The sequence below is a fragment of the Micromys minutus genome (genome assembly GCF_963924665.1).
Source record: "Micromys minutus genome assembly, chromosome: 21".
Taxonomy (NCBI): Eukaryota; Metazoa; Chordata; class Mammalia; order Rodentia; family Muridae; genus Micromys; species Micromys minutus.
Genome location: NC_137956.1, coordinates 16,789,954 through 16,934,132, shown reverse-complemented (window position 1 = coordinate 16,934,132; position 144,179 = coordinate 16,789,954). Strand labels below are relative to the sequence as shown.

Here is a 144,179-nt window from a genome sequence, read left to right as displayed (position 1 = left end):
CTCAGATTAGATCTAATTGTTTTGTGAGGGCCCAGGAGATAGGTGCTCTTAACGTTGGTATATGATGTGAGCTGGTAGAACTTTCTGACTGGTTGAAGGACAAAATCATTCCAGATTTAATCTGTATAAAGGGGTAAGGGTAAGAAGAGTAGGAGCTGGAGATGAGGCAGTTGAGGGGTAATCTGAGGTGCATTCAGGGCATATACTGTCAGAGTCCAAGTAAGGGAAAAGGGGAGTTGGTGTAGGTGAACAGCTATAACAGCTGTCCAAAATAGGGCAAGAGAGCTCAATTGGAATGGGGAAAGTCCTCCATGGAGTGTGGATGTACTTGGCAGAGTTTCAGAGTCACGGCAAACAGGGGTTCTCGGGATCGGCCTGGAACGAGGCATCAGGACTATGTAAAAGTTAGGTAAGGTGGCATGTGCTTCCAGTCCTATCTCTGTAATCACCTAAGATGAGGAAAGTGGGTGTGCATATGAGTTCATACAGAGCTTTGGTAACATAGTAATATGCCATCTCAAGTAAGCAAGCAAGAGAAGAAAGCAAATATATAATACTGGACATCTCAAAGTTGGATAAAGATAGTGTCTATACATAGCAGGAAAATGTCAGCTGGACTGTGTGGAGAATGGTAGTGAAAGACCCCCGAATTGGGGAAGCCCCTCATTCTAGTACCAGGAGAATGTGAACCCAAGAACTCACAGAGAGCCTATCTTGCTGCAATCAGGCAAGAGGTTTATTGGGGGGGGGGAGGGGGAGACCAGAGCTCTGGGGACGACACATATCTCACACAGGAGATAGAGGAGTCGACCCTGAACTCAATTAGGGGAACATATTTATAGGGAAAATTACATAGGCAGTTAGCAATGGGCACATAGCAATTTCATTGGTTCATTCAAATTGGCACACTCTGTCTGCTTTTGGACACAATTTAACTCTAGGCCACTCTATTTTGGGGCACACTGACCTTGTATTTGTTTTTCTCAGGACTGCAGAGCCAGACCTTATCGAGTCTAGATGGTCTGGGTTTGGGCCATTTCTTTGGACATGTTACTTTGTTCTTAGCCTTGAAGCATACTTGTCCTCAAGGCAGGGTCAGTGGGGCCAACTTAAAATTTTAACTATTTCAGTAGCACGGTAGAGGGTTGATCATATTAATAAACAAATGGAGGATACTGTGAGACATGGTTCTTACAATTGAAGAATAAAGTGGTAGACACTCGTAGCTTAAAGTAAACCTCGTGGTTTTGAACTAGAGCTGGGAATGCTGGCATGAACTTGGGATATAAGTTTTTATCAATAGTTTTAGGAACAAGTAGATGTAGAATAAATGTGTGTGTGTGTGTGTGTGTGTGTGTGTGTGCGCGCGTGCGCGCTCACGTGCACATGTGATTTGTGACAAAGGTTTTCCTGGATGGGGAGATACAATGCACACATCCACTCACTCCAGATAGGCAGCACACAACAGATAAAAGTACAGATACCACAAGAGTCCAGTTTGATGAATCATCAGTTTTATTGAGGTTACTTCCAGGGACATAGGTGAGGGGTTCCTTTCAGGAGCAGAAATCATTCAAAGACAGCTGCATCACTAAAGTCCATCCCATCGTGGCTCATAGTTCACAGAAGCTGGAAACCTGGAGTTACTGCGCAGCCTGACAGCAGCTCAGGTTAGAGAGCATTATTTCCACACGACTCCAGCTCAGGTTAGAGAGCATTATTTCCACACGACTCCAGCTCAGGTTAGAGAGCATTATTTCCACACGACTCTGGTCTAAGCCTCTTCAGACAGCTAGACTGGTTTCTGTTTCTTCCTGGCAGCTGGTCTTCTTTGCATCTCAAATTGATTCCTCTAAGAAGGACAATCAATATTTATAGTTACGTTAGCAAGGAAGTGCCTAGTGAATCTGCTCCATTTCAGGGACTTCCTGAAGCTATTTTGAGTTGTTTACCTTTCTGCTAAAGGAGTTTCTTTGCATCATGGAATGATTCAGTCTTAGAGAAATCTGTGGTATGGCATGTGAGTGCATGCAAATGTGTGTGCGTGCATGTACACTTGTATGCTTGTAGATTCACCACAGTCACTCTCTCTGTCCACTAAGAACCCAGAAAACCCTGCTGATTGGTAGTAGTGAATACAGATCATGTCTAGATTTTGGGTTTTAAATATCTTTCAGTACTGAAAGAACGAAAGATTACTGTGCAAATGGTATCAGATCTGGAGCAGGAAAGTATCTTGAATAATCTTACTATGCCAAAATCAAAAAATGATGAAAGAAAGAAAGTAGTCTGTATAAAACACAACTGCAGCTTGAAATCACTTATGGGTTGGATAGAAGGCTATGTGGTTAAGAACACTTACAGCTCTTGCAGACCCAAGAACAGTTCCCAGCACATACATGTGCACTTACAACTGCCTACAACTCCAGTTGTAAAAGATCCAGTGCCTTCTTCTGACCTCTTGGAGATCCTACATACACAATATGTTATATAACACACATAGGCACACACACACACACACACACACACACACACATACACACACACGCACGCACACACACACACACACACACACAATACTCTTTAAGAATAATTTATGATGCTAATGAATTATAACCTACAACATCAAGAATGAATGAATGACCTGGAAGGTTAGAGAAAAATGGAATAATGTCTGGCTTTAAAATACCTTCCCACACAATCCTTATTCATTAAAATGGGAAAATTGTTGCTTTATACTAAAAATACCTAATCAACATCCTTAGTCAGCAAAGTTAGCAGAGTGACTGAGAACCCAGGCTGAAATCGCTTACTACCTGATAGGACCCAAAGAGAGCAGCAGCATGCCTTCTGTGGTGCATATAAAGCTGCACCCTGAATCCAATTACGAGGAAATATCAGGTGAACCTCAACCTAGAGAGAGCCTATTACATAACTGACCTTCAAAGCAGCAAGGTCACACAGGTCAAGGAAGGCGGGAGGGCCATCTCCAGTATAAACAAGATTCTAGGTCAGCCTCACTTCTGGGAAAGCTGGGTGGGCAGCAAGGCTACAGATAATGAAGTGGATCAATAAAACAGACAGACAGACAGATGGATCAGTGATGATGCACGCTTTTAGCCCGAGCACTTGGGAGGCAGAGGAAGGTGGACCTCCGAGTTCAAGGCCAGCCTGGCTCACAGAATGAGTTCCAAGGACAGCCAGGACTACACAGAGAAACCTTGTCTCACAAAAACAAAATGAAGTGATCAAGTGTTCGGTTTCTAAGTCAGCACAGTTAAAAGTGCCATCTATGCTTCTCCTCAGAAGTAACAATCGTGTCTTGAGCTGAGGCAACATGGCCTTGAATGGAAGCATCCCCAGTTCCTGAGTTACTACCTGGACAAGAGATGTGAGGGATAGCCATCTTGTCCACAGAAAACAAAATAAAACCTGTTTCGTCCCCCCCCTTTTTTTTCTTCTTTATATGTGAGTGGTGTACATGTATGCATGCATGTATACATATGTTTAGGCATGTAGTGTGTGTGTGTGTATGTGTGTGTGTGTGTGTGTGTGTAGGCCTGAAGTTAACGTAGGCAGTCTTTCTGATCGATCTTCTATTTTATGTTTTGAAGCAGGGTCTCTCTCTCAGTCAAACCCAGAGTCCTCTTATATGGCTAGCTTACTAGCCAACTTGCCTTTAGGATCCTGACTCCACCTTGTGAGACAGGAATTACAGGCAGGTCACCACACCCACCTGCATTTATTTACAGGGCTTCTGAAGATCTGAACTCTTAGCTCTTGCTTTGGGGGCAAAGTGCTTTAACTGCTGAACCATCTTTCTGGCTCCCAAACCGAATGTAACTTTTAGCCACCAGGATGTCAAGCTGAGTAGTCTCCCAGCTGGGACAGATATTCGTACTTACAAGGGATTAGGTCCACAGACAACCAATGTAAACAGTGAACACATTTCAGTGGTAGGCTTTCTGCTGATTTATTTGTACCGTTCATTTGGGTGGAGACTTACCCAACAGCTGCAACATTGTCACAATGGGATTCTATCACGAGCCTGGCGTTGTCTTCATCTGGGGAGGCTCGTAATTCTTGAGTCAGAAGACAGTGCGGGCAGGATACTCTTAGATGCAAACGTTGCAAAAATATTAAGACAAAGGAAGGCTTTAAACACGAGATGGAGAAAATTCTACATTGGTGGCCCAAAGAAAAAGAAACACCCAGACCTGCCCTCCATGCTCCCAGGACCCTCCAAAACTCCTTTGTGCAAACAAAGGTTTAAAAACCCAAAGTAGTGTGGAGGCTGTACAAACCCCATTGTGAGCATAGTTTGAGGAAAGAGATTTCATTAGATTGTTAGACCACCCCACCTCCCAAAGTGCCGCCTGTATTTAGGACTGGCCGCCTGTAATCTTTCTGCTCTATTTGCTGCATGAACGTTCGTTATTTTAGATCAAAGAAAACAGAAGAAGCCACTCACACGCTTCCCCTGTGTCTCTCTCATTAAAAGTAATTATTTTCCCAGCTCAGCCTGCTTTGTTCACAGTCATGTCCAGTAAGAAAACAGGTCTTAAGAAACCCAATTATGTCTGAGGCGGTTTCAGAATCCGATAAAAGGGTTGGGGGCTGAGACTGTTCAGTGCGACCCAGTGGGTGGGGAACTTCACATTTCCAGCACCCTGCCACATTAAGAATTCTGCTCCCTAGGATTAGCTTGGAAAGCTCTTGGCCTTAAATAGAGAATTTTTCTAGCTTTAATGTCTAAAGCTGAAAATAATGAATTTCATTAAAAACGAATGAACTCGTTTTCAGTATTACTTTACATGATTTAATTACTGTGCCAGCCAATGAAGAATCACAAATCATCCTAGGAAGTGTTTGGGTAATATTGTGCAGCTATGGATTTTGCTCGCCTTATTTAATGAATCTATAAAAGGCATATAAATGATTCCTTCAGACAGAGAGATGTGATTCCCAGTTCACCGTGGAACAAATATATCGATTATTATCAACACGCCAACCATGCCCAATTAAATGTTTCTACATAAATAATTTCACAGAAGAGACCTTAAAGCCTAGTCTGACATAATTTATGCTATTTTTATTTATTTGTTAAAAGAGCGTTGTTGTCTTGAAGACAAAAATGTATTTAAAAATTTAAAAGAGTGGTTAAAATTAAAAAACCAAAAACCCCACCTCTTACTTATAGAGAAGAAAAATGTGGGCGGACACTATAGGAACCTGGAAGGACCCATGTTCCATTTTTAGCATTGATGTTTTTTTTTTTTTTTTTTTTTTTTTTTTTTTCATGATTGCTAGGGATGTGCTGTTTTCCTGGTGGTGACCATGTCCACCTGGAAAACAGGGATAACTTCCCTCCCTGGAATGTGCCTTTGAAACATTTCCCCTTCTCCAGAGGAAGGGGATGGGGTGGATCTGCTTCTTTTTAACTTTTTAATGTTCTACTATTACTTAATGTTTCTTATTTTCATGACCACAGGCTAGAGTTTGAAACATAAGAGAAAATCCAGCCCAGATGGAGTTGAACCAGTAAGTAGAAGATGCCAGGTAGCACCAGTGAAACAGAATGTCCCTTTCAAATAAAAGCACAGGCAGGTGGCAATGTCAACACCATAAAACCCACAAACGGCTTTAATCCATTCATCCTACAGGGGTGAGCACAGAGAAAGGGATAGAGCCATAGATCATGTGCTTACTGTAGAATTCTGTTGGTCCACAAAGTCTTCTATTTTAAAGAAGGATAAGTATCTGTCTGATCCACATAACCATCCTAAAATGAGGACACACCCAAACTTGATGTATTTCTGGTACCTCATATTTTCCAGGATTTCCTTAAATATTTTGAGGTGCTATAAGGGTGGTTCTGCAGTTGAGAGCACTGGCTGCCCTTCCAGAGTTCAATTCCCAGCAACCACATGGCGGCTCACAGGCATCAGTAACGGGATCTGATGCCCTCTTCTGGTGTGCATGAAGACAGCGTACTCATATACATTAAATACCTTTTAAAAATATTTCAAAAGCATTTCAAACATTTTTGTTGTCTCAGTGCAAAAGAAGGTCAAGCCAATTTACCCACATTGCTTCATGTGGATGGAGTTTAGGGTAAAAATGTCCTACTCACTGAAGTACAAAAACGAAGTTGACAGTCAAGAAACACCTTTACATTTGTTGTCTGAGATGAATTTTAAATACACGCCATCTACATGGTGTATGGAAATGCTGAGACAAAGGAGCACCATATTAAGATTAAATGAATTAGAATATTTCAGAATTTATTTATAGGCCAGGCAATAAATTATTCTGATTAATGGGAATCAATACCACCTTGATGAGGTGACCTCAGGGGATTTGAATTAGTTTTGAGAGCACTATTTAAAAAAAAAAAACCTGGTGTCCAATACGTTCTGTAATTCAGTGCATCATGTTAAGAGATTGAGACTTGTACAGTGCACAGTCTCTTTCATACTCTGCTCGAACTCAGTTTTTCTAGGTCAGCTTTATGGGAAAGCAGCCTTTCATACAAGAAGAGTTCTGATAACTTGGCAGTTTTTTTCTTCCCCACCCCCAATTAAAAAGCTAGGAAACATTTTGCCAGCTTGCTACTCTTAGAAGTAAAAACTATTAAGACAGTAGATGAACTGTTAGAAGCCAAAAATCAATATATACTAGACTCCTCTCCATCTGCATTCACCGGAAGATTTTTTTTTTTAACCTTTCAAGAAGCTGAAGTGCCTTCCAGCTTTCACTTTGGAGAAGGTTCAAGAATAAGTTTGTTCAGTACTGAAAAGGGCGGTGCTACAGGCATAACCTGTCCGGTGAGTATGTTTAAGGGATTAAATTCTCTTCACTCTCCTGGATTTAAAACGAACATTTACCAACTTCGTTTGTAAGAAGCCAGTTTTGTAAATTACAAACCCTCGGCAAGGTAGGAGATAACCTACAGGTCTTTAAATGCAGAAGAAAAAAAAATGTTTTAAACATTGCCCTGGCCGAGGAGATGGCTTAGTGGTCAAACTGTGCAAACATGAAGACCTGAGTTCAGATTCCCCAACCCCTAGGTAAAAATTAGACATGGTAGCATGCATCTGTAATCCCAGTGTTCCGTGCAGAGCAAAGAGGAGAGGTGGGGAAGTCCCTGGAAACTGAGGGGCCAACTAGCTTGCAGGGCACAGGAGACCCTGTCCCAAGCAAGGTAAAAACTATAGACTGGTGTCAAAGGTCATTCTCTGACACCACCCTTGTACCATGGCATAAGTGTATCCACCCCAGAAAGATAAAAAATGGTGTACGTTTTCCAGAGTGGTTGTACCAGCTTACAACCCCACCAACAGTGGAGGAGTGTTTCTCTTTCTCCACATCCTCGCCAGCATCTGCTGTCACCTGAGTTTTTGATCTTAGCCATTCTGACTGGTGTGAGGTGGAATCTCAGGGTTGTTTTGATTTGCATTTCCCTGATGACTAGGGATGTTGAGCATTTCTTTAGGTGTTTCTCAGCCATTTGATATTCCTCTGGTGGTTCCTCAGAAAATTGGACATAGTACTACCTGTAAACCCAGCTATTCCACTCCTGGTCATATACCCCAAAGGTGCTCCAACATATAATAAGGACACATGCTCCACCATGTTTATATCAATCTTATTTATAATAGACAGAAGCTGGAAAGAACCCAGATGTCCTTCAACAGAGGAATGGATACAGAAATTGTGGTACATTTACACAATGGAGTACTATTCATCTATTAGAAACAATGACTTCATAAAATTTGTAGGCAAATGAATGGAACTAGAAACTATCATCCTGAGTGAGGTAACCCAGTCACAAAAGAACACACTCACTGATAGGCAGATACAAGCCCAAGAAAGTTATGAATACCCCACCCCCCCAAAAAAAAAACCCAAAAAACAAAAAACAATTCACAGACATTATGGAGCTCAAAAAGAAGGAAGGCCAAAGCGGGGATGCCTCAGTCCTTCTTAGAAAGGAAAACAAAACACTCATGGGAGGAAATGCAAGGTCAAATAGAGAAAAAGGAATTGAAGAAAAGATCACTCAGAAGTTGCCTTACCTGGGGATCCACCACATATGCAGCCACCAGATCCAAGCACTATTGCTGATCCCAAAATGTACTTACTGGCAGGAACCAGGCAGAGATGCCCCCTCAGGGACTATGTTAGAGTCATATAGATACAGCTGAACATGCTTGCAGCTAACCATCAGATTGAACCCAGGGACCCCAATGAGGGTGCTAAAGAAAGGACTGAAGGAACTGAAAGGGGTTGCAACCTCATGGGAAGAACAACATTATCAACCAACCAAATCCTCCAGAGCTCCCATGGAGTAAAACACAAATCTTTGTGCACACATTGAGAGACCTATTGATCCAGTTGTGTATGTAGCTGAAGATAGCAGTGTCTGGCATCAATGTGAGAAGAGGTTTTTGGCCCACAGAGGGCATGTTTTCCCAATGTAGGGGAATGACAAGGCAATGGGGTGGAGTGGGGGATCAGGAGGGAGTGCACCTTTGTGAAGGCAAATGGAGGGGGAAGAGGGATGAGAGCAGGACATTGGAAAGGGAATAACATCTCAAATGTAAATACAGAGTATCTAATAAAAAATGAGAAAAATAAAAAAAGAAATTGTGTATGTAAGTCTAGTTCACACAGGAGGCTATAGTGGTCTGAATGAAAATGGCTCTCATAGTCCCACAGGGATTGGCATTATTTGAATGGATACAAACCATCAGACTGTCGGCTTAGTTGGAGTAAGTGTGGCCTTCTTGAAGGAAATGTGTCATGGGGGGGTGGGCTTTGATGTTTCCAATGTTCGAGCTAGGCCAAGTGTTACTTCCTTTTCCTGCTGCCTAGAACTCTCAACTCCTGTTCAACACCACGACGAACGATCTGAAAGTATACCTGAAACAATCAGACTCATCTTTGATTTACTGTTGCTAGGAAGAAGCCGGGGAGTAACTCTGGCCAAGGACGTCATGCCCTTCCTGGTACTCGGTTACAGCTTGGGTTCAGCTACAGACCAAGTTCTCAGGCTTTTTTTTTTTTTTTTTTTTTTTTTAAGATGGAGGCTGGTTCCAAGATGGAGTAAGTTTGGCCTATAAGTTTTCCATCAGTGGCCAGCAACACTCAACTCCCATACTCTTCTAAGGAATTCCATGGTAGCCTAGAGCTGAGCACCCCAGGTTCCAGTGTATTACCAGATAAAAAGCTATCCACAGGGTTTAATACCTGTAACGCTTACAATACCTGTAACGTTTACAATACCTGTAATGCATTTAGCCTTATTTTCGGAGTTTGGGGCTCTTAGGTGTTAAGCTCCAGGAGTTCTGGTTAGTGCCAACCACTGGGACCCTGAGATCTGAGTGGAGGGAAATCAGGTCAAGCAGCTGTTGGGGGCTTTAGGCTCCATTGTTGAGGGCATGGCTGACTTGTTCATTGTTACACCTCGAGTACCCTGTGTGTCCCAGTTCACAGAAATGACCACATCGTTCCTTCATGGCTGAGTCAAGTGAGAATGCAGGAGTTTTTCATCATATTCTCCTGACCGGTCATTGAAAATACAGAAAAAAATGAAAGATACATAAACATTGCACATGTGAAAAATGCACAGCTCCTTTTTCTTGTTTTTGTATGTGTGAGCCTTGTCTGTGTGGTATATGTGTGTGCCTGTGGGTACCTTGAGTAGAGAGGGCAGCAGCCGGTGTCTTTCTCTACGGTTTTTGGCTTTATGTTTTAAGACGGAGGCTCTCACTGAGCCTGGACTCACCAGCTGTCTAGACTGGAGGCCAGTAAGCCCTAGGGACCCGTTAGTCTCTGCGGACCCTGCAATGGTATCATCATGTACGACTACACTTGGCTTTCCACAGAGGATCCCGTCCTCATGTCTATCACTTCAGCTAATGTGTCATTCCCTAAGCCCCCAAGTATTTACCCCCTATACACAGTTGAAACATAAAAAGTCTACGACATGAGAAAACAAATTTACTAGCAACCATATAAAAGAAGATGACAAATACAGTCCCTAGTCTACAAAGGACTTTTTTTACAAATCAGAGGGGGAAAAAAAATCAAAGCACTCCTCTGGGTAATTGATAAAAGAAGAACCCCACACTGTTAATTTCTGAAAGGAAAAAGGAGCCCATAAAGACATGCAAATGAGGATAACAGGAGGTGTTGCTTGCACCAATCAGATCAGGACTTACAGATGAGGCAATGCAGAAATGTGGATCAGATTTCACACTGAGCTGATTAGCTGATGTAGCCATTCTGTTTCTAGTCATTTAGCCTTAATTTTATCTTTATCTTAATTTAAATATTTGATTTAATCTTGAAATAATTATGTAGGCATATACATTTAGAAGAAACTAATAAAGCAAACCACCAGGGAGCCATCTGCCTGTTTCAACCAGTTGGGTTGCTTTTTGCATGTCATTGGGAGGTTTTTTTTCTCCCCCACCTTTTTTTTCCTATTCCTGATTCTGTCCCCCCAGAACCCCCCCCCCATCCTGCCACAAATAAAGAGAGAAAGCTAATTGCATTGAATGGTGGTGGTTGGGGGTGGCCCCGCTAGTTGATAATTCATGTTTACATTTCCACATTCTGTGGGAAGATTGGACCCACCAGCACCTCTTCTCGCTGACATCCCTTCTTTAAAGAGATCTCTTCTTTCAGTGCCTAAGGGAGGCCCAGCTCTACCTCCATTGTGCTGAGAAAATATACGTACTGGCATGCAAGCTCAGGCCGGATGAAGAAGTCACCACACCTTTTCTAACTTTGGAATGAAACAGATGACTCCTTTTCTGCCATGTTTGTTTGTTTGTTTTGTCAGCCAGGCAGAAATACCTCATACAATCTGGCTAACACCACTCCCTCTTCCAGTCAACCGGAAGCACTTCCTCTTCTAGTCAAGGATGCTCTTGCTCTGTGTAATGGAGAAACCACAGTTCACAGTGGCTTACATGACTTCCTCACTGCTTCAAGGTAAGCCACACTCCAGCCCTAAGGAGAACAGCAAAGCAGGATGCCAGGCCCCTGGCCTACTTCCTACATCAACAAGTCTGTGTGCAGAGCCGTGAGGCAGACTCCTATGTTATCTGAACTGCCCACTTGCAGAGTGAATCATAGCTTTTTTAGCTTGTGACATATCCCATAACAAGTTCTGTACACATACACATATGATGGGTTTTTGTTTTGTTCTTAGTCCACGATAAGGAATTTTAATAATTGAATCTATATTTTGTGACCCTACTACTATAGTTGGTATTCTCAATTTTGGCACTATTGATACTGGGACACAGATCCTCTCTCTCTCTCTCTCTCTCTCTCTCTCTCTCTCTCTCTCTCACACACACACACACACACACACACACACACACACACTTATGTGTATCCCCTAAGCATTATAATGTGCCAACCAGCATCTCTGACCTCCACTTATCAGCATTCCTTTACTCCAAGTTTTGACATGATAAAATCAAAATTTACAACCAAAATAAGACACAAGTCAGTATGTAAGTCTGCTTTATCCAAATGGGATCTTTCTCATGAATCCTCGATGAGAGACTGAGATCATTTCCAGGCATTTTAGTCCTTCACACACGCTCAGAAACCTTGGACAGATATACAGATATGAAAGGACCAGGTGTCTGCTTCTAGTAATGTCCTCAGAGCAATGGGTTTGATAAAACCGTGTAAACACTTAGATCTTCCATGTCCTTTAAAACATCAACGATTCCTGAGATCAACACCCATGGAAATGGTCTCAAATGCATCGTAGGTCTTTTCAGGCAGTGAAGAATGTGTCCTGCACAGTTAGGATTGTCAACTGCAAACATGGATTCAAAAACAAAAAACCCCGTTCCATCAGATTTTCGAATACTTGTGAAAAGTCACTGAATATTTGGTGGTATGGGAAGGACACCTTTTTTTAAAAAATTCACTTTGTTTCCTGCTCGCTGCCCCCTCCTGGTCTTCACATTCCACAGTTCTTTCCCCATGCCTCATCCTCACCTCTGAGGACATCAAGTCTCTTCCTGACCAGGTGAACCCTCTCCCACTGAGACCAGACAAGGCAGCCCGGATAGAATAACATATCCCACAGACAGACAACAGCTTTGGGGATGGCTCCTGCTCCAGCTGTACAGGACCAACATGAAGTTCAAACTGCACACTGTGGGGCAGTAGACCCTAAGAAGAACTAGTAAGGTAGTAGCAAAGTTCAGAACCCCAATAAAACTCATAATTGAGAGCCACAGGATCAGATTCCTGTCCTGGAGCACATGACCATGACACCCCACTAAGAAGATCATGACAACCTGTCACGCGGCATGGAATTTAAAGTTCTCCATGCTAATGAGGTATCTGGATAGGACCCAAGTGTTTAGCCAATGAGCTTCTTTTCCTGGGTATCCCTTCTTGCAAAAGGTATTTTAATCTCTAATTCCCCCTGAGTAAGTTGTGTGCTATCTCATCCTCCATGAATAAAGCAGTTTGGACAAGCAATGACTGTCTCCATCACGGAGCATCTTGGGGGAGCGGGGAGCTTCGTCATACAGAGCAGAACCTGATGCTCCTTTATAATAGTCTAGGCATGGGTACGGCTTGTGATGACAACATATGACAGTGCCTGCACCATCAGCAGCTATTCCAAATTGGGTGAAGGCCTGAGGGTTTGAAGACACATGACTTCGGGTCATTCGTGTTACGAGAACGCCATTTTACCCTCTGAATCCAGCTCCCCAGATATCGGATACAAAAGGCAGTATATAAATCTCCTAGCTGCTCCTTGGAAGAGACTCCCCCTGGGTTGAACCTGTAACCTTTGGCAGTGTAAACAGGAACACAGGTGTGAGTCATCAGCTTGTGACTTCCAAAGAGGGCATGTTGTTTTCCCAATGTCTAGGCATACAAGTGGGCAGTTCAGCTAACCCTAGGGGGTCGGGGGGCATCACTCCCAACAAACATACATTTGGGCTGTGCAGTTGATGACACTCAGTCTCCCTCTAAGCTGCTGGACCAGTCAGAGAAACCTTTCTCTAGAGATTGGGCAGTGAGGATGGCAGCCAGCTTCACAGGTGTACAGCTCATGCTTGGTTTAACATTATGTGGTTTGCCCCCGCCCAGTGTGTCTGCCTGCCTGTTTTCCTCTGTCTCTGTATCTGTCAATCTCTATCTCTTCCCCTCTTAGCTTACTTTTTCCTTTCCTCTCTTTTTACATAGATAGGGTCCTAGGGTCTCACAGTGTTTCCAGGCTTGCTCCAAGCTCAGGATCCTCCTTCCAGAGCCTTCCGAACAGCTAGAATGACAACCTCATGCTTCGATCTCTGACCTTACTCTTGCCCCCAGGGGGCTTTGCACTCTTGTTTTTTCAGAGGTGGCCATGCAAACTATGTGATCCCTACTGATAGAAGGTGTTTTCTGTCGTGTCTTGTTTGTTTTTAGGAAGTTGTCTCTTCTTTGGTCCATCCTTGCGATCAGCAGTCTTAACCTCTGAGGAACTTTCATTCCAGGAATAGCAGTAAGCGCAGGTGCAGAGCCAGACACATGGGCTTTGGTGGTATCAGGAACCACTTTTGCCTTGGAACCCAGTAATGATGTCATTCATAGGCAACCGGAAACTGTGCATCTGTTGCCATGGCAATGGCCATACATTCCCAGCATACATTTGGTTCCCACCTGCACCTGGGAGCAGTTGCATCACAGTTTAAATAAATGGCAGACCCTCCTGATCCCTCCCCCTTTTTTCTCTTTCTCTCTTTCCCACTTTGTCTAGAAAGAAGTAAAAAATTCTCTACCCCACACCTGTGTAGAAACAATGTCCCAGTGACCCACCCTGCCTTGGCCTAAGGGACTTTCTTGAGTAAACAATTTTCAGGAGAATGGTAAAATGTGCTGACTGATAGCCATCTGATCCTCTAGAGAGTCCTAGTGAGGGTCCTGGTACATGTGCTCACTAACCAATAGGTTTAAAGGTCAGTATGCTTAGCCAATGAGTCTAAATTATAACCTTGATGATGTAACCTGTACCCCTAAACAGTACAAAAAATATTTGTAACAGTCTTTCAGTGTTGCCTCTCCTCTGGATGTAGGCCACCACAGTGCACTGGATGAATAAACCTCTTGCTTTTGCATCGATCCTGATCTCTTGTCTCATTCTTGGGAGCCTCAAATAGATAAGATTCAGTTTGGGTCTTACATTCTCTGTCATCCTCAATAAACCTCTTCCATGTGGAACCGTATTGGCCTGGTGTGGTGTGTCTAGATGTGAGCTGCGATTCTATCACAACAGGCTTTATGTCAGATAACTTTGCTCCTCTGCGTTCATTTGAGTGCCCCACACCTGTTTAGGGGAGACTAGGTGGAACTGAGATGCTCGATGTAATAAGGGCATTCTAAAATAACAGTTCAATTAGCAATGGGTTCATTGAGGCATGGCACCATCGTGAAACTCATGGCCCCACTCTGAATATATTCACTGGTGCTTTAACTCTCTTCTCCCAGGTCATCTTCTTCCTGATAAAAAGTTCTCTTTCACAAGATAGTAAAGTATTACACGGGGAAACCAAGGGGTCTTGAAGTCAGGAAGCCAATCCCAGGTAAGGAGGCTAGGGGAAGTCTTTTAGTGAGATTTCCTCAGCCATCTTCCCGCTCCTGCACACTTTCCCTCAAATGTTCGCATGAGTCACTGGAAGAGCCTCAGGACTACTGCCCCTCAAGTCTGGTGCTCAAGCTCTTCCTGCCGCACCTGCTCTGCCTTCAGCTTCCAGAGCTCCACACCACTTCTCGACAAGAACCACACAGACAGGCCTTCTGGTCTTAGGGAATGGCACAACCCGCACACGCGTAGGGAAGCGCAGAGTTGGGAAATCATACAGTTCTATGTGTCCTGTGACATTTGGGACATTGGATTCTATTTCCACAGGAACAGGGATGAGGACGCGGGTTTCCACAGTGTTCGGATTCTGTGCTCTCCTGAATGGATCCATATGATTTTATGAAGAACACAGCTGTGTCTGAGGTTTCCCTGTAGGCTCTGTGTGTCAGCATCCTCCTGGCCACTTACTTCCAAGGCCACATTCAGTCCCTAGGCCACAGCATTGTTGTCTCACTGCCAACACATTGCACTTAGGCTAGAGTGTAGGAAACCCCATGGGTTGTCCTCAGTATCCCCTGACTCTGACCTCTCTTCCTCCCAGTCAGGACTGCCCCCCATGCCCCACCCAGTTCCTTCCATATCCCCGGTGCTCCTGGACCAGAGGATCACATCAGCTCTTCTTCCCCATCTCCCCTGAGCCACCCTGATGCCCAGGCTTTCGGATGTCCTCCCTCTCCATGGCTCCCTCCCTACTGTGGTTCTATAGATTCTGGGAACTAAAACAGCACACCAGGCCCTTCTGCTTACCTTTATCCTGGTGGTTCCTTGTACCCAGTTGCTTACCCTCCCTAACAGGATAAACTCGACCACTTCCTCCAGGTTTGATGTCCCTAAACACTTATGAAATCTTAGTCATACTCATCCTTTATCTCTAGTCTTCCCCCTCAACTAGACTTTTTCCCCAAAGTACACGTTTATCCTGTTACTTTCAACTCAGTGATGCTCAATTAAGTATCTATTATATACACTGTTGTGTGAACAATGGATTTCTAAGATCATGGGGTTCCCTGCACCAGTTTAGTCAGGTGGCCTCCCCTCTGTGGGTTTCTTTCTGGCCTCCCTTTTCACATCTCCTTCCTCGATTTCATATCTGATGTCTGGTTTTGCTTGATGATTATAAAGTATGAGGGAGGCATTTTTCCTGGGCCTCGTGAATGCTCTTCTGCCTCAGATGTGGAGACCTGTTTCCTCCTTTCAGGACTTTTGATCTCCTGCCCCCAGGTCCTCAGGAAGGAAGGTGCCTTGGTTTTCAACAGTCATGTGGGCTCTGTGCCCTGGAAGAAACACTGTTCTGTGAGAAGAAATGAAGAGGCCTCTTCCTGTGTTCTGGGGCTATAGAGGTGGTCCTGGGAAAGGGGAGAGCGAAGGTGTCTCAGAGGGCTACTGATCAAGGTCATAGACAGCCCACAACAGAGATTTCCAAAGCCTGCGGGGTCCAGGGACAAAAACTGGAGTGGTTTGAGTCAGAAAGAGGTAGCTGCCATTGTGGGATGGACCCCAGGGAAGAGAGAGACTATGGGGAGAGCAAGGTGAGGTTTTAGGGAAGGGGTATGAGCCAGATCTGCAATCATGGTTACTGGTAGAATCCTATACCCTCAGGCCCCTAGCTTCCTGCAGGGCCACCCTAGGTAGATATAACGGTAGCCACCGCAGAATAAGCGCCACCGTGTGGTCACTAAGAGACACTACAACCGAGGGGCTCTTGTACCTACTTAGTCTAGAGAGGCAGAGGATGTCAGTGGCAGTTATTTTCAATAAAAGAAAACGTGGCTCTTTATACTCATCATCCTGGCAAGACAACACATATTCTAGTCCCTCCTCTCTTGATTCTTCAGTCTCCTTTCCTTCCTCCCACAGTGAACAATTTTGCAAAAGAAAAGAAAAGAAAGCACAACCTGGTGCCCTTTGCTATCCCTGCTTTGTCTCTGTAAACATTATGGCACAACACATAACAGAATTCACTGTGATTTTTTTTTTTTAAGTATTGCTCCGTGTGCAGCCACACAGTCCCAAACCCGAACCTTGAACTCACTCAGCAACCCATTCCTGTCTCACGTTCAGACTCTTGTATGTACTCTGGTTTTTCTGGGGGGCTGGAAAGTTAACATGCCCCAAATTCAGGCATATTCCTAGATAGTGGGAGACTTCTTAAGAATTTTTTGTGTTTTCTGACTTACTTTCTTTGCCACAAAAGCGTGTATAAATGAGGGGGGGAGGAAGGGAGGGAGGAAGAGAGAGGGAGGGAGAGAGAGAGGGAGGAGAGAGGGAGAGAGAGGGAGAGGAAGAGGGAGAGGGAGAGGGAGAGGGAGAGAGAGAGAGAGAGAGAGAGAGAGAGAGAGAGAGAGAGAGAGAGAGAGAGAGAACCACCTGCAGACTCTGGTGAAGAGCACTCACTGAGTGTGTAAGAGGAAAGCCGCTAGGGTGGGTAGGAAGGGCGTCCCAGGCTGACAGAGCGTTAGGGTAATCTCAGGTGAGGTTCAGTTTGGTTGCCACAGCAGGAGGTTGTGTGAGAGAAGAGGTAGAGAGGCCAAGGTGCCTGCCAGGTGGGCAGAGGGTGGATCTGAGGTGGCTTCATCTGTCACACTGATTAAGTAACACAGAAGCAAGACAGTGTCCCAAAATGGAAAACAACAACAAATACACATAAAGGAAAAGGGGGAGGGGATCTTTTTGAGACAGTCTTGCTATACAGCAGGGATAAGTCTTGGTCCTCTTGCCTTGGTCATGGTGTCTTATCGGAGTAGTAGAAAGATGACTAAGGTAGGTGGTCTGTGGAATTGAGAAGGAGACTAGAGGAGACAGGCTACTGTGGAACGTGTTGGGTTGTGAACTCTCAGAAGCCATGTCTGAGAAGGGCAGGTAGGAAATTACATGTGTGTGGGGGTGGGGGCTGGGGGGGACATCTGGGATCTCAGGGTCAAAGACATATGGAGTCAAGGACATTTGAATAGAGACTGAAGCCACAGGAGTTAATGGGAACGCCAGGAAGCGATGTGTGAAAAGAGAGTAGCCGCCCAGAGGTTCAACTGATACCTTCCAGGTTCTATTATAGTTCCTGACTGTAAGTAACAGAAACCACATCTAAATGGGAGCAATGAAAAAGAATCCCCTGAAGGCCTGCAGAGGAGTTCCCAGAATAAAAAGCTAAAATTAAAGTATAGCCAGGCCTCAGAGTGGACAGGAGGAAGGGGGCTCTGAGATCCCCGTTCCACAAGACTCCATCAGACTGACATTCCTGGAAGGGCCATTTCACTATCCCAACTATGTTATATCCTCCATTCCACAACGATGGCAGTGTGACCATACCCTGGCATACCCACAAAGACCCCCCCAAATTACAATAGGAGCAACTGAAAAACAATACTGATAGTCAGCCAGAGCATGGCCATTATCTGTAAGCCTGGGAAGGGGTTCTAAGAGGTACGGTGTGATGTATCTAACTCCGGGCACATGATCCAGAGAGATGAGGGGTTCAAATCTTAGATTAACTTGGAAGGTAGGAAATGGCTTAGGGGATAGAAGGGATGAGAAGCAAATGGGAGAGAGAGGTGGGTGGACCCACTCTTTACAGTGGGAGAGGAAAGGATGGTCCAGACAGAGAACGGTTTCATCTGTGGCCTGTCCTGTGATTTGTTGAATGCAGAATATGAACATGTTAAGAGGCTGTAGGGAAAGATCTATTGAAAGGCCACATGGAAAACAGAAAACTGGCTAAGAGGGGAAGCAAGGAGCCGGGGAGACAGATGACAGGTAGCCTCCAAGCAGAGAAGAGAGGCATTCTCCTTTAGGTTGGGCAGAAGATGACAGTAGTCACAACTTTAAGTAAGTACTATCTATATTCCCATAGATGTAGATGTGGATGTATATAAAGTATATGTATATGTTTGTGTGTATGTGTGTATATGTATATATATGATGTATGTATATGCATATATATGATGTGTATATATATTTGTGTGCATGCATGTGTATGTGTATATGCATATGTATATATGTACATACACAGTGCTTACATACAGCTATCAACGTCAGAGATATTTCATCTGTCCCATGATTAGATGCAGCAGGGGATTTTGAGGGGCTCTCCCTAAGCCCTACTCCCTCACTTCTCACGCTCCTGCAGGACCCGCCATCATCTGCTGAGATCCGGTGGCAAGTGACAGGAGGCAAGCCCCACTCCACTTAGGACGCAGTTAGAGGTGACCAGCAGCTGCTGCAGCTTCACTATGACCTCGTTTCGGGGGTGGGGGCGCCCCAAGCACCAGTGACAGCTCAGGAAAGAGTGATCCTGTGAGGATTTAGCTATCATTTCTTGGTTGGCTTACTGGGATAGTAGGGCAACTGAGTCAACATCTCAAAAAGCAAATGAAACAAGTGAGCCAGCAAAGCCCAGCAGAAACGTGTTTGAAAGGAAGCCAGTGCCATCCGAAGTAGTTCAGCCGAGACAGGGTTTCCAGGATGCGGTTGCATCCTCTTTTTCTTTAGATGCAGATGAGAACTCAGGATGAAGGAGGAGTAAATTGTCGGGCTTTTGAGGCTATTGAGAGGGAGGCAGGCTGTTCCTAGAGCTGCCCAGGGAGCTGCTGGCTGCTGGCACAGAGCTTAAGAGGCTGCAAGGCCAGCTGCGCTCACACTTAAATTCTTAGCACCTAGCCTGGCATGTCACAGTGACCCAATTATCAAATCAGCTGGTGAATGTATAAGTTGTAAAATATGCTGTGTTTCCTCAAGGGAAGGCCAACACAATCCATTTAGCCAAGTTCCTCAGACTGAAAACTCCTAAAAACCATTTTCTTAATTTCTATGTAAGTGTTCTTCGGTTATCTAAATAAAGGGATTAAGTGGTTATTTGGTTTAGAACTGAGGGTTTTAAGTAAAATAGCTCAAGCTAGATCCCTCCCTCCCCGACTGGTTCTGTTAGCTTTCTACCACGCAGCTCTGTCCTCGTGTGTGTAACAAAGCCATGTTCGCAGTTAATTAAAATGCAGTGCCTTTATGAAGAGCCAGGGCGATTTTCCTTATGTGTTATTTCCACTGCAAACTAGACAGAACAAGTTTGAATTTGTTCAGTGACAAAAAATGAAATTAGGGGCTTTTTGATCTCATATTTAACTGTTCCATGACTGTGGCAAAGGAAAAAGAAAATCCAGACTAAGTACCATGATGGCTCCTGGGAAAAGGCTTTAACCCCAAGCTTAGTGATTCCGGTTCCATCCTAGGGACCCTTGTGATGGAGGGAAGAACAGAAGCAACTCTCAAGGACTCTCCTCTTAGCTCCACAGATGTGCTGTGGCAAGCACTCCCACATGCAGACACACATACATGTAACTCCAAGCATCTAGCTTCTTGTGCTGTCTTCCTGACTCTCCAGGAGACTCTCTAAGCCCTGGACTCCCCTCCTGAGTGATGTGACATCCCTCTGTTAATGAGATTACTAGTGGATAAACAGAGCCTTTAGCTACTTCCTGCCTGTCTACCAAAGGGCAAGCTTTGGTCAGAGGCTTAGAAGATTCTGGTATGGTAGGTGGTGTTTGCTTGTAATTCCAACTTCGGAGGCTTAGGCCAGAAGATGATGCATTCAAAGGCTAGCCTAGGCTATACAGTGAGACCTTGTCTGTCTCAAAAGAAGACAGACAGAGATAAAGAGACAGAAAGAGAGAGAGAGAAAGAGAGAGGGGGGAGGGAGGGGGAGGGAGGGAGGGAGACAAAGACAGAGAGAGACAAACAGAGAGACAGAGAGAGAGCAGACAGAGAGACGGGGGGGGGGGGGGGGAAGGATGGCAATGGAGTTAATCTCCGAGGCCAACGACGTAAGCAACTGTACCTGTATAAAGACTATTTGATGAGAAGCCCTAGACACTGGATTTAGAGTTCCTAGGTTGGTAAGCACACTGAAGGACAGAGAGGTAGTGTCTGTTCCTGACCCTATTTTCCCCTTTGGCAAATTTCTGAGTTGTGATTCTCTTACATTATTTACATCTTATCTATCTTGTGAGCCCAGGGATGTAAACATCATGGCCATATACCGAGGTCAGAAGAAGACATACAAGGATCAGTTCTTGCCTTCCACCAGACAGGTTCCAGGGATTGAACTAGGTCATCAGGCTTGACAACACACGAGTTTACGCCTTCATCAGACTTCTATTTCTGAGTCTATGCCAACAAGCACAATGTGTGAAACACTTCTGCCAATTACAAAATCTTCTTGGTGGGTTATCAAGTGCAAGTGAGTAGGATGACGTCTTCAGTGTCTAGTCAGTCTAAGTGCGTGGGAAGCTAGGGACTTCCGACTGGCATCTAAAGTAGGAAGCAGCCTTGGGGGACTGAGAAGTTACGCATTCAGATTTGATGCTAATGCCAGTAGACAGTTTCAGAATTTAGCTGAATTATTGGATATTCTTCCAGTGTCAGAAATATCGTGAGTAAAAACCAGTTCACTATTAGTCTGTCAACATTTACTTAAGTTGTACAAGGAAGACAACAAAAAACTATAGCTGGCAAACTTTGTCAATTATGATAAAGGAAACTACAATTAGTTCAGTCCCCAGACCAGAGATGCTCAACCTGTGGGTCGCTGACTCCTTTGGGGATCCCATATCAGATATCCTGTGTATCAGAGATTTACATTATGATTTGTAACAGTAGCAAAATTACAGTGATAATGATTTTATGGTTGAGGTCACCACAGAGTAACAAGCTGTACTCAGGGGTCACAGCATTCAGAAGGTTGAGAACCACTTTCTGAGATGATCTTAGTGGAAAAAGACATCACAAGAGAATTCAGAACTCATTTATGTATGACTTCTTTTGATGCGATGAGCTCTAAGAATAAGAAGTTGAAGCAGCTACATAAACTTCGGAAAATCCAAACTCATATTAGAACTAGAAAGGGACCTTGGAGACTCTGCCCTATCAGGAACCTCCAATAAGACCTAACGACCCAAGAATCAATTAAAGTACACTGTGTACCAAATGGCACTAAGAGCAACAACAGTGGGCTGTCCAGGCCTGCTCTGCTGTCTCCCTGATCACACAGGACCATCCCTGTGAAGAGAAGTTATTATAGGCAAGCTTCTGTCACCCCTCCCCAACAACCAGCCATGTGCTACGGAATCATTGCTCCTCCACCTCCCCCAGGTCCCACATCTACACCAACTTTCCTAGAGACCTGTCTTAGTCAGGGTTTCTATTCCTGCATAAAACATCATGACCAAGAAGTAAGTTGGGGAGGAAAGGGTTTATTCAGCTTACACTTCCACATTGCTGTTCATCACCAAGGAAGTCAGGATTGGAATTCAAGCAGGTCAGGAAGCAGGAGCTGATGCAGAGGCCATGGAGGGATGTCACTTACTGGCTTGCTTCCCATGGCTTGCTCAGCCTGCTTTCTTATAGAACCCAAGCCCCACAATGGACCCTCCCACCCTTGATCGCTAGTTGAGAAAATGCTTTACAGCTGCATCTCATGGAGGCATTTTCTCCTTTCTCTGTGATAACTCCAGCTTGTGTCAGGTTGACACAAAACCAGCCAGTACAAGACCCTTGCTCAGATTAGGACTCAGTTTACCTCCTTACACATCAACTTGGTTTTGTCTTTTGGGTTTTAGAGTTGGGTGCAGGTAGATATCACTACTCACAATTACAGTAGGGTGACATTTCAGAAAACAGTGGACACTAAGGGGTTACTTCCACTGTCTTTCTTTGCTTTAAGCAATTCACACACTCTCATGGAGAGGTACCAGCTCTTTATTCATAATATGATAGATTGACACTGAAAAAATTACAAAAAGAGCAGGTAATAAAAGAGCTCTGGAATCCTTTGTCCCTCTCTGTTCTCCCCCAAAGCAAGTGTGCAGACCCTCCGGGAAAGACATTCACCCCATATGCAGAGGGAAATATAATCCATGAAGACACAGATTCCAAGAACCTGCTCAGTATCCTTTTCAAACACACAACCATTAACTCATGGCTGTCTCCATGTCTCTCCACTCTTGATATAACTGCAGAGGAAAACCATTCAAGACTGAACTGGGGAGACAGCTTAATTAATAAAGTCATGCAGACACAAAGACCGGAGTTCAGATCTCAGAGTCCGTGTTAAAATGCTGGGCATGGCTGGGTGTACTTATAACAGACACTGGGAAGGCATGAGCAGGCAGATTCCTGGGCTTGTTGGTCAGTCAAACTGGACCAATTGACAAGTTCCTGGCCAGTGAGGGATCCTGCTTTGAAAAATCTTGTGTGGCTTTTAAGGAGCTACACACTTAAAACTGTTCTCTGATCTCCACTTGTAAGCTCCCCAACATGCAAACACTCCCAGCCCCCCTCCCCTCCACAAATACACAGGTTTAAGGCCTTCATTTCCCCCAGGAAGGCTCCTTGCTGTATAATATAATGGTAAATATGTAAGCTTTTCTGGCTGTTCTGTCTTCTGTTCCAAATGTCTCCACCATGAACCTAGCAGTGGTTGAGGAAAAGGCTATTTTAGGTTGTTGGGACTGGTAGGTAACAATTCTCATGTAGAACAGACACAATGGTTTCCAGACTCTTGCACGCTGCAGGAAGAATCCACGCTAGCTCCTTTTTGCGGCTGAATTTCACTGTCGGCATATGCTGTATTTTCTCTATCCTATCATCAGCTGCTAGACTTCCTCTGGCTTCCAGCCTTTGACTACTGTTGCTAGTGTTGCTGACGAACATTCAAATATACTACGGGAAAACTGCGTTGAGGTATGTCAAATACATATTTAGGAGACTTGGGGTTGGTATAGGGAAGGCTTAATACCTTACTGATATTTTAGCAGAATTTCCATACATTTATTTTCAAGCTGTCTATATCCTTTTAAATAATAAAAGAGTTATTAATTAGGTATGCTGAAGGAACACTCAATTCTTTACAGATTATCCGGGAGCTGTGTGCACAACTCCATCTGTGGACAATCAATCCTGTTCGGGGAAATAACAAGCCCTTGGCTTCTCCGTGAAAATGGAGCCATTTAAAATTATACTTAGATGTAGGCATTCCCGCAGGTGGGTGGTTATTAATGCACATACACGGACAGTAGGTATACCCAGGTCTTTTAAGGAAGTAATCTATTTGCTTTAGACCTCAAGACCATACCTTGGACTTTTAAATATTTTATCAACACTCAGCTTAGAGCTGTTCTTTAGTCACCGGGCGTCAATAGCATGCAAATTCTTTAAGTAACATGTAATTTACAGGTATGTGGCTGTTATTTAGGCCATATCCAAATTTCTGTCTCCAAACAGCGAGGGAACTGCGACCTGTCCACCCCCCACCCCCCAAGAGGGCACTGGCATGTTCATGCTGCTTCTCTCCTCTTCGGGTACGTGCAGCTTCCATGCTGGCTGTCAGTCCACTGAGCATAGCCACGTGACAGGACTCTCAGAGAGCCAGGGCTGGCTGGAAACAAGTGAAAGTAAAAGAAACAGGTCGCACTTTCTGCGATTAAGGAAGGCAGAAGGTGAGTCTGTTAGTGAAGCTCACCTTGGGGGACACTCAGAGAAGTGAGCACCCTAACATTAACAGTGTCCAAAGATGGGGAGATTTGCACCTCTAAGAACATGCTTGATTTTGTTTGCCACTCCATTTTGTTTAAATTGCATATAATTTGTTGTCTTCTCCCTCCCTCCCTCTCTGTCTGTCTCTGTCTGTCTGTCTCTCTGTCTGTCTCTGTTTCTCTCTCTCTCTCTCTCTCTCTCTCTCTCTCTCTCTGTGTGTGTGTGTGTGTGTGTGTGTGTAAGTCAGGATAAATCTGAAGTTCTCTTCTCCTTCATCTTCTACCTTAATTTCCTCTTGAGAGTCATAGGTCCACTGACCTATTTTTAGAATTCCTAATACATTTACAAGGAACATGGCTAGACTATTGTTTTCCTGCCTCTTTAAAGTTGAATAAGCTCTGTGACCTATGTTGTCTTGCTTTCTAGCTTTTCTGTCAACCATGAAGTGTGTTTCCTTTACTCAACATTGCTTTTGAATCTGAATGTCAGTTGTGACTGCTAAAAGGCCGTGTGACTGGCCTTGTTTCTGCCTGATGGAATCCCTCCGTCAGACCCCTGAGGCTGCGAAGAGTTTCCACACATGGAAAGCTCTGGCAACAGGTTCTAAGAAAGTCATTTTTATCTGAACTCATTCTAAAGAATTTACTGAGGCACTTTAGCTAGGACCTCATCATAGGTGCTCTTGTAACTTTGGTCAAAATGTGGCACCATGACAATTCCTTGCATGCAAACACACACACACACACACACACACACACACACACACACACAGACACACACACACACACACCTGTCATCAAGCTCAATGGCTAAGCAAATCATCATAAGATAAAAAATAAGTGACCCCTATCTACCTACCTATCAATATATCTATATCTACATCTATACCTATATCTATCTATCTATCTATCTATCTATCTATCTATCTATCTATCTATCTCTCTATATATACATATACAAGCCCACAGACCTTGGAAGGAATTCATTTGGCTAGAGAGTTGGTCCAGACCAGTGGGGCACCAAGCTCACACTAAGGGTTAGGGTAACTGTGGCAGGGTCTTACCTGTGGGCAAAGGGTGATTCACATCTGCAGAAAATTAAAAACCACCCTACAACCAAGTATGAGTCTGCTGTTCCATTTTTAATATCACTATGTTGCAAAATTTTAATGGGTTTACTTAAGATTTCACATTATTGCTTGCTATTGTTAGCCAATTAAATGTCAACCCCCAAGGCCTGGTCACCTTCAGGGACAAGAGTGTCTTCACACACCCAAGTGGCCTACCCAAGTGATAATGCTATGTTACCTTACCCCTCCCCCCAACCCCTGCCCCAAAGCTATCCTCAACTGGTGAATAAAGATGCCTACAGCCAATAGCTGGGCAGAAGAGAGATGGGTGGGGGTGGGTGGGTAGGGGTAGGTTGGGGAGGGGTGTTCCTTGGGTTTCTGAAAAGGAAGCTGTCATGGGTAAGGTGAATCACGAAAACACAGCCACAAGAGCCAGCCAGTTGGAGTTAAAAGTTGCCCAGATGGAACATGGCAAATTATTGATAGGTTATTTTTCCATCATCAATGGAATGAGCCCATTTAAACCAGATTAGATGATATTAAAAGCTGGTTTACTGGGAAGCTGCACTAGCCCCAAGGACCCAAGGCCAGGGAAGTTGAGTTGGGGAGGGAGGGAGGAGAGAGAGAGAGAGAGAGAGAGAGAGAGAGAGAGAGAGAGAGAGAGAGAGAAGAGGAGGAGAGACCCAAAGGTTTGGATTATATAGGGAGGGAACCTCTGATGAAGGGCAGTCCACTGCGGGCAGGGTATGCCAAGTAGGGACTGAGGGATGCTGGGAGAACCTGGAATCCAGGTACACTGCTTTGGTATGTAAAATATGCACCTCAGTCCCAGGTCCGAAACCAAACACCTACAACTTTGTATTACTGATGGGGAACAGCATGGAGGGTAGATATCTGCCCAGCTCTTGGGCCAATTGAGGCTTATTATATATATGAAGGTTGCATGTCCTTTATCTGGGAACTGAATGAATAAAGGCAGGATAGAAACCCGGATTGAGATTAAATATTTTTTTTTATGGCAGATGTTAATGTTTATTGTTTTGCTGTGTTTTGAGTCAGGGTCTCATGTAGCTCAGGTTGTTAGTGAATTTGTATTTGTGTGCTTCTCCTGCCTTTACCCGTGAGCGCTATAAAGGTGTGTATCATTGTTCTTAGTTTAATTTTATTTCAGATGAAAGATAAGTTTGCAAAGAATACCTTCTACACTAGAGGCAGTGGGACCCAGGAAGAGAATAAATAAGCTAATAAACCAGGCAGACCAGAGTCTCATGGAACAGCCAACTTCATTCAGAGCCCTAGACTCTGAAGGTTAAGGAAGGTCATGTGAGCCAAGTGCTCGTGAGTTCAAGCTGTGTACAATCACCAGGACAAGCCAGACATGACAAAAACATGTTTTTCCATGTAGGCACAAACATTTAATTGCCTAACAACAGCAAGCAATAAGGAGTAATCTGACGTAAACTCATTACGCAGTTGAAGAACAATTCCGTGTTTTGAAGAAACTGAGGTCAGAAGCCTCTTCTTGGAGTGTTTTCAGAAGCACCCAGAGCTCTCCCGACCTAACTCCAATCCTGGCCTGTATTCTGACACCACAGCATTATAGATTCTCCCTCTGGAAGTACGAGCTATGGTGGCACTTCATGGTCTCTCTTTTCAACAGGATTGTAGTGAAGGAAATAGAAGCAGACAGCTCCATTTCTGTTGGTCTATCTGGCCACTGGGTGTTTCTAGGTTTAAAACGCAAGTGAGTGAAACAACACAAGAAAATCAGACCTGATTTTGTCAGTTGGTATATGCAAACTTCACTTGTAAGGGTTTATCGAATTTGACTAATATTTTAGGAGTGCGTTCAACTGTACAATTCTTTTAAAAGTATAAACTGAAGCAGAATTCAAATGAAAGGAAACTCTGAACCAACGGCACTGTTGCCAGGCACTTGTAAGAAGCACAGAACTTAAGAATTTGGCCAGTATTCCCCACGGCTTACACCAACTGAATGACGAAGTGGTCAGATATGCCCAGGTAAAGCCGATAACTTTGACATTTCTGCAGAGCCATTGTAAAACTCAAGAAGAGAAGCTGAGACGGTGAGTGGCAATGGCCAGGACAATTGGCTGTAGTGTTCAGTGATCCCGCAAGCTGTGACAGATACATTGTGTAAGGCAAAACCAACGCCCTCACAATCCTTACGCAGCCCTTACTCTCTTCCTTTGCATGTCCGAACTTCAGCCCTGTGGGAAGGGTTGCTTTGTCTCCTTTGGAAACTTGAAAAAACGTTTTCATTTGCCTGGTTCTCACTTCCTTAGTAGGAAAAACAAAAACAAACAAACAAAACCCTTGCAGAACTTGTTTGCAACTGTAAAAAGCTTGTCTAGCCTTAGATGCTCTGTTCATAACAGACCGGCAGAAATCCGTAGGAGTTTAAAAAGTGAACTGTACCCTTTAAAGCAGTAATAAAATCAAGAATGGGGACCAAAGAGAATCATGGTAAAGTTTCTCTCTGATGATGACATTTTTTTTTTAGTCTCTCTTTTTTTCTGGTACAAAGTCTTACGTAAGGCTAATAAGGTCCCCAAATACCCATGAGCAGTCAAAGTCAGCCTTGAACAATGAGTTGAGAGGCAAGCTATAAAAATATTTCGTGAAGAAATCATGTCACAAGGAGACTAAAAAGCAACCAAATGTCATCCGAGAGCAAACATTGTGCCCACTGATCCATCTCCCCAACTCCAGAGCTGGCTTTTGAAATCGAACATGGAAAGTGTTTCTACATCAACCATGATGGAGCACGATCAGGCGAGACCTGACCTTCTCAACCAGGGGCAACAAATAAATGAAGGTCGGCCATGACGATGCTGCACCTATACAGAGAAGCCGTAACGCGCTGGTTACTCTTACTCATTAGTGGAACAGCTTGCTCTAAAGGCATCATTTCCCCCTGACCTCAAAATACAAGATGCTCATTAAATTGTAATAATATGCAACATTTTTCTTTTCTGTAATGCCGTTAATCTTTTAATTTCTTGTTGACATAATCATATTTGCCCTGTTTTTAGGCCATTTCTGTCGATCGTTATTACTTATTTCTGAACACGTTATTACTTTTCTGAACACAAAGCCATCCGGAACTTGCTCGGAAGAGTTTGCTTGTGTAGACAGATACCTGTACATACCTATAGGGCACAGAGATGTCGGTCAAATCCCTGTCACCCCACCCCATTCCTGGCCTTTTCCTCTAGAACAAAGCCATGCAGTATAGTGCACTGTGGCTTATATGATTCTTCATTGAGAAGGTTAGGGCACCTAATTTTTTAAAGCGCAAGTAACTTTAAAATCTGCATGTCACAATGGAAATTTTTTGATTCAGAAGGGACAAACTTTGCCAAGATTGAAAATGTATTAACTTCCTCACAGGCTGAAATAATTTTGTTGTGTACAGAAGAAGGTTATGAAACAGTAGTGAGTTTGGGATACCCTTCTCTTCATAGTGTCTCCCCCAAACCTGATCTTCCTCTTCATCCCTCCTGCATCCTGAACATCCTGTGTAAACCAGGATGCCTGCAGGACAGATTGCCAGGTTCTGAGGCTAGGGTTTCTCAACCTGTGGGTCGTGAGCCCTTTGAAGTTCAGAGGGCCTTTAATGGGGATTGCCTAAGACCAGCCGAAAGCACAGCTATTCACATTATGATTCATAATAGTAGCAAAATGACAGTTGTAAAGTAGCACCAAAAATAATTTCATGGTGTGTGTGTGGGGGGGGTGTCACTACAACATGAGGAACTGTATTAAAGGGTCAAAGCATTAGGAATGTGAAGAACCACTTTATTAGATACACCTCTAATCATTCTTTGACTAGACATGGGGTACCTAGTCCTTTAAGTCTCCAATCCCATCAAACAAGAAAGATTTTTAATCAGTGACCCCCCCAACACACAGTGTAGAATAACCAGGATATTGTCCTGGTATGTCCTCTGCTGAGTCTAATGGTCCCTGGTTGATGTGGCATAATGTGTAGCAGTGATCTCAGTTCAGTAGATAATTTTGAAATGTTGTCTAATGACATCTTTCTCTCTTGTGTGTGTGATGTGCATGTGCATGTTATGTGTATGCACAAAAAAGCCAGAATTTGATATCACGTGTTTTCCTCATTTACATTCTACCTTATCTTTTAAGGTAAGAGATAAGGTCTCTCACTGTACCTCGGACTCCCTGATTCAGCTAGACTGGTTAACCAGCAAGCCCCAGGGGGACTCGGTCTTACCAGGACTGAGATTACTGTGTGTATTGCATGCTCAGCTTTTTACATGATACTGGAAATACAAACCCAAGTCTTCATGTTTGCAGCACAGGCACTTGACCGGTGGCTATCTTTCGGAGCTTCTAAATAGTTTTTGTTTTTAAGGTTTACCTTAAGGTATCATGCAACATTTGATTAGATTTGATTTGAAATGTTAAGACAGAATGACAAGGATCTGTAAAAATGGGTGATGGTATAATCTGAATGAACAATGAGGCAAGACAATGTGAATTTACTCCCCGTCAGCTGCTGTGGTATCAGGGCAATTTGTGAATAATGGAAAAATGTGCTGTTGTTGCTGCTGCTGCTGTTGTTGTTGCTGCTGCTGCTGCTGCTGCTGTGGTTGTTTTTTAGCTGAAAATGAAATGGTGCTTAATTGTATACCTAACAAATCAGGCTTACCGACTTAGGACTCCATGACATAAATCCCTTCCGAAAGGGTTCCAAATTGCTATTAGGCAAGTTGAAGACCAATTTCTTCATGTGCCTTTGCTTCCCCAGGCCAGAGAGTTTGAGGGAAAGAGCTGCCTGTGTGGTTCCCTCCCGGGGAGAAGTCATTGAGGCAGTTCCGCAAATGAGCTGTGCTGTCTGTTTTCCTGGGTCGATGACCCAGGGAGCCTGAGCAAATGGAAGCCGGCTCTTTATTTTCCTTCTTTCCTTCTGTGACCGGCTGGTAATTGGAGCACATGAGATAGTGACTGGCTGCGTTGCTCTGTGTAAGCTGACCCATCAAGTGGAGCCCCTGCAATAAATGAAGGAAGAGGAACACAGACACCATGAAACTCCTGTGGCTTTTGATTTGGAAGGAGGCTCAGACTTGGTTTGATGGTCTCTTTATAACATACATGGCATGGGGGGAGGGGGGAGGCTGTGCACAGCTCCTTCCCGTTTAAAGAGAATGCTGTTTCTAGTTTGTAGACAGAGGCAGGGGAATTAGTGAACAGAATCTAATCATGACAATTGAGACCTTCCTCCGAAAAATCTTTAAAATTCCCCGTCTTTTCCCTTTGATAAAAAGCTATCTAGATTTGATTGGACAGGAGGGAGGCCTTAAAACATGTAAAGGCCAATACTTCAAAGAAAAAAGGCTTAACAGGAAGGGGCAGACAGCACCATCCTGATCTACATAATAAGGTCTTTTAACCTGAGCTCTCACTACAGCAGAGGGCCAGATCTCTTATCTCAGTTCGAAATACCAATTCTTCAGTACAGTGCACTGAAAGCTGAAAGAAATACTCATACTATTAAGAAAGGGTTCCTGATCAATAAATCACAGACTACTTGATGGAATGCTCTGAAATCTGTTCCCAACCCCTTCGACCTGTCTTACCAAATTAATTCTGCCCCAGTATAACAAAACTACCTTGAAACCATACATGTGACTAGAAAGTGCCAGTCTGTTCGTTTTTATTAATCTGTAGCTAGTAAGGCTAGCTGAGCCAGTACTGGATTTTGTCCATGTAAAAAATGTTCCAGTTCTTTCCAAAAAAAAAAAAAAAAAAAAAAAAAAAAAAAAAAAAAAAAAAAAGAAAGAAAGAAAGAAAAAATGTAAAAATCTGCCGGGCCTTGGGTCACAGTGGTGGGATGAGCATCTTAAGGCTTCAATCTTTGAGGAAGAAGCTTTGGTTGTCAACCTTCCTAAGACTGCAAGCCTTTAATGCAGTTCTTCCTGTGGTGGTGAGCCCCGACCATCAAATTCTTTTCATCACCACCTCATAACTGTAATTTTACTACTGTTACAAGTTGTAATATAAATATCTGTTTTTTTAGTGGCCTTAGGTGATCATCTGACAGGATCATTAGACAGCCACCCCCCAAAGGGGACAGACATGACCTACTGGTTGAGAACTGCTGGATTAAGGAATGTGTGTGTGTGTGTATGTGTGTGTGTGTGTGTGTGTGTGTGTGTGTGTGTGTGTGTGGCCAAGCAAGGCCAAGCAGCCTTCCTTGGAACTGATAACTAAGTTAAAAAAAAAAATTCTCTCATCCCAGCCAAGTCTTTAAACTGGAGCTGCAGAGAACAGGGTCACGGTGTATGGGGAGGGGAGGTGACCAAGCATAAAAGACTTGAGAGTGACAGAAAAAGAGCTGAAGCAGAGTGATCTCTGGATCCCCCGGTCCCCCTGGAATTGTCACCCAGAGTGGAATCGCAGCCAGTGCATACAAAGACTTATCTTCCAGTTAAATATCTCCTGTACCGGTTTCTACAGTTTGAAGCTTAAAACATCATTTTAAAGCTCTTAGGTTTTTGTTTTGTCAGTTAGCTCAGTTGAGTTAGCTTTGACACGTTCATAGGAACACACACACACACACACACACACACACACACACACACACCAAACACACACACACAAAACAGGGGAAGGATACCAACTGGGTCTGGACCCTTTTCAGTCATCCTCCGTACCTGTCCCCACCCCAGGAACAATGAAATGAAGTCTCCATCCCAAAAGGGCTGGTTTTTTGGGTTTTTTCCCCTTTTGCACGTTTTTTTAAATTTTTAATTTCTGCCTTTTCTAGGATGCTCTACAGAGGGAACCATACAGCATGCAGCCTTTTGCACCTGACCCCTTCATTGTACACAGGAATTAGCAAACTTCCACGAAGGGACAAGTAGTGGGCATTGCCTGCTTTGAGGGTCATTTGGTTGCTTTTGCTGCTAGTCAGCTTTGCCACCATAGCCTGAAAGCACTCACAGCAATCTGCAAACAGCCGTAGGTGGATTCGGCTTGCAAGCCAGATAGTTTGCTGACCCCTGAGTAAGAAAGCATAAAGCATCAGTCAGTGGGCCATCCACTGCTTGACACACCTGCTAGACCCTTCTTAATTTCCTCTCGTCCAGAACTGTGCCCCATCAGGGGCCAGTGATCATTTGTTACAGGGGCTGGCTGTTCCTGTCTACAGTAGACTAAGTTCTATATTGCTTATATTTAAGGCAAGTCCCTCAAGTGATTACGTTAAACAAAAGTTGTACACAATTGCTCTCTTCCTGCAGATATTCCTTATTTTCACATGTCATCCAGAGTATGAAGTCTGGGTCAATAAGTTCCCAACACTCTGCTCTCCCTGGGCCTTCAGCCTGTATGATTGGACCATGAGGCATTTCTATTTCCTATTGACACTTGACTTGGATAGGATAATATTCTACCATCTAGTGAAAACACACTAGTTTATTAACAATAAAGACATAGCATCGGACCAATGGTAGATTTCTTCGGGCGATTGGATAACAAAACTTCCAAACGTTCAGTAGTCACCTGAATTTCCGATTGTCTCAGAACAAAGATAAGGGGAAGAAAAGGGCTGAACTCTGTTGGTTTATTCCGTTTCCCACCATGCTCCACGACATATCATACTCTAGAGTTCCAACCGCTAAACACAAATGGAGATGGGTTGGGTGCTGGGCGTCACACCTGCAGCCCCAGCATGGCAGGGGGCAGAGACTGAAGGATCTTGAGGTCAGTATAGTGGGACCTTTATCTGATCAAAACCAAACAGGGGAGAGGGGAAGAAGGAGAGGAGAGAGAGGCAGTGACAGGGAGAGACACAGACAGACAGAGAGGCAGACAGAGACACAGAAGATACAAACAGAGAACACTTTAGTCCTGTTCCTACCATTTACTAATTGTGTGACATTTAATAATTACACTTAAGTGGAGTAATCACACAGCTGTATCTTTATCCAGTTCCAACATTCTGTGATCATACAGGGAAGAAATTGAAAATAGACCACAGTAAAGTAAAACCTGGAAATAGATTGTGGTGAATGTGAAACCTGGAAGGGAAATATTTCCTTTCCAATCTCCTGGCAGTTGGGAAGCTTCACATTGGGGACTTGGGGGCCATTAATCAGTTACAGCATCGAGCATACTAAACAGGTAGATAATCACACTGACTTCCGTTCTTGACAAAAGCAATAATCACAGAATAATTCGTTCAGTATCTTGGAAAGTTAGTGGCGGTCCAAGCTCAATTATGATTTGCAATTAAGTGGAAGGCCATGCTTGAATGATTCCAAGTTTATGACTGAGTTGGCACCTCCACACCATGCTAAAAGTGAGACTGTAGGGACTTGCAGATTTAAGGGACTCAGAACAGGCAAGAGTCGTTGGAATACCAAAGGGATTGTTAAAAGTTAAAAGCAGCCACGTTCCCACTTGCTAGGGAATTTGAAATTAAAACCAGAAGAGTGTGCGAATCAGCAGAAATACCATGTGAGTACACAGAGAATTTTGAGTCCCTTAGCTTCTGTGAGAAGAATCATAAAACATACGGCAATGGGACCGTAAACGAAAGTAATTTGCTTTGTCCATTTCAGGTTCTGCTCTCTTTGCCCTCCGTGCCTGCACACGTGAGCAAGGGCACACGTGAGCAAGGGCACATGTGAGCAAGGGCACACATGAGCAAGGGCACACATGAGCAAGGGTACATGTGAGCAAGGGTACACATGAGCAAGGGGCACACATGAGCAAGGGTACAAATGAGCAAGGGGCACACATGAGCAAGGGTACATGTGAGCAAGGGTACACATGAGCAAGGGCACACATGAGCAAGGGCACACATGAGCAAGGGTACACATGAGCAAGGGCACACATGAGCAAGGGTACACATGAGCAAGGGCACAAATGAGCAAGGGCACACGTGAGCAAGGGTACACATGAGCAAGGGCACACATGAGCAAGGGTACACATGAGCAAGGGCACAAATGAGCAAGGGCACACGTGAGCAAGGGTACACATGAGCAAGGGTACACATGAGCAAGGGTACACATGAGCAAGGGTACACATGAGCAAGGGCACACATGAGCAAGGGTACACATGAGCAAGGGTACACATGAGCAAGGGTACACATGAGCAAGGGTACACATGAGCAAGGGTACACGTGAGCAAGGGTACACATGAGCAAGGGCACACATGAGCAAGGGTACATGTGAGCAAGGGTACACATGAGCAAGGGGCACACATGAGCAAGGGTACATGTGAGCAAGGGTACACATGAGCAAGGGCACACATGAGCAAGGGCACACATGAGCAAGGGTACACATGAGCAAGGGTACACATGAGCAAGGGTACATGTGAGCAAGGGTACACATGAGCAAGGGCACACATGAGCAAGGGCACACATGAGCAAGGGTACACATGAGCAAGGGTACACATGAGCAAGGGTACATGTGAGCAAGGGTACACATGAGCAAGGGTACACGTGAGCAAGGGTACACATGAGCAAGGGTACACGTGAGCAAGGGCACACATGAGCAAGGGTACACGTGAGCAAGGGTACACGTGAGCAAGGGGCACACATGAGCAAGGGACATGCCTGGCCCCTGTACCTGTGTTTCAACTTCATCAGTAAATAGTTACCCCATCCCAGTCACATGGCACAGCTGTTGTTTGCCACTGAACAGTTGTTCAAACACCTATATACACGCCTTCCCCGTGGAGAACTGATACTGTTTGCTGAGAGGACATTACCAGCACTGATGCCTTATTTTTTTTTTTTTTTCTGTTCACATTTATCATGACCTTGTATTTTCTCTCATTTTTTCTTTCCAGTCCCCTGGTGGTTTAGAAGCTCTGTGTTGTATGTTACACAGTGAAATGTGTAAAATGCTTAAGTAAGCTTTCTAGATATTGAACACTATGTTTTCTGCAAATGCTTGAAGTTTTCCTGGTATTTTCATCTCTTATAGTGATATAATTTCTATGTATACCTTATGACATATCTTAGGATGATATAGGTACTCATTCTACAACTTCTGCTACTTTTAACAATCTGGTTTTAAATTGAAAAACAAATTTAACACACACACACCCCACAGAGAGTGCATGAGGGGTTGGAAAGATGGCTCAGTGGGTAAAGAACTTGCCATGAAACAGGAGGACCTGAGTTCATGTGAAAATGGTAAAGCTGACACCAGAGAGAAAAAGACAGAAACATCCTCAGGGCTTTCCAGCCAGCCATTCTAGCAGAATTGCCAAGCGCTAAGGTCAGTGGAAGAAGCTATCTCCAAAATAAGGTGGAAAACAGTTCAAGAAGACAGCTGGTGTCAACCTCTGACGTCCACGTACATGTATGTAAGCAAGACACAAACACACACAAAACACAAAAAAGTGATAAATATCTAGTTGGTACATGCTCAGTACATTTAAATATCCTCTTATAAGTTAATGTATTTGATTTTTTGTATTTTGTAAAGTATTTTAAAAATAGTATTTTATTAATTCTTTGAGAATTTCATAGAATACATTTTTATCAATTCATTCCCCTACTTCTCCCACTTCCTAGAGGTTTCACAGTCTCCCCAGACAGCTTGGAAACAAATGTTCAAACACATGAGCCTTCAGAGATACGATGACTGATCTTAGAGGTCAACTTGACACACTTAGGGAGAGGGAACCTCTATTGAGAAATTGTCTTCATTAGATTGGCCTGTGGTATGTGCCTGTGTGTGTGTGTGTGTGTGTGTGTGTGTGTGTGTGTGTGTGTGTGTTAGGGGGTCAGGGGACATTTTCTTGATTGCCAATTGATGTGAAAGGGTCAAGGCCATTGTGGGCGGTACAACCCCGGGGCTGAGTTGTATAAGAAAGCAAGTTGAGCATGGCGTGAAAGAAACAAGGCTGTAAGCATCATTACACTGTGGTTTCAGTTCCTGCCTCATCTTCCCTGGATGATGGCCTTAATTTGTAAGCCAAACACATCCTTTCTTCTCCACGTTTCTCACAGCAACAGAAAGCAAACTATGTTAGAGACTTTGGATTCAAGCCATACCTAACTTTCTTACTAATTCTCTCCTTCGCTTTTATCTGCTTCTTTTCTGTAAGCCCTGGAAAATGGAGATTAGTTCTGTTTTGTCTGTGTAGCTACAGTTCTTAGAATAAAGCTTGGGTCATTCTTGGGGGGGGTCTTTAATTTTTAAAATAAATAAATTAATTAAAGGGAGTACTTTCAGATAAATTTTGTGATGTTTGACAATTTCAAAGCACTTTTTAATGACAGTTCCTAACTTTTAACTTCCAAGTTCTACCCAAAATACTAGATTCTACATTAACATATATCAAAGGAATAGTCAACAAATTAACTTGTAAATGAGCTAATGACTCATCAGGAAAAAATATTGTACCACCTCCATATGTGGGGGCCTAATAATAACTTCTGTCGCTTTAAAATTTAATGTCCTCAGTTCCGTGTGCAATTCCTGCCTCTATTGGCATTTAAATCTATAAGCTCTCATACTTAATCCTCAAAATGAATGCAATGTAATATGCTTAAAATCTGTCAAGGAATCAGAGTGAAAAGCCGTGAGGAGATACAATTCAGCATGTTACATATTGATTTCTCCGTTTTGGACCCAGGCAAATAGAATCAATGTTTATGATTGTAGTTGATGAGAAGGGGTGGGGGATAAATGAGCTTCCCGTGTGTACTCATGGCCCGTAAGTGAAACAAAGAGATCCACTGTGAGTCACATCTCTGGCAGAGTTGATTAAACCCGAGTGCATATCACTGAAAAATATGCAGCAAGCAGGTTGAGCTGCCCGGAGGGCATCTGCGGCTGGCGGGAGCAGCGAGCAGGGGCTTTCTGTACGACCAGTGATTTCACAGAATTCCGAGTCACTGCAGTTGAAAACACTTGGACAGAGGCAGCCGGGCCACAATCGGCAGAATGGCTGTTTCAGAGACGCTCACACAGGAACAGTGGGGTCTGACAAGCACAGAGAAAGCCACAGCAGACACTGAGCCATTCTGTTAGGTGGTCGAGGCCAGAGTGGAGAGAACCCGTCCCTTTACTGGTTTTGCAAGCAGGCAAGGGAGAAGAAATACAAGCAGGTATTCAAGGCGAAAAAAAATTGTGTGTGTGCTGTTTTCACAGCTGGTCTGGGCACATCGTGAATTACAGAGGAATTTAAGAGCGTTGGGGGAGGTGCTCCTGAGGGTAGAAAATAGCAGCATGAGGTTATTTGTGTGTCCTGATTGCCCACTCCCCTCTGCAAATATTCAGAGTTCCTGCTGGGGCACATAAAGAATATAAAGGGCACAAGTCAGGTCTGGGCTCAGGTAGCCTCGCTCAGCTAAAACACACCTTTCCATCATCCCTTAGATTGCATCTGGGAGCTACAGGGAAGAGCATTTGGTGTGTTGCTGGAACAGACCACCTTCCACCCAGGGCAGAGATTTCTCTGGCCCAGAGGACGGCAGTTCTGTTGGTTTCACAGAGATTATTATTCTGGGACGTGTCTAGCATTTTGGGCATTAGGAGTGCAGTTTAAGAAAAGGGATTCCACCAAGTCTCTTTGTATTCGTTTTCAGCAAAGGGCAACAATTAAAGACCTGGGTAGTTAAGTAGTCTATTCTATGGCTTTTCCCAGGAGAATAGGAGCAATGTCTATTTATTCCAGAAACACACTGATAATAGACTAAAGAAACAATTAAAGGTATTTTATTTAATGTTCAAATTCAGCAATTTACTTCCAAAAATCTTTATTAAATAATCTGGTGTTTTTTTTTTTTTCAAGTAATTTTAGAAATCTAGCTTTACTGATATAAAAAAGGGGAAAAGCAAAGCATTATCTTAACCACAGTGAGAAGTTATTAACCAGAATTAATGGTTAGGAATTTTTCTCTTCAAACGTCTGGGCATAAGCTGTTAGTCAGAGAATCCCTTTTAACACAGGCATTTGATTTTGGACCTTGGGACAGGAACTGAGGTGCATATTTTACATACCAAAGCAGACCTGGCCTCCAGATTCTCCCAGCATCCCTCAGTCCCTACCTGGGATACCTTGCCCCCAAACCTGAACTTTCTAGCCCAGGGGCTGGGCTACCCTTGCCCCAGTGGCTCTTTCCTATATAATCTAGACCTCCCACCTCTCTCCTCCGTGTGATGCGAACACACTTTCTCTCTTTCTCCCCCACCCCCTGCCATCCAGTGGTCACTCCTCTGGCCTCAATCCTTAGTGCCAGTGAACTCACTTGCCTGAAAACAGCTTCCCAATAAACCTGCCTTTAATAATATAATCTAATTTGGCTTGGGTTGATTTGCTTCACTATCAGAGAAATAACCTATCATTAGGATACTGGGAAAAACATCAAAAAAAAAAAAAAAAAAAAAAAAGAAGGAAAGAAAAAAAAAGAAAAACTCTTGCAAATAGAAAATAAGAGGGGGAATAGGAACTAGACCTCTAAATCATACATAGATTTGGGGGTCCAGAGTGGGGTTACACCCAGCTTAGCTATATACCAACTATGTAACACTTGGGTAATTAAGTAGTCTGGCTTTTCCCAGGAGAACAGGAGCAATGTCTATTTATCTCAGAGGCACATTGATGATAGACCAAGGAAACAAACCCACCATAGTCTAGCTTGCTGACCAGTGCATTTATTGTAGTTTCAAACAAGAATACAGGGCATAGGTTACTTCCAGGAGTTTGGACTCAACAAAGACAACTATAGCACATAAAAACCTCCCCACATGGATGAAAATTCATGTAAGCTATATCTCTGAAGTTCCCTGCATGACCTATAGTCAGATCAGGCAGCTGGAGTCTCCTCTCCTCAGCACATTACTGTGTGCATAGACATAAATATAAGCCTTGTGAATCCTGTGAGTTTCAGGAACTTCCTGAGACTTGCTGTGTTTATTTATTTCCTAGGCCTTGAAAGACTGTTAATTTCCTGAGTCTTAAGGAGCCCCTTCCCTGCTCCCATCCAGTGGAGAAATGATTCAATCTGGAGAAAGAGGTTACAGCCAAACAGTCTCGTAAGGCCTCAGTTTCCTGTCATTAAAATGTTACAGAGTAGAACAAGTGTTAACCCTCCTCCGGCAGTGCTGCTTCAGCTGCATCTCTTAGTAGAAAACTGTCTTCAAGGGTGAGCACCATTAGCACCCAGATTTCTCAGATGAGGAAACCGAGACACCCCTTGATCCAGAATATATAAAATCCCAGTGCACCAACAAAGCCATGTCAATGTCCCATGTCATGATGGCAGGTTGAACTTTTTCATTCTACATTTCTCTGGGTCTACAAAGAGGACAGCAGCTTCTTGAAGGATCCTCAACTCACTTGTTTGGGAGTAGGACAAGACACAGAAAACTAAACTCTGGTTTACTGATGTGCATGAGAAGGTCATTTAACCAGGGCTTCTCATCTACAGTAATCTAAAAATCAAACTTATATTATACATTAAGATGTAATTTCTATTTCATCTTTTCCAATCTCCATTGGGTCCCTAAGGGTGTTTTTACAACTTATTTAAATATTTTACCCTTATTTTGTATCATCTAGTAATGCAGACTAAAATCTGTTTAGTGCATTCAAATGTTCTTCTCATTCCTTTAGGTTTCTCTCAATGGTGGGTGTGGCTCCTTCCTCTTTTGCTCTCCCCCATGGCCTGAGTACAATTCTAGCTCATCTATATTACCAAGCTACAGACATGTGTTACCCTGTGGCCCAAATGTTAGCATTTGCAAGATTGTGTTTCCTGTCTACGACTGACATGGAAACACTATCAAGTTCTGTACTGATGTGTCACACACCTGTGTGAAAGCGAAACTAAAATATACCAGGGTCTGACTGTTTGGACTTCTTGAAATTGCTGCGTTCATGTACAAAGCTTTAATATGTTGGTATTTTGTATGTGAGGCTTGTGAACGATCAGAGTAGGAAGCCCACAGTAATGGGTCCTTATAAAAAGAAACAAAAGTTTATTCTTCTTCTTTATCTCCTTCAGACTCTGGAAGAATGTGCCCACATACAAGACAGGAAGAAGACAGACCCTACGATAATTTGACTATCTGCCATGGTACCCTGATCTGAGGTTTCAAGCCTCTAGAAATAAGATATATATATATATATATTTTTTCCATTTAAGTGACCTAGTCTATAGTACAGGCTTTCTATTTACAATAGGATCCTCACAAAACCATCATGAATGGAACCTTGTAAGTCAGTGATGGGGGATATAATTAGCCAAGCAAACTTCATAGCTAACAATGCAGTACACTGTAGAGTTCTGGCTGTTCTCTGACCATGTGTCTTAGCTTCCTATTGCTGTAAAGAGAAACCACAACCATAGTCATTCTTATAAAGGACAACGTTTCACTGGGGCTGGCTTACAGTTCAGAGATTTAGTCCATTATCATCATGGTGGGAAGCATGGAGGCACACAGGCAGACATGGTGCTAGAGAGGGAGTTGAGAGCTCTACATTTGGATTCACAGGCAGCAGGAACTGTGACACACTGTTCTGGCTTGAACTTCTGAGACTTCAAAGCCCAATGCCCTGGTGACACACCTCCTTCAACACCTCCGCACCTATTCCAACAAGGCCACACCTCCTAATAGTGGCACTCCCTATGGGTCTATGGGCCATTTTTTATTCAAACCACCACACTCACTAACTTGGGATATGTCAGGCTCAAAATTCCAAGACCAGCTTTATCACTTTCTCACCACTGGAAAGTCAGGAAGTTGTTAACTGAACCAGAGTAGGTTAGGGACCGTCTGTATTCTGCCAAGGCACTCCCAGATGACTAACAGAGCGAAGAAAGTTTCTAACCTGGTCTTCCCACCCAGTTTGCCAGAATCTGGAAGATAACTGCCATTATTAAGATGGTTATCCTTTAGGTATGACAAAGGCCTACAGATCAAGAGGCAATGCCACCGAAGAAAACAGACTTTGTGTTGGGAATACAGCTCAGTAGTAGAGCACTTGCCTTGAATGCACAAGGGAAATTGAATCCCCAGCAGTAGGGTTAAAAAACAGAATTAGTATTTCATTGCTAGGATGAATATATTCTGTGTTAAGTTTGATTTCTATGCCCCTGATTCAGAGCTCAGTGCATGCTTATCCGTAAGAATGGCATGACACTCATTTATTGAAAGAACCAAATCTATCGAAAGCAATACGATAAAACAAATCTCTACCATAAATCTCTGTGCAGCATTGTTGGTATCAGGAACCAGCTTTATGGTTGGCTGAAGATCACCTCTGAACCCAGCAATAATAGTGACCTCACCCATAAGAGACAGGGACTCTCACATCTGTTGCCATGGCAATTGCCATATATCCCTAGCATCCATTTGGTTTACCTCTCACCTTTACCTGCGTGAGAGCAATTACATCACAGCTTAAATAAAAGGCAGACCTTCCTTACTCCCTTCTTCTCTCTCTTTTCCCCCTTTGTCTCTGCCACCCCCTTTTGTCCTTCCCCCCACAATAAACTTCTCTCTCCTGGAAGTGCATTGGCCTATGTGGTCTGTCCTGATGTGAGTTGCGACTTGATCACAACATTGGTGTTTGTTATCTGGTTTATTTGGGCTCAGTAAAGTTCCATCCCTTGTAAAACTCAGATTTCTGTAAAGAACTCTTTGTTCCTTCCCTGATATGATGTTTTCTGTGCTGTTCAAAATACACAGAACAAAAGCTCTTTGTAAGAGACCACATACAGAAACAGAGACAGACAGATTCCCAAAACAGTAGCCACAGAGTCAAATTCCTGCAACAAAGGGATTACAGACAGGAGATAAGAGAAGACACGGGGGAGGGAAGTAGGGAAAAGTTACCTTTGATAGTGCTCTGATTCCTTTTCCTAAACGTGACACTAACACACTTTGGGTGCTCTGAGGTGTCACTAATCCATTTAACCAACACAAGATGCAGATGTAATTCAAATGTCAATGTTCATTAAGTTTCTGTTGGCCCAGAGTCACCTCATTAAGTACCATCTCACTCTGTTCTACAACCGCAATGCTGACCTGTTCATGATCTGCTCAGACCGAGCTACATCACCGGAAATGCTGGAGATGCTTGCCTTCTGACCCTTCATAAAAAATGTCTGCCAACCCCTCATATTGCATCCTTGGTACAGAACAAGGGGATGTGCATGCTAGATATCACAAATTGCACAGGCTACCAATGGGTCTGTCTGACTCTGTTGTGAGATGACAGAACACAGCAGGCTCAGAAGATAATGGGGCAAAAAGAAAATTTCTCATTAGGAAAAAAAAATCCTCTTCCCCAAATGTAAAATATTAAGTTCTTTTGCTCGTGAAAACATAAAACTGAACACGCAATCAGAGAAACACATGAACTAAGACAGCCCCTTTACTGTTGTGAGGGCCAGTTCAAATCAGGCATTTGTCACATTTCAAGTTATTTTGACAAGTGAGTGCAAATCCATATGTATCTGTTTATTCACGTGTGTGGTGTGATTCCCGCTGATCATACGCATGCGTAAGAAGTAGGGTGCACTCCGCAGAAGGAAGCTCACCACGGAGGCAAAGTATTCCAAGAGCAGCAGCCAGAGCCAGGAAATTTTTCCACAGCAAGCACAGTTGAAGTATGAGAGGCATTCAAGGGGATCCACACCAGACATTCTCTGCTGTCCCCTCCCCCACCCCAAGCCTGGGAAAGAAAGCAGCCATCGGCTGGTCAGCAGGCAAAAGTCCATCTGTGATACGGGATCACTCAGCATCAGATGCCCAGTAAATGCTTTCTTAACACTTTTCATAGTAAGGAAGACCGTTAAAGCCATCAGGAGAGAGAACAGGAAAAGAAAATTGTGGTCTCTCTTCTCCAAATAGGTAACCACTGTGAGGAGATAAATTACCAGTGAGAAGTAATAAGAAGCAGCAACTAAGAAATCCTGGAAACGATTTATACAGTTATTCAGAAAAGAAAGCTAAAATTCAGCCTAAGGAGTCAGGAACACACACCCCTACTCCCCACCCCCAACTTATACCTCTGACACCACAGGAGAAAGAATATTATGAGTGTGTGTGTGGGGGGGTGGCCGACAAGTTCAGGATAGACTGGGAGAGAGGCACACCCCAAGAAGCAATGAGGTTGAAATACAAGACATCTATGGAGGGAAGCTGGAGATAAAGGCAGACAGGGAGGGCAGAGCCTGGGGATTAAGAGCATGTCTACAGGATGAAAGCTTCATCCGTTTGACAGTGAGTAAACTCAGTGTGTTCGCATAAAGATGGGGGATAATGCATCAGTAGGTTTTCCAAAGCAACTGCAGAAGGCAGAGCTGGATAATCACAAAGGAAACAGAAAAGGCAGATGGTATTCCAGTAGGAGAGAAGTGAGCAGCGAGAAACAGTGTACCTCTTTGCCCTTACAGGATAACAAAGGATCTTTCTAATTTGACAGACACATGGTATAGAGTGCCAGAGGAAAAAAAACATGGTAAGGGACTAAGAGCAAAGACCAAAACTCAGCCAGTGCTGTGAACTTGGGGCTCATCACACTGTGACCACATACTGGCCACACACCCAGTAGTGTTACTTACAGGAGGACCGGATGTTTCTCTTTGGGACCTTCCTGAAAAGTTGTCCTTAGTAACCTGAGAATCACACACACTTTCTCCAGTGGAGAAAGGACTCGTGTCAAAGTGTCTCTATGGAAGACAGGCAAAGGCACCCCCTAAGGCCGTTGCTATGATGTGGGTGTTTATGGCCTTCAAACTGCACTTGCTGAAATCCCGATGTCCAGAGGAGCAGTGTAGGAGGGGGCTCTTGTGGGTGGTAATTAGGTCTTGAGAGTGAAGCCTTCATCAGTGGGGTTTGTGCCTTGAGAGAGACCCAAAGAGTTGTTCTACCGCTGCCATTATTTGAGGACAGAGCCAGGTGTCATTCACAAACCAGGAAAGGCTCTCACAGAATCCAAGAAACTGGGTATGTAGTAATTTTGGAAACGTGACCATCCACAAGTATGAGAAATAAATTCCTGGTGTTTGTAAGTTACCTACCCTATGGTATTTTACCACAGCAGTGTGAGTGGACCAAGAATAACCAAGAATAATACCAAATAATGACCAGAAAGAGAGGAGAGAATAATCTTTTGGGTAGATCTCTGGGTAGCACTACCCTGATTAATCTTTCTCCCTCCCCTTCTCTTCCTCTGTTCCCTTTCCTCCCCTTCTTTTCTCCATGGGTGATATTGAGAAACAATTGCCAGAGCCCTGAGCCCAGAGACTGCAATTATCAGAGCCATTTGCTGTCCGTATGAGGGTCCATGGGCTTCAGCTCATATACATGTTACTAAGAGATTGGTAACTGCCATTTAGAAATGTCTCTAAAATAACTAATGGCAGGTGACACCTTCCTGATGTGACCCCTGAGATCTAAGATTTTATTTTCCCATTCAGTTAGGAACTATACGTCTATGATTTCTGACTCACACAATAGAACCAATCATTTTTAGTAAAAGAACAACCTTTTAGCTTTGCCAACGCACTGGTTACTAGACACAGCTTTTAGTCTCAGTCATCACATCCCAATGGTGATCTGCTAAGGGATTTTAATTGCTATAGAAATGACTCAGGATTTAAGTAAACCAGCAGAATTCTGGGATGCATGGCCTAAAGCCTGGTGCTGTTTTACACAGGCTTCCTGTCAGCTTTGGCCAAAATGTGCATATATCTCATTTAAGAATAACACCTCATGAAAAAAAAATAATAACAAAAACACCACTCAGGATTAGAAAAACAGCTCAGCAGTTAAAAGCTCTTGCTACTGCTCTGAAGGGTCCCGGTTAGTTTCCAGAACCCATGTCAGGGAGTTCACAGTTGTCTATATCTCCAGCTCCAGGGAGCCCAATGCCTACCTTTGGTCTCTGTGGGCACACACACACACACACACACACACACACACACACACATGACCTTTAAAAAAGAATAACTCTGCTTCTAGAGAAAAAGAATTACAAATGAAAAGCAACCCTTCATTAAGATGACTCCTGGAGGCACAAAACAGAAAGTAGCTGTTTTCCTGGACAGATCTTGCGTAACTGGAGAAACGCTCTTGTAATAAATAAATGAACAGAAAGCTAATACAAACTTCAAACCAAGCTGGAGGTGTAGATCTGCGGCATGAAATGCTTAGGTGATCAAGATCCTAGATTCAGTTCCCAGCACCAAAACACAAAACAGATGCAGTGAAAACCTAACCCTCTATTTGCTGGCGAGTGGCCCTTAATGTGTCTCCACGTGAACTGTCCGGTTGGCGAAAGCAAACTTTACGGCCTTATATTTCAGAAGGTGCTCAGACATCCCGGTCTTTTGCTCATTAGACCATAAACGCCCCAGTAAGTACAGCGGGCAGATCCCGCTGGCACTGTCATTGTAACACTGTCCTAGGTCAGTTTGATAGACGGGGTGAACAGTCTAATAAATGAAGTAAATCCTACAAAGAATAAAGGTTTATCTTGTCAACACACAGGCGAGAAAAATGGTTGCGACCAGAAATAAATTACGACCGGTTTGTTGGAGAGAGTAAATCTATAAGCTTTCCTATTTAAAAAGAAAAACAGAACTTCTGGGGTCATCAACTCAGAATGTAATTTTTATTACATTAGAATGTGATACTTTAGGTGGTTAAAATTAGATTCTGGAAAATCATAGAACACACTTTGGAAAGCAATGAAAGCAACAGAACATCGTAAGAAGAGGCAAATTTCTACCACGAAAACCCGCACCTTTCCTGTGAAAATTAAACACACTCACATGTTGAAGTGCTTAATGAGGTTATTTTTAAAACCATGAAGTTGAGGTCAGTTATTTCAGTGAATACCAACAAGTTGTGAATAACTATTCTGGTACTTTCTCAAACGGCATAAACTCAACACTGGCGTAATGTAGGGAGAAGGAGAATAAAGATGCATGGTCTGGGGGCCCACTTTCTAATCCTAAATGAGATAGCAACACATAATCTCTTCCTGTTAGCCAACCTAGTGAATGTGAGGCGTTATGTGGTCCAGAAAACACACCCTCGAGTGAAGAGAACTTCCTAGGGGGCGACTGTAGATTGTTTGTTTAGGTGGGGTTTCTCTGTGTAGCGCTGGCTTCCCTGGAACTCTCTCTCTCTGTGTGGACCAAGCTAGACTTATATTCAGAGATCTGCCTGTCTCTGCCTCCCAAGTGCTGGGATTAAAGTGGGTGCCACCACCGCCTGGTTGTTAGTCTTGATGACTCTGTGTTTCTCTCTTCGCTCCCAAATTGAGCTGTTCTGACAGGAATGTTTATTTTAAAGAAGAATAAACGTGCAAGTAGCGAAACTCGGCTGCGGGTGAATATATTCCAATAGTTGGAACTGGAACTTAAATATAATTTACTTAATGCGCATTCTTTGCCTCGAAAGAGGACCAGTAAGACGTCCCCGCTTAAGGAACAACTGTTTGGAAAGAAATAAGAGGTTCATCCTGAGCTAGGCACCAGAGAATGCGGCACCATGGGGAACAGCAGTGTGGACCATGGGGCTGCTTCCTGCCAAGTGCAGTGCCGCCGCCGAGCTACAAGAAACATCCGCGTCACAGGGACACATTGCCAAGGAGGCCTTGCTGTAGTCGTTTGTATTACAGATGCTAATTATGTTCCCCCCAAATCTGTTTGCATGAGAGTGTCTGCATGTAGCTTCTGGGAACCTGCCCCCCAGTTGGTTCTGATTGGTAAACTAAGATGTCAACAGCCAATAGCTGGGGAAGACAGGCAGGGGCAGCACACCAGTCCTGCCACCCCGGGACTGGGAAGAGGAGAGGAAGATCCACCACGCCTGGGGAGAGTGCCGGACAGAGAGGCCAGCCCCCATGTAAAGGACCCTGGAGAGCACAGCCCAGAGGGCCCCCCAACTGGGTCCAGAGCAGCCAAGATAGAACACAGAATTTAGTAAGGATTATCCGTGGGAGCTAGTGGAGATTCGGCAGTGGCCCAGCTATTGTGCTGTTTGAGGCAAATTAAAATATAAATGTGTGTGTGTGTGTGTGTTTCATTCAGGACCAAAAGACCATTTGGGGTGAATAGCAAATCCACAACCAGGATTTATTAATTATTTAATTATTACAACACCTTGTTCTTCTGAGAAAATAGGCTGGTTGTATTTTGTTGAACTAATCAAGGCAGTTTTTCTTGTGCCCAGGAGTGAGTTCAAGTTTTATGAGACCTGGAGTTTATTTAAAATTAAGAAAACAAAGCTGAGTTGAATCCAACTCAGGACATGCCTGTCTGTTTCAGTCTTCGCTACATTGGCTTCAACTGTCTACCTGGGTGGGTATGGGATCCAGTCGCCTTTACACTTTGAAGGAGGGCATAGAATCTAAACAGAATGGTGTGAAAGGATTTGGGGTTTTCTTTATTCCAAAAGGGAAATTTTTAGTGAACTTTAAGTAGAAAACTCTCAAGGACGCAGACCATGAGTCAGAGGAACGCAATCTCATGTTAAAGACAGAGCGTTTGGAGCCCTTGGTACAAAGTACAACTTGTTATTAACAACTGAGAGAGGAGGAGGATGAGAAGAGGAGAAAGAGAAGGAGGGGGAAGAGGAGAGGGAGAGGAAGGACAAGAAGAAGAGTGAGGAGGAGGGAGGGGCTGATGAGATGGCTCAGCAGGTAAAGGTGCTTGCTGCTAGGCTTTGAAGACTTAAGCTCTGTATCCAGAACCCACATAATAGAAGAAGAGACCCCGACTTTTACAAGTAGCCCTTTGATCTCTACGCATGCGCTCTAGAGGACACATATACATGTATACACATATGGACACACACATATCCACACACAATGTAAAACAAAGTCAAAGAAACAGACAAAACAAAAAGGTATACATTTGCATTAGAACCATGCATAACCCTTGCCACTTATATTCTAACCTGACAGAACTTTGCTTTTGATGAGGCAAGAGGAAGAACTCAAGGTTCTGGTCTATACATTGACTATGAGCAGGATTTCCCACAGACTAGCTTATGGCTGTGGTGTTCTATACTACAAGCCTTTTCTGGTTTTTACCTCTATTGACTTCAGTGGCTGCTGGTGTTGGGCATGGGTATAACATGAGCCCCTCAGGCCCTGCATCCCTGCATCACTAATGTGAGTTGGCACCATTGGCAGTGGGAAGAGGGGTTCTTCCAGCTCATCCTACTCCTGACAGAAAGATCCCAATGCAGACAGTGATGCAGTGATGGTGAACCACATGGTTCTTAACCTCTCCTCAATTCAACTCCCCCTTAGCCAAACCTGGCCCACAGACAACCCAATATGTCGATTCCGTAGGAATGGGGACAGGAACCTGGAGAGAAGGAGGCAGTCGTCTGAGCTGATCTTGTAATTAAATTTATACAAACATAGTTCTGTAGTCTGGACCTCAAGTGTCTCCTAAAAGCCGACGTGTTAAATGCTTGCTCTCCAGCCTAGGATGCTACGAAGAGGTAGTAGAACCGCTGGGAAGTAGAGCCTAGTGGAAAGAAGTTAGCACACTAGGGGCATGTTCCTGAAGGGGATACTAGGACTCTTTCCCCTCTTCCTCTCCCCGAGGGGAATGCCATTACTAAACATGGAGAGGAAGACTCTGGCCTCCCTCCTTCCCTATTCATTTGCCCAGCCCTGGAGAGCACTGGTGATGTTGAGGAAAAACAGCTCTTGCATTCCTTGAATGGGCCATACAGTATGGAGCAAACTGTGGCACCCACAGGGCAGGGAGCAGTATTTGGTAGGGTCAGCCTCTCAACTAAAACTGAGCTACTCTGACTAAATAAACACCCCCTCCTTCCCTCATGGTGACAAACTTACTGATTGAAAATTTGAAAACAGATACTAATGTGGCATCTTTGTGCTTTCTAGTTAGCATCCCTTTGTTAGAAACAGGGCAGTGTGCTCAGGCATGCAGACTATCTCTAGGCTTGCTTATACCTAGAACCAGAGAGGAGGAAGTTGAGTGAGAGATAGGTCCTCTTCTGCAATGCTTGAAGGAAGTGCCTGCCAAGTCGGCAAGCAGCCAGACAACAAGCCCACACACTACATCAGCTCCACTGTACACAGAGGGCAAGATAAGACTGTCCATTCTCTAAGGGTTAAGAAAACAAAGAGGAGTACCTGGCTCACAACGCTTAAAAGATTTATGATCTGGCCCACTGCAGAAAAGGTACGCTAAGCCTTGAATCAACAATAAATTACATGCGGGTGGGCACTCAGTTTTCCCTTGAACAATGTTTACAAACTGTATATTACTACTGATGGCAAGCTGTGACATTAACTTGCTGTTTGAAGTCAAGATGGTATGACACTATTATCTCAACAAAAACTTATACACTCAAACCATGACCTTCCGTGTTTTGCAATGTCTCTGTATTTGAAGATAGAGCGTTATACGTTGCCCTGTCCCTGACACTGATGACTGAGGCTTTGCAAAGTCTGATCAGGTCTTGTTATGATTCATGGGGCTTCGTTTACAATTAAATGAGGTCATAGGGTGCCATAATCCAGTATAACTAGAGTCCTCATAAGAGAAGAAATTTGGATATAGTCACCCCAAGGGAAGACGGTGTGAAGATCCAAAGAGAAGTCACCCATCAGCAAATCAAGAGTCTAAGTCTCTCTGCATTATCCTACCTGGGTTCTTACTGAGGTTGCTGACAATTTTTACGCTTTATTGCTTTTTGGCTATAAAGATGACTGTCTATTTGTTGTCCCCACTTCTGATCTGATGCTGTGATCTCTTATGACATCACACCCTGTACTTGACCATGAGCGGAGCTGTTTCTCCCCAGGTCAGACTTCACTTTGTTTTGCTTTGCAGCCGTGCTCAGATCTACAAATGGTGAGTTTGGTTACTGGCTGGGGTGCAGCAGATGTCTACAGTGTTCATCTACACAGCATAGCTTCCAGCACCAGACAAAAGCCCTTCGCTATCTTCTCGGGAACCAATTCTGGTCATTCGTCCCGTGGGACAGGCACATGTCACAGGCTGGTGAAGAAAGGCCTTCCCTGACATTTGACGTGTGGTCCTTTGCTTTAACTGGGAGAGAACTTGGAGCTGGTTTTCCTTCTGTACAGAAGGTTCTTTCTGTGGGACAAAGGTCAGCTATCTTTGGCCTTTGTCTGGCAAATGATGGTCCCATGACCTGTGGCTGGTCTTTAGGTCATGCCTCAATAGTGGGCTTAAGAGGCTGGAAGCTGGAGTCAGCACCAGGTGAATGAGAGGAAAGGAGGTTATAAACTAAAATTATTACCCTCAAACACCATTAAAGAAATGCATGCCACGTGCAGAAAGCTGCCCTGCTGGGTCAATAACTAAACTAAATCAATTAGTAGGCAATTAAAAGAAAAATTTTCATAGTATTGGTTTGGGGGAGGAAACATCATACACAAAGGCTGAGTAAGAATAAGAACTCCTACAAACATAACAATTATCCTCTCATTTTAACTTTAATTGAGAAAACTGGGAGGTAAATTTTTATGGAAGTGAAAGGTTATCTTCCAATTCAGGTTTCTTGTGTTACCCTAGCAGTCAGTAGCTTTGGGTACCCCAAGCTTTGCTTGTTGTGTAGAAAGGATCCCAAAAAACACATGGTGGGTATTTTTTTTTAATCCCTAAATAAAACAACAACAAACCAAACCCAAAACCAACCAACAAATAAAGCTAATTTGTCACAAAACAGCGTTCTACAGCACAGAAACTATAACTTTAAGACTATATTTAATTACGATCTTGAAGCCCTTCCAGTTTCTGGGGCATGAAGGGATTATACTTAGCCGTGAAATGCAAAAAGGAAGAGGCCTGTATGGAGTGCTTCCATCCCACGGCCCAGCATGACCAGCTGGCTGAGAAGCTATAATTTAAGCCAACAGAAAGGCTTACCAGGGTACCCCCCGCATCCAGGAGTCTGTGCAAAGCTGCAAGTGCTCTTAGGGATGTAGCCACTGCCCATCAGCTAGTCTAACATGCTTCCCTGAGTCCACAGGTCTGCCAGTGCCTCTGCCTTCTTCTCATTTTTTACTGCCTCCTTTCTGGATTCCTCCGTGTTTCTGAAGGGGAACATGCCGGCACATTTGCTACTAGAATTTCACCTGCCCAAACTTTGTTTGTTTGTTTCCCGTTCTTGGTAATTCTGATCACACAGGGGTGGGTCTATTTCATTTCTTTTCACTATTTTGGGACTTCAGGAAAACTGAAGCATTTCACCCCAAAACTTCTACGGAGTCCAATCTCCAAAGGCTGTGTCCTTGTGCTTGCCTGAGCTGACTTTTGGTTGATTTCTCTCCCCCTTGCCTTTTCTTGTAATGGGGAATATTGGTTTCTCAGGTTGGCTGATACCCCCTTTTCTGTCCTCTGGGACTTCATGGGCTAATCACCTCCAGGATGTCAGGGGGTGAACTTGGGTGCTTACACTGGCCATTTCACCTGCATCTCAAAATGAGGTTGTCTAAAATCAACCTGTTTTCCTGTTAGTTCCATTTGAGTGTCTTCTTTCCTCGTCCTCTTCAAGAGGAAACAAAGTGTCTCCTTGGCTGTGACCTCAGTTCAAGTTGTCATCACCTTGATGACTTTCTAACGAGTCGATGACCTCTTCATCCTCATATGATGCACATCACATCCCTACCCCTCCTCTGCCCCTGCCAGCACCCATTTCCTTAAAGCACAAACATAATTATTTGGCACTCCTAATTACAACCCTTCAGTGTTTCTCTGAACCAGTTACGACAATTCTCACCTATTACTATGGTCCCAAATTGCTCAAGAGTCTTGTTAGAATGGAATTTTGATTGGAGTTGCTACAGAGATGCTCTGGTCTTTGGGCCACACTTGCAGTAGCCAGTGTTTAAAGATTAAAAATCTCACAGTATGAAATCCCAGACCCTTTGTGACCAGGCCATTGTTCAGGACACATGGTTGCTTGTGCTGGTTCCAAATCTGTATCCATCCCAGGCCAGTGCACATGCTGCTGCTGCTTCTGAAGGAGGCTCTTCTCCTGAGAAATGCCTTTCTACTGAGCATAATTTGAACTTTCAAAAACGTCCCTCTAACAAGGTATTTCTGGTGGTCTGTCCATGACAGGAGTGGGTTTAAAAGCCACCCCTCTGTGTTTTAATAGCGCTTTGATTCTGGATCCTTTTTGTTTTCTCAGTGCTAGGGATCAAGCCAGTGTGTGCGTAGTGGACCCCATTGAGTAATCACTAAATATATAAAGTGATAGAATGACCTGCACACATTTGCCGCTCATTCTTACCGTGTGACTTCCTCCGGAGAACTGGATCAGTCAGTGTTCGCTCGGGGAACAGAACTGGTAAAATTAATATCTAGGTCAAGAATTAATATCATATAAAAACCAAGTGTTCGGGAGTTGTTCAGTCCATGAGACAGGGTTTCCCAAATGAACCAGTCTGGCTGGAGTCCTAGAAAACTGCTGGTCATTGTCTATGTTGTAATCCCAGAAAAGCAGGCTTTAGTGGTAGCAAGGGGCACTTCAGGCAAATAGCAAAAATGTCCTTCTTCTGTGACTTATATGTGGGCTGCCACCAGAAAGTGCCACCCAGATTTAGGGTGGATGTTCCCACCTCAAACGTCACAATCAATAAAAAAACGTTCCCAGGCATTCCCAGATGCTTGGGTTTGACTTGATTCCAGATGTAGTCGAGCTGACAGCCAAGGTCAGCCATCACCAGAGCCTTTGCGCAATGCCCGGCACAAAGTGAGCTTGCCGATATTGTTCCTCCCACTTTCTTTAAGGGCCTTGCAGTGACCCTTGACCGCCCACCACCAGGTGTCCAGCCACATTTCATGTCCCTTTTGATAGCCTGTGACGTAGGCACTAGCTGTGGATGAGGCCGAATTCAGAAGTTAAACATCAGAAACCATCTCCATACTAGTATGAAAGAGATATTCGGCATGCTCTTTGGTGTGAAATGGTCCGATGATCTCATAATTGTTTCACATTTCTTAATAACTCACATTTGGGTCGTTGGCATCGAGATTTTTTAAAAAAACACTTAAGGAAAATCTCACTAAATTGTTCCTGAGGCTAATGGTAAGAGAACAGAACTGTGTAAGAGCCTCACAAAAAATATATTTCACATCTTCCTCTAGAAATGCTCTTTGAATATTTTCATTGGGTCATCCATTGCTCATCTTTAGTTTATCTTTATAGTTTCTTTTTAATCATTAGACATGGCTAACCAAGAGGTAGATTAAAATACATTTGAAATATTCAACTGTTTGGTCAGGTTGTACAATCCACTATAGAACAGAGAAGTAATATTTCTGTGAACAACCACTGTCCCTCTCTCCCTCCCTCCTTCATTCCCTTCCTCTCTCTCTCCCTCGTTTTTCTTCTTCTCTCCCTCCCACTCTCAGAGAGTCTCATATCTCTCTCATAACATAGCTAAGCCTCATCTGCCACTTTTAGCAACGTCATCCAGTATCTTATTAATCACAGAAACGAACGAACTATTTGTACCTTTCTGAACCTTTGCATATTGCTATTTGCTTTTTTTAAAAGCCATTTGCTTGGCTAACTCTTCCTTATCGGTCAGACATTGGACTAATCCCCTCATCTGAACTAACCTCCTTCTAGTTCACACTGCTAGAAATCTGATTTATTTGCTTGATCCACACCCTTCCTCCCTTAGACAAGGGACTTTAAATATCCTCAGCCTGGATCACAGGGTTAGTGCATGCAATGCTCATGGTAGGCAGGATAACGCCCTTGCTAAAGATAGCATGTGGATGAACTACTTTACACCGGCAGCAGCAGGTTTGCTGATGGAAACTTCTGGAGATGAAGAGGTCATGTTGGATTATTATGTGTGGTGAGCCAAGGCAATCAAGCATGAGGAGGAGTGTCTGGGCAAGAGGAAGAGACAGGAAGTAACTCGCTAGTATGCCTGATGTGACTGTCAACCAGGCAGCCTGAAGACACAGCTGATTTTCTTCGGGAACAAACAGAAGTCACCCCACTGAACACTTGGCATCAGCTTGTGAAACCTCTAACCTGAATTCTACATGCACCCATGTTGTAAGACACCCCATTTAGATGGCTTATCAGCAGCAGGGAGTCACTGCAGTGTTAATTAATGATGGGGCATAAAGTGTAACAGAGATGTACCCCTGTGCCCATTTTCCCTCCTCTCTTGTGTGATAATTCCTCTTCCTTAGCAGCGAGTGGAGGGCTGGTCACTGGTTCTGGCCCATAGGGGTTCTGCTCTTTGCTTTCTGCTGGTCCAGTGAGTACTGTCCTAGACATGATGTGGCTTCCCCCAGGCCCTACATCATATTTAGATTTTCTATTGCAAAGCCTATGAGATCCTGTGGTGGATGACATGGGGAATCTCATTTGTTCTATGATTTACCTTAAAGAAACCTCTACATCCTTGGACAGTGAGCTTGCCGAAGGTAAACGCACGCAGGCCTGCTTCCACCGAGACTCGCCTTTCCCTGCCACAGGAGCACACCCCTTCCCCCAGAACGAGGCTTCCAGATCCTCTTAGGCAATCTAAAGTAGTGTAAAGATTCATATGCCGCAAAAGGCTCCGGAAAAGGCCACTGCCACCTTCAGGGTTCTCTTCATTTGTTCTGGTGCTGGTTAAAATGAACAGGAAGCTCTTTACTTGTATCCAGATATCAGGCCTCTAGGTGTCGCTGCTGCCCAAGCCCTGTTAGACAAACGACAGCCTGCTCAATACACACCGACTGAGCACTTACTGCTTTCTCAAGATTTATCCAGTGTGTGTGTGTGTGTGTGTGTGTGTGTGTGTGCGTGTGTGAATTACAGAACACCATCACTCTTTCCCCTTTCTGTATGAACTGAAGGATGGTTACCTGTAAACGTCATCCCTTTGTTCTGTGTTCCTCCTTAGCACTAGAATATCCGGTGCCTGTTGTTAGACGGGTCTTGCCCATCTGTTCAGATGGCCTCAGATTTGTAACGTTCTTGCTTCCATCTCCCAAATGGCTGAGCTTGCAGGTGTGTGCCACCAACAAGCTGGGTGTGTTGTTTAACTATCCCTTTATTAAAAGTACACCCGGATCTATATGATTATCTTCGCGTGGCATATTCCAGTAGTTCCCCCCAACCCCCCCCCCCCCCCCGTTAGATTTAGCTGCAATTTTAGAATCAACTGTGAGTCGCTTTGCTTTTCAAGGTAGTGGGAAACAGCAAGCATCAAAGAGTGCATTAGAGATGTGGAAACACCATGACCAACCTTGAGTCACAAAAGGCTGGTGCCTTCCCCATCTGCGAGTTTGCTCATTATAAATTATTTTGAAATAAGAATGCTACATGAAAGAACTCAGAAGGCCTTTGTTCTACTTTGGATTCTGTTTCTGTGACAAATACTGAGACAAAAAAGCAACCTAGGGAGAAAAAGCATTGTTTTATCTCACAGCTTTTGGTCCTCCATGAAGAGATGCCAGGGTGGGAACTCAGGGCAGGATCACCTGCGGAAGGGTGGCACCGATCCCAGTACTCTGGGGTCTCCATTATCAATCACCAATGAAGAAAATGCCCCACAAAGGTCGCCACCAGTCATTCTAATGGAGGCAAAGTCTCAATTGAGGTTCTGTCTTTCCCACATGATTAGTTTGTATCAAGTACCCAGCACGGCCTTGGAGGGAGGTAAAAAGTTTGCCATCAAGAACTATCTTGTCCCAAATGAGTTTCTGGGACCTTCTATCTTTTTCTCCACATGGCCCTATGCAGGGACTTTAAGATGTGGCAAATTCCTCCAATGCCGCTGGTTGAGCCATTCCTTTTGAAGTTGGCATCACTCACTTTAAAAAATATGTTATTTCTAACTGCGTGCATGTGTGTGCATGTGAGAGCAGGTGGAGGCTGGAAGCTTCGACTCCCCTAAAGCTGTAGTTCACAGCTGGGGGAGCTGTAGTTCACAGGCTGGAGGAGCTGTAGACACAGAAAAGGGATTTGGGTCTTTTATAAGAATAATGTGCACTGCTATCTCTAGCCCTACATCACTGACTTTGTAGCTTACTGCTGCTGAAGGTCAGTGAATTCACTGTCATTCACTGTGGCTCAAGGTCATGCTTCTCAGCCTCTGCCCAGACAATGTCGGTCGGCTACATTGTAGAAACACCCTGTTGAATGATAACTCCTTGGCCTGGTCTCTGCAAATAGAAATAAAACTTGAGACAAATATCCACTAAGATATATATATATATATATATATATATATATATATATATATATATATATATATATATATATATATATATATACATACATACATACACACACATACATACATACATATATACATATATGTATACACACATGTATACATACATATATGTATATATACACACTTATATACACATATATGTGTATATGTGTGTATGTTATACATATAACATATAATATACACTATATTATGTTATATAATATACACATACATATCAAAATGAGGGCTTCCCTAATCTTACATTTAATATATGTGCAGTCATTTCCCACTAGCTTTTAAAGTAGCTGAAGTTATTATTAGGCACAGAACTTCGCTCTGACTATCATCGCAGCTACTGGAAGACAAGAGAACATGCTGTTTTTTATCCTCTACCCACTTGTTCTACCTAAAAAAAACTACTGCACAGCAGCTAGCTCATACATTAAGGGCTACATCTAATAACTTCTAAACAGCCAGATTCCTGCCACGTTTCTACGAGCAATGTCTAATGACTTCTGATGTTAGAGCTGAGGCTAGTTCGAAACCCAGGAAGGCCTGAGTATTTTTCTGACTCAGAGCAACAATCTCAAAATTGTCAATGTTTAAACAAAATATGCAGGAAATTAAAGCAGCAAGCCTTATTGAAACAGACTGGCCCATGCAATGCGGAGGGCACTGTGACAAGCCATTTGGGGAGTGACTTTCATGTGCTCATCAAGGTAGAGTGATACCTGCCCTCTGAATATGGATCTTCTACTCTTGACTTGGTCAACATGTCTTAGTGGCACACAAATCCCCAGGGTACACATGAGAACATCAAACCCTGGACCAGGGACAGACCAAGGCTCAAGTGCGGAGGTGAACACAGCACTGCCCAGGCATCACTCCCAGCCAGTTACTTTGTGAGTCATTTTTCTTTGACTTTGCATTTCCTCTGAGTTAATACAAAGGAGCTCTGTGGCATACCTTGCACCGAGTCATGGTGTAAATCATCATGGGAGCTAGCATCTGCCACTTCCTGAGACCTGCCTGGTCCTTCACTGCAGATGACCCTTTCAGAGAAAACAGGTCAGATGCTACAGAGGCTTTTGGGTTGTTTTTGCAGGTTTTGTTTTTTTTTTTTTTGTTTTTCTTTTTTTTTTTTTTTTTGCAGTTTTTTACTTGCTGAGGAGTAAGTAGGGGAGGGGTGATGAGAACACCCAAGTGCGACACCGAAGTGTGCCCAAGTACATGCTCTAAGAACCATGTCCTTTAGAATTATTTGGTTTTTTGTTTGTTTGTTTTTGTATTTATTGTTTTGGAAGTCGAGGGACTAGGTTAAGGCTAATGCTCTAAAAACAGGTTAGTGTTATCACGAATTCCCGATCACATGAGAAATTACATGATAAACTTTACATATATTCTTCAGCACCATAGTATTTTTTTTCCTACTTAAAACAAATAGAAGTTGGGTTTTGTTATTTAGCCCAGCTTGATCTTGAACTTTCAATCTTCCTGCCTCTGTCTCCCGAGTTCTGGGATCATAGGTGTGTAGTCACACAATGGCTTAATGAACTCAGGTATACAATCAAAGTAAGGATCAGATCAAGTCTAAACTCTGTATCTTCCCAGATGCACTCGTGTTTGTGACAAGGACATTCCTCAGCTTAGTGAATCACTAGCTCTCCAATGAGGTCACGCCAGCAAGGCATACATATTTCCTGTAAGACATTTTTACTTAAATTACTGAGGTTTTATAAAACATTGACATTCTCAGCCTTTAGCTCTTAACACGACTGACTCCAGATGTCACTAAGATTCCTTTTACAGAATCCTTTGATGTCATGTCTTAGTCACTGATTTATTTATTTATTTAGCTGCAAATTCACTTCTCAGTTGCTGCTTTGTGGCAAGAGAGAGAATTCCACGCATCGCTGTCTCTTGAGGGGTCAGGTGCTAGCCTTTTCAGTAGATACAGGAGGTATACTAGGTGAGAAGTGGCTCTCCTACTGTGCCCTACTGCTGCACAGTAGGTTAGCAGTGTGGGTAGCTTATGTCTACACAGTCCCTTAGTGACAATACACCTTTAGCCTGAGCAGTGTGATAACCCCTTTGGTGTGAGCACCACTTGCGCTAGAACTCCTTCTGATACTGTCACCTGCTCTTCTAGAAGCATGGCCACTTACTTGCTCAGCAGGCCCTAGTCTGTACTCCATGGGTTACTTCTTGATTGACTAGCAAACTTCTACCGCTCCTGAATCTCCTTCAAGGACATCCGAAGGGCAGCCTGTCTTCATATTTCCCCTTCTTGGATAGTCTCCATCACCCCCAGGGGTTTCTTATATCTGACAGGCTTTACTTTTTTTTTTAAATCAGAGTTCAGCAATTCCTTATATTTATCTCCCTTGTTTAAATCACTGTGTGATTCTTATCACTTAATTGGTCTTAGGCTAACATAACATATTTCAAACTTATAGCTGTCAGCAGGAGAAAAAAAAAAGATAAAGAATCAAAGTTCCAGCGATAAAGTAAGAAAAAAAAACCCCCAAAACCCAATAAAAACAGGACTTCTTAGCACATGGTCATACAGTCAATTACCAGATAGACTGTTGCATACTCTAAAACTGCACACATTTCATCCGCCAGTTAGCTTTGTGACAAATTTATGGTCCACAAGTAAAAAGAAGACACACAAGTAATGACTCTCTTCCTACAAAAGCAGGACAAACTAAAGCCAATTAAACTCAGCAGAGATGCAATGTCTGGGATATGTACAGTCAACATTTACACCCACAATCGTGTAGCAAAGGCATTGACTTTCTCCATCAGCAGTACACCAACTCACCATCAGCCAACTCCACAAGATGGCCCCAGAAGACAAGAGCGAGGTTTGTTGTTGACTAAACGTATCTGGCCATGAACTGGTGACTATGTCATTGTGGAAGAGGGAAAGAAGTGTGTGTCTCACCGACACCCCTTTTCTTAGAAAGCTCACTAACTCAAAGTCACAAGTCAAGGTACAAAGGGGAAAAGAGGCTTAAAAGCTAGGGACATGGTTGCAATGGTGGAAGTGCTTGAAGCCATGTATGAGGCCCTGGCACAGTTCCAGCATGATATATCATGCCCGCACGCACGCATGTAGACTTAGCACAGATTTTCAGGCCTTGGCTGCATGCACACCTTATTTGGAGGCTTTTTTTCCTTCTGCTCTGTAGTATAAATGTTTCATAGTACCAAGTCCACAAGCAAATCAGCAGAATATAAATTATTATGTGTAAGAACATAGTAGCTACCTACAGACACACAGAAGAGGGCATCAGATCTCATTGGGAGCCACCACATGGTTGCTTGGATTTGAACTCAGGACCTCTGGAAGAGCAGTCAGTGTTCTTAACCACTGAGCCATCCCTCCAGCTCCCCAGAGTGTAAATTTTTAACATAAATAGTACCAATAAAGAGCCACTTGCCAACTCACTAATAAGCAGTTGTTATTAATAGACAAACCTTAGAGAAACTTGACCATGACCAATGTCTACCCTGACCATGACCGATGTCACCCAAGGTAGACACCTTGTCCATGTCACTGTATGTGTCTGGATTCCAGTGGTGTCTGTGCTTACTGCAGATGCAATTGTCTGCACACCGGGGTTCGAGTGAGGCTGCATTAAGAGAGCTGGTCACACCGGCCTCGTTCTCTAACAGGCAGCACGGTGCCCTGGGTGAGTCCTGACTGGGAAAGCGTCTTGCTGTTGGTCAGTCGTCCACAGGTGTGAATGCTATGGTCACTGTTGCAGTTAAAACCCTGTTTGCAGAGCTGCTCCAATAATCTGCTCCTCGTCCGTGTGATTAGGATGCTGGGATGACAATGGCCACTTACTAGGACAGCCCTGGGATTACTCAGGTTCCCAGGCTGGAGATGGGCATTCTGCTCCTGCTACATCTTGTCACCCTTGCTAGCTGGTGCCCACACTTCTGAGAGCACATCAGCAGTGATCTATCACAAACATGGAAGGCAAGATGACTGTCTTTGGCACCTGTCACAGAGCCATGCTTTGGACTTCCCCAGTCCCTAAATCTTTGAAATCTACTAATTTCATTAGTGCACAACATGAAACAGATCAGCAAGGAGAAAAGCCAAAGAGCTTAAGCAGAAGAAAGAAGTGGGATCATAACATTAGGAACATAAAGCTGATTAGCAAGGATATTTATCTTAAACATGATGCTCTGTCCACCCAAGAAGGGAGAATTGTACACAATCACTCACTCGGCAGATTATGGGCCCCAAAGCAACAGGACGTGTAGCTGAACAGAATGCAAATGGCCGGTGTCTCTCAGGCTCGTAAGAACTATTCGATTATTCCATTCTCACCACAGGGAAGGTTCCCAAAGTAATAAAAAGAAAAATAAATCCATCACTCGATTATTTTAATGGCAAGAGCTCTACAGATTTACCTCAAAATTACAACTCTAAGAAAATAGCAAACAATACTTTAGAACCCTAGGTACATTTGTTTTCATCTCTGGCACTACCACCAGAAAGAAATGTCCAAAAGGCAGATTATTCCTATACTTTCTTTTTTAAATTTTGCAAATAACAGGAACTGAAGTCTGTATCCCAGGAACATTCACCACAGTTCTGAAGATTATAGCTGGCATCTGTGTGAGTCATTACATCCCACCCCCCGAAAACAGAAAGCACAAAATGCCACTGTGACCTAATTCAGACACAGGGCTCTGTTCTGATGACAGGAAACAGGAGGCTGCAGAGAGAGATGTCACACATTCTGACAACACATGGCACTGCCAATGTCCAGAAAACACTTCTTTCACTACAAAAAAAAAAAAAAAGCTTCAAGCTACAGGGGCAAAAGGCAGAATGAAAAAGCCATTTTGGCAGCTGTACCAGAAAATTATGTTCTCCCCCAAAAAAATTATGTTTGCCATTTCCTTCAGTATTAAAAATGGAGAGATTTTATCGAGACCTACAAATATTTCAAATGCATTTATTCTCCTACTGTAAATTCAGGCAAAGGTATATAGAGCAGCACTGTCCCACAGGGAAATAAGGAAAACTACATATGAAACCTAAAATAGCCCAGGGGCCACACTTAGGGCACAGGTGATCATTTTAATATTCAACCTAATGTATTCAAAATATTTTAATGTGTAAACAATATAAAAAGCATCCAGGAGCTCATTTGAATGTTTATATAGATATAAAATCTAGAATATCTTTATATTCAAATCATGTCACAAACCCAAGTGGGCACATTTCAGGGGTTCAGTGACTTGGGGAATTGCGGGTTCTGTGGATAGCAGCATTCTGCACTACAGAGCTTCATTCTGTTAACACTGGTGCATACAGGCGCTTGCTTTAAAGCTTCTTCAGGGCAAGGTTGGATATGCTGATTTTTATTACTGTGGAGCCCCATATCATGTACAATAGCATAGAGATCTGTTTTATAAAGAGATCTTTTTTTCTATCCAGGATAAAAGGTTTTGTTACTGCATTTTAAAATGCTAGTGTCCAGTCTACTGAAACTGTTCCTTAGAAGAAGGAAAAGCAGGCTGGACAGATGGCTTAGTGGTCCCTGGCACTTGGGGGTGTTCCTGAGGTACCACACACACACAGTGCATAGATATGCACTCAAGCTAAACATTATACATAAAATAAAATTTAAAAGATATTAAAGCAGGCTGGAGAGATGGCTCAGGGGTTAAGAGCACTGGTTGCTCTTCCAGAGGTCCTGAGTTCAATTTCCAGCAACCACATGGTGGCTCACAGCCATCTGTAATGAGATCTGATGCCCTCTTCTGGTGTGTCTGAAGACAGCGACCGTGCACTTATACAACGCCCTGTCAAAGATTTTTCTGCCGTTCTTTTAAATGTCACCCCATGTTTGGCCCATGGCTCCAAGTCCACTGTATGGTGACATCCTAAGCAAACGGGTATACGTGAGCATAAAATCTGCATAAAGATTTTCTTTTGGTGAAATCCGGCAAAGCAAACCGAATCAGAGCATAAACCCCACTGACTTCCTGTGATGAGCCTCAGGACTCTTTCAGACAGAAACTCCCCCCACAGACGTCCCCGAGCACAGCTCAGGGCTGACAGACAGGCGGTCAATGAACATACTTACTTCTAGTTCCTAAAAACAGAATAAATATTCATGTGCATTTCACATTTCTGGACAGAGCTTCAGAGGCCTGTTAATTCCTGGTTTCCCTTCACGTTAAAAAGTAACTCACGGGCTAGAAGGAGTATATGCAAGGCTCCGGGTTCCATCCCCAGCAATACAAACACAGAATTCAGTAACTAAAATCATATCCAAATATCCAAGTAGCAGAGAAGTTTGACACAGGCATCCCATAATAAACATGTTCAATTTACTAATGATTTTTTAAAAAATGTCAAATGAAACCACAAGACAACGTTTTACTTCCCACGCTTGGCACAGATGTGTCCGGCAGTCACACTGGTTGTTCATGATTAGTCGTGATAAAAATGTTAGCATTCGGGTGGGAGCTATAAACCGGTGTCATAACTCAAGAGAGCAATCTGTCTCTGTCCTTAAAGCTCACGCCTGCTTTCTGTACAGCGAGCAATGAATGTTACTTAAGGTGTGGCTCCACCTTCGGTGGAGAAGTCTCTTATTTGTACAGGAAGTCAAATGACAGAAATATTCACAGCAATGTTCAACTGTCAACCGGAGAAACAAAATGTTATTCTAGTCACACAGTGAAAAAATGCTTAACAATGAAAGTTTCCATTGCAAGAAGCAAAAAATAAAACCGTACCTGGTTTAATTCTGTTTATTTTTCTTTAAGAATACATACATGGAGACACAACACTAAAGGGCAGGAAGGCAGGCTTTCTATATTCAACAGGGAGAGAGGTCAGGGAAGGACACATGGGGTGCCCTGGGAGAAAGGCAGTAAGGCAGGCAGGAGGCATACGGGGTGACTATTATTACTCTTCATACTTAGTAGATATGTACGTACATAAGCACTGAGTCCATTGCGTGGATAAGATCTAAAAGGTCAGGGTGGTTTAGTAAGAAATAAACCATGAACCTTTCTGAGGAGCTGGACCAGTGCCGACAACTTACCTGGCCTGTCGCCGACGGCGGCCGCAGCGGCTGGTCTCATTTGCGTGCCTCAAGGTGCTCTACTGCTTGGATAGGACCCATCACGTTGAGGGTTTAGTTCATGCTGGCAGAAAAGACAGCCATGCTAATCTGGCCCATGTGTCTAGAACTAGGACGCCCTCCCTTTGGAAGCTGGGTCACAAACAGGCAGGTCTCATGAGCTGTTCTCCTGAGCTGACATATTTCTATCAGCTTAGAGCCTGTTGCTTTTGACCCCCCTTCACTCTCCATCTGTCCTGGAGTTTAAGTTCTGCAACTGTTTCTTGGTGAGTTCAGCCTTAGCCTCTGCCTTTAGAAATATTTTCTTCTGCGTCCAAACGTGGCTCAAAGGAAGCCCAAGTGAGAGAAGTTATGGCCACCTCTGGTGTTTTCTGCAACAGGTATGGGACAAATCGCTAGTGGCTTCGCTGTGCCTGGTAGACACATGATACACCTAGACCAGTGGCTGTAACCTCAGTCCTGGGTGGCCGGAGAGGGCTCTGGTCTCCTCCCAGTGTGCCCAGGCAAAACCACATGCATTCTTCTCAAGTGAGTTGCTGCAGGAGCCTTGTGCCTGTAACAGGTGGGAGCAAAAACTCAGCTTCCTAGTGCCAACAGGAAAGAACCAAGCTAACTCCAGAATATAAGCTGGAAAAGGAGAGACAATGGGAAGAAACAACTCCAGTTTTATAATGCATGTTTTCTGGAATTTATTCTCCTTTAATGTAGAATATAAAATCTGAGATTTCACCAATGCCTTGAGAGACAAACGCAAACAAACTGAGGTAAAAAACAATTACACTGACTGAAGTAGACCCAGACACTTGGGGACAAGTCTATATAAAAGTTATCTCTAGAAAAAAACAAACCCCACAATAAAATCAAACAAAACATAAAAAGCCTTTGGTACCGTTCAATAACAGAAGAAAAACATATTTAGACGGTTAAATTCACACACTATGAAAATGTAAGTGTTGGGTTAACTTTATAAAGCAGAAAAAGGAAGCCCAATATATATTAGCATCTAAGGGCAAAATATTTCTTTCTTCTCCTCTTTGACTTTAACAAACCCCCAGAATTTGGCAAAGTATTTCCGGAACTAAATTGTCTTCTGGTCTGCAGTACTGAGAAGTATGGCACTTCACCAGCACCTGAGGCTCAAACGGCACCATCTGGTGAGCAGCAGCACACTGCCTCTGTCCTCCAAGCCTACAGGAAGGCAACACTATACCTTGAAAGCCGCTGGCATTACAGCCATACCTGCACTTCCTTCCTAGGCTGTGAAGATGGCGGCCACCCAATCTAACGGCAAGCTAACTAAAGGGAGTCAGAAGAGCACTGTTTCAGCAAGTACGTGATCCTAGCACTTGGGAGGCAGAAACAGAAGTGAGGTCCAGGTCTACATAGCAAGACTGTCTCAAACAACAACAAACAGAAAGAGAACGGAAGAAGGAAGCAGAGAAGTCAGACAGACAGGCAGACTGGAAATCACACAAGACCCAGCAAGCTCTACACACACTGTTGTCTGGGAACCATGGACTCCATCCTGGGCTTCTGGACACTAAACAATCTCATTTGTCTTGGCTGACTCCCCAGAAGAATCATGGCAGCAAGAAAAAGATATGCAACTGTGACAGCCATTCTAAGACCATCATCTTATTCAGTGTCACAGTCACAGTAGGTATGGTATGGACAATTAAAGTTATATGACAAATCCTGGTGGCTTTCTCTGTCTCCTCAACATTGTAAGGTTATTGCCCCTACCATCCAAACGTGCTAAGACTTCACTTCACCAAGCTGGTTCTTGGCACTCACTGGCAAGAGTAGACTCAATGCAGGTAAGTGGGCCAATGTAACCTGGGTTGATTTCACAAGACAACTTAAAAATATTCCTCTACTTTAAACAGAAATGTGCCTTGTCAGAAGACTCAGCAAATTCAAGCACAATATCCAGTTAGAGGAGGAATAAAACACCAAACAAAACACAAAGACAAAACCCTAGAAACACCCTGGGATTTATCAAATGGAATCGTATCTGGATCTTGTTTAACACCGATAGTCACTAATACCCACGAGCTGACAGGCTTTCCTGGGAAAGAAAACTGTGCATCAATTATTTGGTCCGTTCATAAAGAAAGCTGCCCTCCTTCCTTCTTACTGCAACAGGACTGCAAAGAGCTCGGCTTCAGCATTTAAAAGACACTGCAGAACGGCCCACATTTTGCAAAACCTGAGGTGGGGTGGCAGAGAGGGCCGTCTGTTTGGTCTTTCTCAAGCATTTCCTTCCCAGAATCAGAGCAAAAGGCCCAGCACCATGTTGCTAGTGCTAGGCAGAGATTCCAGTCAGCCCCTCGTCCTAGTTAAGGCTATCCCTATGTGTGAAATTAACTCCAGCTATGCCAGGACACAGGAAAGTAATCTCCGCTCAGGTGAACTCCAACCTCAGTGTTCAGCAGTGCTCACCCCGAGGGAGCAGGGACTTTACCTCCTAAAGAACCATGCAGGGACATGCTCTCCACAGCCCCTCCTGTCTGTGCTGCTCTGAAATCTCACTGTGCTCCCACATCAAGCAGGAATGTGTGTCTGTGTTATTCTGTGAACTGGACTGAAATCCAAACAAGGAGGGGAGAGGCAAAGGTAGGTGACAGGAGAAGTCACATTAGACAGCAATCCTGGTGTCTTTTTCCTCTGAGTGCAGAGCCTGTGTGTGCTATGCGAATATCCCACCGCTGAGCCCCAGCCCCAGCCCCAGCCCCAGCAGGACTGGCCTCAATGGCTCACAAGATATATCTAAGCAAGCATTTCCTTACTCCAAAAATATAATCCCTTCACAAAATAGAACGAGCAGCTGTTACTTTGGGGAGCTGCATTTAAAAATATATGTGCTCGCGTGTGTGTAAGAAAAATACAAGAGCTGAAAATGCCTTTGCATACTGACAGAGCAAACTATTAACTTACTATATAAGCAGTGCACTTCTTAAAATATATCTCTCGAGTCGTCTTATGTCTCTAGTGAATCTTCCCCCTTGCAAGAGATAAAGAAGGAGACATTTTCCAAAACAGCAATTCTTTTCTGCCCTGTAACTTGGCTGAGATCATTTGATATTGCAATGGTAGTTTTGGAAGCACCTGGAGAAACCTGGAGAATTTATAGGGGTGAAGGTTTTCATTACAGAACAGAGTTGAGAGCATCTAACTTTTCCAGCAGGCGTTAAGTACCAGAGTAGTGACATGCATGACAAGAACCCTCAGAGTCCTTTGTCCAGCATCGCTTTCTTCTTTAGGATTCAATGACGTTACCATCCTGGCAAAATGGAGTCAAGGATGGGATGCAGGCAGCTTAGAGAGGATTGGGTTTCAGCAAGACCAGCTTCTAATGAAACATAGGGCAGGTCCAACATTTTCCCCCTGACAGTGCTACCCAACTATCTGTCAGTCATTAATGAAGCTGACCTATCACAAGGGAGAGCATTTTCAGGTGAGTGAGGCGTCTGTAGACAAATCAGAAAACAAGAGAATCCACCACCGCGGTCCTGATTGGCTCAGAGCAATGCCAATTCCCAAGTCCTTCAAAAACACCTTCTCCAGGTCAAGCGAAGTTACTGATTGTGTGTGTGGCTTTGTCACAGTGATGCATCAGGTAAGCAGGTGAGCGCCAAGTACCAGGGGATGCTCCAAAATGCAACTTCATCGCCTTCTTTTCTCCACCTCTAAGGTTCGGCCTATCACACAGAAGAGGGAAAGGCACAGTCAGTATGCTACGTGGACAAGAACATTTGCCTTTGGCAGTGTTTCTTTAATGTCAGGAACAGATATGAGGCCGGTTATAATGACTCATATGTTACCAATAGGAGTGAGTCGTACTTTTAAGCCAGATCCACCGAAACATGCAAAGAAAAGCTCCAGCTTTCTGTAGCCACTTTTTTTTTTTTTTTTTTTTTTTGGCAGATACATCATAGCTGATGTGCAACCCCTGTGAAAGGGTCACTTGACCCTCCTAAGGGGGTCATGACCCACATATTGAGAACCACTGGTCTAGAGTCTAAAAAGACCAGTTTGCTGAATCTGTGCCTTTGGAGAAAATAAGCACAAAGATGGTGTGAGCACAGTATTTCCTACGAGGTTTTGACACGGCCTAGTGGTTCCTGCCTCTGTAAGGTAATCCTCCTCTCAGGCTTTCCCCACCATACACACTGCCCCAGCCCCCAGTGAGCTGAAGTTTAGTATCTTTGGGTGAAATATTTTATACAAATACTAATTTTCCTAACAAATATTTAAATGTCTGACTTATATAAAAATATTTTAAGAACATGTAAATCCTTTCTGTGTGGGTGTGCCTCTGCTAAAAAAAATAAAAAAATAAAATAAAACAAAAAAAAAAACGTGTGCACAAGAACCACCCACAAGCCATCTGCAGGCTTGCTGAGGTAAAAAGAAAGCAAGTTTGCACAGTGGAGGCTCTGCTGTCCAGGTGCTGCCGCAGGGGTTTATTGTGGGAAGCCTCTGCCAGCCTCCCTCCCACGGGTGCTTCAGACAGTACCTGTCCCAGGCGGCCTCAGAGGACCTGCTCCTTAGAAAGTTTCTACAATGCACTGTAGGTTCAGCTGCAGTAAAGAACACATTAGAATTCAGTCCCAACCTGAGTCACAGCCAAGCCTCAGTTACTATGTATATGAGGATTGTAAGGCACACTGGAAGAGTATCAACATGGTTGGTTCTGGGTAGTAATTTTAATATTCTATTTCATACATATTTACATCTCTATTATCTAAAAAGAAAATAAGCCTAACTTATTTTTCTAGTCACAAAACTAGTCTTTTTAAATGAAATAACCAAACTATTAATTTACTTGGTAAGTATCTTTTTATTTTTAAAGCAAACCTGGTGCTTTATATGGCTGTGAAAATGTACATTATTTCTAAGTCTTTGCATAAGACAGACTTGGGTTCTTCATGTTTTCCAGAAGATACGACTTAAGAAAGAAGCTTTAAGAGCACTCAGATTGGATTAGGAACTGCGGCATCTCTTCCGGGTCTGATCCCAGAGATGCCTCTCCAATGTGGCTCTGCTTCTACCATTTCATAAAGCAGCTGCCCTGTCTTCTGTGGGGCACCCCTCCCAAGCCGGGACCCCAGGGTTCTCTGGTCTCTCCAGTATACAGTACCGGCACTTCTGTGCACATCCCCCCACAGGGTTCCAAAACATCTATGCAAACAGGAGTTGTGCTGTGTATTACTTCAGAAATACCGACAGGAAAGCCCAGTGCTTGGCAGAGGCAAGGAGGGTCTCTGTGAGTTCAAGGCTAGCCCAATCAACATAGTAAGTTCTAAGACAGTCAGACATAGAAAGGCACTGTCTCAAAAGAAACAAAGCCAGGCTTGGTGGCGAATGCCTTTAATTCCAGCATTCAGGAGGCAGAGGCTGGTGATCTCTGTGAGTTCCAGGTTATCCTGGTCTGACAGAGTGCTAGGCCAGCCAGCCCTACACAGAGAAACCGTGTCTCAAAAAACAAAAACAACAACAACAAACAGAAATAAGGACAGGAGAAAGCTGTACATGCTCAGTACAGATGTGTTTTTCTCCCCCAAATATTTTCAATCTGTGACCAAGCAAATCATAAACGTGAAAGGTACATACACAGGGGAAAAACATAATGTGAATTTATATTTTAGATAAAAATTAGCTACCTATTTTGTGACCTTAAATTCCTCTTCATATAATAGGGCTATGAATTAAAAGTGAACTAATATTCTGATTAAAGAGGTTAAAAAATTTGCCCATATTTACTGAAGAGACTGCAAGTTTAGCAGAATAGATAAACTCGCCTCTCACCCATTCGACCCCAGTCCCTATGGTCTGCTCCAGCGGGATAAACTCTGAAGCGAGAGCACAGAGGGCTTACCTACTGTGAATGTCGAAGTGCAGCACAGTGGGTTAGCCTACCTAGAACACACCAGGCTCACCTACCGTGGACGCTGGCCGTGGCTTCAGGCCGAGGAATGAAAAGACTGTGTTGCTTTCCTTCGATTCAAAAAAACTGTCATAGTCCTAGAAAAAGAGGAAAGGAAAATAAAGCCGGTGAGCTATGGCAAGCAATTACTTTTATAGTTGATAATTAAAAAAAATCCTACATGGAAAAAAATGATGTACCATGGCTCTGTCAAGGCCAAGGATAACTTACAGGTACCATTGGGTTCACCATGTTAGAGGTGAAAGGCCCTGTTGTAACGGGTCATTTCTTCTTTTTTTTAATCCAAAATTAGGACAGGATTAAAATTTGGCAACAGAAATAAAGGAGCCAACACTCCTTTCTCCTTGTGTGTCAAACCAGAACTTATCTGTATGCACTCACCCTGACCTTAGATTATGCCCTAGTCAGTAGTAAGGAAATCCACATCTCAATGCCTTGCTTGATACTTTGCTATCCAAGACTTAAATAAATAAATCACTGGTCATCACAAAGTCACACGGTCTGCAGCCATCAGTCTTAGTGGAAGGCTTCTGCTCTGCTTTTGTGGTTTTCTGTGGTTGGGCTCTGAGGAAAGAAACACAGTGCCCAAGTAGGACAGCTACAAAGCGGGGGGAGCTGACCTCTGTCTGCTGCACTGCCTTTCAACATGCTCTGGACAGCATCAGCCCAGGAGGAAACTGGGCATGGCCACATGCATCCTGGTCACTGGGCATGAGCAGAACCAATGTTACTAAGAGGCTCTTAAGAACATCTGAAATCTAAATGAGTCCACAACTTGTAGAGGTTTCATCCTCAGAAAGCCTCATTTGATGAAGAATGTTTGGATTATCCATCTTTGGTTCTGTGGACAGTTCCTACCAGTGAGTCTCATGGCCTCAGATGTAGCTCTGACTCTAACCTGCAGACATCATGGCCCCAGGTTTTACAGTGGTTACTCTGTCACTTATGCACCAAACTGAGGGGTCACATGTCTGTAGAGAATGGCTCAGTATGCTAAGCAGAAGTCTCCCAGGTTAATGGTTTGTCATGCAAATGGCTGATATAAGGACATTGGGCAGGGATAGCATGGGAAAACAGGGAACTGACAGGCTGCATTTTGACAGCTGACTTATGCTGGGTTTTATACAGTGTTACCTGAAATACAAAGGAAGCCGTGTGACGGTTTTGCACAAGGGAATAAAATGACGTCATCAGTTCTTCAACAACACTCAATAGGCATTGGAGCATGTTTCAGAAAGGGAGGGTTGAGAGAAGCAGAGAAAGTTAAGGAGGTAGGTGGTCATGTAGACCAGCAGTGGTGCCAGCCAGGGTCGAGGAGGTAATGGACAGGGGCACAGGCAGGAGACATGTCCAAAGGTAGAAACCAAGGGCTGTTTGTAGATCGGTCATGGAGATGATAGGGAAGGAAGGAGTACAGGGGCTCTTCGCTCTTCCTTGATGGGGAAACTGCTGTTGAGCTGAACACACTGAGTGAGAAACACAAGGCAGTTGACTGCAGCAGACCTTGTTGAGGGGTTGAGGGTTAGAGGTACCAGAACATCACACGTTTTACTAACAAGTTGCCGACCTTGTGTTAGATACCCTTTTGCCAAGCCTTTCACTGAAACGTGAACACTGCTTCACTGATCGGGACTCTGCATCACCTCTGAGAACCCGCTGACAACATCCTGCAGGAAGGAGGGTGAGGGCTACATCCCGGCTGGCTCGAACCCACCCTGTCAGTCATTCCCTGTAGAAAATTCAATGGAGCTGACCCCTGCTCCACGCTCTGCCTCTGCTCTTTGTGCATTCTTTTCTGAGGGCATGGAATTCACTTCCGGCTCTGATCCACGGAAGTACCAAGCTGCTCCCAGCCTTCAGTGCCCAATGTATGCCCCTCAGGAAACAGCACCTCTCTAGTGAGCACTGCAGGTCTTTTCTCTTCCCTCCACTATTTGATACATCCCTCAAGCCTGCTTGCTTTTCTGTATTTGTCTTCAGCAGCCTAACCCCAGCTGGATGCCAACTACAGTACCTCATTATCAGCCCTTGCCTAATCCCACCCATTTCTAACCACTGTCATAGTCTGTCAAGGGACACACTGATTTTAAAATCAGTTTGACCCTACCACCCTGTGGTCACATCTTTTTGAAGACTTCTGGTGCTCATACAGTATGCCTGAGAAACTTAGCAGGACCTTGACGGCCATGCATATCTTGATGGCCTAACCCTTCAGCTAGTGGATTGGTATTCAGAGGCTCAGTCATGGATAATGCTGGGTATAATGTCACCTGTGAGGTCCCAAACCTAACTGACCCTTTATGTCTCTCCAGCTTTCTTCTCTACACCACATGCTACTGAAGTCCATGGAATTACAGACTCCTGGGAAATTATGCAGACTCCTATGGCACAGCCATGGGAGTTGCTGGAGGCAGACTGAAGCTAGACCCGGGAGTCAGCTCTACCTGGGTGTGTTGTGGTTGCACATGACCACTGGAACAGCTGGCCACTTCCTTCTTTCTGCTTTTGGAAGAGGTTGGTGGCAACGTGGAAGCATTGCATAATCAAGCAAAAGGACGGGCGAGGGGATTCATTGTTTAATACTTCAAGTTACAACCTTCATAAACCCCAAAATGATCACCATTCCCCTAACCACAACTTAAATGTAAAACAAACCTTCGCACAATTTCCAAAAACACCTAAAAACAGTTAGAGGTAGGAAGAACAAGCAACAGTATCAATAACCATTTATCCACACTGAAATGGAGCTGTCCTCACAAGCATTAGTCACCCACAAAGGTATATGTTTATCAGATATTTAGAATTCTCAGGATAATATTTCTAACTTATAAAAAGAAAAAAAAAAATCCTAAACTATGTCTTCACAAAAATGATAAGCATTGTTCCTTTTTTCCCCCCAAATTTTTTTTATTGGATATTCTCTGCATTTACATTTTAGATGTTATCCCTTTCCCACAATCCCATCCCTCTCTCCCTCCCATTGCCTCCATGAAGATGCTCCCTCTCCCAACCTCCCCCTCCCACCTCATTGCCTTGGCATTTCCTTACATGGGAAAAATGAGCCTTCACTGGACCAAAGGCCTCTCCTTCAATTGATGTCAGACAATGCTATCCTCTGCTGCATATGCACCTGGAGCCATGGGCCTCTCCATGTGCACTCATTGGTTGGTGTTTTAGTTCCTGGGAGCTCTGGAGGGTTTGGTTGGTTGATAGTGTTGTTCTTCCCATGGGGTTGCAAACCCTTTTACCTCCTTCAGTCCTTTCTCTAAGTCCTTCATTGGGGTCCCCATATTCAGTCCGATGGTTAGCTGCAAGCATCCTCAACTGTATCAGTATGGCGCTAGCAGAGCCTCTGAGGAGGCATCCATATCAGGTTCTTGCCACTAAGCACTTCTTGGCATCAGCAATAGTGGATAAACATGATTCTTATTTAATCAACTTTTAGTTCAATGCCATGTAATTGTGGCTTGGGGCATAGGGTGGGTTTCTGGCCTGAAAAGTACTGAACTCCGATTCCTAAGCAGAGTTTAGAAGTTTTCATTTAGATAACTAACCCCCTAAGAGAAAGTGACAAATATCCAAGTTAATTAAAAAGTAGAACAGTGCTCTATTTATTACAATTGTGTACGTGTCATGTGTAGATGTGGAGGAGGTGTGGCCATGCCAGAGCACCTGAGGAAAGTCAGAGGGAGAACAACTCTTGGGCACAACTTCAGGGACCGAATGCCAGGTGTTAGGCCTGCATGGTCACCAGGCTTTCTAGACCTGCCTAGCCATATAGACAGCTCAGACAGTAATTCTTAAAGTCAGTATCTGCCCAGTGCTGGACACATTCCAGATTGCTTATAAAACCTATGTCAAGTTGGTGGATCAATTGTGTTTGTTAATTATTGACTACTATGTCATGTGTTAGCATTTTGCCTGTTCTGAAACAGTATAAAAACATTTGCTTTCTGACATTCAAAGGCTTTTGAGAGTACTGCCAAATCCTAAAGTATGAAAAAAAATAAATATGTTTTTGGTCATGTTTAGATAGTAAGTTATTGAAAATTAAAAAGCCAGAACATTTGAATTGTTTAATATGTCTTTCAAACTTAAACAGCATAATTTTAAATCATTTAAGAAAAACACAGTCATTGAATTTTTAAAATAATTTTCTCTTAAAATATAGCTTCTTATAGTATGATCTTAGGCCATATGTTCTAATAAGGGAAAAGTAGTTTATGTTTTCTTATCAAATGCGTTTCATTTGCCAAACTTTAAATATATATATATATATATATATATATGTATGTGTGTATGCGTGCGCATACATATGTGTGTGTTTATGTGTGGGTGTATGTATGTGTGTGCTTTTATGTGTCAGACTTCCTCCCAAAGGTGAAAAGTATCATGGTTTACAAATCCACACAAGGCCTCTAAAACAGACCCACTGATTCCCTACAGTTAAAGGCGCTCTTTGAAGCTGCTGTCTGTAAATAAACTCTGCAGACTGCACTGCATGTTGCAGAATAATCTGCTCTGTGACTTCAGGCTATAAAGATCAGTTAATACTGACTCTGCAAAGGGCACAGAAATCACATTCCAAGTGAACGCGCTTCGTTTCATCAGCCGATACATTTTCATTACAGTTAGGACAAAGAATGGAAGAAAAGTCACCTCTTCTGATGGCAATAGCTAGAGAAGGAAAAACAGCCTGGGCTTCACAGATCAAGCATAACTGGACACTTGTCACCCACCAGGGGGATGGTTTCCTAAATGCTCTTAAGAAGAGGAAGTCTAAAGAGCCATGGAGGAATTTAAAGAAATGCAGGGGTAAAGGAAAAAGACTCAGGTAGCCTATACTTCTGTTTGCGGTCAAGTGAAAACCGTTGTTGGAGACATTTAGAGGCCTGTGATAAAATCTGCAGCAGGCAGCATTAACAATAGCCTCATTCTTCCACAAAGCCCAGGAAAGAACATTACCCTCATACTCTGATTGGACTATTATGAACTAGGAAGGCACTGGAGACAAAGATCTTTAAGTTCTTTGCCTTTTCAGTGCTCCTTAAGAGAGTGGTTAGGAACTTTGAAAGGCTGTGTGGCCTCCCCCAAGTCAGCTAATGACAAATAAGAGATAGAGCCATATTTTTTCCACATGCCAAGGGCATAGGCAAATAGAGGGCTGCTGGAAACAACATATGGGCAAGGAAACGGAAGCAGCAATCAGTCTACAGAAGTCAAAGAAAAAGTGGGCTTATCCAAATGCAAGAAAAAAAAATTAAAACAACCCTCTACCCACTGATGGTCACTGGAACTGCTGGTGTTTAATACAGGTGGAGGCTCCTGCTTACATTTTCTCTCAAGCCTGAGGGTAGCCTCCAAGCAGAATTGTGACTAAGGGTTGTTAATGCCATATTCTATTTTATGAAACTTTGATGTTGGAGAAAAAAAATAGCTGGCAGATCCAATCTTAGCAGGGTGGATAGGTAAGTTACAGCCATCTCAACGCAGCCCCAGTCAGCAATTCTATGCCAGACACTAAGGAGGTTCAGCTCTGAAATCATGTTTAATACTTCTGACCACACTGGTTCAGGATACAGTGTAGACATGCGAGTCACCAACTCTCTTGTCTGGATGCCATCTGAAAAGAGGAGGGGCAGAGTCAACATGAGAGTTATGCTTAGGAAGGCAACCAGCAATAAATCACCACCTAGAATGTATAGCAAGTACAACTGGACTGGTAGAGAAAACACTGGGAAAAACTAAATCCCAAAGAACAGAGGTGGAGGGCAGCCTTCTGCAGAGACTGAGTCTCAGAGGCTAACAGTGCTTGTGGAAAGAGATGCTGGAAAGACCAAAGCAGCATGAGCTGTGCCTGCAAATGCTGGGGGCAGTCCATCTGTCCTGTGCTGCTGGAAGACTGGGATTCTCTGAAGAACATGTACTGAGGCTCCTGAAGTGGAAAGGCCAGCTGGTCACTCTGTGCACCCCGGACACACAGAGATGGAAAGGCTTGTCCTGAAAGGTAACTCTGGTCTTCACGACGTAATAAACTCTCTTTTGTTAGCAGTCCAGAGGGTCCAACCCCTTCTACAATCTCCTTTGCTCTCCGACCCAAAGCAAACAGGTCTGTGAAAGACTCAGGGTTAGGGAAAGAGGGAGAGGCAACACCCTGGCTCCTAAAAGAAAAAGTAAAAAACTAACAGCCAGGATCAATGCTGGGAATTACAAGCCACAGGGAAAATCATGATACTGTGTACTTCGATCAATATCCTTGGGAAGATTTAAGATGCTATATCCATAAAAGAGGAATGAGACATTATTTTTAAAGGAGAAATAAAACAATGCCAAGGGGTTACTAGAAATTAAATCTTATTGCTAAATACAAAATGTAAAAACACAGTGATGTAGAGCTGAAAACAAAAATTACATCCAGCTAGTGACCTAGAAAATAAACTTAAGAATACACGCTTGCATACACAGAACAGCATCAAGATCAAGAGGTACACTTAGTAGTTCATTTGTTTGTTCCTTCCTTCCTTTTTTAGGCACGACCACTGAACAGATAAAACTAAATCCTGCAGGCAAACAAGAAAAGAATGAAGAGAGTCAAAGAAATATGAAAACGTCCCCAAAGGAGGGGATTAATGTTCCAACTGAAAGTCCTACCGATTGCTCAATACAAAGTTCTCGGGCAGCAGATTCCACAAATCAGGAAGCAAACAAGCAAAAAACCTCAAAGGTAAAGCTTCCAGAGACAGAACTAAGCCAAGCTAAAGAACTCAGTCCAGCAGAGGAGAACACCTCAGAAGCCAAGAGAGAACAAACCAACAAAGACACAGACCTGAAAGTCCCCGAGAGAGGTAGACCAGTAGACCAACCTAAGAATCTACTTTAGCACACATGGTTCTTCTAACTGGAGAAGGAAATACAGAAAATGAAGTTGCCTGTCTTGATAGAATATAGTTTTAAATCTAGAATTCCATGGCCAATAATTATCCAGTAAAAATAAAAGTTTTAAAAAAACAATTAGAATATTTACAAGATCGGAGTATTGTGCTATGAGAATATTTTTTTCAGACAGAAGTCTAAGCAAATATCAAGAAATATAAGAAAAAGTAACTTCCTCTCATCTTCACCAAAGTGGGAGCGGGTTTTGTTATGACGAGAATTCCTTGATCCTGATTCGTGTCATTCTCTGTAAGCTTTGAGGACTTAGTGAGGGAGGATTACACGTCCTTCCCCGTGGCTGTTCACACTGCTAAACAGCTTTGGAAAACAGTTCTTACAGAACTGCATCAGCGTACGACACACTGATGCAGCAGGTTCTTCCCCGGGAGAGCGTGGAACCAACTGCAGCAGCAGCAGCAGCACAAAGGCATGCTTACATATCAAAATGGAGGAATGAGGGACTAAGAAAGCCAATTTCCCTCCCTTCCAAAGAGAAAAATAAATACCACCCAACTCTTAAAATCAAAGGATATGGATGGGTGCATGCAGCACAGATAGAAAAAGCAGAAAACGGGGAGGCAAAGCTTCCTGAGGAGGTGGCACCTAGGCTTTGCCCTGGAGGGAGCCTATGGGGGAAGAGGACAGGAAGGAGCTTTCCTTTCTGTTCTCATAAGCAGGCTTTGATGTCTCAACTGATGTTAATGTGACCCTACTGTCTGCGCAGTTCTACTTTCTTCCCTGCCTTTGGTTGAAGATGGCTCAGAAGAATTATGTGCACAGAAAGGAAGCTGCCTGTCTGGACACGAGTCCAGATGACTGCCAGCACGGGTGGCCTCAAACTTGCAGGACGGAGGCTCTTGACATTCATGGCTCGGTTCAGCATCTTCGTGACAGTCACATCGCAGGGACTCATCGCCGCATGGTGTTGAGGCAAACATCCCAATGAGGTGAAAAATTAAACATTTATAGAGCAGAGTAGAAACTACAGTAGGAAAAGGGAAAGCTGAAGGGAATGCCAACAGCAGTGGAGTGACAGGAAGCAATGAGAACCCCCATCAGGTCCTCCACCATCCTCCGTGGAGTGAAGCCAAGCAGCGGAGGGAGAAGACCCTCCTCGGCTAGATAACTTGTCTTTCCCAGATGGTGCTGTGGTAAGCAGGATCTTACAATAACATAAAGCTTGCCGGGAAAATACGTGTGAGATAGATGAGTGTCTCAGGTGGAGATTTTAATGGATTTCACTGTAAAAGTTTACAAGCAGGTTCAGTCAACTTGCTTTTTAATGCATTTGGCTTTGAGCTTTACAAAATGGAAATGCAACCTGGTCTTGCAAAGACACTGTACTTGAGAACCATGGTTGCTGTAGACAGAGCTGTGCTCCACTGTGGTCAGTGCAGGCTCACATCCCACCCTCCACCAGACAGTCACCTCGTCAGGCTCAAACAATCTCAGGTAACAGTTACCTCAATACCCAAGGCAGTGTGTGGGAAGGAGGCCATAGTGGGCCAAGTCACTGACACAAACTGGGCAAGAGTCTACCATCCCTGATTGGTTAGCAATGTGCCCACGCCTATGCATATATTTAACATTATAAATACCATCTATAAAGTGTTTTTTAAAAAGCCAGCAAATTTTAAACTTTAATGGAGGGAGCACCCTCTCAGAGGCAAAGGGGAGGAGGAATGGGATGAGGAACTGTGGGAGAGGGACCGAGAGGAGAGACCAAGAACTTGAATGCAAATAAATAAAATAATAAATAAACAAATAAATAAATACCCTTTAAACTGTCTAGTGGAACAGGCCAACTTGTCTGTATCTCAGGCAGCCTGTTCTTTGTCCTTGGGACCCGACATGAATAGAGGGCTTTACTCCTGAGTAACTAGCACTTTACATCCACTCCATATTCCCGCCGTCAACAGATGCCTGACTCCCATGAATATGTCTTGACTTCTGAATGCTATCGTGTCTCATTCCTTGATGGTTAAGCCATAAACTGATTACTGTGATTTTAATCCTGAAGGAATTTCTAAGTGCTAGTTTTCTACAAAAGGAAAAAAATGAATTCAGCAAAGCTGCATGGCACAAAAAATCAGCACAAAAATGTGGGCAGCATTTGTACACACTAACAGTCATCTGCACCTGTGTATACAGTCATCTGTACCTATGCATACAGTCATCTGCATTTGTATACAGTCATCTTCATCTGTGTACAGTCAGCTGCAGTTCTACACACTAACAGTCAGCTGCACCTGTGTATATACTAACAGTCAGCTGCATTTGTATACAGTCATCTGCACCTATGCATACATACAGCTACAGTTCTACACACTAACAGTCAGCTGCAGTTCTACACACTAACAGTCATCTGCACCTGTGTACAGTCAGCTGCACTTGTGTACACAATTAGCTGTATTTATACACAGAAATAGTAGGCTGTATTTCTACACACTGGCAACCATCATCCATATTTCTACACAGAAGAAAATGGAGGGCTGGAAAATAAGGCTGAGAATAGTCTCAGAAGAAGGCAGTATTTCCTAATGCACCGAGCCAGGAAGATGAAGACTTGAACACTGAAAATGATAATACGTGTTGGAAGCAGAGACACAGTAACTGTAAATTCTATGTCCGCAGGTTGGAACACTTAATTTTGTTAAGGTGTGACTGCTACCCACTGGGAACTACCAATGGAGTAAAATCCCAACAAGAATAGCTTTTTTCACCCTAGAAACAGAAAAAATAAACAGCCCCCAAATTCCCAAGGAATGTGAAAGGTGCCCGAACAGCTAGCCCATTTAGAAAATGGTGCTTTCTGAACAAATTATTCTGCAAAGCGATGGTAATCAAAACAGTATGTCATATTAACTAGTGACACAGAACAGGGAGGCCCAAAAGAAACCATAAGTACATGCTGATGACACATGCCATTTGATGACACATGGCATTCAGTAGGGAAAGGATGCTCTAAATAAACAGAAAAGGCTGGATGTCCTTGCACAACAAAAATAAAGTTAGACCCCATCCTTCCAGTACAGACAGAAGCTAGCTTAGAAGATAAAAGGTCATAAAATCTATGACCCAAAACTTTTCATTCGCCGGAAAGCACAACCAGTAACACAAAAAGGCAAAGCAAACAGCAGCAGATCAGATGCTGCTGAAAGATCGTGACCACGGCACATAACGAATACCCTGAACTCAAAGCGAAACCCAGTATGACTGAAAGTGGGGACAGGGCCTTGAACAGATTCTCCTCAAAAGGCAGTCTGCAAATAGACAGCAGACAACATCACCAGTCAGCAAATTAATTATCAGTTATACAAATCAAATCCACAGTGAGGATCACTTCAGACCCATAAGAATGTTCGCTGTTAAAAAAAAAAACACACATGAAGCATAAGACATTTTGGTAAGAATATTGAAAAGCTGGAACTTCCTGGCACTGTTGGTATAACAGGATGGAAATGGCTCCTTGGCTATTGTCCTAGATAGATAGATAGACAGGCAGACAGACAGACAGACAAAAGGATGGATAAATAAATCCAAAGTTACCATGTGATCTAACAATTCCACTTCTAGTTATAAACCAAAGCAGCTGAGAGAAGACTCTTAGGAGTTTCTGAGTGTCTGGGATCATGGCAATACTATTCAAAACGACGGGAACAAAAGCAACCTAAAGACTAATGATGGGTGAATGAATAAACAAAGCCGGGACAGAAACATAATGAAATGTTCTGCAGCCTCTAGACCAACATGGATGAACACCAGCTAAACAAAAGGAACCACTCAGATGAAGGCAATCCCACACACATGAGTTTTAGAACAGTCAAATTCATAGATATAAAAGATGGTAGCTATGAGGGCCTGGAGGAGGGTGCAAAGAAGAGTTGCTGCCTAAGGGACTGAAAATTCCAATTCTGCAAGGCACAACGCTCCAGGGTCAATTTCAGAACAATGCGAGTAAATCCAGTAACGGACTGCATACCTTAAAATGGCTGAGGCAGTAAATTTTCTGTTTCACTAAACAGAAAAAAAAAAAAACATGCGATGATCCAAACCACCTGTGTACTAACAGGGAGGAAGCAGATGAACAAGAGGGGGATGTTTTCCTTCTGTGGAGAGGCATGCTCAAGTTTAGCACATTCCACACACATCAGCTCAGAGACAGAAAAAGGCTTAAAACCTCAAACTCCATGGCTAAGCTTTCCAGAAATCAAACCAGGCATTAAACTGGATGAGAGGGCCTCAGTGTGGGGGTTCGAGAGGACGGGGTCCCATCCCGATATCTGCCTCACACAGATGCTACAGTGCATCAGGAGCCGTGGGGGAGCTCACTAGTAGTCACACCAGTTCCTGGTAATACTTGACAACACTGATGGCTGCTGGAAGGAATTTATGGCGGTTGACCACCAGGTGAGAAAGAAATTATCACAGCTGGACAAACAGTTTAACACACAGAAGGAATACTTGTTGCCCCAGTAGGCAAGGACTCCTTCAGGCCACACCCCAGGGTTAGCTGTCAAAGCCCCAGCTAATAGGACCCCATCCCTCAGGCACAGGCACTATTACAACGAGCCTTCAACAGCACCCACATTTCTCCACAGTCCACGCAATTCCAGGCAGAGAGGAACTGACTGTTATGGGAGCTTGTTCAAGCAGAAGGGAACACCCAGGAGACAGGACAACCACATCCTAAACAGAGGGAGTCACATGTCCACACTGGTCACCAAGGAGCTTAGCAGGTGCTTACTTTACATCTCATCCACTTAAAGCCAAGTGAGACATTTCTAGGGAATCCTGTAGGGCACTATGTTGAATCCTGTCACCTGCAGCCTAACAGTATCCACGAACTAGCCAATCAAATGAGACCGTTAGGTAGTGAGCAGGAAGTAAGGTGGAAAACAGTAGGCAGAAAAATGAAACATGCTGTTAGCTCTCCCTGAGGCTCTGTGAAGGTCACCATTATTTGACCTAGAAAGGAGCAGATATCATCTTTAACACTCCTGTCCTAGCAGATGGAGGACAGGACACCAGGCAGCAGCTGCCACCTGCACCTGGGAGTTTTGCTGCTGAACCAGAGGAGCAGCCATTGATCCCGCCGTTTAATCAATATGAAAGGCAACTCCTACACAGTCTGCCTGAAGAAGTCCCACACACTCCGTGGAGCAAATGAACAGAAAGGCTTGGAGGTCAGAAAGAGGTAAAAAGAAGACTAAAATTAACCCCATTTTACAACATTACAGTCTAAACCCTTTGCGGACTGCTCTATCGAGACAGAAGCAACTATGACTCTGGCACCTTTCTCTTCACAACACAGGGAGACTAAACCTAGAAAGAGAGCCAAGCACCATGGGCACATGCCTTTAATCCCAGCACTCAGGAGGCAAAAGCAGAAGGTTTTCTGTTAGTCTGAGGTTAGCCTGGTCTACAGAGCAAGTTACAGAATAGCCAGGGCTAAACAGAGAAGCCCTATCTCAAAAAAAAAAAAAAAAAAAAAAAAAAAAAAAAAAAAAAGCCAAAACAAAATAAAGATACAAACAAACAGAAACAGAAGCTCATTTTTGACACTGTTCGAGGCATCAACAGCCTAAGCCTCAATCCGGGTAGGCAGTCAACGGGGAGGTAGTGGCAGATGTTACAGAGCAGAACAGCAATGCCTCAGGGTGCAACGGGAGCAACGTCAGAAGTCAACTACGGAGTGCTGGCCACAGTCCGTGGATACCCGGCTACTGTGGAGGACCTGGGCCGCAGAGACGGGAAGACTAAATGGCAGTCTAGTTCCTGAGGTGCCTCACTCTCTTCTAAGGAGTTTGAATGTCTTCTGCAAGCAAAAGCTTTACATATGTGCACACTGAAGAACTCCAGTGGATAGAGATGTGACATCAACTGCATGACAAAGGCCTTCCCGCTCCCTCACCCTGCCATGGTGGGAAGGATGATGCTCCCAATGAGAGACTAAGAGCTCATTCTGTGACAAGTTAGAATGTCACTTGAGAAAAGACCTACAGGTGCTGCACAGAACACACAGGAAGTAGGCTAACAGGCTGCCTGGTCACTCTACATCACTACCTGCCCAGAAGCTCCGTCCTCATGAAGACACATGTGTGGCTCTCTATACATGAACAGAAAGGTTTGTATGTGAACTAAGCACTGGGGGGAAAAAAGCTGGTCAGACAGTCTGGGGACCTGGGACACCTCAGTTCCTGACCCAGAAGGTACAACGCCCTCAGCTCAATCCCAGCACCAATACAGGAGGAAGAGATGGAGAAACAAGAGAAAAAGTGGGGGAAAGGAGAAGAGAAAAGGGAAGGGGGAAGAAAAAGGGGGAAGAGGAAGAGGAGAATGCTGGGGGTGAGGTAGAGGAAAGATCAGTGTGTATGAGGACAAGAGTTGCTACAGAAGCAAACGTCCAAGCAATTACATTGAGTATACACACCGAGTTATGACCTCGCATCGTGCTATAAAACAAGACACTTACAAGGGAAAGAAACAGAACAAGAAACAGGGTGTGTCTGTGACATAGTATACCCTACAAAGATGCAGATACAAATTAAAGAGACCTCCCCAGGAAACAAAAAGTCAAGGAGGCAGGCAATAGAAGGAAAACAAACATGGGACAAAGTCACTCTTAAAGTCCAATATCTAAATTAATGGGCACGCAGGAGACAGGGCAAGGAGAATGTTTTCAAGGAAGCACATGTATAAAGTGTGCTTACAACTTCCTGAGCACTCACCACGGAACCTTAGAAAAGACCTCACTCTGGAATGCACATGTGTGCCACAAACCTTCCGACTCCCACAGCAGAGACTGACAAACACCCACAGGACCACAGAGCTGGCATTTGACACCTGTGTTCCAACCCTGGGCCAGACGAGCCTGAAGCAGTTCCAGTTCTTCCCCAACAAGAATTCAATGCCTAGGAAGAACTCCACAAAACAAAGGCCGTCTCACACCAGCAACGTCCCAGGGAGGAACAGCCACTGGCTTTTGTGTTATGCTTTCTGACGGATTATTTTATTAGGCTGGTACAAAAACCAAGGCAGTTTTTCCACTGCTGCAATTTCTCATTCAGTAATGGAGGATACTTAAAAATAAATGTGGTTATGTCATACATAACTTTAACACCCATTTCTTTCTTCCCTTCATTTGCTAACGATTTATTACCATATGTCTATTTTACATGTATTATATAATATGGAAATGATGTTAGACAAAAAGCAAATTCAGGGGATTTCTTATGTAAATTCAAAATGGATGATGGCTGAGGAGCAGCGACAACTCTGAACACAAGAACACATCTGTCTGGGAACTGCTAATGAACATATAGTTAAGTAATGTTTCAACAAACTTTGCAAAGGACACTAGAACCTTGAAGATGAGGAGCATATGGGGGCCACGGGAGTTGACAATGACCAGTTGTGAGCAATGGCTAAAGCCAATCCTCTTGGCCAGTGTGGACCAAATGGTGTGGCCATTTGGCACTGAAGTTAATTGGAAACATGAAAAAGCTTGCTAAGTGGATGCCTCATGAACTGACAAAAGAGAGGGAGAGAAAGAGAAGGAGGGAGGAAGGGAGAAGGGAAGAGGGAGAGAGAGAGAGAGAGAGAGAGAGAGAGAGAGAGAGAGAGAGAGAGAGAGAGAGAGAGAGAGGGAGGGAGGGAGGGAAGGAGGGAGGGAGGGAGGGAGGAAGGAGATTTTTTTAAAAACCACTGTCCTCTCTTAATCCTATAAAATAACAAGAAACCATTTCTTGGTTGGACTGTGACATGTGATCAACAGTTGGTGACAGCCAGCTTGGCATCTGTACTGAGAAGCCCCCACGCCACTGGTGGTCTCTGCCTGGCTGATTCACCCCAATGGAGCATGCTGAGACCCTTCCACCTGAAAGGCAACTTCTCAAATGGATGAGATGCAGGGCAAGCTGCATGGCTTCCCCGAGCTGTCCACAGAAAGGATCTAATACCCACCCCCCCCCAAAAAAAAGCTCAGAATACCCAAGAAACCATCCACAGAACTCATGAAGCTCAAGAAGAAGAAAGACCAGAATGTGGATGCCTCAGTCCTTCTTACAAGGGAGAACAAAACAGGGAGGAAATACAAGGTCAAGTAGAGGAGCAGGGATTGAAGAAAAGATCTACAGAGACTGCCTCACCTGAAGAACCACAGCATATGCAGCCACCAAACCCAAGCACTATTGCTGATGCCAAGAAGTGTTTACTGGCAGGACCCAGACATGGATGTTTCCTCAGAGGCTCTGCCAGAGTCATACAGATACAGATGAGGATGTTTGTAGCTAACTATCGGACTGAACATGGGAACCACAATGAAAGGGCTAGAGACAGGACTGAAGGAGCTGAAAGGTTTGCAACCTCATGGGAAGAACAACATCATCAACAGCCAAGGCACTGAGGTGGAGAGCCTTCATGGAAACAAGTTGAGGGGAGGAGAGAGGGGAGTGGGAGAGAAGGGTATAACATTTGAAATGTAAATACAGAGAATATCCAATTTAAAAAAAAAAAAAAAAGAAAGAAAGGATCCAATTCCCCTGGCTAAGCCCTGCCGCCTGTCACACACCCAGTGCTTCAGAAGCTACTGGGCTCTGTAGTTTGGTCTATTCATCTGACTCTGACTTCTTCAAGGCTCTTGACTGATTTTTTTTTTTTTAAACAGGGAAAATCTTTCTAGAAACAGCAGGATAAGGGACGTTTTCTGAGAATTCATTAAATCCCGAGGCACAGAGTTTTTATACTACAGGAGGAAGTAAACATATCTTATTGGCAAAAACAAGTCAATTACGGTGGTTTTAATTCTGATTAATAAAGATACTTGAGCATAGTCACAATGACTTAAAATGTATACCCTAACCGGAAACTCTTTTTGGGCCAACCCAATCATGGTAGCTTTATTCTGGGCTGCCACTCTTGTCACTGAGCCCAGCAGAACATCAGCACTGGTCATCATGAACAGTATGCCCTCTTCGTCCCTGCACACCTCTCTAAGTACAAACACATGATGATCTAGCCTTTGTCTTCATGGGATGACTCATTTAAGAAAAGCTTTGGGAACAGTCACAACCCTTGCTCAAAGAGACGAAAGCTAAGGCCGACGGGTGGCTCTGAGGTAGTGCCCCTGCAGACGAGGGTACGGACATGGAAGGCTCAGACTGGCAGGATAAGCAATCCCACCACCCGGGAGGTGGGTAAGGTGAGGTGGTGAGTTTAAGGATCACAGAGTAAGGTGATAGGAAAGTTTGCACAGGTGCCATGAACAACACCAGGTGGACAAGTGTCACATGGCTGCTGCAGGACTCTGTCCAGCACAGGACCATGGCGGCAATGCTGGGGGGGAGGGGTTCCTCAGCCTTTCTGTGACTTCTCACTCTCTTCTCTGCCTCTACAGCCACCAAACATACTATTACCCCTTCTCCACCCTAATGACAAGCCAGCCACCTACGGCATCTGTGACTCTCTGTACTGTTCCTCTTTAAAAGGACGGCAGTCCCAAAATAAACACTTGTGTGTGATATTTAAAGCTGTGGTAAAAGTCAAATCCCAACCTCCTCAGCAGGAAGATTTTTGTTTCTTAACCTGAGAAATGAACTGGGTGGATAACTAGACAAACTCCACTTTCTCATATACCACTCAGCAGGAAGGCACCAAAACAGATTTTAGCTATTTGCAGCAATCCCTCTGTTGATGATCTTTTTTAAATATGAATTCTGTTTTCTAATCAGCTATCAGTGGGGAATAATGATCCAAGAATAATTACCTCTTCTGTCTGGCCCCCAAATGTTTTAATAAAGAGACATGCTTGAAAAGTCAGAACAAAGTAAGTGTATGCTCTCCCCTTTCCTTCCAAAGCAGAGAGAGGGACAGGATAAAAGAACTTACAGACACCCTTGAACTCCACTACACACCGCACAATTCTCTAACAGGCCCCTGTCCATGATGCTGAATTTGCAACTGCTATGAGCCCCACTCCCTACTAGCCCTGCGACCCTGTACTGAGCCCTACTCTCTGCTAGCCCTATGACCCTGTGCTGAGCCCCACTCTCTGCTAGCCCTACGACCCTGTGCTGAGCCCCACTCTCTGCTAGCCCTACGACCCTGTACTAAGCCCCACTCCCTACTAGCCTTGCGACCCTGTGCTGAGCCCCACTCCCTACTAGCCCTACGACCCTGTACTGAGCCCCACTCTCTGCTAGCCCTATGACCCTGTGCTGAGCCCCACTCCCTACTAGCATGATGACCCTGTACTGAGCCCCACTCTCTGCTAGCCCCACAACCCTGTACTGAGCCCCACTCTCTGCTAGCCCTACAACCCTGTACTGAGCCCCACTCCCTACTAGCCTGATGACCCTGTACTGAGCCCCACTCTCTGCTAGCCCTACGATCCTGTACTGAGCCCCACTCTCTGCTGGCCCCACGACCCTGTGCAGGTGCTGCAGGAAGCTACTACCTTTACCGTAAAGATCCAAATGCACCTGGGTTGCATACCCACAGCACTATGGGTACCAAGGGGAAAGAGTGTGGAAACCGCGCAGCCACTTACTCCGCAGTAGCGATCCCCATTAAATATCTGAGGCGGTAGAGGGTTGCCCTGTGCAGGCTTCTTCTCCGGGGGAATGTTTTTGTACATCCACTGCCTCTGTTCTTCCGACATGGTGATGTCCACCTCCTCGAACTCTATCTTGTTGGCTTCCAGAAATCTAACCACATCCTGCTGTTTCTTCTTGATCTAGAGAGAAGACAAAGAGAGATGCTCACCTGATGCAGTGAGCACGCAATTGCAGATTGCGCATGGTCAGAGGGGAAATGCACGCCGCCCTCACTGTCTGTCTAGGCCAGGACTGCGCCAGGTCTAATGCCCACACCCAGTCACCCCAGAAGGCTGAGGCTCAACCCTCATGCCTGCAAGGACAGAAGATGAGGGGCAGGTAAGGTGAGATGGGCACTCCCCACCTCTCACCCTGCTGGAAGCTGACATTTAAAATCAGGTAAGCTCCCGCTGCCTAGGATCCTCTGTAGGATCATTTGTAAGCCGTGCGAATCCCATCTGTGACGGACACTTTGGTGACCAATGAAAGCGGCAACCCTGTTATTCCTCTTGGATACTGCACAGCTATACTCATGACCCGGAAACAATTCTTCCATCAGTTTACAAGAGGAAGCACTACTACTCCCTTCTGGGTGAGACTAAGCCACAAACATCCCTTTGTGTCCCTCCGACCCCTCCACGGCTCCCTCTCCAGTCACTAAGGGTCAGGTGTGCTCCTCAGCAGCTTCAGCTACATCAGCATGTCCTCAACAAATGCTGGGAAGCCAATACTCAATGTGTTAGACATGTCTTAAGCACAGTAAACATAAAACATGGCCACCTTTTCTAAATGACTGAAGAAGAGGCATTTTTTTAAAAGGTAAGGAATGAATAAACAGGCCAAAGCTTGAAGAACAAACTCTCACACAGATTTCCTGTACCTCCATCTCCAGATCCCCTAAGAAATCACCAGTAACATGTGAGTGTGAGGTTGGAAATCTGTAATGTGCTATAAGCAAAAGGCTCTGATCACCGGGACCATGAATGACTAACAGGACGGGGCAGTTATCCAGACAGATAAAATGCTGCCAAAACAGCATGTTGATAAGCTCACGCACATGAATCTGAGAATTATCGTGTGGTGTTATAAATCCAAACAGATAATGAAGCCATCTTTCACTTCTGAAAAAGATGACTGTTTTCCCTCATGTGGGATACATAATTTCAGGGATGTGATTATATTGTTTGAAACTTTAATCTGAGGGCAGAGAAATTCCTCAGCTTGAAAACTAAGACGATGACTTTATTGTTTCTGTGTTAGAGTTAAGAGAGCCAAGGTCAAGAGTGGTTCCCCAGGGTCTGATCAAGGTCTGACTGCTGTGTGCTGTTTAAACACTCAGCGCCATCTCCCTCCTTATATCCTTCCTTTGTTATCCCCCTCTGCCCTGAGGGACCATACACACTTCTGGGCAGGTCTTTCACGATCCACTTCCCGAATATAAAAAGTCCCGAATTTTGAGATCATAAAGCAGAAGCCTACAGTCAACACTACAAAATCCAGGACTGGGAACAGAGCTCAGCTTCTTAAAAGGGCTCTAACCCTCATATGGGCTCCCATAGATGACTGTCAGGGGTTAGGGGTGGTAAGCAAACAAAAACCAGTAACAGGTTTGAACTCACAACAGGTCGAATATTAATTCCACTCAACACACAGTGAGCACTCATCCCTGAGGTATGGCGTGACGTCACTGCATCCTCGGCTCTGAACAGTGTTCTCAATGTGCTGCAGAAGCCATTCCAACGCTCGTGGCCGACCAGTGCTACCTGAAGCACCTGCTGGAGACTACTGTGTGTTATGAGTTGCAGCCTCTGGTATTCCGTACATGTGATGTACCAGAGGCACATTATCTCGTTGGTTACTTGGTGTATCTGTAACATTTGCTACGAGAACAGCACCATGTGATGAACAGTGAAGTTTTGTCTCAGTCTGTGGTGGTGGCTGCAATGGAACACCACAGACTGGGTGACTTAGGAAACAGGGAAGCTGAGAAGCCCAGGATCAGTGTGTTAGTAGAACTGGTATCTGGCCAGTGCCCATTCCCTGGGTCACAGACAGAAGCAACCCTTCTCTACAACCCCACTTGGTAGAAGAGACAAGGCAGCTCCCGGAGCCTCATCCTTAAGAGCATCATCCTTAAGAGCATCGATCTTACTCCTCACCTCCCAACAGCTTCCTCCCAATTCCATCATATCAGACACCAGATTTAAACAGACATTTGAGAAGACACAAATAGTCCACAATAGCATCTTTATAAATCTCCCAGTGTATGTCCCAATACTACTCCAGGTAAAAGCCCTTACAAGTGAGACTCATGATTCCCCTACTTCTGCCCCCTTCGGCACATCTAACTGGCATGTGCTAGCACAGTGGGCACTATGAGTGAAACTCAAACTGCACAGACATCTTTCAGGTTCCTGGGGACCCGTGCTAATTGGCTTTCACCAAGGACACAGCAGTCCACAGTTTCAAGAGTGTCCCAGTTTCAACACCCTCCCTCCTTATGGCCAAGACCTCAAAGCTGTGTGAAATGACCCACAGTATTAAAACTCGAAGACATTCACACGGACAACGCTCAGAAATGAAGGGATAGGTCCCAGACAACAGCGATGACCGACAGAGAACAAAGCAAAGGTAAGAGAGATGGCCTTGGTTATGGTGACTGTTGCCATGACGAACAGTCTCATCAAACGCAACGGGAGAGAAACTCAGTCAGGACAGGAACCTGAAGGCAAGGGTTGATGCAGAGGCCATGGAAGGGTACTGTTTACTGCCTTGTTCACCATGCGTTCCTATAAAACCCCGGACCATCAGTCCAGGGGTGGCCCCACCCACAATGAAATGGGCCCTTTCCCCATCAATCACTAATTTAAAAGAATGTCCTATAGACTTGCTTATGGCCTGATCTCATGGAGGCATTTTCTCAACTGAGGCTCTCTGCCCTCAGATGACTCTAGCCCGTGTCAGGTTGAATACAACTATCCAGCACTGAGATGATCTGTGTTTCAAAAAGAGGCACAGCCAGGACTGCGCTTCAAGGAGAGGTTTGGTACTGTCAGCTTAACAAGAAAGCAGAAGCGGAAGCAGAAGCAGCCCTGTTGTGAACCATTAACACCATTCTGGAACGATCTACAAGACTGACCAACAGGTTTAAAAGCATGTAGCCCTGGCACATGCGTGTTCTGTCTCTCTCTCTCTCTCTCTCTCTCTCTCTCTCTCTCTCTCTCTCTCTCTCTCTCTCTCTCTCTCTCTCAAAGCAATGAAGAAAATGGGGAACATGTTTGTTCTATTGAAAAGAAAACCTCTTGAAGGTCATGTAAGAAACTGACAGGAGGTTCTGGGAGACTGGGGACAAAGCAAGGGACAAAGGGGAGCATGGGAGGAGCTGGCTAGTGAGGACAACAGGAGCCAGGGCTTTACGCTACAGTCTTCTGGACATTACCAATGTGTGACTACTCAAAACATTGAGGAGAAGAAACTCCAGAGTAGAATCCCACAGAGAACTGTCTGAGGGGCAGTAAAGTTCCCCCAACGAATAGGAAGAAAGCTACAAGCATTTTGTCACTGGCCCGGGTTACTTTCAGTAACATCAGATTGCAGAAGATTAGCCAACACGGCTCAGTCAATCAGGGTAGGGAAAATCTAATCAAAGGACCAAATATCCCAGAGGATGTCTGTGACTGGCTGCAGGAAGGAAGATGAGTAACGCTGTGCTGTGCTGTTTACAGGCTGCAGAGGTGGCGTGGAGCTGTGGAGCCCTGGGGGGCAGGGCCACCAGACAGAACGTGCAGCCTAAAGTCCCCCCACCACTCTGCACGATGCTTTTGTTCTCTCCAAGATTTAAATTTTTTAGTGAGTACTTTTCCCATGGTTGGGCAAATAGAAAAGGTGTAAATGGTAGGACCACGGTCAGTTCATCCGAGCTAGGAGGCCCATGCGGCTCTCTTGTCACACATAGAAGCCAATGCAAGCAACAGCTGTTTACTCATAGCCAACCCCACCTTTTTAATAACAGCAGTCTGCTTCCAGACAGCCCTTGTTCAACTACAGAAGACAGCCCTCCCCCCAAGTCATTAGAGTCGGAAGTGATCCCCAACACAGTTCTGGCTGGTGAGCTATAAAGCAGAGAGTCCCAAGAATTAGAGACAAACCCTAGCTAGGTGTGGCTGTGTCTGCCAGCCCAGCAAGCAGGAGGCTGAGAAAGAACTGAGCATTGTGGGATGCCCTCTCCATTCCCTTCCTCTTTCCTAAGAGCAAACAGAAAGCACTTCACAAATGTGAACACAAACAACCATCTGCTAGGGACTATGAAAGGGAAAGCGGAGCCTCGGTCCCTGGTGACATCTTACAGCTGCCACTCTAACCTTGGCTTTACCCTGAACTTTCCCTATAAGATAAACAAAGCCCTAATAAGGTAAGCCACTCAGCATTTGAATGACAGAGGGAAAGAGACTGTGTAGTGAGTTTGAGGCTAGTCTGGTCTACACAGAGAATTCTAGGCTGGCCAGGATTACATAATGAGATTGTCTCAAAGAAGATATTTTTTTAAAAAATTAAAATTTCTGGTTCATTCCCCCCAGTGAGTTCTTCTCATCCACTGGAGTTTTTAACCAGCCATTCTAGAACATTCTATTCCCTTTGAGCTCCTCCGTTTTCCCCCATAGCCAGCATTTGTTTTATGCCTGCATATCTGTCCCCTCACATGGGATGGAAACTCACTCCACAGTAGGTTGCATGGTGCCTTACGTATAGCAAACACACAATAAATATTTGTTAATGAACACACAGTTTTCATAGGTAGCTAGAAGCCACTACTTACACAGCAGCACTAGGGTCCTTGGGCTCAGCCCTCTAACTGTGTATGGGGACTTTACAACCTACAGGAGCTAACCTTTTGTCTGTTGTTTCCTTACTGCTGGTCTGACCTCTCTCCACACTGGATTCACTAACCCAGGGCCTGTCCACACAGTCCGTCCTCAACGAGAACTGCTGACTCCAAGTTTGCAGATCTCCACTCAAGCTCTGTACAGCAGAGCGACTCTTTAAACCAAAACAGCAATCCGATTTAACTAAAACCCAACCCAATAAAATACGGTCCAGACACTCCGATTTCTCAGTTTTAAGGCTGTGAATTTAAAGGCAGTATACCCAGGGTTGTCTACCTAACTACAAACAGCTGCAATGACTTAGGGACATCTGGACCCTGCAAGTGAGAGAACACAGTGCTTCTGACAGTTGCTGAAAATGTCAGTCCTAACTACATAATACTCCTGTGTATAAGTTCTATTAATAATTATCTTTTAAACACAAGAATATAACTTAGTGCTTTACTTTTACTAATTTGTGGCTGGATTTGCGAACTGATGCTAACGGAATATCAAAGAAATATGCGGCTTTGCTGTAGAGTCTTTTCATTGCTACTGGGGCTCTATTACCCTTAACCACCTCACCACATGCTTCTAGACAGCAATCTCCTGAGACATGACTGACAGCAAGCAACCCTCCCCTTTCAGTTGTGCTCCCCAGGATCTGCAGAGCTCCGACGCCTGCACCCCAGTGTTAATGACACAGCCCTCGGCACCGCAGCAGTGAGCTGTCTGGACTTGCACTGCAGGCTTTGCTGATGAGGCATGGTCACTCGGTGACCCGTGTAAATCGAAGTAAAGATGCCTGTGGCTTTCGCAGTCCCCAGCAACCTCTATGGAGTGGATCAGAAGACAGGCTAAACAAATCACACAGCACCGGACTCAGGCTTAGATTCTAGTTGTGCCAGTGGCCCCCGGTTCATTCCACTCTCCTGTAGGATTAATTCTTTCCCAGGAGGGTGCCAGTTAATTTGTATGATTAAGCAGCCCTGTCAGAGTCCATCCATGGGCTTCCAGACATGCTATCTTTTGTTTAAGTTCCACGTGTGCATAGTTTATGTGGCTTCATGGGACTTCTGGTCTCACTTGTAAATGAGGCATAATCAATTTAAGTGAGATGTGGGTTTTGTTTTGTTTTGTAATTGAGATTTAATATGTGCAACTGTGGACAAGTGAGTTTAATTGCAGACAAATTAAGCACACAGAGGACAGGGAAGAAACCTGGGGTGGCAGGGCAGGAACAGACTGGCCTAGTTGAAATTAGAGCCCTGTAGGGTGAGAGTCTTCTGAAAATTACTTAGCATTGCTCCCAGCCTCAGTTGCCTAAAGCTGGAGATGAGCCCAGGCCCTTTCCTGTGGGTTCACCGGGAGTGAAGAAGAGTAAGGTAGTTAAGATTATGCCCGACTGTTTCGTTCATTCAGCCACCCTTGCTTTTCTTTCTTTGCTCGAGATGTGACTTTATGCAAAACATCAAGTGACTTCTAGTGTTAATCCTAAAGATGGGAGAAAAACCACTGACCCAAATCATCATGGCTAAATTAATTAAAGCAAGTGATTAATTAAAGCAAGCTTTTTATTCATGTCATAGGTTGCCTCACTATACAGTGGGATTTGAGAGGTCAGCATTGGATGTGAGAAAGACAGGCTTTTACAGCACGGGGTGGGAGGGTGGGGGGAGACGGTTTCCAAGTTGCAGGACGGGCAGAACAACCTTTCGAAACAAAGGCAGGGTTACAAGATGGTTATAAACAACTCCCTGAAACAAAGAAATGACTGCCATTCCTGAAACAGCCACAGGCAGCACAGAACCATCTCTACTGAAGGTATGGGGGCGGGGGATGACGACACATAGCCCCAGCCTTGAGAAACAGGATAGTTGGTCTTCACTGTAAGATTGATTTTACGTGTAAGGTGGAGGAGGCTGGTTGTTCAGTAGGTGTAGGTATTTGATGCAGTAGGGTTCTCTTTCACCCACTTCCATAGTTCACACACGCCTTCCTTCCCACTAACCTGGACTGGAGGCTCGTCTGGTTAAGGCCTTTTTACGTATCTCAAGTTGGAATGAGGACAGTAGGGCATGTCTGAAGGTACGCTCACTGGCATGGGTTTGTAATGGTGCAGGGACATAAGAAAAGAAAGGCACACAGCAGAAACAGAAAGGGTTTTGTGGCAAAGGGTATCCTGGCGATTAGAGGCCCAAGGGATGCCACGAAAATCACATCGAGAAATAGAGATTTACTGGGAAAATGGGGACAAAAGTTTGCCTCTGAGAGGGGATAAAAGAAAGACCAGGATGTGATGGTGTGAACTTTATAGGAAAAGTGCTAAGGTGATGATATGGATGTGGGTGGGGGATGGGAGAGCACCTGCTTTCAGAGTGGATGAAGTTCTTAGTTCTTAGGCTAGCAGAAAGTAAAGAATAGAGATCCTCAACTCTGTGCCACAGTGGACAGACTGTCAAACAAAACCTAACACAGATCCCATCTGCTGGTCCACAGAGAGGGCCAGAAATCAAAGATGATCTGTTTTCTAATCAAAACACCACTGTGTAATCACGAGAAGCCAACTTACTCTACAGCTGTATACGCAAATAAATGAATAAGATAATTTCACTTCAACTATTTCCTTATCGAAAGTGGCTTTTTAAAAATTTGAAAGAATAATGAAAAATATCTGCTATAATATATCTTCCCATTAAATCTGTGTTGGTCACATGACTTCCTTTGGCCAATAGAACACTGGTAAACCTGAAATTTGCAGTCCTGAAAAGCACTTGTGGCCTGTGTTCTTGGTGCTCTCTGTGAAGATACAAAGCCTAAAAGCACTATGTAGAATTTCAAGGACTCCCTCTTGAGAAGGTAGCCACGAGGAAGTGAATACGCAACACTTAAGAAACTCTGTCCAGGAAACACCCAAGGCATCTTTACCCAGAGTTATGAGGAAACAGGGAAGAATGGGGGATGAGGGCGATCAGAATTCAAAGAAAGCATGTTTGGTACAATCAAGTTGGATAAAGTGGGGAAAACGTGACTCCAGAGATCAACACTATCAGAACTGAATAACAGACTGAAGTTGTGGAGTACTACACCAAAACTTACAAACAAAACCAACACCATTGGCTCTGTCACTTCTCCTTCTTGGAGAGTCCAGAATCACAGCCCAGGGAATCGTGTCAACCACAGTAGACACAAAAGACGAGAGTCAAATACAGGTGAAAACGTGTCATGACAGGGATGAGTCACTGCAGCCACTATGGATTAGAGCAGCAACAAGAAAAAAATCAAATTACCATGGCTAGCTCCCCTTTGGGGAACGTATCCAAAGAAAAAGAAATCACATGCCAGAGACACACATGCATAGGCAGGTCCATGTTCACTGCTGCCAAGAAACAGAAACAGCCTAAGTGGGTTAGACCAGGGGCCTGCACCTTTAAGATGCTAGCTACTCTAAGATCTGGGGGAATAAGGCCACACACCTTGCCACTCCCCCCTCCCCCAATAGTTAAAGGACATTGCGGTGGTCTTGCACCTTGCAGTCTCTCATCTTTGAAACAGTAAGTGTACGGTCCTGCACAATACCTGGCCTTTGTTACATAGGCTATGTCAGACTAAATCATGTAGTGTGAAACTTCCCACCAGAACCTTGCCAAAGCTTATGATGAGAATGCTGCTCTCTGCTCACAGGGATTTCCTGGTGTTCTCTTTCCCTTTTAGCACCATCCCCCACTGCCTATGGTGCCTATCTCCCTTCCGATTTTACTTTACGCTCTCTTAATGAAGCTCGTTCCGAGCCTTCAGGAGAGCCTCCTTCCTTTTAAGGCCCCACCACATCCCACATCTCTGTTAGAATCCTCTCTCTCTCCTGTGCTTCCACCTCAGGTCTGGATCAGCTCCTGTGGCTGGGGACTTTGTCCCTGGAGTACAGCTTGCTGTGGGCTGTAACTTCCTCTCAGCTCCTTTCCCAGGCGACCTACTCTGATTTCTAACAAAGGACACATGGTCTACAGACACCGTAGAATACAGATGTGACACAGAAGGAGGACAGCCCTGTCATTTCAGCAACAAGCCGCAGGGGAGGTCCCTGTGTTAAGTGAAATAAGCCCAAGGTGCAGAAAAACAAGTACCATGTGATCTCTCTTGATAAAAAGCTGACTGCATGTCGAAAGCTGGGGAGGCTGATGTGAGAGGGATGGGCAAAGGCTGGGAAACAAGTATCCTAGGCGGTGATAAAGATGGAGATATAAGTTCTGACCTCTTTTTTTTTTTTTTTTTAAGATGTATTTATTTATGTATGAGCACACTGTAGCTGTCAGACACACCAGAAGAGGGCATCAGATCTTATTACAGATGGTTGTGAGCCACCATGTGGTTGCTGGGAATTGAACTCAGGACCTGTGGAAGAGCAGTCAGTGCTCTAACCACTGAGCCATCTCTCCAGCCCTTGTTCTGGTGTCTACATGGTGGTGAGTAGGGTCAGTGAAAGTGTCACCAGAACCCAGGGCACATAGTCCTGGAACATCACATGCTGGCCCAAAAATATAATAAAGTCCCTTCAATGTCATCATCTCAGTGGTCACACTGTTCATGTCACCCTTTCTCCTTCTTGCACACTCTTACTCTCTCCCTAGCTATGTGCTAGGGATCACGCTCAGGGTTTTGAGCACGGCTGGACAGGTGCTCTACCACTGACCCAAATCTCCGGCCTCATATTTTGATCCAGGCCACGAGTCACATGTTCTCTCTTGTGTCTAGAAGGCCATGTTGCGTGTTACAAACTGTACCCTCTGGACTCTTCAGTGCTGAAAGCCACCGCTATCTTTATTTTTGTTTCCCTTTGAAATAAAACTCAATCTATTCCCTGCTGTATTTACTCTGTTCTTTGGTTTGCAGAGTTTTGTTAAAGGTTTAGCTTTGTAGCCTAGGTTCTCTCAAACTCACAAACCTTAAAACTCCTGATAATGGCTGTCTTAGTGTTTCTATTCCTGCACAAACATCATGACAAAGAAGCAAGTTGGGGAGGAAGAGGTTTATTCAGCTTACACTTCCATATTGCTGTTCATCACCAGAGGAAGTCAGGACTGGAACTCAAGCAGGTCAGGAAGCAGGAGCTGATGCAGAAGCCATGGAGGGATGTCACTTACTGGCTTGCTTCCCATGGCTTGCTTCCCATGGCTTGCTTCCCATGGCTTGCTTCTCAGCTCCACAATGGGCTAGGCCCTCCCCCCCTTGATCACTAGTTGAGAAAATGCCTTACAGCTGGATCTCATGGAGGCATTTCCTCAACTGAGGCTCCTTTCTCTGTGAAAACTCCAGCTTGTGTCAAGTTGACACAAAACCAGCCAGTACACTAGCAATGCAGGAATGTCACCATGTTTGTCTTATGATTGTTTCTGAAGTATTCCATTCCGTTAATCTCTGATTTGACTCCTGTACCAAACTCTGGTATTGAACAACATTGCATTTTATCCCAGGAGAAAAAGTGGCAGGGGACAGCAGCTTAGGGGGAGAAAGGCGAAAAAGGTCACAGGTGAAACCCTCACAACATAAATGCCCCAAAGATTAGTGCAGGTCTATGGTTGCAGAAAATCAATCTGATGACTTGCTAATCTAGGAGTGAAGAAAAAATTAAAATCACACACTCCCCCATGGAGAATACAAAAACATCCTTTGTTTCCATAAAAACAGCTGCAGGCATCGCCAAAGTTACTGTGTACCATATAAAAATGTTCACAGCTTCAAAGAAAGGACACAAAGTGGTCCCTATCCTCTAAAATGTATAAATCGGTTTCGAATGGGCAGTAATTTCCATGCTGAGACTTACAGCTCAAGACACAGCAACTAGAAAGTGTTTCCAAGGAGAGGAATCAATGGGTACCAGTACTCACCACACAGAAGGGACTGAATTCAGATCTACCGCACAAGCAGAGAAAGCTTGCGACTACACTTGCCTGTAAACCCAGCACGGTGGTGGTCAAATACAGGAGGGTCCTTGGAGCTTGCTGGCCACTAGCTTATCCCTAAACAACTAACCAGGTTCAGTGAGAGACCCTGTCTCTAGGGGATAGGGTAGAGAGACAGCCTGCTCAAGGTCCTCCTTTGGCCTCGGTGAATGGACCTGCATATCTAAGTGTACACACATGTATGAATTATGAAACAAACACACATAAACAAAGAAACAAACAAAAAACTACCCCAAGGGTGAGAAACCTATATCAGTGGTGAGGCACTTGGCTAACATACACAAGGTCCTGGGTTCAAGTTCCAGCACTCAGGACAGAAAACAAAAAGGTTTTAAGTGGAAGAATCAAGAATGACCAAACATCTAAAACCAGAGGTTTTAATGATATTGTGAACCTTTTTAGAAGTTAGTCCCATTGTCAAAATGTCACCAAACGACCCTTCCTTCATCCTAGGTCCATCCTCCTCTGCTTGGAGGTTCCCCAGGCATTTACTCATCCTGAAAACATTTACTAAAAATATGGCATAAATGTGCCCAGCCCTTGAATGATCCATGCCCAAATGATTCCAGCTTCTGGTCCCCCCTGGGCCAGACCTCACCTGTCACCCATCTTCCTTCCTTCCCAAGCACCCAGCCCAGCACACAGAGTCTCAGCGACAGAGAACCAGCTTGGTGCTGATGTTTGACCCCCATCCATCACACAATGATTCTTTTATAAAATGAGAAAGAAAACCTAGAAATAACGAACACCCAATGGAAGCTGCCAGTTTCTACCACTCCAGTTGAGAAATGTAGAATTATCCTGTAGTTTCCAAATGATTCTCCTTAGCTCCCATACTTACTTCCTTCACCCACATTTCCTGGGGGCTGTCCACACATCCCTCTGTGTCTTCCCTTGGATGGTTCTTCCTCATGACTCCCCTCCCCCATCACACAGCCTTCCTAGTCTGCTATTACTATTTACTTATTCCTTGTGCCTCAGTTCCAAATTCACAAGGTCCCTCAGGTGGTCCCACTGCATGGTCCTAGGTAACCTTAGTCTCAAAGAGACATGTCATGTACAGTGGAATTTTTGGCTGTTATAACTTGTTACCATGCACAGTCTAGTCCCCATTAAGAACTTCCCAACCTAAAGTTCAACAGTGCTAAGGGTGAAACCTTCTACCTACTAGATCACCTCCTTCATCAAACAATTACAAGTACAGTAACCATGACCTGGCATTTAATGACCTGTGGTCTGACTGCTGAGTAACACTGGAATGCTTCTGGCCCTTTCCACCAATTTAACCATAAACTCCTGTGGATGAGGGAGTCAGCACTGTCATCTGTCCATCCTGTGTGTCTCTGGATGGTGACTTTAGTATTGCTGATCACCACACACCTTGGCCTTCACTGTCTTTACGTTTTCTATCAAGATTACATGTTTACTTCCCAAAGAAAAAAGTCAGCCAAGCATAAAATAAGAATTTATGATGCCACTATTTGGCGAGATTCTCTCCGCAAATTATATACAACTCATATACATGCTTCCTGTTAATTAGAGGATACTGTGTGGAAGAGCTGCTCCAGCAAAATCTGCTAAAATCGTCAAAACCCTGCCATCAGGAGGAAATCCTGCTGACGAAGGTGTTTTCCACAGCACACTGTAAGACTGCTGCCCCAAGGCAGTACCTTCAAAGGCTTGAGGTGTGGTTCTGTATCCCCGTTTCTGGAGTTGAATAGTCCCACCTCCCCACTAGTCAACTGGTACCTGCAAGGAGTGACAATTTACAGCTGAAAGATCACGTGGGGGACAGCAGGCCATTTTCATAATTATACTTTATATACAGTAACTGCAGGCTGTGATCTGCTCACACTGCCACAGCAGGCATACATTAACGAAATGAAGTATAGGTGCTCTAACCTGCACTGTATAGACCAGGCTTCTGTTGTGGGTTGGCCACCATCAGCTCAACGGTTCCTTCCTCCCTCCTCAGGAAGGGAGCTGTCTGGCTTGGACTCAGTCTTCTGAGTGGTGGCATCAGAGGACAGCATTACCATACCCAACTAGTCTTATTACTTCTCTAGGGAAAATGACAAGCATCTCCTTCAGCTGGACTCCGGATGTTTTTCCTAAGCAAACTGTCTCCAGGAGCTCTGCTGGCCAGCTCACATCCTCTCGGGAACCTGCTCTGCCCCCAGGCTACGGCTGCTTCTCACACAGACACAGTAACCATCGTTGATCTGCAAGTGCTTCTTAATTCTGGTCTCTACGTCCAACTTCTCTTCATCATCAGCCTCAGAATTCCCCATCCCATTTTGACTCAAAATGGTAGAAAAATTAAAACTAACAAAAAGAGAAAGACAAGGAAAGAAAAACTCCAGGTCTTCAGACACCCACAGTTGTTGATAAGCTCCTAAGATGTTCTAGTTGTCCCCCTAAGAAATAAAGAGAAACTCGAGCACAAAAAAAAAAAAAAAAAAAAAAAAAAAAAACAAGGCCTCTCTAATCAGGTCTAGTCCAAGGCTCACTGGGCTGTAAGGCCAAAGCAGCCAAAAGGCAGGTACCTCGTGTGGAAACTGCTTGAAGCGAGTGACAAGTGGCCAAGGAACCCAAGCCCAGCAGAAACACAAGAGGAAGTCTGAATGCAAAGGCGTGTCTTAGAGGTTGAGAGAAGAGGCCGAGTCAAGGACCAGCTGGTTACTCTGTGCAGGAGGGAGAGACGGAGGCTTTCTCCATCTTGCTTACCTAACCACAAAGGCACTGCTCTGTTCTCCTCTACACTCAGGGTTTAAAACCCTTCCAAGATATACCACATATGTTCTCTATTGCTGAGCCAAGTATGCTGGACCCAAATATACCAGACCTGATTTAATCTGCGTGGGAACAGGCAGCATTTACTTGTATGTACTTTGATGGGGCAAGCTGACATTCCCAGCGGCCATTTATGGGTACAAATCTGTTGCTTTACTATCCACACTCCCCTAAAACCATGTCCTAGAATTCTACAGATCTGCTCTTAAGAAGGCAGCTGCCAGTTCTCAGCAACTGTGTGACTCAGCAGTAGCTGCGAGTACGCTGCCTGTCGTTACAGTGTAAGCAGGAGCATCTTCCTGGGCAGCTGAACAGGCAGGCCTAGGGGCAGTGAAGTCAACTGCCTCTCCCTCCCAGGACTCCAGCTTTACTCCACATGGGGGTTCTAGAAGACTGATACTCAAACAGAAGCAATAATGCAATAAAAGGTCTTCAAAACCCAGATTCTCCAAGCCATTTATTTAAGAGGCAGTGAAACAAATCGAGTCCCCAAAGCTTTTACCTTTTAAAGCAGACTCTATTTGCAAATTCATTCCTGCTGTTCTTTGTTGTTCATAAAGTCTTGATTAGCATTTTTATATATACATATGTACATACAGTGCTTCAGAAACAATTTTAATGTATCCACTCAAATGCCAAGTTCTCTAATAGAAAATCTGCAAGACCAAAAGACACAAAGGCCAGTCCCTAACCTAAAAGAAATTAGAATTCCAGTAACTCACAGGCAGAAAGGCCTGAGAGCCACCCTACAGGTAGTACGGTGGGCCAAGAGAGGAGAGCCTTCCTACCTTGGACAGCAAGCAGTGAGAGAGGCAAAGGGACCATGGGAAAACAGCCTGGTACTATGTTTGAAGAAAGGAAGGATGGGGACTGGATGTCACACAGGGAGTTCTGACAAGGTGAAGAATGGCACAAGATCAGCCAGGGTGGAGGAGGAGCCTGGTGTATTTATAGTGAGAGAAAGCTGCACAGATAGCCCAGAAACACCTCAGACTGCCCAAGTGCCAGGTCAAGCATCCAGACATTTGGGTGTTAACCACTGAGGGCCAACGGGAATCTGCCAGGCTCTCTGAATCTAATCCAGAGACTTCATCTCATTAACAGGCTGACTTTTCCTTTTAGATGAAAACAGAATTCAAAGGGTAAATTATTAATCACCTCATCTCTGTTAATTATCTCTTAGAACCAGGTACTCACGTAAAAGGTCAACATGAGACTACGCATGCAGTGTCCATCCGCCTTGTGGGTAACGGAGAGAATATGAGCAGAAAAGGGCATCGCGGGCCTACGGCCAAGGACGATAAGGCAGACAAGCCATGCCATCTGTGGAAATCCCACAGCACCCACTCCATTTCACAAATTCATATAGAATACCGCGAGGGGAAAATGTCTTTTAGTTGTCCACCAGAAGCTTTTATTTAAACATTTCTAAACTCTAAATAACAGCTGGAATCTTAACTTAAGAGACAAAATTTCTACTTGGCTTTCAGTCAACTGAACACATCTGGCCTTGTGACTTACTTAGAGGACAGGTAAGCGTATGCTCAGCTTCCACAGGACCCCATGCTGCCCTTGATGCTTGGTTCCCTTTTTCACAATCACACTCAGTGTGCATCCAAAACATGAACACAAGGAAGTAAGAGTACCTGGAAACATAGAGTACCTTATTCCCAATAGTTTGTGTGAAATGGAAGAATTTGAAAACTCAGAGCTACAAGAGAACTTTTCAAAAAACAGAAAAACAGAACATGCAAAAGCACTTCTTAAAAAAAAAAAAAATCAACTTTATTGGCCATTAGGAAAATTCAACTCAAAAGTCACACTGCCATGTCCCTTGTCAACCTAGTGGCTAATTTAGATGGGGGGACAGGTTTGGTGGTGCATGCCTGTCATCTCAGCATTTGGGAGGTAGAAGCAAGAGGAACAGGAGTTCAAGATCATCTTCAACTGCTATGGTCTGCAGGCATGTTGAATCTGTGCCTCCTGGGCCATTTCCTTGGGAGAACTATGAAGAAGCCCAACACAAAAATCACTGTGTTTACTTAGAACGTGAGCATTTTTTGATTTTTTAAAAAAGATTTATTTATTTAATGTATATAAGTACACTGTAGCTGTCTTCAGACACACACTAGAAGAAGGCATCAGATCCTACCACAGATGGTTGTGAGCCACCATGTGGTTGCTGGGATTTGAACTCAGGACCTCTGGAAGAGCAGTCAGTGCTCTTAACCACTGAGCCATTTCTCCAGCCCGTGATTTTCTCTTTTAAATTCAATTTTATGGTTCTTGAGCGTGAGTTCTGTAGATGACAACCTCATGTTGCAGTGTCAGAAGGGGTGGGTGTTGCTGTGGGTGTGACTGGTAGTTCAAAGCCAGCTTGGGTTATGCAAGGACTTGTCTCAAGAAAAAAAAAAAAAAGACAACTGAGAACTGGGGTTGGAAGGATACAGAGACAGGGACCCCTACACTGCCAATGCAAATGTAAAATGTTGTAACTTTGGAAACAATCTGGTTGTTGTGCCTGAAGAACAAAACACAGATGCGTCCTACAAATCACCCATTCTACACCTCAGTACACTATAGACCCATATTGCCCATAGGACCTTACAAATGTGCATAGAAGCATTATTCATAACAGCCAAAAAGTGAAAACAGTCTAAATATTCTTCATCGGGTGAACAGACAACATGACATAACAGAACATCAGCCACAGAAAGAACACTGGCTCATTCCACAGCCTGGGCAAACCCGGAACACACTGCTACGTAAGAGGCCAGGCATAAAGGGCCCACATTCCATGGTCATACCCCCACAAAATGCCAGCAAAGGCAGGCGGGAGCTAGAAAGCAGGTCAGTAGTTGTGAGGAACAAGGGGAAGGAGGGAGAGGAGAGTGACTAGTGAGGGACATGAGCTGTCTTTCTTAGGTGATAAAATGTTCTGGAATGAAATAGCTACACAACAGAGTGAACACGTTTCCAACCGCTTAAACGTATGATTTTAAAAGGGGAATTTTTGCAGGATGTGCATTACATCACAATTAGAAAACAAACAAACAAACAATACAACAGGAAGCCTAAGCTCTGAGGAGTCAAGTATCATGTTCAGGACTCAGAGCTGACTAAGGACACCACTGAAGATACGCCCTGGAGCCCACAGTAGCCACCTCTACAAGAGCCAGGACAGTGTGAGGAGCTAAAAAGCAGTGTAGCTTCAACAGTCACACGCACTCCTCAGAGTTCTCCCTCCGCCCTTGTTTTTTGAGATACTGCCTCCCTGATGATCTGGGCTGTTCATAAACTTAAGATCCTCCTGCCTCTGCCTCTGGGATCCTCGGATAACAGGATGCATCACTGAGCCCAGCTTGCTCACTCTAAGGCAACCTGAGTCCTCTCACGTTGCAATGTTGTCTGTCCTTTGGTCTGTCCTATAAGCAGAGCAGTACTTCTCAATGGGAAGTGGGTGCTTTTACCTCCCATGGGGCATTTCAGTATGTCTGCAAACAAGTTAGCTGCCAGGCACTGGGGCCAAGGGTAACCTAGCACATAGAATCCGTACACATTGCTCTGTCTAGAATGCGCAGGACAGTTGTCACATGGGAAAGAGCTACGCAGTCCAAAATATCAGTAGCACTGCCGTTAGAACCCAGATGAGGGTCTGTCAGAGCAGCAGCTCTGTGGCTGGTGTGACTGTGACCCCAACACTTGACTACCACCAATCTCAGAGCACTTGCTTTTGTTCCTCCAACAACCATACAGACTGTGTGAACACACTGCTTCTGTTTAAATGTCAGGGTGTCAGGCAGTCAACACAAAGCAATGAAGCCCACTGACATTTAACAAGCATTTGGGGATTTTATTTCTTTCCTTCAAAAAACTGGCTCCTGTCTTTACAGAACATGCATCACTACCAATGTAGACTTGGGTTTCCCGATTTTGACACCCACACCCACCTCTACTGTAAAACAAAAAGGGAAGGGGGACACAGCTCTCTGCTCCTCCCTGTTCCAGAGACAGCCTCATCCCATAGACAAGATGATGAATGTTAATGTGAACGGATTTGGTCATATTGGGTGCCTGGTTACCAGGGCTGCCTTTTGCTCTGCATCTGGCAAAGTGGAGATTGAAACTGAGAATGGGAAGCTTGTCATCAACGGGAAGCCCATCATCATCTTCCAGGAGCGAGATCCCACTAACATCAAATAGGGTAATGCTAGTGCTGAGTATGTCATGGAATCTACTGGTGTCTTCACCACCACCATAGAGAAGGCTGGGGCCCACTTGAAGGGTGGGGCCAAAAGGGTCATCATTGCTGTCCCTTTGGATGTTTGTGATGAGTGTAAACCATGAAAAATATGACAAGTCACTCAAGACTGTCATCAATGCATCCTGCACCACCAACTGCTTAATCCCCCTGGCCAAGGTCATCCACGACAACTTTGGCATCATGGAAGGGCTAATGACCACAGTCCATGCAATCACTACCACACAGAAGACTGTAGATGGCCTCTTTGGAAAGCTGTATCGTGATGACCATTGGGCAGCATCCACTGGTGCTGCCAAAGTTGTGGGCAAGGTCATCCCTGAGCTGAGTGGAAAGATCACAGGCATGGTTTTCCATGTTCCTACCCCCAATGTATCTGTTGTGGATCTGACATGCTGCCTCGAGAAACCTGCCAAGTATGATGACATCAAGAAGGTGGTGAAGCAGGCAGCTGAGGGCCCACTAAAGGGCATCCTGGGCTACACTGAGGACCAGGTTGTCTCCTGTGACTTCAATAGCAACGCCCACTCTTCCACCTTGGATGCCGGAGCTGGCATTGCTCTCAATGACAACTCTGTGAAGCTCGTTTCCTGATATAACAATATGACAGCTACAGCAACAGGGTGATGGACCTCATGGCCTACAAGGCCTCTAACGAGTAAGAAACACCCTGAACCACTCACCCCCCAGCAAGAGAGAGCGATAGAGAGGCCCTCAGTTGCTGAGAAGTCCCCATCACAGCAATGAGCGTCTCCCTTACAATTTCCGTCCCAGACCCTCAAAATAACTGGAGGGGTGTAAGGATCCCTCCCTACTCTCTTGAATACCATCAATAAAGTTCTACTATACCCCCTCTTAAAAAAAGAAAAAAGGGCACAAGCTCAATGACAAAGTTTACAGATGGGATAATTTGGGAATGGCAGGGGGCTGTGGAGACTTCAAGGGCATTAATTCCTGATGAAGGCACCACCCACATAACTCTGGGGGACGTGTGCCATGCTGCTATGTTGAGTGGAGGTGCCAGGACCACAGGACTTCTTTACCCGCCTCAGGATGAGAGGCCATCTTGGTTATGTTTTTGTGACACAGATACTTTACAGTACCTAAAACATATTTGCTCAGTATTTCCAAGTGAACTTAACAAGGTTTTCACACCACGATCCAACTGTGGAATCCAGTCCACATTAGCTTCAAAAAGCAGTGTTAGCTTAGGTCTTCCTAAGGCTGGGCCCAACCTAATTCTGCATCCGTGATCTGATTACCACAGGAGCTCTTCCCTCAGCTGAATCCGAATAACTCATTCAAAGACAAGAGTGTTACTATCTCATGAAACTGCAATGACCATGCGTGCCCTCTGCCTGTCTTCCCAGATGTGCTGGTCACATCCTTCCCCTTGCACTAGGGGGCTGCCCACATTCCAATAGTCCTGGACTGCCTCTACTTCCTGCCTCCCCTCTTGCACTGAACTCCCATGGCAATACTAATATGAACCCTGGACACTGTCTTTGTAAAGTAGTGACCAGGTCATGAACTCTCTTCTCCCAGGAACTGAAGGTCCAATATAGAAAAGAGGAGGGTACTTATCTACGAACCCACCTACCTCAACACCTAACCCTGCAGATCTCCTACTGGCTAAAGGCCTCACCATATCAAGTATCTCCGTCCTTGATCTCTGGGTTCCAGACATCCCTTCAATCTCTTTCTCCTTTTACCCTATCTCCCTCCAGTTTGACACATGAAGTCAGTTCTACCTGACGTTTGTCACACACAGCAGTACCATCATATTTCCAGAAAATCACACATTTGTGTTTCATGTCACTCAACAAAACATTCAACAGTCCCTTAAGTTATTCTCCCTCCCCTTTAATCTGATTTCTTCCTCTGGGATAGAGACAGGAAATTGAATGATGACCACATGTCATTACCTCAATGAATACAAGTAATAAGCACCAAGTCCCCTGTACCTCCTACACATGGTAAAATGGCAGTCACTACTCCTGCTAGAAAATCTGACTTTGCTGCTACTTCAACCCATATTCCTTTTCAACACTTGCCAGTTCCTGCAGAAGCAGAACCACAGCTTTCTCCTGCCCTGTAGACACTGTGCCTATAATTACCAGCCGCACAGCCAAGTGGGGACTCTGGAACTGTTTCTCGAGAATGCTACACAGGACACAAACTAAAAGACGAGGCTTAGAACCAACGATCTGAATGATCTCAGCACATGTGACCACCCTGTGCCTTGATATTCTCATCTATAAAACTGGCATTAAAAAACAAAACAAAACAAAAACAAAAACCTCCTACATTGCTGTGAAAAGGTGAAGAAGAATTGTTGACCCGTCCTTTAAACACTACAGGCTCTAGAATCACAACACCTATTCCAGGCATCTGTACCCCGTTTCCATGGTATTTTCCATAAGCCCCCCCCCCCCTTTTACAGTCTCCTACCTGCCCATCTGATTGGGCTGAAAGTATCTGCCCTAAATTACAAAGGCATCTCAACTTCAGAGCCGGAACCGTGGAAAATGCCACCATGGGGTGTGAGACAAGGACTGTTATCACCCAACGATTCTACCTGTGTCTTATTTCTCTTTTCCTGTTACTAGCGACTTGAAATCCTCTGCATGCGTTTACATAGCTCTCAAAGAGACAACACAGTGCAGCCTGTGAATAAGAGCTGGGGTCCCAGCCTGGATCCTCCTTCCTCTAAAGCCTGCAGGTCCCATCCACAACCATACACTCTATTCATCACGGACAAGACTCCAAAGCAGCTCTCTAGGAAGCCATTGGCCCTTAGTCCTTGACGTCATTTAGGAAGAAATAGGACAAGTCTCAGAAACTGTAAGACTAACCACTGGCATATTAACCATCAGTATAGCCATAAGCATGCTGGGACAGAGACTAGATAGTTTAAATAATGGTACAATATGTATGAATCACCTAACAACGTGCAAGAAAAAAAAAAACACCAGGACACGGTAATTGGTCTGCTTAGGGGACACATCCAAATCATATGCTCTTATTAATCTAAGTTCAACAGAAAACCCTTTAGACATAAGTTACTACAAAACTCTTCTAGAATCATCTCAAATGCACCCTCAGCCGAGCAGTACTATACCCTGCACACCATTTGGGGATGCTTAAGGAACTCATGTGGTTCAAGGTCATGGTTTCTATTGCACCTATAATAAACTTCTCCACTGCTTCTGACGGCAATGCAAGGAGAATGACAGTGACCAGCACCGTGCGTCATCCTGGCACTCTGTGGGGTAGCTCTCACAGCCACGATCTAATCTGTCACAAACCCCACATTTACAAACGGTTGAGGTCACTCAGCAATATTTGTTTTCTACTACTGTGACAAAACTCTAACCCAAAGAAACACAGGGAGGGAAGGGGTTCGTTTCATCTCTTGCCTTACAACTCTGAATCACAGCCTATCGCTCAAGACAGGAATTGAAGCAGAAAGCCCGAGGATGCTGCTTGCCAGTTTGTTCCCCCCTTGGGCTGGCTCAGCTTCCTTCAAACAGCTTAGCCCAATAATCCCGAGCAGGCTGCATCCTCCTACTGTAAGTATGGATTTAGGAAATGCTCCACTGGCCAATCTTATGGAGACCACTCCTCAACAGAAGTTCCCTCTTCCCAAGAGACTTGTCTGTATCAAGCCGACAAACCCAACCTGCACATTCACCCTTCATCAGCAGCGCTGATGATTCTGACAGTCATTACTTTAACCATGTTGTGCACAGCCAATCCCATGGATCCATATGTATGTGAACACAAATCCAGTCTAAAATCAAGTAAGCTGACTCACACTCAACACAAACAGCTATGCGTTTTTAAAATAATAAGAATTAGGAAGGTGTAGGGCTGGGAAGTTAACTCAGCTGGCAAAATGTTCCTTGTGTAAAGCTGAGAGTTGGGGTTCCATCCCTAGAACCCATCTCAACAGTCCTAGTGGTGGTGCATACTTGTAGACCTTGGCCCTAGTATGTCAGAGAAAGGCAGATCCCTGAGGCTGGCCAGTCTGCCTAGCCTGCTCAGGGAGACGCAAACAGAGAGACACCCTGACACAGACAACAGAAAAAGAATAAAAGGAAAGAAAAAGGAAATGGAGACTGATGGTCCTGGGAAGACTGAAGGCTTATCTCTAGCTCCACATACACATTTGCACCATATGAACATACACTTTCTCCCACCGTCTCATGTAACTCAGATTCCTGTCAATCGGGGTTCCAGGCTCGGGGAGGAGTCAATTCTTTCTCAAAGGAACACAAGCATTAAAGCAAAGAAGCTGCCTAGCAGCAGGCCACAGGGGAATGCCATGAATTAAGTAGTCCACATCCCACCCCTGTGTTGGCTGTGCTGGCCCCTGTTGTTTGCTTTGCTTTAAAAAAATTTGTTTTGTTTTGTTTTTATTTCAGGCTGGAATGAGGCAGTAGCTGATGCCTTACATATGACATTTACCAAACACCACTGATCTGACCTGTCAAGCAGGTTACTTAACTGGGCCTTTTATTCTCAACCCTTCACTACAGCTCATCACATCCAACAGGGAGGGGAAAAAAAAAGCAAGCCACTTTCAAGCCACTTTCCACCACCCAGTGGAAAACATCCTTACACAGTCAGATTGGCAACTACAGTCATGGCCGACACTGTGCTGCTGTTCTGGGAGATCCCACAGGGGCCACTAAGGTCTACAACAATGCAGACACTCCCTGATGCACACCTCACCCTGTGCCTAACCAGTGGGGGGTGGGGTTTCAGTTCCAGGAAACCCCACCTTCATTTCTGCCAGGCATTGAGCCAGTCCTGAACAGTGAAATTCCCTCAGGAATAAGCTGTCAGTAGTGACAGACAGACACCAAAACTGTCAGATTTGGGGGAGGGAGCAGCACATGACATCACAGGACAACACAGACCCTCAAAGTGCCTTTATAGGTAGACAGGCCTGTAATTCAGCTTTTGGTCCCATCGCAAAGTTGTCATGAATCCAGAAAGGAAACATTCAACTACATGCTTTTCCGAGTTTGGTTTCTTTTTTACAGTTTGGGGGGAGAAAAATAACCTAATATATAAGAGATAACACTTCTAACCCTTCAAATGACAGCCAACTCCTAAGTCAGATGCCGGCAGATCCTGCCAAGGGAGGAGAGAGGGAAGCTACAGGGACAGATTACTCAGTAGATAGCTATCTTAGGCTTCCGGTCTCCTCCCATCTCTCCAAACACCAGGTATCAGTAAAACCAGGCCATGGCACATGGTGATAACTGACCAAAAACCAGCTCTATAAATTTAACAGCAGGTAAAGTCACAACCAGAAAGAAGACCCCCATCCCACAAGGCAAATGTCCATAATCAGAAGCAGAAATTTTCCCTTAGGTGTTAATTTACCGTTTTGCATATATATTAGTCAACTTCCCATTGTGGAGCAAAGTGTATAAATGCATACAGATATTCATGTGTGTACACACACACACATTTGCTTAGAGGTTTGAAGGCTCAAAGTCCAACTTCAGGCTATCCCTACAGTTCAGCATCCTGTAACAAGGTCTGCTTCCCTCTGACTCACCATGGTAGAAACTGGAGTATCTATATGGTAAAGACAGGAAGCTATAGTTCATGAACACACTGGGGTCCTACAACCCTTCATTCCTTCCTAGGGCAGCCCCCTAACTGACCATTTAATCCCTTCCCACTGAACCCCATCACCTCTTGCAGCCTTAGGGAGACAAAGCACCTTCCAAAGTGTAACAATACACAAAGAGCAGATTTTCACTACATTTCTTATTAGGGACGTTAATGCATAATTGCAAAGTGGATAAGCAATATTAGAGACCAAGGAAAGTAATGAACACATAGGGTGATGGAAATCAGAATGCAAGTGTTTCAGTCTACAGCCACAGTAACCCTCACCCCAGGAAATCAGTTCTCACCATTTTAGGTTTTGTTTGTTCGTTTGTTTCCCTAGGTATTCCAAAGATCATTTTAAAAATTGGATTTGAAAGACAGGGTAGTTAATTCAAAGACAAATAGTAGGCTTTGTATCATGTGTTTCTATTAGGAAGGAGGGTAAGAAAGGGTTTGGGGGTAAAGAAGCCGATAGGGAATTTGAGAAGTTGAAAAGAAAGAGCAAACAGGTAAATGGGGCAGGGTATGGCTGCCGGGGAGTGAGAGGGCACTGGGACGTAGTTGACGCAGTTCTCATTCCCAAACCTATTGGAACTGTAATGGACCTGTGGGCTCCGTGTGTGCTCAGACAGCAGTTGTTTTTCCCTTTTAAATATGTTATTATTTGACAGCTTTATACATGTATATAAGAATTTTGATCACATGCACTTCTATTCCCCTCACTTGATCCCCTCGAACTTCCTGCTTAACCCTTTCTTCCTCTCAACGAGTTCTGTGCATGCAGGGTGTGTGTGTGTGTGTGTGTGTGTGTGTGTGTGTGTGTGTGTGCACGCGCGCGTGTGCCCATTTTCATTTTAAGCAGCAAAACCTCTTGGTAAAAATACTTTCTATTCCATCATGCTGTTTTAATCTGAGGAAAGTATAATTCCCTTCAAAGCTTTTAATAAACGAAATATTTGGAAAACCTAGCTGTGCTGGAGGCACAGTGGGCAGTGTTCACTGGGCCCATGAGGACCCCAGTCTGCATGTCCAGCATTTGTTTAAAGACAAAAATCAAAAAAGCCAAGCAATCTGATTGTTACCTGCAACCCTAGTGTACGGGATACAAGAAGACGGGGGATCCCTCACCGTTTCTGGCCATGCTCACAATCATTAAGAGACCCTCTCTCAAATAGTAAGATGGGTGTGATAAAGGCACAAAGGTGTGTGTGTGTGTGCTTGCGCATACATGCACACATACACACACACACACTACACATACATACATACATACATACATACATACATACATACATACACACACACACACACACACACACACACACACACATACTCGAAGTCCCATTTTCTTAAGAGCTCCTACTAAACTTTTGAGTCTTTTTCACAATAGTTCTCCTAGTTTGTGTATTTTTAAAAATTATTTATTTATTTAATATGATTACTCTATCTGCACATGTACAACCGCAGGTCAGAAGAGAACTTCAGATTCCAGTATAGATGGTTGTAAACCACCATGTGGCTGCTAGGAACTGAACTCAGGACCTCTGGAAGAGCAGATAGTGCTCTTAATTTATTAGCCATCTTTCCAGCCCGTGTTTTATTTTTAAAAAATTGAAAAAAAAAACAAGAATGATGTAGTCTTATACTCTGCCTGGAGTGCAGAAACTATTCTCAATTTCATGTGACAAAGACTTGTCGAGATATAGCTTACCCAGATGGTTTGAAATGTTGATTCAGGTATTTAAACTCAGATGGATTAAAAACTCCCTAAATTCACAAAGGAATCCATGCTCTTGGTTATACTCATGTGGACAAATTTAAATGTTTTTGGTAGAATGGGCAAAGTTAGGAAACAATAAAATGTACAGAAAACGTGAAGCCACAAGTTACCTTTCGTTGGTAATACATCTCCATTCCCAGCTGCAAACCTCACACAGGCTGCATGCCCATGCAAGTTGCTATCTGGCTGCTAACTTTAAAGTGTAAAAATCCCACCCAGAATCTTTCCAGTTAAAGAGAACAATTCTACCATCAGCCTTGTACATCAGGGTTGTATAGCTCAACCCTCAGACTGGACGTGGCTCTAGACTGAATTAAATGCACCTCAAAGATATTAAAGTACCAGTGAATGTGACTTTATTTGGAAGCAGGATCTTTGCAGATGATGTCTTTAAGATGAGGTCATTAGAGTAGGTCCTAATTCAAAAAAGAAGGGGAAAATAAAGGTATTTGAACACTAAGGCAGACATAAGCATGCACACAGAGAGAATGCCGCATAAACATGTCTTAGTCAGGGTTTCTATTCCTGCACAAAATACAAAACCAAGAAGCAAGTTGGGGAGGAAAGGGTTTATTCAGCTTACACTTCCATATTGCTGTTCATCACCACAGGAAGTCAGGCCTGGAACTCAAGCAGATCAAAAAGTAGGAGTTGATGCAGAGGCCATGGAGGGATGTCACTTACTGGCTTGCTTCCCCAGCCTTGCTCAGCTTGCTTTCTTATAGAACCCAGGTCTACCAGCCCAGGGATGGCACCACCCACAGTGGGCTGGGCCCTTCTCCCTTGATCACTAGTTGAGAAAACGCCTCACAGCTGGATCTCATGGAGGCAGTTCCTCCACTGAGGCTCCTTTCTCTGTGATAACTCCAGCTTGTGTCAAGTTGACACAAAACCAGCCAGTATAACACATAAAAATATCAACAAGCTATCTGGGAGATGTCTACAAGCCAAGATATGCCAACAGTTGACAGCAGATCCAAGAAGCAGATTCTCCCTTACAGTTCTCAGAAGACAACAAACACTTGGATCTCCAACCTCCAGCAGCAAGAAGAATAAAACCTATTACTAATTTACAAAAAGAAAAAAAAATCAAGCCCCACAGCCCTAGAAAACAAAAAACAAAGTCTCTCCTTACCTCCACGCCCTTGGGCCCTCAAATTATTCCTGTCTCTTATGATCATTTCTTGCACAACATCATCCCGAAGCCTGCACCTCACTCCTCCACCAGTGCCCTGCAGCAATGTTTCTGGCCAGGAAGCCACTGACCCATAGGGCAGCTCTTTGTGCAGATTAACCTGCAAACTGCAGGATGTCAGAATCTTTCTCTTACACACACACACACACACACACACACACACACACACACACACACACACACACACCTCTCCTTCTCTCTGTCTGTCTGTCAACCAGGGTTTGCCTCCAGCTCAGGACAGCAACTGAACATGATCTGTTTTGGGTCAGTTCTCTTCCGTCTCTTCATCTGTGACACAGCAATAACTCTCTTGCCACAGGAGAGTGAAGAACTAAGAAGGTCCCCGAGAGCCCAAGCACCAGCTTGTTAGCTCCTGTTGAGAGTCAAGCAAATCGGGCTAGAGTTCTGTTACTGGGCATGATCTCTTCCCAACTTTACTTGAAAACTCTTTTCTGAGGCTCTCTCACTGAAGAGCATCGCTCAACACACTCTGCAGAGAAGCAACAGCTTGAACTGCTAATTGCACGCTTCAGATAATAATCAGCTGTTCGCAGCCACAGGGACATGGGGCACAGCTGCAAAGAGCCAGGCAACTCTGGGCGGTGTCTGTGTGTCCGCCCCTTCACACCCACCTCACCTTAATACAATGCCACAGCAAGCTCTCAGCTTCCTAGCTTCCTTTTCAGTGTCATCTTCTGACTCTCCAGCATTCAGAGATATAGAATATGTTGCTGCCTAGCCCATCCCCACACACCCGACCCATGAAAGCATCCTTCCAGCCACCATCAGTCCTTGGCAGCATGGCTTGCATGCCAAGCGAGCTTGACACAGACAGCAATGATTTGGACCATGTCTATTCTCCGGACGATCCTGGTGTACAGCACCTGACTTGGTACTAGGGTGTACATACACACACACACACACTCACACGAGAGAGAGAGAGAGAGAGAGAGAGAGAGAGAGAGAGAGAGAGAGACAGAGAGACAGAGAGACAGAGAGACAGAGACAGAGAGAGAGACTGATACTGAGGTTTCAGTGTTTAAAATAAGCACATGCCACATGCATAAATCAACCAATCAATGCAGGAACCTGGCTTCCACTAGCATCTCACTGTGCACTGACTTCATAAATGACATTAGGGCAAATCCTGTGCCCATGTTCCCTTCTTGTGTGAAACTGTGTGGCTGAGTTTCACTTCTGTGGATTTGGGTTTCCTGGCAACTCTCAACTGAGCCACAGGACTTTAATAAATGGTAAGAAGATGTCCATGCAAAAAGCATACCTCTTGCTCCAATGAAGACTTTATTTGCTTTTTGATAAATTTTAGTCCAAGGCAAGCAGGAAAGGAGCCTTCTAAAAAAATCTCCTATCTGAACTCTCCCCTTGAAGGGCAGTACCCTGCTACCTGAAGGACAAAAGGCTCCAACAACAGCCAGGCTAGAGATACTAAAAACATCCCCTAGGATGCTGAGCATTGTGGAGGCTGAATGCACAGGTCTTCCTTTGGGAACTTGTCATCTGAAGATGTCCACAGGGTCATCTGCTGCTCACCCCTCCTCCAGCCTAAGAAAATGGGCTCAGGAGTCCTCTCTCACACTCCTCTCCCTGCAGGCTGCCTCCACATGCGTATTTATGATCCTAGCATATTCCCTCTGAATCTCACATCCAGCCACGCATCCCTCCGCTGTCTGTGGCATGTCTGCCTTGTAAGAATCTTCCCACGAGAGGCCTGTCCTTGAGCTTCTGGTTATGACTGAAGGTTGCACCTTTTCTTGTTGATGTCCTCACCTGGTCTGTGGATTCCTCAAGAACAGAGACCACACCCTCTAATCTCCCTGCCAAGATCAAGGACAGAACTTGGCAGTGTATAGGCAGGGCAGGGGCAGACCAAAGCAAATTCCATTTAGTCTAGGAGTGAAAATAACCTTTCAAATTTAAAGTCTCATTAATATATTTCCTGGATAAAGTTACCAAGACCTCTCCTGTCAGGTACACATACATAATAAATCAATATTTTAAATGGCCTTTCTACGGGTCTATTCTTTTTAGTTGAATAAAATGTCCTCACTATAACAGTAACATGCCCCTGGTATAATGTGGTATAATTTTATTTCCTGGTACAAACAGGCTTCCCCTGAAGCTGGAGAGAAGTAAAGGCACTCACCCCTTCACTACTGCGGAAGCTCCAGAGTTCAAGAGAACCAGGAGAAGAGAATTCTTCTCTAAACACTCTACGTCAAAGTCCTGCCGCCAGGATTTACTTAGCTAGGTCTAATTCCCATCACATTCCTTCTTTGCAGTTTAAGATACTTTAGTTAAAACCAAACTGAGTTAGGAAATAACAGTTTGTTCTTCTGTCTACTTGCTGGTCAGACGGGCACGGGATAAAAAAAAAAAAAAAAAAGTGCCACCAGTCAACCAACACCAGCAGAAGAAAATCACAGCATTACCACAAAACCGTAATATAGCTTAATATTGTTAAGTACCATTTACCAAGAGTTCACCTACACACCTTCATCATGGCTAAGCAGTCAATGTTCTTGCAGGTAAGTATAAACTTTATATAACCTAAAATATCAATACTGCTGTACAGAAAAACTGTACATGAAATAGGAGATCATATTACAAAAGGGGGAGATTCGAGTGTTTCTAAGGCCTGAAAGGAGTTTTCAAACAGCAGAGCAAAGTGAATAATGAGGTTTTATAGGCTGTTTCTATGTGGTAACTGGGGGTAACCTCCTAATCAGATGAAACCACATCAGACCAAGGGGATCTGAGCCTCAGTTTAAAAAAAAAAAAAAAAAAAAAAAACCAAAGTGGAAAAACTGCCCTTTGAAGTTAAGCAGTCTACAGTTCAAATGGCATAAGCTGGTACGAGTGCTCACCCACATTTACTCAACTGAACACATTTTAAAAGGACAGCACAACTCTGAGTGCCTCAAACCCCAAAGGTACAGGAGAGAGAGAGAGAGAGAGAGAAGGGCAGAACTTGGGCATCGATGGTCCCCACACTAGAATGTATCTCCTCAATTAAGTTCCATGTACAAAACATTGAACCCAAGACTCAAGTCACATAGTAGGCAGGCACTAAACACACACGTGTTAATGGAATTGATGAAATCGGGTTACAGGATGCAGGTCTGATACTCGAGGGAGGAGACCGGGGATCTACCTTTGACTTTCCCATCATAAGGTCAGCACTACAGCTCCTCGCTTCTGGAATCAATAAACTGCTTTTGAAATAATTAGTGAAGTAGGTAAGTTCATGGTAAGTCCAAAAGCTCTACAGTGAGGAATCCATTTAAATAAATCCATCTAGGAGATAGCACATTTCACGGGGCTCAGCTTTAACAGGGAAAAATCTTTACAAGGCACCTATGAGGAAGCAAGAGCAAACAGTGAGGAGCAGTTTCAGAACCACAGCATGCTTGCACTTACAGGTTAAGGCAGCATTTCCCCAACTACTGTGTCTAGTAAAAGCAAGGGTCCTTGTAGTAATAAAGGCTGGACTAAATTAAGAGTTTCAGTGGTTTACGGGAATTTTCCAAGTAGTTTTTTTTTTTTTTTTTTTTTTTTATTCACCCTCTACCTCCCCCACTTTCTAAGACAATCTGCCTACTGGACAGGCAGGCAACCAGCCAGACTAAACTTTAAAACAATCATTCTTGTACTTCCTTCTATATCTGATTAAGTATCTGACAAAGCAGACTTTGGAGATGTGATTTAACTCTTAACTAAGGAAACCAAGTCTTAATAATTACATAAAGCATGATTGACACACTACATGTACATTACATGTGTCTTGGTGAGCTTTCATACCTGTGTATTATTTCTTAAAGTGTGACCTTTCTAGTTTTCTAACTTCTTTTAAAGAACAATATTCCTAAAAGAAGTCAACACTCGACAAACAGAACAGCTAAAAATGGAAAACACAACTGATTCTTAAAATGAAATTTACCACGGCACTAAAGGAACAAGGGAAAGGGCCAATGTGAAAGAAAGTATTTATAACACCCTAGGCTCAAAAATGGCCAAGAAAACAAGTAACTCCGATTTAACTGGACAAGAGTGGTTTACTGTTCTCTTTGCTCAGGTGTAAAACTAAAAAGACTTGCTGGGGACGAGAGGATGAAAAGCAATTTTTTAAAAACGTGCTTCCTCCAGACGCCAGGTCAGCTAATCAAAGTAGTCTAAACTCCCATAGAAAACATAAGCCGACGGGGTGTCCCAAGTCCAGAACCTCTAAACTCTACAAAGGGTCCCTGGAGCGGACAGCTGCGGCAGGGGACTGGCTCCCACGGTTCCCCTCGCCACCTGCCAGTGCAGGGAGTGTGACCCCAGCGCGTCAACCGGGTCCGAGCCCGGCGGTCACCTGCCCGCGCGTCTTCTATGGGCGCACGCGCCGCGCGTCTCCCGCGATCCCGCCCGCCCGGCTCACCGCCACGAAGCCTGAGCTTGAGGCGACAAACACGCGGACCACCATCCTCTCGCTGTGTCAGGGTTCGCCACAGGAGCTGAACGCGACAGAGGCTGCTGCCGACTCCCGCGCGACTGTCAGAAAAGACCACAGCAACGCGTCTGGCTCCAGCCGCTCCGCGGATGAAAGCCCAGCGCCTCCGCCGCGGGCTGAGCGGGAGGCGGGTGGGGCCAGTCGGCCGCGGGGACTGACGGGAGTTGTAGTTTCCGTGGCGCCCAAAGTGACCAGGCACTACGCCCTTTCCATCCTGTGCCTGCTTCTCCTGAATTATTCGTACTCGCAGGTGGTTTAGGAAGGATCCGGAAGCGGGAGAAGCTATATGGCAGGAAGCCAGTTTACGAGGAAACAGCAAACTAGACAAAGGGCTGGGTGGTGCATAGTCCAAGCTTGGGTTTTGTTTGCGGTGGAGCCGGGTGGAGCCGGGTGGAGCCGGGTGGAGCATCCTCCATCACAAACAACCTTGGAGCTGCTGAGACCCACAGTTTTAGAGACACGCACAGGCACGCCTCCAAGGTACCTACCTTGGTAGCTCAGGGGCTTGGACAGGCGTGACAGTGGGTTGAGCTTTTGTTTTTTTTACTGTAACCCTGAAAAACTGTGGAAAGAGGTTTTTCGTTGTTGTTGTTTTTGTTTTTGTTTTTTCCTGGAAGCGGTTTTATTGTGTAGCGCAGGCTGGCCTGGAACTCACGTTCAGCCTCCCTAGTAGGTATTACAAGCATGCATCACTATGCCTAGTTTGCAAAAGGAATCTCTTGGGTAAATGAAACAGGTTTTCACCTTTTATTCTAAAGACGGTGAAAGTTGGAAATCCAAATGAGAACGCGACTGATATTTTATTTTTCTTTGCAAAACTGTAATTGTAGTCGGGGGGGAAAAAGTACCGATAGAAATGAAAATCCTCCTATCAACACTGGGAATCAGAACCCACCAACCCCACCCCCTACGCCGCACAATACCTCTGCCTCTGTGCACCTACTGATATTCACAGTGGAGCCAAATCTGTGCCTTTTTCAAAATCGCTGTGCATTCCAGCACGGTATCCCAGGAGGACGCCATTAAAGAGAAAGCTTTCATGAAGGGGCTAATAGGTTTCGAATAATGCTTTTGCAGGTTGTTTGGACTTGGCTAGGGCTCAGGCCGCTCATAGTTGTGTGGAAGTGAACCAGTTTTCCTCACAGTACTGTATTTACTTTCTTCATTTCAGCAAGGGACTTTAGCAGTGCTCTGGGAACGCTGCTAATTAATTCTAGAGAGAAGGAAATTGTGTGATGAAGTCTCCCACGTCTGCAAGTTTCTGGCACAAGTGGTTGCTTGAAGAATTTTGTTTCTTAGGCTTACTAATATTTCAAGTTTCTAACCTTTCCCGTTGCTTATGTGTTAAACAGTTTTATTTGTATGTATGTATATATGTATGTTTGTTTCTTTGTGTAGATCCATTCAGCACAGCATACTTGGGGAGGTCATGGGACAACTTGTAGGAGTTTCTCCTTCCACTGTGTGGGCCAGGATTAGTAGCAACTGTCTTTACCCACTGAGCTGTCTCACTGGCCCCTTTATTGCTTATCTTAACCCAGTTTTGTCATAGACCTCTTTAAATTTGGTAAAGAGTATATAATCCTGGTGGGATTTTATTTCATTTTAATGTTAAAAACCCAAATATAAGTCCTGCCCTAGCTATAACACTCTCTAAAATCTTTAACTTTTGCTGTCACAAACATGGAAGTGAAAGCATATGAAATGTGAAGTAATTTTCACAGGAGTAGATACATTATTTCCTGAATAAATATGGGTCTTTACAAAAGGAACCATTTTCCCACAGTATAGAGTTAATGTAGCAATGAAGATAAACAGCTTAGCAGCTGAACTCAGAGGCACTCTGAGCAAAAAAGGATAAAAGAAATTGACTAAGTCATTTCCTCTTGGAAGTGGGACTGGGGACGCCAGGCAGCATGAAGCCGTGACATAGAACTCACACCTTCGAGAAACTGCGTTAGTCATATTCCTGTTGCTGGGACAGATCACCTGGGATAACTTAAAGAGGGGAAAGGTCATCCGGCTGTGGTAGCACAGGCCTGTGATCCGACCACTTGGGAGATCAAAGCTGCAGGAAATGAGACCACACACTTCCAGAAAGCAAAGGAAGAGAAAAGGAAAGCGGATTTCGATGATGTGCTTCCAAGGTCATGTTCGTAGTGGCTTAGTTTTTTTCTCCGTTAGGCTTCACCTCCTAAAAGTCCCACTGCATCCTAGAAGAGCCCCCACAGACTGGAGACCAAGGCTTCAGAGCATGAGCTGTTGAGAGATGTCCACAATCCTAGCTGTAACTGAAGCCATGTCTGATTGTCTGCTTGATAAGAGCCAGAGGAGCTAAAGGAGCAAAGCAGCAAGAGGAGGGCAGTAGGGCAGATAGGAACAGCTGAGCCAGCAACAACCCTGGCTGTGCTAGGAGTTAATGGGCTCTCACCCTACAACCTGTCAAGTTGGCCCCCTACCCATGTTTACAAATAAAGTTTTATTGGCACACATTCCATATTGCTTATGGTAGAATACAAAAGACTCCACGTCCTTCTGGTCTGTTGCTATTGCTCCTCGCCTTTTACAGAGAAAGCTTGCCAACCATCCCATTTCTGGTTTAGCCTGTTCTGCTATCACAGACTGGAGGGGGGTGACACACCTCTGTCTATATCATAAATTCCCTGACTTGCTTAAGCCATCACAAGTGGCTTTTGTTTTGCACAAAGAACCCAAACAATTCCATACTTAACTGTCATAGTTCAAGGGCAATTTAAAGATTATTGAGATGATAACTATTTCTTTCTACCTCTGTTTAAAAAAAAAATGTTTTCTAGAGATTGTATGCAACACAAAATATATGCTCAATCCAGGAACCAAGTAAGGAAAGTAGAGACCGAGAGTTAGAAAACAAATGGGAAGGGTTCCTTGGAGCTCCTGAGATTCTGTCTCTGGATAGAACAGGCAGGTGAACCATGATGACAAGTTTCAGGAAACCAAGTGGGTCAGAGCTGCAACCATGTCACTTGGGGCTTGTTCTCCCCCAGAACTCATGCTAGACCATCTGCCAACATCTTTACCATTTCAAGGAGAAAACTGGGTCCCTGGATCCTTTCTCAAAAAGAAACGTTCTTAATGGTGTTTTAGAAATCAAACTCAGAGTACAGAGGAAGGGCTACTATCGCCAAAGGTTATCAAAATCGTAAGCACACATTGGTACAGGCGTATGCTTCCTTGTAACTGCATTCAGGAAGGAGCTCTACTGACTAATCAGGTAGCCACCGTGGGTTTGAAGTAATGATGGGGGAAAATGATGGGGAGCTACTGCAGAGTACTCAGATGCTTAAGACACGGCACAGGTGTCCTCTTGTTAGTATTCAGTGACAAATCAAAGATATGCTTTTTTTTTTTTTTCTTTCAGTCACGTTCATGAACCTTCTCACTTGCACCTATAAGGCCCTTAGGCTGGGGTGGGAAGAGGCGCCAGGGATCCTGGGTGGAGCAGTCCTGGTGTCTGGCTGTATCCAAATGTGTAGAAGCCTGTGATTTAGCAAAGGAAGAAAGTATAAAAGGCGACAGGAGAATTGGAAGGTGAACAAGGTATTGGAAAAGCGTGAGGTTGGGGTGGAGCACAATCAGGATCCAAAAGGTTTAGGTTTCAAAAATGTGATAATACTAAGGGGTAGCCAACAGCTAAAAAGCAACAGATAACTACTCTTTTCATCTGGGTTGGGCTAGGAGCCGGAAAACCCAGCCGCTCCCTACAGCCCCGCCCACATTGTAAAGCCTCCTTAGCAGAAGGTGCCAAAACTGAGTTCCAGTGGCACCAGCCCCTCCTAAACATCCACCAGACACTCAAACAAGGACCTTATATGGGGGGGAAAAGCAAGTTCTTGCCTGACACGTCACTTTCCCACTTGTCTGGGAGTCTAAGAACCATCCATCTTGGGTCCTTCTTGAGAGTTCTCCGGCCCCAAAGTCTCCATGCCCTAGAACGGGTGGGTGAACATTGTCCAAGAGCTGCAGCAATAAACCTGCGCTTGTTCGGTGCCAATTCAGTCTGGTCGCTTCGCAGCACACTTGAGCCTCTTAATCTGTGTAGTCAGAAATGTTTGGGCCCCATCTCTGTCTTGGTCCGACATGGCCTATGGCAGCTTATGGCACGAATGGCAGAGCTTGACACTACATCATGGTCCACAAGTTCCTCATTCGCGATGTTCTAGCAGTGATCCTGGGAAGGTAGTGGACGTGTGATGGAGGATGCTGCGATGCTGTGAGAAGAGAGCAAGAAGCCCTGTGCAAGTTGGGGCAGGAAGAGATTTAAAACAGTGGGTGAGGAGAGGATGCTGGCATGGGGTGGGAGATGATGTGACAAAGGAAGAAACACGAGCTAAGGAACTGCTGCTGTGGCCTCTCTCCCAGGCCTTTATTTCCATGGATCCATGTCTGTTAGCTGCTACCCCGAGTTGCTGCTACCTAACTCCCCGCCTTTTTCTTGTGCTGGTGTCAGGAGGTCCCTCCACCCGAAGTGGAGCAGGACACCCAGGAAAGCATGGACAATTAATAATGCTCCTTCCGGATTCTGCCAGTGACATAAACAAGGCAGGTGAGGCAGGGCTCAATGGACATATATTCATATAGCATTAGTGCCTTCCAGCATGAGAAGCAGAATAGGCTGCACAAAACATCTAATTTGCCTACTTGTCTGAAATATTCGGATTTTTCAAAGTCATCTTGATATATATACTGATGCGTATAGACTAAACCATCTGTAACTCCGCCCTCTGTCTTCATTAGATACTTACATATGTACACACCCACACAGACATACAGATACACATAACTAGACATAAAAATAGTCTCTTAAAATTGGTTATTGTTTAAGTAGTCCTAGGTGACACAGATTATGGGAATTTCTAATGCTCTAAATTTTAGTTACTGGTCTACTATCTTGTAAACAATTACCGTGTTGCAATAAACATAACATTTTACATTTTGGTTCTAGTTGAGTTCAGAAACTATTTTTGATTCCTCAGAAACACATTCTTAATGACTTTCCTGAATTCAATTTAATTTCTCATTATGCCAAGCTTATAAAGGCCATTTATGACAATTGCAACAGCAAAAGCATAATATGTTTATATAGAGACATAATTATAGAAAATCAAATTGTTGTTGCAATTGTGTTTTTTTCCTGAAGTTTTAAAAGACCTGCTAAATGAAAAATATGAACATTTGCTGTTAGTACATTTGTTGTTGTTGCTGTTGTTGTTGTTAAAGGCAGAGTCTCCTATAGCCTGGGCTGACTTCAAACTGATCCTCCTTTTTCTACTCTTCCCAGTGCTAGAATTTCAGACATGCCTAGCTTTTTTTTTTTTTTTTTTTTCTGATTTTTAATGCCAGAAGACATAATGATTTTGGAAAGAATAGCAGGTTCTGTAGATTTATGTTAAGGCAATACATGGTTGAACAGAGAGAGGAAGTAGGCAAAGGGAGAGGAAACAGAAGAGGAGGAGTCAGGGAGTAAAGCAGAAGAGGAGGAGTCAGAGGAAAAGAGGGAGAGGAAGGAACTGGTTAACCGGAAAGGATAAGGGATCTCCTAGGAGGGGCATAGAGAGTGTAATGGTAAATATGCCCAAAATAGACGTGCAGCTTTTTTTCCTAATTACTGAGTCTTGTTTTCATTGAATGGGTTTATTTGGGTTGAAAAGGATATTGCAAAAAAAAAAAAAAATGGCGATTTGGGTTGGAAAGGATTGCAACAGGGTCTTCTTTTAATCCCTCAACTCTTTCCTAAAAGTAAAAGCAAAGGGCGAATTAGAACAAAGAACAAATTGACATGAGCTCATCTTTCCTCCCCAGTCTTTGCTCTCTACCTCTGTCCAGTCATTGAGTGCAGCGCTCAACACTCCGTGCCCTGCAGCCAGAGCTTTGGGGTTAAAGTTGCAGGCTCCTGCACCACATGGAATTCCTTTAACACTGAAGTCTGAGGAAGGCTTCTCCAAGAGTGTAGCTTACCTGTGTTTCAAGCCTCTGATCTCACCCAGGTGACACTCAGTCCTTGACAAGATAAAGTACTCATTAATGGAGGGTAGGCCATCTGGTGTTAATTGTAAATCTCTCTTGTTGTAAATCTGACATGTTTGAAAAAGTCATTAATTTCTACTTCAGAGAGCAACATAGTGAAATAAATGATGTGTCATTTTATTCAAAGCTTACATATGCTGGAAATATATCAGCCCGTTTGATTTCGTTCAGATTATTTGTTGAAGATCTGCTCCCTGTTAGTAACCCATCAAGCACCTCTCTTTAGCAATTTTTAATAATTTTCAAGTCCAGGAAAATGTTAATAATGTTTCTCCATTCTTATCTAAAGTGAAAGTTGTATGTGAGTCTCTTGGGGGGAAAATCGTTGTAGTATGAACAAAGCTACCAGTAGAAAAGTCATAATTTGGATGCTTAGAACATCCCCAGTGTTCCAGTAGTTGCTTCTGACTGCTACATTTTGCTTTTGTTCATTTGTTAGCTTAGGTGTGTGTGTGTGTGTGTGTGTGTGTGTGTGTGTGTGTGTGTGTGTGTGTATGTGCCTGTGTGCCTGTGTGCCTGTGTGCCTGTCAGGAAGTCCAATTCAGGGGATGGCCAATGCCAGAGATGGCATTTTTTCAGTACTGAGTAACAACCTGCCAGTCTTAAAGACAGACCTCCCTGTTCCATCTGCCTCTGCGTTATGCCAGCTTGACTTGGCTAAACCCGACAAGCTTCCAGCAACAGTAATGACATCTAGTTATTACAAAAAAAAAATGTCCAAGAAGATGCAAAGAGTTCACTTGTCATCCTAGTGCTGAGAAAGCAGGGACAGATGGATCCCTGAGATTCCCTGGGAAGCCAGCCTAGCCTGTCTCCAGGTCAACGAGAGGCCTTTTCTCAAAACACAAAAAATAAAAAAATAAAAAACAAAAACCTCCTGAGAAGCTCCATCCATCAGATCTCTAGCCTCCCTCTATGTGTACACCGGGCTTAATTTAACCTGCACTTTAGCAGCCCCACCTCTAAACACAGTCTCATCGAAGGTGTTGCAAGTTAGCAACTCCACATGCAAATTAGGGGATGGGGTCACAACTCTGCCCTTTACAGTGAGTGTCTAAGAGGAGTTAGTAACCAAGGTTCCATTAGTCCATTGTCTGTGTCTACTGTGAAGTCCCCGAAGCTGAATAACTAGAAGGGGAAGAGGGTTGTTAAGCTCACAGGTTTGGAGGTTGGTTCCAGGGAAATTACACCAGTTTTGATCAGGCCTCATGGTGGATGGCACCACAGTAGCAGACAACCCCCTGAGAACAAGAGAATGCATGAGATAAAACAGGTCCCAGAGAGACTGGAGCTTCACCGTCCCTTCGTGTGACCACAAGCTCTACCGCTGAGCTACATCCCCAGCCCAGTCACCTAACAGTCTGTTCCTCAACATGGCCACCCTAAATACCAGCACATGAACCCTCGAGGAGAACCCACACCCAAGCCAGAGCACTGTGGAAGTAAAAGGGTGCTCTTTAAGACCAGTATGGTCTTTGAGTTGGGCTGTGTTTGTTGCCTTCCTTAAACTTTTGCAAGTTCTCTCTTGACTTTACATGCTCTGTGACTATGAAATCAAGAAAGTTATCGACTCTCGCCAAATATCAGTTTCTTCCATTATAATAAAACAACAAAATAATACTTCCCTATTTAAAAGAGAAAAAAATAAATAAAGCAAAAAGAAACCCAAAGACAGGAAGAGGAAAGCGGGGGAGTTGTGTGCTGTAGGCTTTGGAGAGGAGCACGGAAAAACCATTGGAGAGCACGCTGATAAGCATACGCCGGATACTATTCTGAGAAATAGGAAACATTTGTTTTGAAGATGGGAGTTTCAACTTCATCGTGCAACATAATCCTTCCATGCCTTCTGTAAAATCCAAACCTTAACTTGAAGAGCACATAAGTAAGAGGAAATTATTTCCCACTGGTACCTACTAGACGCTGCTTTCCATCTTAATAAGGCCAATGGTCTGACAGAACAGCAACAGCAGCCTGGGTCTTTTTCTGCCCTTACCTCCTCATAGGGAAAGGGGGGCTGTCAGCAGGCATCCTGTGGGCCTCAGCTGCACCTAGCATTTCCTGCTCAGCCCATCTGGAAAGCCTTAGCTGGAGTCCAAACCTCAGATGTCTGAGAAGACAAGAAGGGATAAATAAAAGCAAAAGGCCCACAGCAAAGGGGTACAAGCCGAACTGCTTTGCCTGGAAACTAGCAAGAGTACAGAGGTGCAGAGCCCTGACCGTAACCAACAAAGAGGCATGCACTGTTAAAAACACACACAAAGGTGATGAAAAGGAAACAGCCGTTTAATGATGGAAAACAAAGAATCAATGGTGTTTTCTAAGTGTAGTCTATGCAAAATCAGGAAGAGCAAGTAAGGAGATTCTGTCTATCTGTGAGATGCTGACAGGAACTTTAGATTTAACGACGAAGAATTGAAAGCAGCCTTAGTTAAAAACACATCTGGGTGTCTCTGGGTTTGGTCATTAAAGTGGTCCAAAGAAGGTGGTGTCACTGTCCTCCCTTGGGAGTGTCAGAGCTGGAGTTGTATTTTAAGTTTTAATTACTGTGCCTAAGGGATTCAGAAACCAAAAATGCCTTAACCTGAAAGCCTTTTGCCCAAGGACAGACACTTGGAATGCTGGGGAGGTTATTTATGAAAGATAACAAACCTCAGGTTTTCTGATCCCACAAACAAGTTTGTTTGACCCAACAACACTGGATGTGCTTGATTACATGTAGACAGGAAGTACGTCAGGATATATGCTTGCCCTGATGGGAATTGGTGGGAAATACATGGCCTTCTGGGCTTGCCTTCGTAAGCTTCAGCAAAATGTGGTTCATTGTCATTTCCCGAGATCCGAGGAATGGACCTCTCCAGAGTCCATCGTCCTGGTCAGGTTTTAATTAAAGGTTGCACCAAATATGGCTCAAAACTGCAGTAGTGATCTTCTCATCAGGTGAATTAGCAGGAGGAGCCATCTGGTTCCTGTGAGATGACACTTCTGCTCCAGGGTTTTGCTTCTCCATCAGAGAAAATTTAACTCGTTTTCAGAGGTGATCTGTCTTGCAAGGATCTGGAGTTTGAATTCTTAAGGTGTGTGTAGGTTTAGAGCAACAACTCTTAACTTGACAATGTCAGTTCTGAAAGGAAATGGCACAAGGTAGGTATTACCGGTTCTAAAATGAACACACCCTGGTAATTGACAAGCCTGTTCAAAGTTAAGCTGGAGTCTGATCTGAAACAAGGAAGACACACAGAAATGAAGACATCCAGGCCAGACTCGCCTCATGCTTAGTGACTGTGTGGTCCCAAGGGAGGCATCTACGGCTTATAGCAAAACAGCTTATCAATGTCTATTATAATTCACGATGAAATTTGCAGGGGTGAAATTCCAAAGTGTCTATTACTTGATGTAAAGAAAAAAAAAAAAAAAAACATAGTTGCTAAGGCACACATACCAAAGAATCAAAAAAAATGGCCAAGTATTAATGGTTATTGATTCAAAGTGATGTTTTCATAATCAAAAGTTCAGTGAAAATTCACATACTAAATAGGACCAGAAATAATATCTGGTCCCCAACAAACAGACCAGTAGTTCTTAACCTTCCCAATGCTACTACCCCTTAATGCAGTTCCTCATGCTGTGGTGACCCCCTGATCATAAAATTACTGTCTTTGCTACTGTTCTGGTTGTAACATAAACATTTGATATTCAGATTGTCTTAGGCAACCCCTGTGAAAGGATTGTTCAGCCACAAATGAGCCAGGACTTACAAGTGGAGAACCACTTAAACAGCCCATGCATTTTCTCCTTTACTTTTCTGAAAAAATCAAACAGAGCCCCGCAATGTAACGGATGCAGCGCACAAGAGGTGGAAGGGAGAGTGGAGATCATATTCTCTTACGTCAGAATGCCGCAAGGAAGGAGAGCTAGGCCCTGAACATAGAGCTTGTTAGGGACTCAGGCCTAACTTCCTTGAGGCTTTGCTCTTCCTGGGGGCCAGAGCTCCAGCATGAGGAAGACACAGATGCAAGGCTTTCCTGCACATCTTGGGCAAGGCAATTAACGGCACTGAGATGCATCTTCCTCATCAGTTAACAAGGATGGTGAACGATTCTCACGTAGCCCATTATGAGAATAAACTGAGGAAAAACCGTGTACAAAGGACTCAGAGGAGATCCGTCACACTGCCTGGCCTCATTACTGGTCCCCAGGGCCTCCGCAACCTCTCTGTATTTTCTGCCTCTGTGGCTTTTCCTACAGATAACCTTTCCTGCATCCTTCTCAATGGAGTACTCAGGAGTCACGCCATGTGCAGAACTTCCATGCAAATCAGCTCCTGCTTCTCCTGGGTTGTTCAGGCTTTGCCATCTGATGGGAGCCATACTGGGCTGTTTTACTGAGAAAAAAAAAATGTCACCAACAGCTGTTCAGGGCCCTGCTGCCTTCCAAGTACAACAGAAGGAGGTGGCTGCAGTCCACATAATCATCAAATAAAACCCTGAAGAAATTGGGGATATTTAGAAAACAGATTTTTTTTCCCTATGCAAATACAAAATATCAGAAAATACAAACCCACAAAAGTTTGACATTTAGTGTAACTGTGAGCTACAACCCACACAGGAAGAGCCAAGGGCTTCTGAAGTTAAAAATAATTTGTCAAATGTTTAATGAGTGTCAGAAACTGGAAGAGGCACTCTGCTGGTGTGTTCACACTTAATCCTGATGACCACAGCCTTCTGAAGGAAACGTTTTCCTTTCACAAGGCAGTTTGAAGCATAAACAGATTTAGAAGGTTTTTCCTGAGTTTCTGAAGATGAGAGGGCATTTGTGTATGTAAGACAGAATGTGTTTCTTAGTACATAGAGCGTCTTATATTTTAACTTTACTAATCTCATTCTCTGCCACTACCCCCACTGCCTTTCTCCACTGTGTCTTATTTCCTCTCCTTCTGGGAACTGCTTGTTTTCTCTGCTTTTTTTATGGTTTGGTCTAAAGCAGTGGTTCCCAAGGTTCCTAATGTTGTGACCCTTTAATACAGTTTCTCATGTTGCGGTGACCCCTCCCCCCATCAAATTATCTTTGCTGCTGCTTCATAACTGTAATTTTGCTACTGTTGTGAGTCATGATGTAAATATTTGTTTTTTTTTTCCCCCTGTGGTTTTAGGTGACCTCTGTGAAAGGGCCATTTGCTCGCTAAAGGGCTCTTAGACTTAGGTTGAGAAACACTGGTCTAAACAGTGTCAAGCAAGCTGCTGACTTTCTTCAGCACTCGACTGTGGGAAATCTTCCTTGATTCATCAAGTTTATTTAACTATTGAAGTGGAAACTTAAGGGTTTGTTGGAAAGTTAGTTGTGTTGGATGGTGTTTTGCTGGGGCAAACACGTGAAGGAATGTTTAGCTGAAGCAGACACAGGTGAAAGACTAAGGCTAAGACTAAGTTCCAGTTCCCTATATCCTTCCCCGACCCCCCCCCCCCAATACCTCTGTTGGGTGGTGAGCTGAAAGGGTGGTTAAAGCATTTGAAAACCATCATTAAAAATAGGCATTGAAAAAATTAAAGTGCCAAACTATCCTCCTCTGTAGCACTGTGAAAGTCCATGTTGACTCTAACATCATAAATTATTGGATCAGAATTTCCTTTATTAAAGGTATTAGACTTAATTATCTTTATATGTCAAAGTTTCTTCCCCTTCACCATTAGGTCTATAAAGAAGATGGAGAGGACTGAGTGGATGGATGGATGGATGGATGATGGATCTATGGATGAATAAATGGATGGACAGATGGATGGATGGGTGATGGATCGATGGATGAATAAATGGATGGAATGAATGGATGGATGGATGGATGGATGGATGATGGATGGATGGATGGATGGATGGATGATGGATGGATGGGTGGATGGATGGGTGGATGGATGAATGGATTGATGAATATAGTAGATGAAGGCTATCCTGGCTTTACCTTCCAATAGCATGAATTAACGAAGGAATGGCTGCTTCTAGCAATGGTTTGAAAAAATAATGAACTCCTAATTGGTCACTTTGTTTCCATCAAACATTGTCTATTCCAAAGAGGTTTCTTTAATGATTTATCACTGGATTCAATAATTGAACCATGCCATGAAAGTCAATGAACCTGTTTCTTATGCCTGATTGCTTCCTGTAATGGTTTGTATATGCATGGGCCAGGGAGTGGAACTATTAGGGGGTAAAGCCTTGTTGGAGTAGGTGTGTCACTGTGGGTGTGGGCTTTAATACCCTCATACTTAGTCCACAGTGCTCTAAGAACCCCACAGTGGGGGCATCTGTTGACTCTACACCTACCACAGGCTCTCACTCAACCTAGGCACTAAGGTCCTGAAGGTGTCTTTATTAGAAGCATCCTCTTCAGATATGGTCTGCTCTCAACACAGAACCCTAGCAGGACCAACTGTGTTCTTTGTCCGCTTGTGTTATGTAGATTGTCCTGCAGCCATTTGTATTTTGATGCTAATTCCATTTCCCCAAGAGGTGCTGCCTAGTCACATACTCAGGACTTCCTCTGAACCTTCCTATTTTAATTAGTAAAATAAAGGCGAAAGCCAGTGATTGGGCAGGGTAAGGGAGGTGGAGAGAGAGGGTCAGAGGTGAGGGAAGATCAAAAAGGAAGGAAGGACCAAGATGGACATCAGGAAGGCTGAATTAGATCCAGGTGGACATAATTGGCATTAGGTAGCCATGAACATTTTAAAGATTGTATAGGTCTTTTATCTCATATAGCAGGGCAGTCTGTATCTTTGTCCATTTGATGTAATCTTATTGTGTAGAGGGTTTGTGGACTGAGAGTTTGATATATAAACTTGTATGAAAAGATATCAGGCCTTAGAGTCATGTTTGTGCTGGGCAGGGCAGTACTTTTATCTGGGTTGAAGAGAATCATTCTGACAGAATGAGATCAGGGGTGGCTTGGACCGAGTGACAGAGTTTGTGTGCCAGCTCCATACTAGAAGTGGTGCCCGAGGAGTGAGACCTCGGGGTCAATATAGAGATAAGCCTTTCCATTTTCAATATTTACTGCAACAGGGCTAGGACTCAAGGAAGTCTTTCTAACCCAAGAAAAGCTGGCTCTTTCTGATTTGGTGGCTCTCCCTCTCATGTTCCCTAGTCTTCTGCCTGTCCTTATCACCAGCTCCTCTGCCTATTGTGTCCCACGTCTCCCGGGAGCATAGATGAGGTAGGAGACTTGGAAGAGCACAGAGAATGCTTATAGAGGGCAAATATAAGCTATAAGCTGGGGTGATACTCAGCCATATCCGTATGCATAGAGCATCTTCCCTGGGTATCACTGCAGCCTCCTGCCCTCTCACTGTGGTGCTCAACACAATTCTCTCCCAACACCACCTCTCTGGAGCCAAAGCTCAGAGGAAAGAGAGGATTCTGTCTCACATCACTTAAATGTTCTGAATGGTGTTTCTTCATGGAAAGGATAAATCAAAATCGTCCCCCACCCCAGGAGTAAACTGCAAGTAGGTGGTCCAAAGTCCATGCAAACATTGTCTCAAGTTTACAAAAGAGCCTTATCTCTGGGAGCAAATATTGTCAAATGCAGCGAATGAATGACTTCAACCCCCTTCAATTCCACACAGTTTTCTTGAAGTCAACCCTTTCCCCCTCCCCAGAAATCAAAATCTGTAATATATACAATAAACAGTTGGATAATGGTTTAAAATGAGCCTGTGCTTTTCAAGCATTTTCAGATTGAAATTGCAGATACTTGAACAGATAGATTCCGATTCAGGATTTGATTCTGGGATAAGAATGAAGAGGAACTTCAAAACTTGCTTCCTTTTGAACCACAGATTGCTTTCATTTCTTGTTCTGAAAGTCATGGTCTGGTTTTGTCTTTGATCAACTGTATGCTGCTTGCTTTGGTGGTTAACCAGCCCTGCCAAGCTATCCTCCCCTGGCGTCTCAGTTAAGAAAAGTCCCAGACAGACTGGCTGTCCACAGACTGTCTAGAACCTCTACTCACAAGTGCCATGAGTTGCACTTTAAATGCCCCCAAAGGCACATGTGTTAGAGATTTGTTCCCCAGCCTGGGGAGGTGGTAGGAAATTTAATAGTAGGATCTAGGGAGAGGCTTTACTAGGGACAAGTCCTTGAATAGGGTAAAGGGGATCTTGGCTTCATCTTCTTTCTCCCTTTTACTTTCTGGTCATGAGAAAAGTACCTCCACAAACACTCCCACCTTGCCCAGAACAACAGGGACAACCAGTAATAAACTGGCATGTCTAGAACTAAGAGGCAAAGCAATCTTTTCCTCCTTATAACTTGCTTATCTCAGGGACTTTTGTACTGGAAAATATATTTGTAGCCAAAACAAGAATTGGGAATTCCTGAGGTCTAATCCCAGATCTTTGGTAGTCAGGAAGAATGCATGTGGATGGGGCTGGCCAGTGTCTGCTGAACTCCTAGAATCAGTTTTCGGCAGCATTTTTTACTCAGTGAGTAGACAAATGCTGGACCTATGCATTCTGTGGATTGTTGGAGGATTTGCATAACACATGTTTAACACTGAACAAAGTGGACTTCTCTGAACCAAGTAGGTTTTAAGGTGCTTCTTCCTGCTTTCTAATGATGTGAGCTCAAGTCATGGGAATGGCTTTTACCCTAAGTAGCACTCAGAGGGGACATTTGCTGCTAAAACATCTTAGGTGGGCAGGTTAGTCTATTCTCAACTTGACAGAAACTAGAGTTTTCTGGGACAGGATCCTCAATTAAGGAAATGCCTCCAGGTACGAGAATGAAAGGGGTGGCCCTACCCCTCATCAGCCATGGGGTGAGGGAGAGATACCTTTCTTCTGCCTTTTACCCCTCAGTGCCTGTAGGATTAGGGTGAGGTGGCTCTGGAATCATGAAAACTGGAGAGTTGGCCCTACCCTTCACTGGCTGCAGCACTTGGGACCCCTTCTGGACCTTGTCTGGACAGCACTGTAGAGCTGGCCTGGTGGCTAAGGCACAGGTGAGCCTGCCCAAGGACATGAGGGCTGACCCTGACCCTTGCCAGTTGCGGCATTGGGTAGGCTAGCTGGGGCAGTGCTGCAGAGATCATCCAGATGAATGGTTGGATGAGAGCTGGTGGACTGACCGACCAACTCAGCTGCCAAAGTTTTGGGTTGGCTCACCCCAACATTCACTTCATCTATGATCTGCCGGAGCGTGTGAAAAGGCTGGTCCTGTAGAACCAAACCTGCAGGGACTGCATGACACAGAGCAACAGCAGGATATCCAGAGGAGTCCCCATGAGGATCCAGTATTGATAGAAACAGACCAATGACTCAGAGCAATGAACACCTTCAAGTAGAGATGTGCATACAAATGGGTATATTGTGAGACACACTAAGCTTCTGTGACAAGAGGTTTTAAACATTTTTATTTTATTTTATTTTGGGGGTTAAGGTTGTAAGGGCAGATACAAAGGGACAGGGAGATGTGCATCATTGGGGTGTGTGATGTGAAAGCCCCAAAGGATCAATTAAAAGCTTAAAAGAAAAGAAGAAAGAAAATACCTCCATCAGATTGCCTGTGGGCAAGTGTGTAGGCTTTTTTTTTTTTTTTTTTTTTATAATTGACGTGGGAGAGCACAGCGGAAAGCAGTACGGCCCTCAGCAAGTGTTCCTAAATTGTATATGGATGAAGGCGGAGCAAACCCTGAGGAACAGATACGTGAGGAGCATTTCTCCATAGTGTCTACTTCAGTTCCTGCCTCCAGGTTCCTACCTTACTTCTGTGGGGGATGGAGTGTGACCTGTGGTGTGGAAGCTCAAACCAAACCTGCCCTCCCCAAATTGCTTTTGGTCATGGTGTTTTAACACAGCAATAGAAACCCATAAGACAGTAAGTTTCGGTTTGAAGAACAAGACTGTCTTCTGTGTTGCGAGGCGGGCTACATTATGAAAGTGCTTGTGTCTCATAGCATCACTGGAAGGAGGCTCCCGTGACTGTCCTCTCTCTTGAAACATGTTTTCCACCCACTTATTATCAGATCCCTGACAAACTGAGAGCTCTCAGCCCAAGGTGGGGTTGGAGAATAACATTACTGTGGAGAATCCTGGCAAAAGTCACTACATGCTACAAATAGGAAGATGGGATTCCATAGAGCAAACAGGCATGTTCCTCCCCGGAGATGAAGTTACAAAACCCCCTGGTTTCACTTTGTCTACCAATGTGAATTTATGATGTCTTGGTTTCTTGGGGGCACTTCTTTGGCAACTTCTTTACCTATACTAAATCCTCATGGAGAACCGAAGATAGAAAAATGATGCACTTAATTAAACATTTTTGGTGTGTGTTTGCAGTATGCAAATATGTACTCATGTGCGAGAATACCTACATGCCATGCCATGTATATAGAGGTCAGAGGACAGCCTTTCTGGGATAGTCCTTGATTTTCCACTTTAAGACAAGGTCTCTTTGCACCGTGGAAACCAGGCCAGCATGGCTGACCACACTGAGGCTGCAGGGGCTTATGTTACTGTGCTTGATTGTATGTGGGTTCTTAGAATCTGAACTCAGGTCATGGGGCATTCATGACAAATGATGTTACCCACTGATGCACCTCCCCAGGAAAATGGTTCACTTTTTAAAAGATGGTGATACTGAGGTTCTGAATAGTCACGTGACCCATCCAGGGTTACACAGGGAATTTGGATTTGCTCAATATCGAAGTGTATAACAACTCTGTTTAGACTGGAAAGCTAGGTTATTTGCTGCAATTAATTGGAGGCAAATTGATTGAGCAATTAGAGGAAAAACTGTCACCTCACAGAGAACATAACAATGAGTGTCATTTGTTGAGTGTCTTCGGAATGTTTTCTAGGTGTCTCAGCTCCGTAGTTCACTTAAGCTCCAGGACAAATCTCACCGTTTTAACCTTCACAAACGAGGAGGACGAGCAGAGAGGATCTGTACCACACTTTCATGGAGCAGGTGGGGAGGGGGTTGGGCCTCACTTAGGAAAACTTGGTTTGGAAATCCAAGTTGAGGTTAAAACTAATGTAAAATAATACTTTGGAACCTGTTAAAGGTGACTCATCCGAATGCACCTACGTTTACACGGGGAGAAACAGCGTGAGGAACAGGGTGAGAATGTTGACCTCCAGACTCACACATTAACTAGCAAGGTGTGAACCCAATTAAATAGATAATTCTCACGTGACTATCTATGATGTGCCGTGGGTAGCCAGGTTTTCTACTCCCGACACAGATCTTGAACAGAGATGACAATCAAGCAGTCAGTACAGGAGGCCTAAGCCAGATATGGACCACAGAAAGAAAAATGTTCAGCCTGCACTGAAGCCAGAGGGGATGGCCAGAGCCAGGGCATCCGCTACTGCTGGATCCTAACTGTGAGTGTAGAAAATGCCATGCTAAGTTACCTTAGCACTGACTTCTCTCAAACGAAATGAATTTCAAACCTTTTGATGTCAATCTTTGCTAAACACAAGGGTGATTTATCTTAACAACATTAATACGACTAATGAGAAGCATTGGCTTTCATGACAATGGGCCACATTTGCCATGTGCAGGATTTATGACCTACTGTGAGTGCAGGATTTTATGACCTACTGTGAGTACTCCCATTGACTACAAGGCTGCCGTCACTCGTAGCCATGAGCTCATGATGCCCTTAATTTGTGAGGCCCTAAGACTCTACACAATTTAAGGATTTATTTTTGTTATTTTTAATCATTTTACTATTTAAAATTGTTTAATAATTTTAATATACAAATATATGCATTTGTGGTATCTGTATCAGTGTTTGTGGATATGAATGCAGCTGCCTGTGGAAGCCAGATGCATCAACTCCTCACAGAGCTGGAGTTACAGGAAATTGTGAGCTGCCTAATGTGAGTGCTGGGACCTGAACTCAGTTCCTCTGTAAGAGCAATAAGGACTCTTAACCACTCACGCATCTCCACAGCCCTTCTAATTAAAAAAAAATTTTTTTTCAGTTTTTAATTTGCACATCTTCAAGAAATACATATAGAATTAAAGAAACGTGTGATTGAGACAAATGAGTTCATGAGTTACATGGACATCCAGATTGATTTAACCAATTAGCAGCAGTCTTGAACTTGCAGCCTCAGTCTGATTTCTGTTTTATTTTCCCCACTTGCTTCTCTTGAGTTTTTTACCCTTACAACAAAGGACTGTATCATCCTGCCCTTCCCCGCTTCTCTGTAGAATACAAATGTCAGCAAAATGCCTTGCAATCTTTGAAGAAGTGAGTGTAAAGCCAGGGTATGGGAAAACAGGCATTTTCCCTAAGACAGATTAGATAATGATATTTCTACAGTTCTCTAATTTGACATTAGAAATACACTTTCCGTGTGCAGAAATGTAATCGCACTTCTGTTTGCTGGGATCCAAGGGGAATGGTCCCGGAGTGGCCTGCCTTCTTTAGTCAATAGTGGATACGCTGTTAGCCGGCCTCTTTTAGCTCCGTGTCCACAGTATATTTGCTGCATTAGAAGACACCAACACTGTCTTTGTAAAATGGACAGTCACTATGACACATGACACATTTCTGTGTCTGAAATCTTGACCAATAAGGAATGGAGCTATGGGGCTGCTTTGGATCAATGTGGTTGTTATATCAACTGTGTGTAAATGAACCATTAATAATTGTCACAGAGGAAAAAAAAAAATCTGCTAACTCTGATAGTTCCTCCAAATGCGAAAACCCCAGACAATGGGGAGAGCACTGGGCAGGTGAACATCTAGAGGGGAAGTCAGAGCAGATGCAGGTCTAGATCCAGGTCTGGAAAGGGAGGACCAATTCTTGAATTCATGCCAGCACTGGGTATGACCTTTCCTCTTCTAGTCAATCGCTCAGCTGTATCAGCAATGACCTCACTAGGTAAAGGGAGAGTTTTCAGATATTACCAGCATCCCCTCCCTTTACACACACTTTTATTTTTCCTCAATAGCCAATGCAAGCTAACTACAGCAACAATCAACAAGCAGTAGTAAACAGGTGTGCTAAAATCTCATGTCCTACATGAAAAAGGTGCTTATCATGGAATGGAAACATTCTGCTAGTCAATGCATGCTCGACATTAAGGATTAACTTAATCCTCACTTTCCCTGTTCCAGCCCTGACAGGAAGTACAGTGTTAAGCCCATGGAATGCTGTGCTCTCAGCCCCCCAAGTCATTCTGCTGAGGGGGAGAATTGGTTCTGCCCCTTTCTTAGCACTGGCCTCTGCATTTCAGCATTCCAAGGACAACAGGTATGAGACCATTGCATTGGCCACACAAGTACATTTCCCACTGGAATCCTTTGTCTACTGAGTCCAAATTTGTGATGAAGAAATCTAAGTAGGGCTTATGTCTATGGTTTGAGTAATCATTCCACACTGAACCTGGCAGCACAGACCTGTATTTTGTGCTTCTCAGGAAGCTGAGGTAGGAGAATCACAATTTCAACACCAGCCTGGGCTACAAGGCAAGTTCTAGGCTAGACAAGACAACTTAGAGAGCTCCTGTCTGAAAAAAAATGGGAGAGGGGAAGTTGTGGATACACCTCTGGAGTAGAACACTGACATTGAACACTGGGAGCTCTGGGCTCAATACCCAGTACTGAGAAAAACAAACAAACTAACCAACTAATCTCAAGCACTCCATCTGCTTCTGAGATATATCTAAGATGAGAAGTCAGCTTCCTGGGATGAATGTATTCTTGGACACACACACACACACACACACACACAGAGAGAGAGAGAGAGAGAGAGAGAGAGAGAGAGAGAGAGAGAGAGAGAGAGAGAGAGAGAGAGAGAGAGACCTTTATACGTTAGACATCCCCAAGAAGAAAAACTGCTGAGGCATTGTGTAAATATTTATATAACTGCTGTCACAATACCTAGTGTCAGGACCACAGGTCAAAGTTTCTTTTTGGAGAAATCTCTAGGTCACGTTAAATCAGAACTTCTTAGGACAGATGTGATGTGACCATCCCTTTGTGCAGCACACAAAGGTCTTCAGGAAGCTAGCACTGAACTCACTCTGCAGAAAGCCAGATTTCCATCCATCAACAACCAGGCAGGAATCCAGAGACTGAAAGAACAAAAGGTACAGATGAGGTCCTGGTGCCATTGCTAACTATCCAGAAAGGGACATATGGTAGCTTCTGCTGTTTCTAGTTCTTCTGATAATAGAAGAAACACCCAAGCACGTAGTGTTTCTGTACTGGGTGGCATTGCTCTCCCAGTGTCAGAATGAGACACTTTGGAGGGGAAGGATCCGAAATATTTGACATTAAATGCTCGACGATGGTTTAAAAAGAGGGTAGAGTGATAATAAAGATGGAGAAATACAACAGGAGTGGATGGAGAAGAAGCTATGATCAGGATATATTGTATGAGAAAAGCATCTATGTATGATGATGTCTTTATGCAGGAAGGCAGGTACAAGATAAAATGAGGCCTACCATTGGGCGAGAAAGAAGGATGGGTGGGAACAAAGTTTTAGAAAGAGAAGGAGGAGCTAGAGTGAGGGGAAGGAGGGAGCTGGAAGAACATGGAGGCAGATGTGGGTATTTCTCTCTGCACATCTCTGCATAGATACAGGTTGTCATGAATATTTTATAAGGGACGGGTGTGTAAAGAATGATTTGTGCTGTCTAGATGGGAAAATTACATCTTATCAATTGGATCAGAGTCTATTGTATGATGTTTTCCTCCATATGGTGACTTAATTGAGTTCAAGAGAAGGTGCAGTGGTGGGATACATCGAGCCCACCACGGACCTGGAATATGTTGCCCTGGTGTAGTAACAACCCACCAAGAGAATTATGAGTGGAAGATACATGGCACCTTGGGGGCCAGTGTGAAGCCACTGAGATAAATGATTGTTAGTTCCATACGGACCTACAGTGTCGGAACTAGTGTGGGAGCGACCGCTTGGGTCGGAGAGAGCAGGGGTTGGGGTCGGGAACTAGTCTTGGCATTTTTATCATGTACTGCAACACATCTATCTTCAATAAAAAGAAAACAGTTTTAAAAAATAAGAAGATCCACTTGCAGTTCCGACACTGTAGGTAATTTGGAAGCACAGCAGTGTGGTTTGAAGCCTAATGCAGTGGGCTCCGCTGCACATCCTTGGTTCTGTCTGCTGCTGAAATAATTTTTAAATTCATCTTTCCTTTCCAGCCCCTGCTCTTGGAATGATTAAATGCTAGGCCCTAAGCCTCGGCTCATTCCCTGATTAGCTCTTACCTTATTTAAACTATTCTATGTCTACCACTTAGTTACCGCTCCTACAGTCCCAGCCAGCTTCTTCCTTCCTGCCTCCTCTGAGTCTCTCTCAGTGTCTCCTTGAGTTCATCTACTGGCTGGTTTATGCTGGCTCCCTGGTCAGTCCTCTCAAATCTCTTGTGGCTCTACCTATATCTCTCTTTTATCTCTTACTATTTTCCAGAATCCTCTTTTCCTACCATCGTCCCTATTTCCTGCCTCAGCGCATTGGTCATTGGCTTTTTTATTGATAGGTGATGCCAATAAACTCTACAGACAGATGCTGATTTTTAAAAAAATTTTTCCTACTGGCCAGCACAGCCCAAGTTATGCTTCTAGAGTTCAAAGCCACAGTTATCAGAGCAGGATACATAGTGTCTTAATCACTGTTCCATTGCTATGAAGGGACACCATGACCACAGCAACATAGAATAGAGAGCATTTCATTTGCAGCAGTTTCAGAAGGTTAGTCTATTACCATCATGTTGGGGAGATGGTAGCATGCTTGGCGTTGTAGCAGTAGCTGAGAGCTACATCCTGGTCTTCAGGCTTTTGAAAACCCCCAAAGTCTACCCCAGTGACACACTTCCTCCAACAAGGCCACACCTCTTAATCCTTGTCATCCTTTCAAACAGTTCCACTCCCTGATGATTAAGCAGTCAAATTATAAACCTATGGAGGCCATTCTTACTCAAACCATTACAGGCAGGTCAATGAAGCTGAAGGAATTTCAGCTGAGTCAAACTGCATGGGCAGAGACCACAGTGCAACTAGAAGCCACTGGGTGTGCAAAGGCCTTTTAGATGTTCATAGGGAGGAAAGAGGTAGGTGGGGGAGTCTCATAGTAAAGTTAACAACGAGCCCCTCAGAAGGGTACAACAGATCCCAACAGATGTACTGGGGTGCGGGGGTGTTTCAGTTCTAATGAAGAAGCGGAGTGTGTTTTGCTTTTAAACAACTAGGAAGAAATTGCTTATGTCTATTTTTAAACTGGAGTCTAATGTTTAATTCTAAAAACAATGGATACCAAAACGCAAAATTAGATTTATTTTTAAAATGGGAAGGATGCATTGCTAAAATGTTTTTAATTTTTAGCATTTTTATATTTAGTACATTTTTTAGCAGAACTGCCCATTCAAATTGCGGCATATAAAGAAATGACAGACGTTTTGAACTGATATAAACTCATCTAAGAAAAGGAATCTTCCTGGGTTTAAATAAAATTATGGTATTGACTGAAAGAGAAGGATGTAGGTTTCTGATTTCTAAAATGGCAAAGATCAAATGCTTTTGACACAGTAAACTGTGACATCACAATAATGATTACAAAACTATTATGTGCCACAATTATATAACAATACATAACTATTGTTATTTTTATTGTTAATAATGATTTTATTTATTTTATATTTATTATACATTATAATTACATTTATTATTAAAATTATTTTTACTATTATTGTACTTATCATATTTATTATATCATACTATTATTTATAACAATATATTATTTATAATAATAATATAATAATAATAGTTATTATTACAGTGGTTTCTGAAGGGTCTTCCAGTTAATTAGGTACCAAGGGGCCAGGCTGTTTTTCTGTGAGGGACCAACCAATGTCAGCCCTGGAACCAGGAGGCAACTGTGTTCATTTTATTACATGCAGATTTACCGTAACTTTGAAAATTCAAATGGCTTGAATAACACTATGATAAAAATTATAATTTTTAATTGTTATTTTTTGTTGTTTTTAAGACAGGGTCTCACTATGTAGCCCTGGCTATTCTGGAACTTTCTATTATAGTCCAGGCTGGCTTTGAACTCACAGAGATCTAGCTTTTACATCCTGAGTGATGGGTTTAAAAAGTCAAGATTTTAATATTTTTCTAAACCACTCCAGGACACAACTTCAAGGACAGGAACTTTCACAGAAGACCGGGACCAGATCATGAAGGTTTTCATTCCAGGGGGGATAGCCCCATAGATGATTATTTTTCCTACAGCTATGTTGTTGTCTAGAGGATTCTTTTGTTGATCTCTCTCAGCACCATTATTTGTTCCATTCCTGTGGGCTAGCTGTGGCTCTGAGCCACGGTGTGGTGACAGAGTATGTGGCCACCCCCAGATAACCAATATGAATGAGCTAATAGTATGGCAGCATCATGGGTTTTGTTGTTCTTCTTGGGTTTGTCTTTGTTCTGAGGGAGGAGTTGCTGGGAATCGAACTCAGGACCTAAAGCAAACTCAGCAAGTGCACTGTTACTGAGACACATCCTGAGCCCTTTTTTACTTTGAGAGCAGTTCTTATCAAGGTGCCCAAGCTGGCCTTATGTTCACTCTGTGGCCTCAGCAGGCCTTGGATTTGTGATGTTCCTGACTTAGCCTGCAATTGGAGGTCTGTGTCACCAGATCTCATAAAATAACATTCTTGGAAGAATCATCATTGCAAGGTTGAAAACATTGCTTTAGAACCCATTACACCAAAGCCTTGAGACCTACATCATGGATGCCTCTTTTTATTCATCTAAGCAACTTGCTAAGCCAACCCAAGTCAAAGAGTGAGAAAAGAGAGTACGTCTCTTAAGGGGGAAATACCGGAAATCATTTTGCACAAGGCCTATGGGATATGAAATCCCAGCACAGCCTCTTTTTGAAACCACTCTGCCTATGCTAAGTCATGCTCCTTTCATTCAGAGCAACCCTGGTCACCACCTCCCACCAAGGCTTATTCTGGAACAGCGCCTGCTCAAAGCCTAGGGTCTAGTCATCACCAGGTACAAAAGAAAGAGAAGAAGGTGTCGTGTTCCTTTAAGGAATGGCTCGGAAGTGCGTTCTCTCTGGAATCTGGAGAACTTTTCATCATACTCATTTTGTCCACATGGGCAGCGAATAAAAAAGAAACAAGGGCAGAAAGGAGGTGAGGGACAAACACCTTACAAAGCTGGAGTCCTGAATGGGCAGAGAATGTCCCAGAAAGACTCGGGGGAAGCTGGAGTTGGGAAGATGGGTTAGGATCCTGTGAAGTCTTCAGGCCAGGGCTGACTGGGAAAGCCACTCTCTATTCCTGTGCCTCTATGGAGGCAGGCACCATTCTGAGCACTTCCCCACACTTCCCCATTTTCCGTGTCTTGTGAAGCTGATAGAAAGATGCTTGGTTTTTGGACTTGTGAAAACTTATAGCTGACTGGTGAGAGAGCTGAGGTGCCCTTCAAGACACACAGCCGGAGGATGTGAAGGATAAGTACCCGAGATAGAGAAGACATGTAAATAGCCCGTGGGAAAGCTAAAACAATATTTACACACATGGATCTTTGAGATGTCTCAGTGACATCTGTGGAGAAGGAACCAAGATCCACAAACACAGGGTTTAAAATGGTTGGTATTGAAGAAACCATTAAAGCAGATTCTCTAGGGAGACTGGGAAGAGGTTCGGTTGAACCTGCTAAAATCCAATATCTACCCAGTTCTAGCTGATGGCTGGAAGCCATTTATTTGGGGCTGGCGGTTCTAACTAACATGTCAGATGTCAGGCCATAGTCATGGGCAATGACCCAGAGCTGAGTTTTCTGTCAGGTGTGACTCCACAGTCCTTATCGCAAGTCCTGTGAACCTGGTCAAGAAGATCCTGCTTCTAGTGAGCAGTGCCGGTTTAGAGGGCTCTCTTCCCTGGGACGGGAGAATGGATTGTGCATTCCCATGTTTGAGAAAAATTAGGTTTGCTTTTAATCAGCGCCGATCTCCCTGCGGTGTCCAGGGCAGCTTAGGTTTCAGATTGTCTTTGGCTTAATGGTAAATCAATGCAATTGGAAGCATATTAATGCAGCATGCATTGCGGTTTTGAAGTAAATAGAAGCAGTAGCCTTGCAGGGCTGGAAAATCAAGGCTGTGTGGGACTTCGGATTTTTTATTTTGAGACCCTTGAAGGAAACTGTCCCTGCATCCTGCAGGGCTCTCAGACTAGAGGTAAAGAGGGGTTTACAGTACTTCATTCTGACTTTGAGATACCATTTTCAGAAACAACAAACCAAGCTCTTCCACTGAAAGGGCCACTTTAATATTTAGCTGACTACTAGGTCATATAATCGTGCGGTGTGGATTGGGTAGGACACAGAGGGTAGAGTTTCCATAGCAACAAGATTTAAGCTTGTTTCTGCCTGTCAGGTTTTTTCAACATCATACCCGTTTTATGTTCTCTCTCTCTCTCTCTCTCTCTCTCTCTGTCCCTACTCTGATCTCTGATTGCTAAAAAACAAATAAATAGATTTCCAATAACTTTTTTTTGTGCTTACAATCTGCAAACTCTTCAAATCTGAAATATCAAGCTGCACTGTTTTAATCACATGCCTGTATGTTTTACTTGTCTCTCTTTTACTCGAGTAGAATATGTGGGGTAATTATAAAGCCAAATTTTACCCAAGTGAGACTGATGTTCTTACCCTTTGAGTAGAGGCCAGGTCACAGAGGTATGCACACTGTTAAGGATTAGAAGCATCTGTTGCCTTCTTGAGAAAAATTCAACTTCTGGCTACTCTGGGATTTAAGCCTTTCTTGACTTCTTCACCCAGAGCCTCCTCTGGGATCACTGATTACAAACTGAGGCACTGATTATAAAGCTGAGTCTTTGTTTCCATCTATGGCCTTACTCAGCAAGTTTTATGACAAAAGAATGTTTAGGGCTCTCCACTTCAAGGTCAAGTCTTGAGTAAGAGCACCGCTACAACCCTGTTTCTCCTAGCCAGACCTAAG

The 144,179-nt window shown here is 44.1% G+C and overlaps 1 protein-coding gene across 1 annotated transcript; it reads right to left on the bottom strand.

Annotated features, from left to right (window-relative positions):
* Positions 1 to 67,039: 67,039 nt before the first annotated feature.
* SH3BGRL2 (SH3 domain binding glutamate rich protein like 2) lies at positions 67,040 to 118,074 on the bottom strand (the record flags this gene model as incomplete). The annotated part of the gene is made up of 4 exons (XM_080934446.1): positions 67,040 to 67,329; positions 69,575 to 69,655; positions 87,061 to 87,246; positions 118,030 to 118,074. 4 exons carry the CDS (start codon positions 118,072 to 118,074, stop codon positions 67,318 to 67,320), a joined length of 324 nt encoding a protein of 107 aa, XP_080790572.1. The 3' UTR covers positions 67,040 to 67,317.
* Between the last annotated feature and the right edge of the window lie 26,105 nt (positions 118,075 to 144,179).